General features: G+C 43.1%; 1 protein-coding gene across 1 annotated transcript; it reads right to left on the bottom strand.

The window, feature by feature from the left end:
- Window positions 1–64172: 64172 nt before the first annotated feature.
- On the bottom strand, window positions 64173–133568 carry LOC309555353 (integrin beta-1-A-like). The gene is made up of 16 exons (XM_082257315.1): window positions 133459–133568; window positions 130890–130956; window positions 126857–126942; window positions 115671–115884; window positions 115151–115321; window positions 104194–104432; window positions 102076–102231; window positions 95861–95956; window positions 95659–95748; window positions 95384–95524; window positions 91581–91783; window positions 87387–87625; window positions 73267–73489; window positions 72444–72676; window positions 72183–72349; window positions 64173–64250 (listed from the first exon to the last, which is right to left on the bottom strand). Exons 1-16 carry the CDS (start codon window positions 133528–133530, stop codon window positions 64188–64190), a joined length of 2460 nt encoding a protein of 819 aa, XP_082113441.1. The 5' UTR covers window positions 133531–133568; the 3' UTR covers window positions 64173–64187.
- Between the last annotated feature and the right edge of the window lie 10611 nt (window positions 133569–144179).

The raw sequence follows: 144179 nt of genomic DNA, 5'->3' as shown, positions 1-144179 counted from the left end.
ACACAGGGGTACACAGGATTATTAAAAAGACTGTAGACAGGATATGAAACTTTAAATTAAACTACAGCAGCAGGAGGAGAGGGGGCAGGCACTGACACAGGAGCAGACAAGCAAGGAAGGGGGCGAGAGGACAGAGGAGGAAAGGAGGGCTCAGGATGACGGAGGCACGTTAACTGACCACAGTGTCAGGGCTCAGCAGCCATGGTATACCATGGTCAGTTTACAGAGGGGAGGACATAGCCAGGCAGGATAAAGTAGGTATTTCAGGTGATACAAGGGGCCAAATTACACAGCAAAGCACTGTTCTGTATAGCATGCTTTAAGGGAACAGGATCAACTTTTTTTTTTTTTTTTAGGTTAACAAATGCTTTAAAAATAAATGCTGCTGTTTGCTCTTAAAAATAAATACTCAAAATAAGTATAATGACTAAGCCCCTCCCCTTCATGACATTGCTGAAAAGGGGTGGAGCATGGGTGATCTTAAATTGTGCGCCCCCCTGAAAAAAGTTCTGCGGACGCCCATGAGACTTGATGAACTACATTATCTTCAGGACATTCTTTAGCATCCCCTTTACCGACACCCGTCCACTGACTCTTCTAGCTGAAAAGATGGCCCCCCTCAGAACAGGCCCCTTGACACAGATCTGTACTCACTGTATGCAGAATCAGATCCTTTCCACTGTCTCCCTTCCAGTCAGCTCTGTAGGACCTCCGAGTTCAGTTCCTCTCTAACTCTTAGGCCTTTAGGTCAACCACCTGAGGCCGCATGGCAACTTCTACAGAGGAGGGGAAACCGCCCCCTCCCTCTGGGACCCCGCTCTCCAGCTGAAAAGACCCCAAGCACATGTCCCTTTGGCATTTATACAGTATCCCAGCATGCGCCAAGGCACTTTCCTCTGCCAATCACCAGGGCTGTACTAAATGCCTGTGCACTCATTTGTCAGGTTTCCTCCCACTGTCCAATATGCCTCCCTATTGGACCAATGTAAAACACTTCAGACAAACTGAGCTGCACCCGAGCAACACAAGCAGATCTCACTTGCAGATCGTGCTCTCTGGTAGGCAGAGAACAATATAGATTTTCCTGGCAATCTTTCTGGTAAGCAGAAAAAATCCAAAACTATACTCTGTCTCTAGCACCTACCTAGGAGGGTGTTACATCCCCCCCTCGCCAAACTGAGCCATGTCTCCACTGGCTCTGGGCATCCGCCCCTACAAAAATACCTGTACATTGGTCATTTTGTGGGATACTCCAATACCATGGAGTATCCCACAAACTTGGAAAGGGGGAAAAGGGAAATAACATATGTACAGGGCCATGGGGCATACCCCAAATGCGGCCAGTAGATACAATTCATTATGTGAAAAAATATAGACCTCTGCTGTACAATATTTACAAATTTACACATAGGATTTCACCAAGTGCATTAGATTAATAACCCCCCCCCCGGTAATAGGCAATAGATGGCCGTTCAAAGGCATGAGGATCCTCTACAAGCCTGTAAAGGAAAAGGGTGAGCACATAGTAACTCTACATCCTACATACTCAGTGAGACTGCCCTCTCTGCAGAGGCAACCTCACCTGAAAAACTCCCTAGCACTAACATTCTCGAAGAGACTTCTGATACATCCAGCCCCCTAAGGGCACACTTGATTCGTCATCCTGTTGTGTACCGGTAATAGACAAACAGAACAATCCTGCCAATCTAACTAACTAAACACATCTGTACTTGTTTAATTCGGGAATCTTTTGACTAACATTAGGCACAGTCCCTTCTCAATTACCAGGGCACTGACTCTTTCCAATCCTAGTCAAACCCACAAGTTAGGATGAATAAGTGTGGAGTCCACCCAACTGGTGTTTAGTGTACTTTTCTCTGTAACACCGAGGCTACACATCTTCCCCTGGAGGCAGGCTATTATTGCTGGAGCCTGAGCAAAGCTTGCCTAACTTGTGAGTGTCTGTAAGAACTCTTCAAGGGATCCTTCACTCTGGCATCCCTCTCTCTGAAGAGGCAATGAGTTACACTCCTTCTCTCACAAGGTAGCAACTCGCACAAAGTTTCCTCCAACATTACTCTGGCCCACTGGCCCAAAGGAATCTTCGCAAAGTGTCCTTTAAACAAAGTATCTTCACAAAGTGTTTTTTCTCAGTACTTCTCTTAGCAACAGTGGTGGCACATGGCCAAAAAAAGATCTTCACAAAGTGTCCTTTAGCAGGGTGTCTCTGTGAACTAGGGATTTACCCCCTCCAGGTAGCAGCCCCTGGCTTTAACAGAAGTCCTTTGTGACAAAAGTTCTTTCTCCCAGGTGAAGAAACCATAGCAGTTTCACTGATCCCCATCTTCTTTTGCAAGGATAGAAGGGAAAGGGGATTTGGGAAAAAAAAGGCTTCTAGCCCTAACAGCAACATAGTATCAAAGGAACTCTTCATGCACACTAGCCCCTTTGTAATTCAACACTTTTCCACAGCAACAATACATTCTTCCATTTTACAGGCTAGATTACTCTCCGGTTCATAAGGACAACTCTCACTTGGCCTCACCAGGTTACTTGTGGAAGCACTCACACTACTTTAACCATGCTGCCACTGGTATGGAAAAGGTTAGGTCTTCTTGCTCATTCTACAGCAACAAAATTGATAAACTACATTATCTTCAGGACACTCTCTCTAGCATCCCCTTACTGACACCTGTCCACTTACTCTTCTAACTAAAGGGATGGCCCCCCTCAGGATAGGCCCCTTGACACAGATCTGTAATCACTGTATGCAGAATCAGATCCTTTCCAGTGTCTTTCTTCTAGTCAGATCTGCAGGACCTCTGGGTTCAGTTCCTAACTAAATCTAAGGCCCTCAGGTCGACCACCTGAGGCCGCATGGCAACTTCTACAGAGGAGGAGCAGCCTCCCCCTCTCTCCGGGACACCCTCTCCAGCTGAAAGACCCCGAGCACATGTGCCCTTGGCATTTATACAGTGTCCCAGCATGAGCTGAGGCACTTTCTTCTATCAATCACTAGGGCTGTACTAAATGCCTGTGCACTGATTTGTCAGGTTTCCTCCCAATGTCCAATAATCCTCCCCATTGGACCAGTGTGAAATACTTTATACAAACTGAGCTGCCCCTGAGCATCATGAGCAGACCTCACTAGCAGATCCTGCTCTCTGGTAGGCAGAGAACAATATAGATTTACCTGGAAATTTTTCTGGTAAGCAGAAAAGATCCTAAACTGTACTCTCTCTCTAGCACCTACCTAGGAGGGTGCTACACATGCACAAAATATATTAATTAAACCGACGACTGCTTTTTTTTAACCAATGTTTTCCTTTATTCTGGCCTTTCAAAATAACACTCAATTTTATAGGTTAGGTGAAATGTTTATTGCAGTAAAACAGCTTTGAAAGGTAAATAATACATATTTTATAGTGGTGCTTAAATGAGACCAGAAAGAAGGACAGAGGGATTGGGTAACAAAAGATAGGCAGTTCCTCCAAATGATGGCCTGTTGGATTCTATGGATTTGATCCATTAGTTCATAAATGTCTACTAATAACTATGTAGTACAAAGGCCTAACTGACTGAATTTACTGTAGATAATAGTTTTTTAGATAGGCATCTGATAGTGATACATTCTGCTGATTTAAGAAATAATTTCTATAAAAGACTAAACTGGTATGTGGCTACCTTTGGATAAATGTCAGCTTAGCTATCATCTGAATTTTCCGATCTTAAATTTTTACATTGGACAACCAATCTTTTTGTAAGTCTCTTAATATATCGTAAGACAATTGAGCCATTATTCACAATACAAATGCACATTTTCTGTATTTGGTAGCCGCTGGAGGGATTTTTTTACAAGTAATGCCCCGTACACACGTGCAGATTATCTGAAGACTTTTGTCTGCAGACTTACCTTTTCTATGTAGTGCAAGGGCCTGCCGGATTGCATACAAATTGAAAGTGTTTAGGTTTGACCTCATATTATATGGTTTTGGTAAGTCAGACAAAAGTCTTCAGATAATCTGCACGTGTGTACGGGGCATAAGTCTTTCATAATGTGTTAGTATTCAATGCACTCTCTCTGGCCCCCACATGCCCCCTCCATTCATAGATTGTGTTTAATTCAGAGAAGCAGTAGTATGTAGCATAGCTGACACTCATAGATGAGTGCCTGTCACAGCTCTGTCTGCTCTATTAGGCCCCTTTCACACAGGCGGACCGTTCAGATCCGCCTGTCCATTTTTTTGGCGGATCCTATGGGGCATCGGATGTCAGCGGAGACATGTCCGCTGACATCCGACCCGATCCGATACGTCAAATCTGGACGGATAGAAACCCTATTTTCCATCCGTCCAGCGGATCGGATGAGAACGGACCGACGGTCCGTTCCCATCCGATTTCTCCCGTAGAGATGCATGGGGAACTGACAGCTGTGTCTCCGCACACAGCGCGGAGACACAGCTGTCCTCCTGCTGCTCAGCGGGGGATCGGCAGCTCGATCCCCCGCTGAGAAAAACAGAATCCGTCCGACGGACGGATAGTGTGAAAGGGGCCTTAACCCCCACTGTACCAGAAGATTACTTCGGGGGGGGGGGGGGAATATGAAGGAGGATTTCAGCTAATAGAGATAACAGCTGCACAAGGGATACATCCTAATAACTGAAAGTAATGTGGCTTGTGCTATTTTCTTTATTTTTTTGGGATTTGTGACTAAATTTAGTGCCTGTTCACATACCGTATATTGTGGTGGCTGGTGTTTGTCTGCATTGGAAATACACCAATTACCAATATGACACACTGAAACCAATTGTTTTCTATGTTCTCCATTCTCACTGCAATGCAGTCAGGAGCTGCTGTGTCACTTTTGTGCACTTCCAACAAAGTTTGTACAAACAAAAAAAGGAAGAAAAAGGGGGCCCCCCTGCCAACGGTTTACTACAGCCGAAATGGAGCACTGCCCACACACTAAACTGCCGTGGGCAATGAACTGGCTCTTGGACTTTAAAGCATAAAGGTGTGAATTGATCCAAATGGTAATTCTATTTATTCTAAATTCATAGGTTTTAATGGCATATTTTATATATCATTACATAGGAAACTGTGTCTACATTGCAGTCTAAACATGATTTCAGGATGTATACAGCTGTCTGAGCCAAATCCGGTGAGTCATTATTACTATCTATGTATGTTGTTCTTAGGAAATAATAAAAGGTGATTTGTACTTTTGTTGCTAACATGCCAGCTGTCTGCTGCATTCTGAACACAGGAGGTTGGCTGCTCAGCACAGGCTCCATTCAGAGAATGTTTAGTATTTTTAGTATTTTCTGAAAAAATGCACTCTGCTAGGTCCAAGCTGGACCAGCTTACCTTTGAATAAAATATCCATGCCATGACTTAATCCTTAAAGATGGCCATAAATATTGCTATTTGTGATTGATTTTGAAATGGACGATATGATCAATCTCATTTTGCAGTTGACTAGAATTTTTGGTGAACTTCAATCTGATACAATCAGTTATAGTTGTAAACAGTCTTTTCAAAATGATCATTTAACCACTTGCCGACCGCAACAAGCATATATACTGCGGTGGTCAGCCCCGTGCAGGCAAAGTGACGTACCGGTACGTCACTCGCCTGCGAGCCAAAAGGGGGCGAGCGCGCACCGCCGGAGGCGCGCTCCCGCCCCCGCTCGCTCACTGGGATCCCTGCACGTGTGACCGGCGGACCCGATGTCCTTTACAGTTAGAAGCACGCCCCTAGGGACACACTTAACCCCTCCTTCTCCAATAAAGTTAACCCCTTCCCTGCCTGTAGAGTGTAGAGTGAATTGTAGAGTGAATTGTAACACTGCACAATATATGTAAAGCAATGTTTCTTTTATTGTTGAATATTTTAATTTTGTGTGAATAAAATCAAATATTTTTGCTTACAATATCTCCTTTTCTTGTGTAGCACCTAAAAAAAACTATTTTTCCACATTTGTACAATTTTCCCTTAGACAGTCCCTCCTTCTAAAGATTTCTCCTTATCTCCCAAGTATTAGTATGAAGGTGAAGTATATTTTCCACTACAATAACAAAGTAAAGCACCTGTTGTGTTCTTGTTTTAAAGTTCTTTGAAAAGACCGACTCACCAACATGGTGAGGAATTGCTGCTTTGTCTAAGATATAAAAAAAAGACAGAATATGTAATTGTAGGTTTCTAAAAATAATTAGCATTTGGTAATTGTAGCACAAGGTGGAAAATGAAAGTACACTTCTGCTGGCAATGTAAGGTTTGGAATTAGAGGGAGCAACTTGTCATTTATGCAGACCTGTTATTAAATAAACAGTACTTTGTATAATGACAGGAGCGGCTATTTATGCTCAACATTGCAGTATGACATCCTATACAACATCATAGTGGACTTTACTGATTTTATAAGTTAAACATACAGAAAAAGAAGAGGAGAGCTGTAACAAGAGGAAAACAATACGTATTGTGCACATCTTGGGCTAGCTTCATTCACCCTAGTGCAGCTGCGACTTGATTTGATTTTCAGTGCGATTTTGTAGTGCAACCTTGCATGTTTTTGACACTTTTTGTAGGGTTATTCACTTAGCAGAGGTATTTCTACCATATTCCTACCACTGCTAATGAGACAGTTTGAACAGGAATGCTGGTTGTTAATATTCTCATCTCATTAACTGCAGAGGCATGTTGGCTGCAAAGTCCAGATAAAACTACATGATACTGTTCAATTTGTATATTGGTTATATGTATGTTAGAAATGACGCAGGCATTTTAAGATATTTAGGATATCTTGAGGCTTGAGGATAGGCTTGAGGATCCTGGATTTCCGTGCCTGGTTTCCTGAACTGTCTTTGACAGCCATTGGTGGCTGTCTGTAGACTTTTGTTCACCTCTGTAATGAATAAAGGTTACTACATGACATATACAGTGCTTGAAAAAGTATTTATACCCCTTGCAATTTTCCACATTTTTTTGTGTTACAACCAAAAGTGTAAATGTATTTTATTGGGATTTTATATGATAGACCAACACAAAGTGGCATATAGATGTAAAGTGGAAGGAAAATGATAAATGGTTTTCAAAAATGTTTACAAACAAATATCTGAAAAGTGTAGCGTGCATTTGTATTCAGTCCCCTTTAGAGCCGGTTCACACTACCGCGAGCAGAAAGTCGCCCTGTGACTTTGAGGCCCCATTCACATAGGGGCGATCCGACTTAGAGGGGCGACCTCCGAGGTCGCGGTGCAAGCAGCGTGCCGCGACCTCGGAGCGGCCGCCACGGACTTCATAACATTGAAGTCTATGGCGGTCGCCTCCGGGTCGCCCCAAAGAAGCTCCGGACCCTTTTTCTAAGTCGGAGCGACTTGTGTCGCTCCTATTAGAACGGGTCCGCAGCTTCCCTATGGAAGGCGACCTACGGTGACCTGTGAGGCGACCAGGGCGCCTCACAGGTCGCCTTAGTGTGAACGGGGGCTTAAGAGACTTGTTTAGAGACTTGGAAGAGACTTGTGCACTACTTTGAAGAGACAGGCGACTTTGTCTGTGGGGAATGCCTGGCTAATCTCTTTCTTCTTCCTGGAAAGTCTGATAACAAGTCGCTTCAATTAAGATAAGGAGGCGACTCCCATTGAAGTATATGGGACAAGTCGGATCACAGGTCGCCTCAAAGTAGTACAGGACCCTTTTCTGAAGTCGGAGCGACTTCAGTAGTGCCAATTAAGACGGCACTGATTGATTAACATTGCTTTTGTTATGGCAAGCGACCTGGGGCAACACAAGTCGCCTCACAAGTCGTGCTAGTGTGAATGGGCTAATAGTAAATAAGGTCCACCTGCGTGTAATTAAATTTCATGTTTAAATAAAGCTGTTCTGTGAAGCCCTCAGAGGTTTGTTAAAGTACCTTAGTGAACAAACAGCATCATGAAGGCCAAAAAACACATCAGCCAGGTCAGGGATAAAGTTGTGGAGAAGTTTAACCACTTGCCTACAATGCACTTTCACCCCCTTCCTGCCCAGACCGATTTTCAGCTTTCAGCGCTCTCACACTTTGAATGACAATTACTCAGTCATGCAACACTGTACCCATAAAAAATTTGTGTCCTTTTTTTCACACAAATAGAGCTTTCTTTTGATGGTATTTAACCACTTTAATACAGGGCACTTCCCTCCCTTCCTGCCCAGGCCAATTTTCCCCTTTTAGCGCTATTGCATTTTGAATGACAATTGTGCGGTCATGCAACACTGTACCTACACCAAATTTATGTCATTTTCCCCCCACAAATAGAGCTTTCTTTTGGTGGTATTTGATCACCTGTGGGTTTTTTCCTTTTTGCTAAACAAATAAAAAAATGTCAGAAAAGTTTGAGAAAAAAAAAACGTTTTTTGTTTGTTATACAATTTTGTAAATAAATAAGTTTTTTCCTGCACTGATGAGCACTGATGAGACTGCACTGACAGGCACTGATGAGGAGGCACTGATGGGGTGGCACTGATGGGGTGGCACTGATAGGCAGCACTGATAGGCACTGATATGTGGCACTGATAGGTAGCACAGATATGCAGCATTGGTGGGCACTGATAGGCGGCACTGCTGGGCACTGATAGGCGGCACTGCTGGGCACTGATAGGCGGCATTGATGGGCACTGATAGGTGGCACTAATGGGCACTGATAGGCGGCACTGATGGGCACTGATGGAGTGGCACTGATTGGCACTGACGGGCGGCACTGATGGGCACTAATGGGCACTGATAGGCGGCACTGGTGGGCAATAATGGGCACTGGTGGGCGACACTAAAGGATGGCAATGATGGGCACTTGTGGGCAGCACTGATAGGGAGGACACTGGCGGGCAGCACTGATGGGGAGGGCAATGGGGGGCTCCCTGAGCCCTGATTGCCATCCCTGGTGGCCATAGTGGGCATCCCTGGGGTCATGGTGGGCATCCCTGGGGTCATAGTGGGCATCCCTGGTGGATCTAGTGGCCACCCCCCCCCCTCCCCCGAGGGTCTGCACTGGTAATCAATGATCTGATTACCAGTGCCGACCCCCTCCCTGTCAGGGAAGCCGCCGATCGGCGCTCCTTTACTCGTGCCTGTCAGGCTAAGGAACTATTTACTATGTGACCAGCCATGATTGGACACGGCTGATCACATGGCAAAGAGCCTCCGTCAGAGGCTCTTTACCGAGATCGGAGATGCAGGGTGTCAGACTGACACCTCACATCACCGATCGCCGCTCTGCGCGCCCCCGGGGGGTGCCCAGAGCTGTGTTATCCTGCCGCCGTCATATGACGTCCGGTCAGGATAACACAACCACATTCCCGCCATCATTCTGTTATAGGGCGGGCGGGAAGTGGTTAATCACTACTGGTTTTTTTATTTTTTGTGCTATAAATAAAAAAAGACTGAAAATATTGTGAAAAAACACATTTTTCTTTGTTTCTGTCATAAAATGTTGCAATTTAGTAATTTTTCTTCACAAATTTTGGCCAAAATTTATACTGCTACTTATCTTTGGTAAAAATAACCCAAATAAGTGTATATTATTTGGTCTTTGTGAAAGTTATAGAGTCCACAAGTTATGGTGCTAATCATTAAAAAGTTATCACACTTGATCACACCTGATGTACTGAAGGCCTATCTCATTTCTTGAGACACTAAAAAGTCAGGAAAGTACAAATACCCCCCAAATTACCCCTTTTTGGAAAGTAGACATTCCAAGGTATTTAATAAGGGGAATGGTGAGTTTTTTTAAGTTGTTATTTTTTCCCACAAGTCTTTGCAAAATGAAGATTTTTTTTTTTACAAATTTACGAATTAACAGGTTATTTCTCTCACACAGCATATGTATACTTGCAACTACACCCCAAAACACATTCTACTACTCCTCCTGAGTATGGCAATACCACATGTGTGAGACTTTTTCATAGCCTAGCCACATACAGAGGCCTAACATCCAAGTAGCACCGCCCGGCATACTAGGAGCATAAATTACACATATCATTTCCTGACAACCTATCGCACTTTTGAAGGCCCTGGAGCACCAGGACAATGGAAACCCCCATAAAAGGACCCCATTTTGGAAAGCAAACACCCCAACGTATAATTTTTGAGGCATAATGAGTCTTTTGAACTTGTCATTTTTTTCCACAAGTTTTTGGAAACTGTGGAAAGAAAATGAAAATGCATTTTTTTTTTTTACACAAAGTTGTCCATTTATGAAATATTTCCAACACATAGCATGTACATAGCAAAAATTGCACCCCAAAATACGTTCTGCTATTCCTCCTGAGTATGGCGATACCACATGTGTAACACTTTTACACAGCCTAGCCACATACAGAGGCCTAACATCCAAGTAGCACTTTATAATAACTTGTCCATTTATCCACTTTAAGACTGGGCCTATTTTTGACACTTGGTGTTTACAAGCTAAAATCATTTTTTTTGCTAGAAAACTACTTAGAACCCCCAAACATTATATTTTTTTATCAGAAACCCTAGAGAATAAAATGGAGATCGTTGCAACATTTTTTATAACACCATACTTGCGCAGCAGTCTTCCAAATGCAATTTTTTTGAAAAAAATTCACTTTTTTTAATTAAAAAATAAGAAAACAGTAAATTTAGCCCAATTTTTTTCCATAATGTGAAAGATAATGTTACGCGGAGTAATTAGATACCCAACATGTCATCTTTCAAAATTGCGCACGCTCACAGAATGGCGCCAAACATTGGTACTTAAAAATCCCCATAGGCAACAATTTAAAAATTTCTACAGGTTATCAGCTTAGAGTTACAGAGGGGGTCTATGGCTCAAATTATTTCTCTCACTCTAACGATCGCGGCGATACCTCACATGTATGGTTTGAACACCGTTTACATATGTGGGCGGGACTTGCGTATGCGTTCGCTTCTGCGCGCGAGCTAACGGGGACAGGGCGCTTTAATTTTATATTTATTATAAGGAATGTAAACATCCCTTGTAATAGAAATAGGCATCACAGGTCCTCTTTATTGTGAGATCTGGGGTCAAAAAGACCTCCACCTCACAACTACACTAAAAAATAAAAAAAAATAAAAAAAATTGTTGAAAAAGAAAAAAAAAAAGAAAAAAAAAAGCGGCCCTTTAAACCGGTTGCTAGGCAACGACTTTTAAAATAGCTCCGGTCCTCCAAGACCATAGAGTCGAGTGAGGGCCATCTTGCCCTCACTTGAGTTCCTGTCTCTGAGGATCCGGGACCGGATAGTTTTCCCCGCTGCCGGCGGGTCCGGTAAGCTGGGATAACGTCTGGGACGCGGCGGGAGGGGGGGGGGCACCTCTTCCCCTGCACCGTAAGCACACTTGTATAAAGTACTCGAAACCCATACTTGAGTAAAAGTACAAGTGCTCGATCAAAAAGTGACTTGAGTAGAAGTGGAAGTGCTCTATCAAAAAGTGACTTGAGTAGAAGTACTAAAGTATTCAACATTTTTTGTACTTAAGTATTGCAAGTAGTTTTTTTTTAATTTTGCTACTCAAGTACTGAAAGTAAAAGTACAAGTGTTTTTTTTTTAAAAAAAATTGCTACTCAAGTACTGAAAGTAAAAGTACAAGTACTGTGTTATGTAGTTATTAAAGAAAGAAGTCAAAAGTTTGAACATCATATTGTTTTTTATTATTTTAAATGATTAACCTAAAGGACAATCACAATTCCTTTGGCTGTAACTTTTTGTAAACAAAAACAGATAAAGTATGTCCCTCCCTTTCCCCTTTAAAGCATCCCTCCTTCTCTTCCCTGCATGTTTTTTTCTTTTCTCCACAGCTTATTGGTGCGCAAAATCATATATAAAACAATGTGATATACAACAATATATTCCAATAATGAAATAAAGGAAGAGTGTATGAAATTAAAGTCAATAAAAAGTCCATATATATATAATGCCATAATACCATATATATGTGACAAAACAAGATGAATATATTTTCAAAGGTGCAGGAATCAAACAGGTGCTATTCCAAATAATAGGTACAGACTCCCACCACCTTGTGGATTTCCCCCTTACCCGGCGGATGAAGGTAAGTGCAAAATAATATCCAAATAGACTCTTCCAGTGAAACAAAACTGCAAAACCTGTGCTCTCAACTTCCAGTGAAAAAAGCAAAATCAGCCTCTTACCAGAAAAAAGGTCTATGTACGCTTGTGACTCTCCTTGGTTGGGGGAGGTTCTCTTTCCCCTTAACAGCAGATATGTAGACCATTTTATTTATACATACAGTAGCATTTATTTTCGTATGCGCTGATTTACACATGACATTTTACACATTTTTTTGAACTTCATGAAACCTGCCATCTACTGTTCTAGCAGTGGTAATTTTTATAATTGTAACGAGTAACTATGCAGCACAAAAAAAAAATATCTGAGTAGAAGTATTGAAATCATTAAAAAAATGTAGTGAAGTAAAAGTGGAAGTAGGAGAAAAAAATTCTACTCCAGGAAAGTACAGATACCGCCTTTCGGTACTTAAGTACAGTAGTGAAGTAGTTCTACTTAGTTACTATACATCTCTGACCATAAGGGTAATTCCGCGGCAAATCTGCCACTGGGACCACCCTTATCTGAAAGCCGACCGCCCGCCGTTTAAAAAAATACCGGGGTTATAGCAGCTTTCTGCTGCCATAACCTCAGTATTTAGCTTTTAATGACCGACGTATATAGTCGTTAGGCGGTCAGTAAGTGGTTGCATGTATATAGCAAAAATTGCACCCTAAAATACATTCTATAAAGGAAAGTGTACAGGAATAGTCAGAGTCCATCTCTGATCTGCTACTATTAGCCTATAAGGGCCTCCTCGCTGCTGTACATCCTTTTTGACATGCTGGCTGTGATGGGCTGTGCGACGGGTGACGGTTGACTGCGGATGATCACTGATGGGTGGCAGGTGACTGATAGGTGGCAGGTGATGGTCACTGATGGGGTGACAGATGACGATGCCTGATGGGTTGACAGATGACGATGACTGATGGGGTGACAGATGACGATGACTGGTGGGGTGACAGGTGACGATGACTGATGGGGTAACAGGTGACAATGACTGATGGGGTGACAGGTGACGATGACTGATGGGGGGACAGGTGACGATGACTGATGGGGTGACAGGTGACGATTATTGATGGGGTGACAGATGACGATCACTGATGGGGTGACAAGTGACGATGATTGATGGGGTGACAAGTGACGATGACTGATGGGGTGACAGGTGCCGGGCGATGGTCACCGATGGGTGACAGGTGACAGGCGATGGTGCACGGCGGTACTGATGCATCTCTGGTGACAGGTGCACTTTAGGCTACGTTCACATGTCAGCGTAGCGATCGCGGGCAGAATCACAGCGATTCTGCCCGCGATCCGAAAATCATTGCAAATCGCGGGACGCCTGTGCGTTGCCCGTGATTTGCAACAGCACCCCAAATGCTGTGCGATGTTGCCGCGATTTCCGCCTGCCGAATCAAGGTAACATCACGCAAACAACGCATGACACCCCAAAGAAGCTCTTGTACCTTTTTTGGGCGTCATGCCTTGTTTGCGCGATGTTACCGCGATTCGGCAGGCGGAAATCGCGGCAACATCGCACAGCGTTTGGGGTGCTATTGCAAATCACAGGCAATGCACAGGCGTCCCGCGATTTGCAATGATTTCCGGATCGCGGGCAGAATCGCTGTGATTCTGCCCGCAATCGCTACGCTCGCATGTGAACGTAGCCTTATGGGTGGCAATTTCTGGGCACTGATGAGGGGACTGTTGGGTGACAGGTGCAATTGGGGGGAGGGGGCTGAGGACTGTGTGGGGACCTTTATTTTTGTGCTTTTACATTGTGACAGGTGTACAGAGCAGTAAATCACTGTTTCTGGCTCTGCTCTCCTCACACTGGAAACTGTGTGAGGGGAGAAGAGCTAGTAACAGTGAGTTACTGCTCTGTGTTTACATTTTGTGATCGGCTGTGAACTGTCAGTGACTGTTTACTACTGCCAGTGACTAGCTGTGTTCCTAGGGAACACAGCGCCACCGACATGACCGCGCTGCGTGCTCCCGATCTCACATGCGCAGTCTTCTTCCGGGCTTTCCCATTGTGATCGGCTGTGTGTTTGGAACACAGCCGATCACGTGAGAAACAGCCACGCCCATTGGCTGTTTCCCCCCTGCCGGTGACGCGCTGTGTCCCGGGGACACGCCGCCACGGACAGTGCAGGGCGGCGCGCACACGATCGCGCGCCTGCCCTGCCTGAATGGGCCGACGTCATATGACGTCCGCCCAGAACAATGTCCGCGCCGTCCCGCCGTCATTTGACGGTGGGCGGGCGGCAAGTGGTTAAAGCAGGGTTAGGGTGTAAAAAAATATCCCAAGCTTTGAACATCTCACGGAGCACTGTTCATCCATCATCCAAAAATGGAAAGTATGGCACAACTGCAAACCTACCAAGACATGGCTGTCCACCTAGACTGACAGGCCAGGCAAGGAGAGCATTAATCAGAGAAGCAGCCAAGGGGCTCATGGTAACTCTGGAGGAGCTGCAGAGATCCACAGCTCATGTGGGAGAATCTGTCCACAATACAACAATTAGTCGAGCACTCCACAAATCTGGCCTTTATGGAAGAGTGGCGAAAGTTGAAGGAAAGCCATAAGAAGCCCAATTTGCAGTTTGCGAGAAGCCATGTGGGGGACACAACAAATATGTGGAAGAAGGTGCTCTGGTCGGAAGAGACCAAAATTTAACTTTTTGGCCTAAAAGCAAAACGCTATGTGTGGCGGAAAACTAACACTGCATATCACCCGGAACAAAACATCCCCACCGTGAAACATGGTGGTGGCAGCATCATGTTGTGGGGATGCTTTTCTTCAGCAGGGACAGAGAAGCTGGTCAGAGTTGATGAAAAGATGGAGCCAAATACAGGGTAATCTTAGAAGAAAACCTGTTAGAGTCTGCAAAAGACTTGAGACTGGGGTGGAGGTTCACCTTCCAGCAGGACACCGACTCTAAACATACAGCCAGAGCTACAATGGAATGGTTTTGATCAAAGAATATTCATGTGTTAGAATGGCCCAGTCAAAGTTCAGACCTAAATCCAATTGAGAATCTGTGGCAAGACACTCCATCCAATCTGACAGAGCTTGGACTATATTGCAAAGAATATTGAGCCTGTTAACATCAATGCAGCACAACTGCAATGCGATTTTGGACATGCATTTTTGATACAATACCGGTTCTTCCCCCAACTATTCTCCTCTTCTGCAGAAATTGCAGTAGTATGAAAATGACATAAATAAAGCACCAAGTCACACTGCAGTTGCACTACACATTTGCACTGAAAATGGGATTAAGTCACAGTTGCACTAGTGTGAACCAGGCCTTTAACAATAAGAAAATACATTAATGTGTATTTATTAAACAAATGCTTGCCTTTACACTCGCACACAAGTTATGCTGCAATACATTTATGACTTCATTTCAGACCTAATATGAACTTAATATAACAGCTTGACCAAAAATTTTGGACTAGGGTGAGGAACGCTAATAGGAGGATCAAGCTCTGATTCACTTCAGTCAAAATGTTTTAGTATTCAGGGTAACACAAAGCCTCATCCCTACACCAAACAGCCGTGTTCACAATTTCTTGTTATTTCCTTGTCTCTCTATCGATTAAAGCAACTATTTCTTCATATTAAACCCTGTAAAGTGACAGCCACAATCCAATACAGCCATATACCTGTGGAGATATACTTAATGTACTGAATGTCTGTGGGCTTTTTACAGTAAGAGTACAAACAGCAAATTGGTGTTGTAATCCATTGCGCCCAGTTAAAGAAATATTAGTAGTATAGCTAAATTGGGATAGACTGGTAGTTATTATGTTTACTGTATATTTTACATCTGGCACATTTATCTAGCACACCAGTGGAAATGAACTTTACCTTCCTCCTATTGTTGAAAGGAAACAAATAACTTAGGACAAAAATGTAAGAATTCTACAAATGATTCTCATCTCAACGCAGAAAAAAAATTTGCTAAGCTTACCAACCCACAATAAACTTTATATTAATACCCAGCACTTTTCAGCAGGTTTTATTACAAATCAGTTTTTCTGTCTAAAGTCTGATATTTTTAGTCCGAGTTTTCTAACCTACATTGTAGTTTAGGAAGGTAGAAAGGGAGATTTTAGGCAATGTTACCTGGAAAGGTATGCATATAACGCTCCCAAAAAATGTAATGGTCTGTTTCTTTTATGAATTCCTAGGTTGTGTTTGCTAATTTTTCTATATTCTTTTATTGGAAAAGTAGTGAGCAGAGTTAAGTAATAATAATAGACACTCTTAGCCAGAAGGGTTATAACCTCTATCAGGTTTTGTTGTTTGCCATCTCTGTCCCATTGGGGAAATTTCCATTTAAATTCTGTCCAATAACCAAAACAGAAGAGGAAATCCCTTTAAGGTGAGGAAATCCCTGGTTGTCACTAGAGATTCAGAGTCCCCATTGGAAGATTTCCACTCTCTTACTATTCTGGGGACAACCCAAATTTTGAGATTTTTCTTTACATTTAGGCTCCATGTACACAGGACGCTGGAAATGGCCGTTTAGGAGCAGTTGGGCATTTTTTTTTAGAAGCCCCTGAACCCACCTACATGTTATCTTATCTGTCCATGTACACCAGGTCGTTTGCGGTCGTTTGAAGGGAGTTGCGTTCAGGGACTTTTTTTAGAACGCAATTATTTGCGTTCGAACCTGTGTTTCCCGGCGTTTCAAACGCAAAAACGCGACCGAACGCGTCCGAACGCGACTGAACGCGATGACCCGCGTTTGGCATTCGCGTTTTTCCATTTTAAAGGGGAATAATTTTTTTGACCTCTAGGAACGGTTCTAAACGCAAACGCCCGCTAAACGCGGGTACAAACGCGACCGTCCTAAAAATTCCAGCATTCAAAGGGACTTTTAACAACGTCCCGTGTACATGGACCCTTACTTTTAATGATAACGGTAAACATGACAAGTAGGGAGGGTGAATCTCCCTAACAGGGGTAAGGACAACAAGAGAAACTGTGACAAGTTTTCTTATCTTTCCTATCCAAAAAAAAAAAAAAAGTTTTTCCTTTAGTTATACTTTAACTTCTTGAAGATAACAATATTTTCCCATGTAATCCAGTTGTATATTAATTAACAAAAGGTAAACATATTCTAAACAGTGAACAATGTATATTGTAACCAGGTATGGTAGTGGAAGGGTAAAGGGGGGAAAGGGACAAGGATGACAATAATTCTACCAGGCCTGGATGTGGGGATGTGGGGATTTGAATGTGCCTCTAAATCAAGGGTCTTCAAACTATGGCCCTCCAGCTGTTCAGGAGCTACAATTCCCATCATGCCTAGTCATGTCTGTGAATGTCAGAGTTTTGTAATGCCTCATGGGATGTGTAGTTCTGTAACAGCTGCAGGGCCGTAGTTTGAGGATCCCTGCTCTAAATCAACAATAAAAGTAGATTAAACTTAACAAAATAATTCATATTTATTGAACATTACAAACAATGAGTATTAAAATAAAGGAATACAGTCATAATAAAGTGTAACAGTGTATGTTTATAACATTTCACATGATCTATATGTGATCTGCTTGTGGATCTATGCGTTTCGCTCACATTTAAGGTGCTTCTTCAGGATCCAGAAATACATGCATATCAGAAAGACTTTAATCATATCACAGTTTTTTTTAAAATCAATCGATAAATCTCCTACATGATTTAGTGATATGTGATGACATCTGTGTAAAAAACAGCAACTGAATCAAAATCAGTATAGGGAAAAAGAATAACCCTATACTCAAAAAAACGATGAGAGTTGAAGTACATAGGAGCAAAAAACCATATAAAGGGAGGAAAGAGACAACCAGGTGTATCCCCTATTCCATTAGCCTGGGGGCAGGTCAGTCCGGTACCAAAAAGATCTGCTTATATTTCCAAAAAGCAGGAATAAAGAGACCGCAAAAATATTCTTCACCAAACCTGCAAATATCTCCTCAGGATGGACGCCATCTCAAATATTCTAAACAGTGCTTGTATAGTCACCTGAATTTCACCTTATATTAGCTGCTCTACACAGAAAGGAGTGGGAGGGGTAGCAGTCACGGTCTACTGTGTTGCAAAAGTCTAATATTCCAACACTGAGAGCTTACTACATTACTGGAAAATAGCAAAATATTGCCTCTGATAACTTACTTTAGTTTGAATTTTAACAGTAATCCTTTTATATGGTAACTAGACCATATAACAAGAAATATAAAGGGATGGAAGAGTGAGGAGTGTCTCACCATGCTTTTTTGACACTTTGCATGCTACTGGAGCCATTGGAAATACCTGGTACTTCTTGGTATGGGGAAGTGTGTTATACTTTCATTTGTCCCATGATGCAGTCCTCAGCGAATGAGCGGCTAATCAACAGGCCCAAGCACTTTTTGAGCAGCTTTTGAGAATGCTCTGATTGGCAGAGCGAAACGCGTCAAGCCATCTATCTTACGTACTACGTCATTTCCGGCTTCCGGTTTCCGGTTAATGCGGGTGGAATGCACGGCCAGGGTTGGCGTCCCGCACTGGGAAATCTAAACGCCGTTTGATCTTCTGAATGTCGTAAGTGTAACCTGTTTAAGCGTGAAAATAAAAGTTTGAATATACTGCACGATGAAGGCTTTTCTCTCTCTTTGTTAATCCCGCATGGGGAATCGTTCCTGGATGCTTTGAGTTGGAGAGTGCTTTATCAATAACGGTGTATGGTGCTGCTATCTGGTGATTACCTGCGATCCAAACCAGTGAGGAATACTATATAAGGCTGTTTTACAGTGTCTGTTTGGTGAGTAGGGGACCGAGAGGGGAGCACCTGATCGCACCATAAAAGCATCGGCATTTTGGATGTCTTATGTTTATAAGACAAGCACTGAGCACTTTTTTGAAGATTAATTTATTTCTATAGAGACTGCCACTGCGCACTTTTTGAAGAAAATTTGTTTATTGATTTAGTCACTTAAGCACTGGACACTTTAATTCACTTTTATTGTGATGCACAACAATTTGTATATGATTTGAGTTTACAGGATATTTTATTTTATTGGATAATTATTTATCTATAGCAACAATATTGTATCTAATATTACTGATAGATTTATTGAGATAGTAAGGTACAGCAATTTATTTATAGCTTTACCACTTTAATTAATAACATTTGTACAGCAATTTATTTATAGCTTTACCACTTTAATGAATAACATTTGTAATTTTGCACAAACTAGCACATACTGTATTTAATACCGTTGATAAATTAATTTATTTATAGTTTTATCACTTTAATTATTAACATCTGTAATTTTGCATATATTTATTGAGCAGCGCTGATACTTATTTCATCTACCAGGCCCAAGCACTGTCATGGGAGGAGGGTCATTTTCACTAAGCTCTGACACAGAACTACAGTGAGCTTTCAAATGGTTTTTAATGTGGTATTAAACCCTAAACCAAGCATTTAATATAGTGCAGCTTACCAGTTCTTAAATGTGGTGGCTGTACTCGTTTTCTTTATTGGCCTTTTTTTCTTTATTTTCCCCTGGTGATCTGGCCAGTAACACGACTCGTCTAAGGATGTCTACTCTGGAAGAAGGAGCAGCAGAGTCACCCTTGGACAACAGAGGGTACTTTTAGACTAGCAGATTTAGTTGAACTTAGCTAATGAATTAAAGTTCAACTCCAGCTTACACCTTTTAAACAGTTACAGCAAAAGTTTTTTTCATTTTGGGTTCATTTTTTACATAAATGAATAAAAGCTGACTATGGTATGCGCCCCTGTCAGTGGTAGATTTGTCCCAACCCTCTAAATGCCACTTTTTCTGGACAGATTAGTCCGTTAAAGGAAGTTGAAAAATATCATCAACAGGAATAATATAGGAAAAAAGCATAAAAATGTAATGCAACCACCACATTTAAGGATTGGTAAGCTGCAATATGATAATATGTTGTTTTTAGCCTTGTAGCTATGTGCTGGCATAAATTTCTTTGAATAGAGACTGACTGCTTGCATTGACTACTGTGGGACTTCATTGGGTTCCCATTGACTTCCACTGTCCACTCCTTATTGATTTAGACTGGATGCCAAGGGGAGGAAAGCATTGAAGAGAAGATTTATGGGATATGTAGTTCAATCAGATCTCGGTGTGACTGCTTTCTGCTGGGAAAGTGACTACAGCTTCCAGGGGCCTTTGTAACCAAAGAGAAAAGGAAGAAGAGATTTTTACAAAGCCACCAAGGAAAGCTGGGGGCACTTGGCACTAGGGATGTAACGATATCAAAATCTCACGGTACGATACAATTTCGATATTGACCTCACGGTACGATATTTATTGCGATATTGTGGAAAAGCTCATGGTATTGTTAAATAGCTCATGATAGTGTTTGTGATGATAATAGCGAAAAAATACCGACATTTATTCTGCTTTTGCCAGTCAACAGGCAATTTATTGTTGTATTTATGGATCCATGACAACATAAAACACTGATCACATAGTGCTTTTAAAGTGCAATTTGTAGTCAGGAACATCAATATTCTGTATAGTAATATTTGGTTTCATAACTGATTCTTCTGTGCAATGTTCAAGTTAAGAAGCAGCTAGAACAATTGTAAACAAACAATAGGCAATTCCCTTTAAGTGCAAACAAAGATCAAGTTAAGTCAGGTTTAAATGTGCAAGGCAAATAAAGGCAGCCTTTTAAAACTGGTATTTAGGAACATAACTTAAACTTAAATAAAATAGTCAGTCAAAAAGCCTTTAAAAAAAACACTGACCTATCATTTAGCTTATGTTCACGTTTTTCATCAGAAAGATCAAAATATCTACATTGCAAGAAAAAAAAAAAACAGTAAAAAAAATCCTTAAACTCTGGTTTATGTAGTTAACAATGATTTGTTCCGCGAGACTGTGTTTATTCCTCTTGCTTTTTGATGGACACCTGTCCTTTTAATATTGTAACCCAACCACGACGATATCGAGACACGACCACGACGATATTGAGACGACCGCAACGATACGATATCGCGATATCTTCGATATCGTTACATCCCTACTTGGCACCAGATCAGGGGCAGAGACAGAGGGGGAAGTAGAGTTTGGAGTCTACAGCACCTGTTTCCCGCACATCCAGAAACAGGGAGGCATTTCTTATCTGCATGCAGTCACATTCAAAGCTAGAGTGGACTACTGGTACACCAGCAGTGTGCTACAATAGCACAGCAGAGTTTCCGGTTTATCCCCAGGGGAACCGTTGAGACACTGAACTGGTAGTGGACTCATGAGTCATCCTGGGAGTGCAGAAGACCCAACCAAGCCTAACCAAGGTCAGTGCATCAGCATATGATAGGCCCCTTGATCGAAAGGACCTACAGCTGAAGTGCAGGAGCTGGTGAGAGGGTTTGCTAAACCATCCTTTCCATTGTGCGGATACTGACACTTTAGTCTACCACAATTTGCTTCTACCGTCCTTTCAACAACCCACCCAGCCAATCAGAACATTTGCAGACAATTGCATTGACTTTGGTCGGTCACCATCTGAACCCTTTTATTATTACATAGATGTTCTCTCTTTCTCTTCCCACCTGTCTTCTACATTACTGAAAATGACTTCAGTAATTCATATAAGTGCCTAATCGTTTATTCTGTTTAACAGCCTACTGATTTCTAACTAGGAGAGAACTAGTGAATTCTATCAGACATGCACCACCGTAAGGGCCCCAACCAAGCTGGAAAATAATAAGTGTTGTTCTCTGTTACAATTTTTTTGCTTGTTACATTTGACAACATGATTGGATTCTTGCATAAATACATGGAGAATCTGTTATTAATTGTATTTTAAAGACCTGCAGGCAGGCTTGGACTTATCGGGATCATGTTAGGATAACTTGGTGACGGCATATTTAAAAAAAGGGGTCTTGTTACTATCCTCTGGCTGTCACCACTGTGCCCTCAGTGTCCTTGCTACAGTTTAAGCAGGTTTAATACTTGGTATCAATAAAGCCAGGCCCAGTTGTTCCTTGCCTCTTCTGTTACTTTTAGCATAGTAGGTCTCTGAATAGAGTAGGGGTTGTATTTTTCCTTTTTCTTGCTGGATTGTTACCCTGGTGTAAGCTGCCTTTTGTGAATATAGTCAGTTTCACCTAAATTGGTTTCATTGATTCCTTGTCAGGGGTGTGTTAAAATGATTGACACGGTTAGAATCATGATTCTGCGGCTCCTACGGAGGAACTGGGGAGGGAGTGCGCTTACAGGTTTAATACCACTTTCACTCGGCAGGCAAACAGGGTGACAGAGCAGGGGAAAAGTAAACAATAGCAATTGGGCAGAGGGACAGGTTCACTTTAAGTTTGATGGCCAAAGAAATGGAATATGGAACTTAACCACTTGCCGACCGCTCACATTGAGCGTACTGCGGCAAAGTGGCTCGTTAACATCGCTGGACTCCCTCCCCTTGTGGGCGGCTCGCTCCCGCTGTATTCAGACACAGTGGGAGTCAGGCCAGGGGAGGAGAGGCGGTGATCACCGCCGCTCTTCCCCGATCGTCGGGGATCGAGTGAGGAGTTCCGCCCGCTTGTGTAAATAAAGCGGCGGATCTCCTATGTGACAGGCAGTCACAGATTACAGGATTCAGCATAGCTGAACCTGCGATCTGTGCCTGTGTCACTCAATCCCCTCCCCCCACACATGTCAGTAAGCACCAGGCATACAATTAACCCCTAGATCACCAATAAAGTTAACCCCTTCCCTGCCAGTGTTATTATTACAGTAACAGTGCATATGTATAGCACTGATTACTGTAGTAATGTCATTGGTACCCCCAAAAGTGTCAAAAATGTCAGTTAGGGGTCCGATCTGTCCGCCGCAATGTCGCAGTCCCGCAAAAGAAATTGCAGATCGCCGACAGCTCGCCGCCATTACTAGTTAAAAAAAAAAAGCAATAAAATTAACATATATTTTTCCGTAGTTAGTAAACGCAATAACTTTTGCGCAAACCAATCAAAATACACTTGTTGCGCTATTTTTTTACCAAAAATATGTAGCAGAAAACAAATTGGCCTAAAATGTTAAAAAATTTTGATTTTTACAATTTTTTGGGGGGAATTTCATATAAAAAATGTGAAAAATATTGTTATTTTTTCTAAATTGTCGCTCTTTTTTTGTTTATAGCACAAAAAGTAAAAATCACACAGGTGATCAAATACCAGAAAAAGAAAGCTCTATTTGTGGGGGAAAAAATGACATACATTTAATTTGGGTACAGCATCGCACAACCGTGCAATTGTCCGTTAAAGTAACGCAGTGCCGAATCGCAAAATATGGCCTGGTCAGGAATGGGGTAAAATCTTCCGGTCTTAAAGCGGTTAAAAATACGCTCATTGAAAATTTTTTTGTCAAAGACATGTAGCTAAATACATTTTGGCCTAAATATATGACAAACATTGAATATATTGGATATTTTTTAACTGTCAAAGTAGAAAAATATTGTTATTTTTTCAAAATTGTCGTTCTTTTTTTATTAATATCGCAAAAAATGAAAAGCACAGAGGTGATCAAATACCACCAAAAGAAAGCTCTGTTTGTGGGAAAAAAGGACGTAAATTTCGTTTGGGTATGGCCTTGCATGACCGCGCAATTGTCAGTTAAATTCGCACAGTGCCAAGTTGCAAAAAGTGGCCTGGACGTAAAGCAGGAAAATCCTCCGGTGGTAAAGTGGTTAATGACTTAACAATTGTAAAGTACACAGTAATATTTCTTTAGGAATCATGAGAAGAATGAAGATTTAAAACAGCAATGCTAAAAGAAAATTCGCTACATAATTAGACATTGTTCAGCAGAGTAGCAGGACTGGTGGCGTGTGTGGTCTGCTCTTTTTTGTGTCCTCAACTGCCTTTTCTTGGGTCTGGAACACAAACAGGAAATTAGTGGTTAACACCAAAAAAAAAAAAAAAAATGCTGATCCCCTCGAATGTAACCTGCAAAGTTTAGAAACAGTACAAATGCTTTGTGATCGTTTCATAAGTTCACTGCCAGTTACATTGAAGCTTTAAACCCCCTCTTTGTACAATATGTGGGATAATGGAAATAGACTTACAAGTGATGTTCATTGTCAATATTGGTTAGATAAATACGTCACCCTTAAAGAAACAATGGTGCAATCTTTAGCATCCCAAATATTCAGGTATGTTGAATGCCAACTTTTTCCTACAGTGGCTTTCTTCTGCCGACTACTACTTTACTAGTGTGTCCCTTCACATCTATAGGAAGGCACTAATGATGTAGTGGACAGGGATGGGGGGGGGGGGGGAGAGGGGTGAGCGACAGTGGACAGTAGGGAGAGGCAAGTATCCAACACATCCAAAAGTATTGAATGCTGAAGATTCCAGCAATGCCTCAGACTCTACAAGACTGCCTGTAATTGAGGCTCTAATTGTAACCATCATAACTATATCTTTGAAACATTTAAAAACATGTCCATTCTTTGAAATATAATGAGTGACCTATTCTGTTAAAAGCTGAACTGAAATTGACCCTCTTGCCCTTCTAAAAAAAACTTGGGGATACATTTATAAAAAATAAATCGCAGAGTAACTCTCCCAGTGAAAGTGCATGAGAATTCAATCTCTGCCAAAAAAAAAAACAAAAAAACAAATGTTATTAGGCTATTTTGATCATGTTTTTAATTGATTTAAAACTTAAAATATTGTATTTAGCAACTAGATGGCACTAAATAAATTAGGAATTATTATACTTAGTGCCATCTAGTGGCCAAATGCGGTATTTACCATTTTAAATCAATCAAAAACATTTCGCCCAACACAAAACAATAGCATGGTAAGATGCATTTTTTTTGTGCCTCATGTGCACAGATCAAATTTGCATGCTCTAGAGGTAGCTACATTTGTTCTCTGTGGTCCTACTGTAAGTAGGAACATAGCCACTCTCTCTTGCTTGCTCCTGAGATGTATTATGGACTATGGGATTTGTAGTGTGCACAGAGAAATGCAGGAGAAACCCAACTAAAAACCTTTTTTCACCTCCCTAATGGCTACAGAGCACTGGGGCCCCTAATTCATGTAATGCAGCTCCCAGTTTCTGTGCTCTTAGCTCCCCCTGTGCTCTCCAGTCCCCCTGTGCTCTCTACCCCTCCTGTGCTCTTCACCACCCCATGTTCACCGCCTCCTCAGTGCTCTCCGATCCCCCTCAGGGCTCTCCAGCCCCTCAGTGCTCTCCCCCCCTATTGCTCTCCAGGTCCCTAGTGCTCTCCCACCCACTGTGCTTTCAGGCCCCCCCTGTGCTTTCAGGCTCCCCCCACTGCTCTCTGGCCCCCCCAATTGCTCTCCAGCCCCCAACTGCTCTCCTGCCCCCCCCCTGCTCTCCAGCCCACAGTGCTCTCCCTCCGTGCTCTCAGGCTTCCTCAGGGCTCTCTGCCCCTCCACTGTCCTTTCAGCCCCCCGTGCTCTCAGGCTCCCCCCACTGCTCTCCGGCCCTCCAGTGCTCTCTGGGCCCCCCAGTGCTCTCCAGCCCACAGTGCTCTCCCCCATGCTCTCAGGCTCCCCCCACTGCTCTCTGCCCCCCCCCACTGCTCTCTGGCCCCCCACTATGCTCTCAGGCCCCTTCCCCACTACTCTCCGGCACCCCCCCCCCCCCCCACACTACTCTCCGGCTCCCAACTGCTCTCCAGCCCTCCAGAGCTCTCCGGGCCCTCCTAGTGCTCTTTGCCCCCCTGTGCTCTTAGGCCTCCCATGCTTGTAGGCCCCCTGTATCTTAGGCCCCCCTGTGCTCTTAGCTCCCCCTGTGCTATCCACCCCTCCTGTGCTCTTTGCCCCCCATGTTCGCCACCCCACAGGGCTCTCCAGCCCCCCAGTGCTCTCCATCCCCCATAGTGCTTTCCAACCCCCCCATGCTTTTAAGCCCCCTTGTGCTCTCAGCCCCCCATGCTCTCTGAACCCCCAGTGCTCTTCAGCCCCCTATGCTCTCTGGCCCCCCTAGTGCTCTAGGACCACCCTGTGCTCTTCAGCCCCCCATGTTCTCCTCTCTGTGTTCTCCACCCCCCCCAGGGCTCTCCAGCCTCCCGGTGCTCTCTGCCACCCCTCCAGTGCTCTCCAGCCCCCCAGTGCTCTCTCCGCCCCCCTAGTGCTCTCCGGCCCCCCTGTGCTCTCTGTCCCTCCCTATGCTCTCTGCCCCCCGTGCTTTCCTGGCCCCCCTCATGCTTTCCGCCCCCCTTGTGCTCTCCACCCCCCTAGTGCTCTCCGCCCCCTGTGCTCTTCAACCCCCCCCCCCACGTTCTCCACCCCACCTATGCTCTCCGTGTCTCCCGGTAAATATGTCTTGGGCTGCTCAATCTAAAATGCCCAGGCCTATTTTTTGTCCCAGTCCAGGCCTGTGAGACTTAATTTCTACAGAAACAGTTTTTTGTGTTTTCATTGGTGCTGTAGATTTCTGAGTACCCGATGGTTCTACCGGACTACTCTCCAGTACACTGTTTTGGGACAATTCTTCCACAACTTCCTGAGGAACGGACATCTGTATTGTGATGGGAACATTAGATAATTGTGTTTTCTTAGTATCCACAAGAAGAAAAAAAATATTTTCTCCATCTGTGCAAATCTGTTGTTCAGAACATATTTCCTCAATCAATGGAGCATCTGGCATTTGTTTTTTCGTTGTGATAAGCGTATTAGACAGCTGTGTCATCTGAGGTTCCTGCAGAAGGATTTGATGAATTTCACTATCTCTAGAAAGCTGTTGTTGAGAAGTAATGTCATGGTTCTCTAGAAGATCTGGAACTTGGGGTATTTTTATTGCTCCTTTAGACAACTCTGTCTTTTCAAGATCCTTAGCAATGTGCACTTCACTGGGTAAAAGCCATTGGCAGTATTCATTCCACTAGGCATTAGTGATTTGATGTATATTTTCCACTGGGCACCAAGGATTGAAAGTGAACTTTCCACTGGCCATTTTTCAACCACTAGTGTCCATCATTGTGAATTCATGTCCAGTGAAAGTGTATGATTTCCACCAGGCATTGAGAATTACCAGTATACATTTCTCTGGGCACTAGGTATTGGAAGTAACCCTCCTTTTGGTTCTACAGACTGGCAGCATGATTCTACCAGGCGCCCGGGATTGACTGAAGGCTTTCCTTCCCTAGCAAGAATTGTCATTATACAGGGATTCCAAAAATGAGAAAATAGCCTGAATTTTCTGAAATCCTATAACTTGACCTTACTGTAGAAATTAACAACAATGTAAAAAACAGAAAGATGATGAGCTTCTATTACGCACACCTAACCCACTTGGTCTTAAAACTTCACTTTTATTGCCAATATAGAAGTACAAATATTACAAAAACTCCTTATGTGGCTTAAACTGTGTTACCTACAGTGAGTGCAGCAATAACTGCGAAGGAATCTTCATTCAAACTGGCTCCGATTCTGGTCACATCTTAGTCCAACACTTTAGGTTGCAGATGACAATCTATCTATAATGTTGTAGTCCTAATAAGCCTTTATCTAAATAGCCAAAATGTTTCTGCTGATTACGCCATCTATATTAAAGAGACCCCAACTATCCCTGCACTCACTGAAAATACAAATCAAAAGAAGTGCTAATCAAAATTCCCAAAACCCAACATATTTTGCTATTTGTCTATTCATCAGAGGTGTGCAATGTGTGTAAAATATGCAGCAAGGAGCCACATGTAACATCATACATGTTGTACACTTTTCATCCCTGATGAAGCCTGAAATAGCGAAACATGTTGGGTTTTGGGAATTTGCATTTTGGGAATTTTGGTTAGGGCTTCTTTTTCTTTGTATTTTCGGAGTGTGCAGAGAAAGTTGGGATCTCTTTAATATTGATGGAGTAGTTTCAAGGAAGATTTTTATTATTTGGATAAATAAAAAAAAAATTCTTTATATATATATTCTAAGCTAGGATCGGGGAATCCACAAACACAAATTATCATAGAAAATCATGTCATGACCAAATGTTTGGTTTTAAAAAATGTTTTTAATGTATTGACACAGAGCGAGATCTTGTCGCTGTAAAAATCAAGTAGAAATTGACACAGGATTCATATGTTAATGCAAGGTTCCGGACTATCACTTCTAAATTAAGAAAGCTGATTTTTTGGTTTTCTCCAAATTCTGTAGTTCTGGATTTGAACCTTAAATCCTGTGTCCGGATTTTACCAGGTACCTGCAGCCTGTCTGAGTACACAGGTGTGCAGGATTGTTATATACTGTACTCAAGCATGAGGATAGCTCAGAGCTTCCAGTTTGGAGACAGATCTCAGTTTGGGAGACAGGAGATCTTATCCAGGGGCCAGAGGAGCCCCAGCCAGGATCCAAAAGACAGGAGGTCTCACCCAGGGTTCAGAGGAGCCCCACCCAAGATCCAAAAGACAGGAGGTCTCACCCAGGGTTCAGAGGAGCCCCAGCCAAGATCCAAAAGACAGGAGGTCTCACCCAGGGTTCAGAGGAGCCCCAGCCAAGATCCAAAAGACAGGAGGTCTCACCCAGGGTTCAGAGGTGCCCCAGCCAGGAGTCAAGAGACAAAGAGTCTCACCCAGAGCTCAGCTAGCAGCCAGGAGACAGGAGGTCTCATTATAGGAGTTAGGTCAGCTCCTATCAGAGTGTCAGGATCCTATCCAGAAGTCAGGATTGGGCCATGCAGCAGGGCGCTGCGACTAAAGGCTAAAAGAAAAAAGCAAAAATATTGCGCTAACCATAAAAAAGCTGCTACACCAAACAACTGACAAGAAAATTGTGAATAGCAAAATGTGGAAAAAAGTGCAGCGCTAATAAATACTAGCAATATAAACGTGTATATATATAAACCAAGAAAGGTAAATACAAATAAATTGCAAAATGAATAAAAGTGAACATCAAATCAACAGTCCCATATGTGAAGTGAAAAAAACAGTCCACAACGGTGATAATTGAAGTGCTCACTAAATCCCAACACCAACAAGATATACAGATATAATGTGCTCACCAGAACGATAGGACTCAAAATGCCATATAGCATATGAGTCAAATCAGCTTGTTGTACAATGGATGGATAATCCGAAGGGATGACTGAGGTCACTGATGTTGAGGTGAAGAGGTAATAGCAGATATGAACAGTCACACCAGAGAGGCTCTCACTCCGTCAGATGGCCAGAAAGGAACCAAAAAACAAGGGAGCACAAAATAGTGTAACACTGCTAAAATTTTAATTAAATAAAAATACACCAAATTGCACTTACAAACATCTCGTGGTAAAGAGCGTATACAGGTAGGCTGTCAGCAGCGTGGCCTTGACGCGTTTCAGCATAAATGCTTTTTTCAAAAGATAGTGCCAGCCAAACACCCACAAAAGCCACTTATTTATAATCTAAGTAGTAATAAGTCACCCAATGAGAAGATGCCTACTGTGCAGACACACCAAGCCCAAAATGGCGTCGGCTTGCACTCCAAGCCTCGTTTTCAATGTGGCTATGGATGAATATTGTGCAGACAAACCGAGCCCATTTTTGGAAGAACGGAAGTTCTGAACTGGATCCAGTTGAAATGGAAATTCCGTCATAACTTATTCCTGCCATCTCTGTAAGTAATTCAGTGTAAGCCACATACGGAGTTTTTAGGATATTTTACATTTAAATTTGTAATAAAAGTGAATTTTTATGACCCAATGGGTTGGGTATGCAGTAATAGAAGTGCCTCACCTTTGTGTAATATACCGGGACTGCCAATATACTGTCCACTAAGCACCAAGGAATGGCAATGTTCTTTCCAAAAATCTCAAGAGACTGTGAAGCCTATAGATTCCACAAAACACCAGGAACTTGTTTATACTTTTCACTAAAGCATAAAGAATGGAAAAAAGCATTCCTAATATATTTAGTATAGTGCATCAGATTATACAGTATTTTTCAGAGGCTATCATGGATTGACCAATATCAGTTTGACTGAGCACCAGACATTGGACAATTTTATCTACATTGAACCATAAGGGCTAGGCTTTCTAATTAACACTGTTTTATGATTACATTATATCTGCAATATATCTATATCTTTTGCAATGAAAACAGTGATGAGACAAATAGTTCAATGGTGAGAATAGCAAATGGGCCTTTTACACATTGACAGGGTCAGTTTAACCACTTTAAGACCAGAAGGATTTGCCCCCTTAATGACCAGGCCCTGTTTTGCGATTCGGCACTGCATTACTTTAATGGACAATTGCGCGGTCGTGCGACGCTGTACCCAAACAAAATTTCCATCCTTTTTTTTCCCCACAAATAGAGCTTTCTTTTGGTGGTATTTGATCATCTGTGCAATTTTTATTTTTTGGGTTATAAACAAAAAAAAGCGACAATTTTGAAAAAAAAAAAATATTTTTCACATTCTGCTATATAACATTCCCAAAAAGAAATGTAAAAATCAACATTTTTTAACATTTTAGGCCAATTTGTTTTCTGCTACATATTTTTGGTAAAAGAAATCGCAATAAGCGTATTTTGATTGGTTTGCGCAAAAGTTATCGCGTCTACTAACTACGGGAAAGATTTATGTCATATTTATTTATTTTTTTACTAGTAATGGCGGTGATCTGCGATTTTTTGTGGGACTGTGACATTGCGGCAGACAGATCGGACCCCTAACTGACATTTTTGACACTTTTAGGGGTACCAGACATTACTACAGTAATCAGTGCCAAAAATAATGACACTGGCAGGGAAGGGGTTAACAGTATAGGTGATCAAGGGGTTAAATGTGACCCTAGGGGAGTGATTCTAACTGTATGGGGGTTGGACTTGTGAAATGATCACAGAGACATGCAATCCTATATAGAAGGATCACATGAGCTCTGTGATCATTTCAGGGAGAAGGACGGTCGGCTGTGTTTACAGCTGTCGACCATCCTTCTCTCTCAGCAGAGAGCAATCGCGGGTGTCAGGCGGCAATCTAAACCGCCTAACACCCGCATCGGCTTCCCCGCTGACGGCGGCACACACTTGCCCCCTAGCTCATCCCAGGCGAGCGACGTAGATCTACGTCGTTTTGCCTAAACGAGCCACCCTGCCACAGTAAAAAGGCCGCGGGTGGTCGGGAACTGGTTAAAGAGGAAGTAAACCCTCCTCTGACACTTTTACCTATAGGTAAGCCTATTATAAGGCTTACCTATAGGTACTGTAAATATCTCCTAAACATGTACCGTTTAGGAGATATTTACCTTACGTGCAGCCAGTGACGTCACTGGCGCACGCGCTCTGAAGGAACGGCTGCTGGTGTCGTTTCTTCAGAGCCCCGTGCCGTGACCGTCGGCTCCCGCGCGCGTGCGCGGGAGTGACATCACCGCGGCTCCGGCCAATCAGATGGCCGGATGCCGCGATTCCGGAAGACGGGCGACTGGACATGTCCCCCGTCATACAGGTAAGCAGGAGGCACAGCGGGGGCTCGTTCTAAGGTAAGTATTTCATAATGAGCTAGTATGCGGTGCATACTAGCTCATTATGTGTTTCTCTTTCAGGTTACAAAAAAAAAATATATATGGGTTTACAACCTCTTTAATACTTTTGATTCTCATCCTGGGTGTGAAGCCCACATACTCAGCTTTTCCTTGTTCTTGTTCAGAAAAGCGAATTTTCGATAAAATGCTACTGATTATTCCTGTAATTGTTACACAGGATTTATATAGCGCCAATAGTTTACTCAGCGCTTTACAAAATGAAGGCAGACATTACAGTTACAATACAATTTGGTACAAGAGGACTCAGAGGATGAACATCCTAATACAGAACATTAAAGTGGAGTTCCACCCATTTTTGGAACTTTAGATCTATGTAATCCCCTTTAAAATGGCTTTTACCAATGGAAACTTTTTTTTTTTTTTTTGCTAGTAAATACCTTAATTTCGGCTTTATTCCTCCTCACTTCCTGGTCCGATCGGCGATGACGTCATTCGGCGATCCGCAGTGTCTGCTGGGATGTATTCTATTCCAGAAATCTCGCAGTAGCTGTATCTGTACTGAGCCGTGCCTGCCCCGCCTCCGCCCCGCCTCCGCCTCGCCTCCTCTAATTGAGTTGCATTGTATGAATGTATTAAGGCTGTTCTCTGCCCCGCCTCCGCCCCGCCTCCTCTCATTGAGTTGCATTGTATGAATGTATTAAGGCTGTTCTCTGCCCGCCTCTGCCCCGCCTCCTCTCATTGATTTGTAAGAGGAGGCGGGGCGGAGGCGGGGCAGAGAACGGCCTTAATACATTCATACAATGCAACTCAATGAGAGGAGGCGGGGCGGAGGCGGGGCAGGCACGGCTCAGTACAGATACAGCTACTCCGAGATTTCTGGAATTGAATACATCCCAGCAGACACTGCGGATCGCCGAATTACGTCATCGCCGATCGGACCAGGAAGTGAGGAGAGGAGCAATAATGCCGAAATTAAGGTACTTACTAGCAAAAAAAAAAAAAAAAAGTTTCCATTGGTAAAAGCCGTTTTAAAGGGGATTACATACAGCTATGTATTCCAACCTATTAAAAATGGGTGGAACTCCGCTTTAAAAATAAATACATACATAAACAAACAGTAGAAAGTTAAGCTTGAATAACTTGTGTTTTTCCCAGGGTACCCTGCCCTTCCTCTTCCCCTTTTTTTTTGCTGTCTGCTCTATAGAAGGTGTTTGGTTTTGCCTACTGCTTTGGGCGTCTACAGATTTATTACTGGCAGTGCTTGCTTCTGTTGTTGTTCATCGAAATCTGATGTTTTGGTTATCATCTCAGCCTCAGTAGTCAGTGTGTCCATTTTTATGCACTAATTCAGACTTGGTTTTTACTTTTTCTCTCCTACTGAATGCTTTCCCAAATCTGTTTTTATTGACCTTTCTTTGAGGCTTTTAGCTTCTCCTTGTATCGTGTTTTCTCCATGAGGTTTTCTCCCAGGAATTCCTGACAGCTGGTATATATGTGTGATGTCATATTATTCATCACGGTCACAGCCTTTGTTTTAGCTGAGTTTGTTGGTTCTTTCGTTTTGTACTGTTTGAGACATCGTGTTTACTTTCTTGCCATTTCCTCGTGTTATTTCCTTTTCTACTGTGGGCAGAGGTGGTCTAGTTTCAATATGCAGATGGTCACATTTCTGGTTAAAAACGGGAAGTAGATTATATCAACCAAAGCCAAAAATGTAATAGTTACGCTACCCAGCTAGAGGCTTCTTTCTGAGAACTGTTTGCATTTATCCTCTCATGCTACAGTATTGTGTTAAAGGTTATGTCAAGCAACAATTCACCTTTTGCCCTGGTGACAACTCCTATCATTTCCCCCTAATTTTTTGTCTTTGTGACAATGGTCACCATGAAAACTAGAGGTGCGATTCTCCCCAGCAGGGACACAGACAGCAATAAAAACTTGACAAAGGATTTAACAATTTAACCACTTGCCGACCGCCTACTGCATATTAACTGTGGCAGGTTGGCTCTACTGCGCAAAATCACATACCTGTATGTCATTTCGTGCAATAGCCACTGGGGGGGAGGGGCGCACACCACCAGAGGGGTGTGATCGCGTGCTGATTGGACACAGCGAATGCCAATCAGCGGGTCTGGCAGACTAGATGTTCATTGGCCACCCGCGATCATTCTGAGGAGAGGCAGAACAGCGATCTACCTTTGTAAACAAGGCAGATCGCCATTCTGACAAGGGAGAAGATAGAAATCTTGTGTTCCTGCTCAGCAGGAACACCGATCTCTGTCTTCCTCTAGTCAGAGCAACCCCCACACAGTTAGCAAGCACCCCCTAGGGACACATTTAACCCTTTGCTGACCCCTGATGTTAACCCCTTCCCTGCCAGTGTCATTATTACAGTAACAGTGCATATTTTTGAACTGATCACTGTATTAGTGTCACTGGTCCCCAAAAAAGTATCAAAAGTGCCACTTAGTGTCCGATTTGTCCACTGCAATGTCGTCGCCATTACTAGTAAAAAAAATAAATAAATAAAAACTCTATAAAAATATCCCATCGTTTGTAATTTTGCACAAACCAATCAATATACGCCTATTGGGATTATTTTTACCAAAAATATGTAGGAGTCACAGTGCCAATGCATCAGTCTCGATGGATCACATACTTTATTTCCTTCTTGACAGAACTTTTTCAAAATGTAATGAGTGACATGTTTAACCACTTGCCGACCATGTAACGTACATTTACTGTGGCAGGTTGGCTCTATTGCATGAAATCACATACCTGAATGTAATTCTGTGCAATAGACTCTAGGGGGCGTGCACGCGCCACCGGAGACCCGATCACATGCTGATTGGAGAGAGGGGGAGCCAATCAGCGGGTCCGGCGGACCTGATGTCCGCCCAGCCACCCGCGATCTTTCCGGGAGAGGCAGAGCGGTGGTCCGCCTATGTACACAAGGCTGATCACTATTATGACAGGGGAGAAGATGGAGATCTTGTGTTTCTCCTAAGCAGGAACACGGCTCTCTGTCTTCCCCCAGTCAGAGCAACCCCCACACAGTTAGCAAGAACCCCCTAGGGACACATTTAACCCTTTTGATCACCACTAATGTTAACCCCTTCCCTGCCAGTGTCAATAGTACAGTAACAGTGCATTTTTTTTAGCACTGATCATTGTAATAATGTCACTGGTCCCCAAAAAAGTGTCAAACATGTCAGTTTGGTGTCCTATTTGTCCGCCGCAATGTCGCAGTCCCACTATAAGTCTCTGATCGCCACCAATACTAGTAAAAAAAATAAATAAATAAAAATTCCATTAAGAAATTTCCTATCGTTTGTAAACGCTGTAACTTTTGCGTAAACCAATCAATATACGCTTATTGGAATTTTTTTTTACCAAAAATATGTAGCAAAATACATACTGGTCTAATGTGATGAAGAAAACGGAAAATTGTTATCAAATACTTACCGTAATTTTCCTTTCCTGATGGACTCCATGGCAGCTTACGTGTGGGTTAGTCCCGCCTCCTCCTACCTCATAGGACCCTACTCCAATAAATTTTTACTCCGTGCCAGAGGCCGTGTTCCATAAATAGCCTACTCCAGCAGATGGGAGGGGACTCCAGCTGCCATGGAGTCCATCAGGAAAGGAAAATTACGGTAAGTATTTGATAACAATTTTCCGTTTTCCTGACAGACTCCATGGCAGCTTACGTGTGGCAAATAACTAGCCAAACACACAAGGGTGGGAAACTGCTGGCCAAAAGAAATTTAATTTGCACCATCAACAGACAGTACTTGCAAACCAAAGTTAACAGAAGACAATGAAGCTGGCTCAATACAATAATGAGTCATGAAAGTGTTAATGGAAGACCATGATGCCGCCTTGCATATTACTTCAGGGGCCACATGTCAAGAAGCCGCCCAGGATGTGGACACCCCTCTTGTCGAATGCGCGGTCACCGCTTCTGGAGGAGCCAAGCCCTTAGCCTTATATGCCCATTGGATGGTCTGAACAATCCATGCCGCTATGAATCTTGAAGAGGCCCGCAAGCCCTTGTTCTTTCCATGGAGGAGAACAAATAGATAATCTGAACGCCTGAAGGAAGCTGTTGCATCCAGGTACAGTCTCAGAATTGCACCCACATCTAATGGATGTGTATTCGGATCATCTGACGATTTGAATGTTGGAAGGACAATCTCCTGGTTCTCGTGGAAAACAGAGACCACCTTGGGGTGTGATCCCAACATGGGGATAAGAACCACACGATCTGGGAAGAAGGTCAGGAATGGTTCTTTGCAACCCAGAGAACTAATCTCGGAGACTCTTTTAGCCGAGGTGACGGCAACCAAGAAGGCCAATATCAGAGACAGATCTTTAATGGAGAGTTGCTCTGTGTGACTTCTTATGACGTCAGAAAGGAAGTTCAAGACGAGTGGAAGATCCCATTTAAGGAACCTTGGCTTCCTCTGTGGCCTGAGTCTGGAAGCTCCCCGAAAGAATTGACGAACAAGGGGATGAGACGCCCAAGAAGTTCCTGTGAAGGCCGAAATAGCAGAAACTTGCACACGTAGTGAGCTAACGGATAATGGTAGGTCCAGTCCCAACTGCAGGAAACCAAGAATATGCTGGATATTCAGGTCATTGCATGACCCCCCTTTCTTGGTAACAAAATCCATGAACTTGGACCAGATCCTTCCGTAGACCTTGTTAGTGCCCGCTCTTCTGGCACTTAAGAGTAGAAATTGCCCCACTCGGGCAACCTAACGCCTCCAGCCTTTCCCTCTCAAAAACCATGCCTTCAGGTGCAGATGAGCCGCGCATGGGTGCAGAGTTGCTCCCTGGGACAGAAGGTCCGGCCTGATGGGTAGAGGAACTGGATCCCGAAAACTGAGGAGCATCAGCAGTGGAAACCATGGCCTGTTCGGCCAGTATGGGGCTATTGTTAGCACTTCCACATCTTCCATCCTGAGTCTCGCCAGGAACCGGAGAATGACAGGAACTGGGGGAAAGGCATATGCCCTGTGGAATCTCCAATGGTCTGTCAGAGCATCCGTCCCAAAGGCTTGGGGACAACTGAACCTCACATAATACTTCGGAAGCTTGTGATTGCATGGGGATGCAAATAGATCCACTTCTGTGTGAAATTCCAGAGAAGTGAGCCACTGGAAGACATCGTTGTGAAGGCTCCATTCGTTGTTGTCCAAGCGGACTCTTGAGAGGAAGTCCGCTTGAACATTCTGTACCCCTGGAAGAAACACTGCCGTGAGGTTGACCAGGTGTTTCTGGGCCCAATATAAAATTGGATCTACCTCCTTCAACAGGGAGTGCCTCCTTGTCGCTTCACATAGGAGACCGCGGTCGTATTGTCCATCCTCAGGATCACAGAAGTCCCTTCTATTAGGTGACGGAATGCTTTCAGAGCGCAGAACGCGGCTCGCAATTCTAGAGTATTTGACACTACCCTGTGAGCTTGGAAATCCCAGCTGCCCTGGGCTATCTCTGTCTGACAGAGGGCACCCCATCCGGTGTTGCTGGCATCCGTGGTAACTGTGATCCAAGAGATGGGCATGATGGAATGGCAATTGAGGAGATTTTTGCTCTGCAGCCACCATGGAAGGCTCTCCCGCATTGATGATGTTATGCGAATGAGGTGATTTTGATCTCCTGGACGCCACTGATGGAGAAACCCCACTTGGAAAGGCCGCATATTCCACTGTGCCCACTTCACCATTGGAGTCGTGGCTACCATGGTCCCAACCAATCTTAGACACTGAGATGCTCGAAGGTGAGTGGCCGTCATAGCTAGGCGTACCCTGTCCCTGACTACCGGGATCTTCTCGAGGGGCAAAGAAATTGTGCCTCGACTTGTGTCGAACTGAGCTCCCAGAAATATTAACGACTGGGTAGGCTCCAAATGGCTCTTCTCCATGTTCAGTAACCAGCCGAACTCCCGAAGAGTGGCTATTACCTGAGACCTGTGTACCAGAAGTTGTTCTCGGTCTTGTGACAGCAGGAGCAGGTCGTCCAGATAATGGTGTAGACGGACGCCTTTGGTCCTGATCAAAGCCACCACTGCTAGTAAGACCTTTAAGAATACCCGCGGCGATGTAGTAAGCCCAAATGGGAGACAGACAAACTGTAGATGATTCTGATCTACTGTGAATCGTAGGAACTTCTGGTAATCTGCTGCCACTGGCACATGGAAATAGGCGTCCTTGAGGTCGATTGACACAAGCCAGTCTGCCGGTTGTATTGCTTGACGGATGGTGAATAGCGTCTCCATCTTGAATTTCTCCTTCTTGATAAAAGAGTTCAGTTGCGTGAGGTCTATGACCGGTCTCCAAGCACCGCTCTTTTTCTGAACCAAGAAGAGAGGGGAGTATAGACCCTGGAACTTCTCGTTGGTTGGAACTGGAACCACTGCGCCTTGAGCCACCAACAGATCTAAGTAAGACAGAAGGCCTTGTCTTTTCTCTTCTGACTGTGGCAATGAGGTTGGAATGAACCTCAGTCTGGGCGGACTGCAGAATTTCCAGGAATGGCCTGTTGATACTGTCTTGACGACCCAGAAGTCGTTTATCGAGGTTGCCCAGACGTGTTGGAAGCATAGTAGCCGAGCCCCGACTTGCTCCACCTGGGCAGGCACAACGTCAAAAAGACTTTGTGGCCTCCCGACCACCAGAAGACCCTCCTCTGGGTGCTTTCTGTCCTGAAGGCTGCGGTCTTCTCCAGTTCTTTCGGAATTGACGGCCAGGCTTATATAGGCGAGCATCCCTTGATCGATCAGCCCCTTGCCTGGGCTGAGACCTCTGCTGGTCCAGCAAGCGCCTATCCTGGGGAAGGAACCGCGACTTACCACCTGTGGCATGGGAAACGGCGCTTTCTAACTTTTTGCTGAATAGGAAGGACCCCTCACATGGAATTCGGCACCAGGCCTGTTTTGACGCAGGATCGGCCAACCAAGGACGTAACCAAAGAGCCCGTTTTGCAGTAACCGATGAAAGCATTACCCGTGCCGCAAGGCGGACCATGTCTAGGGAGGCCTCCCCCAAAAAAACAGCCGCCAGCCTCAGCTCATGTATTGGCGAATTTCTTGCGACTTCTTCCGACACGCTTCTGAGTGTTGTGTCCACACTGTCTGTCCACACCTCCATTGCTTTAGACAGGGCTGCGAGAGCCAATCCTGGCTTGCATGCCATTCCTGCTGACACATAGATGCGCTTGAGGTCTGAATCAATGCGTCTCTCAAGGCCATCCTTAAAGGTCACTGTGTCTTCAAGCGGAAGGGTGACATGACGCACCAGACGCATCAGTGCTGCATCCACCAGAGGTGCAGATTCCAGGTGTTTAACCTCTTCCGTTTTAAACGGGTACATTTTGTTCACTTTGGAGAGTAGAGAGTTTTTTCTCTCTGTGCAGCCCCATTCGTCAGTAAGAATTTCGCCGACCTCCCCTAACAGGGGAAAGAAAGGGCGTTCCTTCTAGAGGTGCTTAAAATACCTCTTCTGTTTAGAGGGTGACTCTACCGGCTCATCCCACTTCAGGGCTTCCTTCACAGCTTTGACCAAGGAGGGAACCATGGCAAAGTCAAAACCCGCACCAGGGTCGTCTGCTTCAAGCTCACCCTCAGAGTAGTCAGATGAGGAGTGACTGTGCTGGGAAGGCCCAGGGATATGAATATTTTAACCAGCCGCAGTACTCGCCATCCTGGGGGAGGAAGTTCCAGCATGAGCAGGATCCGAGGTTTTTAAGGACTCCATAACTATTCGCCTGACCAGCGACTCCATCTGCTGGTTGCTGTCTTCCCTTTTGTTTGCAGCATGTGCAAAACAGGGCTCACAGAGCGACTTTCCATCAGGATCTTTTGTCAGAGTGGTGGTGTCCTGAAGAAGCTCCAGACTCTTCACCATGTCGCCTAGAGGACGACCGATGATGATTGATGATGAATGCCGCGTTTGCGACCTGGGAGGATCTTTATCTTCACGGGCTGAGTGACGTCTTTCAGACCTAGAAGGGCTTTAGGAAAGAAAATAAAGACTCAACAGAACAGCAGAAAACCCCCCCCCCCCAAACATTACAGGGAGAGGAATAAAACCAATCTTACCTGTAATGTAAGGGCTGTCCACCAGGGGGCGGTGAGACATCCATATCACTTTAGGAAACTGCAAGAGATTATGAATGAGTGACATGCAGAAAGCAGGCAGGAAGCCTATTCAGCATAATCACAGCCATCTCTCACCTTTAAAGATTCCTGCAGAGCACGGGGAAGCCGCTGGAAACATTGCTGAACAAACCCACAGATAGCTGAAACTAACAGCTATTTGAATTTGCTACTGGAATGATGTCACCGCCCCCATCCCCCCCACCTGTGCAAACCAAGCCTCGATTCAGATTGAGCCTGGAAGGCACCGCCCCCCCACCTGTGTGAACCAAGCCTCGATTCAGATCGAGCCTGGAAGACACCAAGAAGCAGTGGAGTGGAGGGGAAGGACGTGGAATGGAACGCCATGCATCCCACAGCCAAACTAGAACCCAGGGAGAGATAAGTAACAAACAACAGGAGAATATACAAAAACAAACTGCTGCCATAGAATGTAAAGAAGGATACATCACCACTTCCACGACCAGGCCCTGGACCATACGGACACCACGGCTGCACACATGATGGGGCGTATTAATGGGCCTCCCGCTAATAGCTGGGACGATTGGCCAAATGTCGCTTTGCCTGCCATTGGCCAGGTTTGTAAGCTCTTCCAGCAACTGACTCCACGCCCGTGTCCTACCCCGCTAATAGCTAGGGCGTGCTGGACATGGAGACACCACTCGATCCAACGTGCAGACCGCCAGGCCTGAATCGGGAATCTTCATGAGGTAAGATTTGACTATAATCCTTTCAGGAGGAGGACAAAAAAGGAACATGGCCTCTGGCACGGAGTAAAAATTTATGGGAGTAGGGTCCTATGAGGTAGGAGGAGGCGGGACTAACCCACACGTAAGCTGCCATGGAGTCTGTCAGGAAATTAGATTTTTTACATTTTTTTTATTGGATGTGTTTTATAGCAAAAAGTAAAAAATATTGTTTTTTTATAATTGCCTCTCTTTTTCTGTTTATAGCGCAAAACACAGAGGTGATCAAATACCACCAAAAGAAAGCTCTATTTGTGGGAAAAATGGACATCAATTTTATTTGGGTAAACTGTGGTGTCAACCGACACTATAGGAAACAAGACATTTTGCCTTCTCTATGCATTGGGTCTGCACTGGACATAGCTGCCAGCATATGGTGTGAATGAGCAATAATTCACTAAAGCACCCAAATATTCACTGAAACAGAATAGCACAAAATATTCTGTTGTGCTTTGCAGTTTCTTTATATTTATAACACACACAAGCAATCCAGTACAGGATGTGTTATAGTACTGAATGGCCATCTAGTGGTTGATGTGGAAATAACAGTGTATAAATCGCAACCTGTTAATCTGTATTTAAACCCACAAAACAGAAATGTAAAATATTGCAGCTTACAAATTCTTAGATGTGGTGGCTGCATTAGTTTTATTTTATTCAGCATACATTTAATTTTATTTTTCTGCCAGTAGAATGCTTTTTGTCCTAGAGTAATAATGCTCTTTCACTGTATTTTATCTTTGACGGAGCAGCATTATTTCCCTAGGAAAAAACGTTAGAACACCTTCCCCTCTCCTCTTCCTTATAACATAAGAGGGAGCTGTTCTGTAGTGCAGGGATAGTTGCAAACAAACTGATAATGCGGGGACCACGCTGGGCTGAATGAAAAAATAAAAAAAACTTACAGATCGCTGTACTAACACAAACAATGTCAGTATCAGTGGAGGCTGGTGCTCACAATTTTTAGGGGGGGGGGGGCAAACAGAAAAATGTAATAGGCATTGTTTTGCGGCAAAAAACGCTGTAAAAATTGCGTGACTTTGAGGTCACAAAAGTGTGAAATGGGCCTTCAGTAATCAAGGTATAGTGTGCCCCCTTCAATGCAGAGTGACCATCGTGCCCTCTTCAATGCAGAATGACCATCATGCCCCCTTCAATGCAGAGTGGCCAGCGTGCCCCCTTTCAATGCAGAGTGACCAGCGTGCCCCCTTTCAATGCAGAGTGACCAGCGTGCCCCTTTCAATGCAGAATGACCAGCGTGCCCCTTTCAATGCAGTGACCAGCGTGCCCCCTTTCAATGCAGAGTGACCAGCGTGCCGTGCCCCCTTTCAATGCAGAGTGACCAGCATGCCCCCTTTCAATGCAGAGTGACCAGCATGCTGTGCCCCCTTTCAATGCAGAGTGACCAGCATGCCCCCTTTACTGCAGAGAGACCAGTGCACTTACCTGCAGCGGCGGCTTCTCCTCACCCCCCGCGTCTCCTCGAGCCCTCCCGCCTCCTCCTCGGCCAATGGCATGGGTTCGCCTTTCGGCCAATCAGGAAGCGGGTCTCGGACCAGCTTCACGAATGGCCAGGAGGAGGATCCGTGTGACAATAGCGAATTTTCATTCGCTATTGTCACACAAATGGGTGGACTAGGGCGCAGTACTCTGCGCCCCAGGTCCACCCTTTTCTGAAGCCTATTAGAGCCTCTGGCTCTAATCAGGTGATTCAGAAACAAAACAAAACCCCATTGAACTCAATGTGTCCGGCGCCCCGCATGTAGATTAGGGGCTGGATGCATGGATGGGGGGGGTGGCGCCCCTGCGTCCCCAACGCACCAGCCGCCACTGGTCAGTATGTTGATCCCGCCGCTGAGATATTATGTTCTGACAGGGGGACTATAACTCCCTCCCCCCACTGGACTGAATACACTGATCAGCACTTGCAGCCATTGGCTGTGAGCTCAGATTGGATGTTGGTTTTCCAGCATGCCCATTCGGTAGAAGCCAGTTAGGAGCTTAATGGATTTTTGGCAGGTTTGACAGGATTTTTTGCACTCATTGAACAAATATAACAAAACACTTTCACTGGTATATTTAACAGACCAAAAGGGAGAAAAAAGAGATTTTCATTGTTAGGGTTTACATACACCTTATCTACAGTATACTTATACATGGAAAGTCTATCAACCCAAAGAAAGGCATATCTTGTGTGTTTATGGAGAATTACGATATTTATTTACCTGGATCTCTAGTGTTCCAGCATCTGCAGGAGCAGCAGTCCCAAGAGCTTTATTCACAGTCCTACAATAGATGTGACCAGGGCTTTTTATCTCAGGGAATGGGTGCAGGTACTCCCATATTTAAGAAAAGCAATACAATAGATCCCCTAAAACCATCAAAAATAGATCTACTAGCAGCCAACAATAGACTCCTCCCACAACAGCTCTCTCCTCTCTCCCTGCATTCACAGGACAGAAAGGCAGCAGTGGGAGCCATTGACTCCTGCTGCTGTCAATCAAATCCTGTGAGCAGACAGTGAGAGGCAGGGCCAAGCCACACTGTATGTGTCTATGGACGCACGCAGCCTGGCTTGGGAGCGAACCCGTACATCTGCCCCCATAGCACACAGCTTGCTTTGGTGGAAGAGGAGGAGTCAGGAGCGCCAGTGGGGGACCCCAGAAAAAGAGATTCAGGCTGCTCTGTGCAATTGCACAGAGCAGGTAAGAATAGCCTGTCTGTTAATAAAGTGACAACCACTTTAAGTCAACATCTAAATTATGAACAGTTCTATTAGGTTATATACACATGAGCATTTTCTCTGCTTCTGAACTGCAAGAAATTATATTTTTTGATTTTTTGATTTTACAGAGTTCATCAGTCATAACAGGGATCAGTTGTCTCTTGTTTTGGGTCCAGCTAAGATGGGCACCATTCATCCATGACAGATTGTACTATAGATCAGCTGGAAAATGTTCATGCACCCTTATACTTAATTAAAATACTCACCCTGACCCTGGCAAATCTTAAACAGCATGTCGGTTTCAGCGGTCGTGCCCCCGCCGAATGCGACTAATGCAGTTTTATGAGCCTAAACCAGAACTGTTCCGCAACTGCTTGCAGTGTACGTAAGGCAGTTATAGTACTGCAATTACAGAGTGGATTGCTTTTTAGAGGAGTGGTAGCGCCAGCCACACTTGTGAACGAATGAAAGATTTCACCCAAGTATCATACAACTTTCACCCAAGATTCAGACATTTTCCAAGCTGAATTGAATTAGAAAAAGTGTAAATCATGGATGAACACTGTAAATCTTGGATGAAAGCATTTATAAGTAGACCCCATTGTTTTGGTCAGTACATGGTTTTGGTGGCTATACACACTTCCATAAATTATCAATTTATTTTCTGATCAATCTTTCCCAATAGAAAGAATTAATCTATAGTCAACAACCCATTTGATCAATATATCACACAGAGAAGTGGATTTTGATTGATAGTTGGAATATGCTTGTAGCACCACCCCCGAAGGAGCTGCTGGTTAAGTTCTTGGGTCTACGTCCTGCCTACCAACCCTCAAACTTGGCTCGAATCCTCCCTAGGCACAACTGACACAGAATGAGTTAATGACACCAGATGACTATTAAGGAGCAAAACTTGGCAGATATCACTTTAAATGAGAATAAATATTTGGTTACCTTTCTCCAGTAGCTCCCTGTGGCCCAGGTGTGACACCAACGTTTACGTTTAGCTAAAACAACTTTACTGGGGTGCAATTAGAACAGCATACATTAGAATACAAATGGACTTCACAGCACACTGTAGGAGACATCCAATAAAATGGAATTTAATAAAATTGGTAAGTAATGTAATTAATACAACTACACAGGTCTACTTATGCAATTAAATGACACACAGGAGCCCTTCCCTCAAAGTTACTCTTTGTAAACGTCCAATAACTTTAACATACAGGCCAGACCTATCCGGACCCCACACCCACAGTTTCTTTTCCCAGATGGATGTCTTCGCTTGCAATTGTAGGTGCACGTCAATTTATAATCCAAGAGAAGTGATCGGCAGTTCTAGGAGGGACACAGTAAAAAGAAAACTCCAAACATACGCCTAGTGTCTTGTTTCACAGGGATAGGCAGCTCACTAGTGTTGCAGGTGTTGTATCCTGGCGTTTTATGCACTGGTACTCGCTTAGTGATTTCTATGAAGGTACACTAGGCCTCGAGTATGTGGCGGAATATTCGCTATTAATATAGTACCACCCGGAGACACTTTCTCCCAACAGAGAATCAATTTGTGGGCAGGTGCCCTTCTCACCGACCAGTCTTGTTCCCAGGCACTTTCCGCTGATACAACAGTCTCTAGTCCCGATCGCCAACCTCGCCGGGTGTAGACGCTGGGCGGATCCTAATTCTGCAAATAACGGTGGACTTCCAGAGAAGATCGTCTGTCAGGAATCAGGTGATCCACTTTACAATCACTGTAGGCCCAAGTGTTTTTGCCTCTCAGTACGGCAACAGTCCTCCGTGCTGGTTCCCTGCTGGCTTCAGATCGGCGTCCCAAGAGAGAGGGCACCGGCTCCTCCCCTCCTTTATATAACATCCCCCAGAAGGCAGCACGGTGAGGCAGTGCACTCTGGTATCACAACTGCAGTGTGGGTAATGTAGTCTTCAGTCTCCCAGAAATTACAGAGTGCCTGCAGTATAACCTCAGCACCACTAGAGGGAGCTGAGTTTGTGAAAATGTCAAGCAGCAGTCTTTTACAACTTGTATAAGGGGAGACCCCGCTACATACTCTATGATTGTAAATTATTAATTGCATCTCTGTTTTCACCGTGCAATCTTATAATCTGATCGATTGAAATATGATCAAATTCATGAACAAAGCATCTCAGTGTTGCCGATTAATGTGTAGCAGGTTTTCCAGGCATTGGGCCTGAGGTGGGTCTGCCATTGTTACTGGTTACCTCTCCAGCCCATGTGAGCTGTGACCCCAGGTGTGAGAAATGAGGCAATGACCATTCCGGCATCTTTGGTTTGTGTTGTTTTATTGAGTTTAGGGGATGGGAGAAGGGAATGAGTGGGATACTCCTCTGGCTCAACTAGGTACAATTTTTGGACTTTCTGTAGAAAATGCCTGTTAGCGCTATCTTGACGACGGCTGACTGCCAGCCAACGCTTCCTGACACTTGAAGATATTGTAACACTGAAAATTGTGCTGGAACCTTGACTTTTACTCAGAAGATCCAGGACTTGTAGAATGCTTGACTCCTGACACTGCTTTTAGCTCAAAAGTCACTGAACAGCTTTCTCCAGCCCTGCGCTGGCTTGAGGTAGCTCTTTGTAAATTCCTGTGCTGCTATAACTCTCAACTTGTACAATCCTCACTGTACACTGACTCTTCAGGGCCCAAACTGCAGGCGCCCCCTTTAACACTTCAGGGTCCTCAACCTAGGTACCCCCTCTAATACTTCAGGGTCCTCCGACCAGGCACCCCCTTTACAGCTAGCTGACACTTGGATCCCCAGAACCTTGACTGGAGTGGTCCCCTCTGACACTAGGCAGAGCCCCAGGGGCAGTACTCACGACCTGTGTAGGCTTTCCTGGGACTGGACCCCTCTCTCTCGCCACTGGTTCTCGGCACACCAGATCCCCTTCAGCTCAACTCAGCACCCTTTGGATTTTCAGGCAGCACCCAGAGACAGCCGTCCTCTCCCTCCTAAGACTCTGCTTCCCGCCAAAGATGCTGAGTCATGCACCCCCTTCAGACTTATACCCACTCCCAGAATCCTTTGCATCAGGATCTGCCTTCTGGGGTATTTACAAGCCTGAATGTGTCCCTGATTGGAAGCCATGACACCCTACCTGACAAAAATAAATCATGGCTCTGCTGTTAGGCAGACAAAGCCCACTATATTTTACCTAGCACCTACCTGTAGGGTGCTACAAATGCAACACGATCAATAATTTTCAAAAATTTTCTGCCCTGGTTGATTAACTAAATTTGATCAAATCCACTCTAAATTGAGCCTTCTGGATTGATCAGATAATAAAATTAAAGTGCGTATGCCACCATAAAGGAGATTATACAGATGCTATAGAATTAGATTTTAAGATGAAGGGCCAGTTTTACTACTTTGACAGTTTAAATCTGCATGTGAATGACCACCATTTGTGATGGCACTTCAAAGGGGCATTAGGTTTGCATTAAAGTATAACTAAAATGCAAAACTAAATTTCTAAAAAATTTTGGATAGAGTAGAGAAGGATTAGAGCCACTGTCAGGTTTGTATTGCTGTCTGTGCCCTCATTAGGGGGATTCACCTCAGTTGTTGCCATGTTTACATTAAATTCAAAAGTAAAAGAAAATCCCATACAGGAGAATGATGGCTCATCCATGCTATGTTTTCTATGTGCTCGGTTCACACCATACACGTGCGGTGGTGTGTGCTGCGTAAAAATGCATGTATTTATTTTTACACAGTGCAACTCACCGCACTGCATGTCACAGCATTTCGTAGAGTTGAACAAAGTGTAATTTTGTGACAGGTTAATAAAGTTAGAAAAGGAATAAAACTGTCTGGTTTTTATTGCTGTCTGTGTTCCCAATATGGAGATTCACCCTCTCTATCTGTCCTGTTTACCATCATCATTGAAAGTGAAAGAAAATCCCAAATTTTGGGATGACACCAGAACAGTAATAGAGGGGAAATCTTCCAATGAGGATACTAATTCTTGTGACCTCGGTGCCACCCTGGGATTCCCTCAATTTGACGGATTTCAACTCACTTCCTGTTCTGGCTATGAGACAGGAAGTGAAGAGAAATCTCCCCAATGGGACACAGATTGCAAAAAAAAACTCTGTATAAATTGTTGGCGCTATATAAATACTTGAAAGAAAGAAAGAAAATGCCTAATAGCTGTGGTGCTAAACTTTTTAATTTTTTCCTTCTTCAGTCTCTAAATAAAGTTACTACTTTTTTATTTTCAGTTTTCAGATGCAATGGGGCTCCTCAATTGCTCAGTAATTGAAATCTGTCCATACCGGCTTAATATCTGTGGTGTTAAACTACATTTTGAGCTTGTCAAGCAACTCATTTTTTATTCCAAATGTAATCTGCCAACTCGATCGCTCTGAAATTGAAGCATGTGCATACAAGCTTAATAATATCTGTGGTGTAACATTTTTCGAACTTCAGTCTCCTGAAAAATAAATTCTTCTTCTTTTCATTTGCAATGTACTTGTTCTCTCCCTCAGAAATTTTGGCCTATTCAGGAAATGCTGCAAACCTGTACAATTTTTGTTATTTTTTGAAAACATTAAATCTTTCTGCTCTCTCCTTTTTAGCTGCCTGACAGCTAAATGTCAAAAAGGCTTTAAAAAATCTGCTGCAAATATGTACTATTTTTTAGTCTTATGTTTGTAAAAAAAATACAAAGTAATTTGTTTAATCAAGATGAAATCTGTGTGCTCTCACCCTCTGACATAACATTTTAGCTAAAGGTAGTACATACTGCCCACAAGGTCAATTCTGTTTCCATGCTTTTGGCTCTGAAAATACTGTAATTTTGTTACGTGTAACAACTGCCAAGTCCGCCTTCTGTTGTGGTTTAGTGAACACACTTACAATACATGGTGTGCACCATGTCTGTGAAACACATCTGACTATTAACTGTGAAATAATAAATATATATTTTTTTCATAATAACATATGCCTCATCTCTTCCTCCATAGTAGCCAATTACAAATGTTTGCATAATGTGCAGTTAATCTAAGCAATAATTATGGCTGATACCTTTGAATTATTATACTGTGTTATTTTATTTCTTGAAGAAAATTGACGTATTTCTCCCTCTTATATGGCTGCTTGGAGCACCAGTCAAAACACTTACATATTCTCCAGCCACTGTGCCATATGTTTGGCCATATGTGTGTGAAACATGGCATTGTCATTGTTTTTTAGTTTGCCTTAACAACCAACTCTTCTCTTGAATGTGGGTTTGTGGTTTTGAGATATTTTGGTGCACTCTGGGTTGACAATGTTAAACTTTGTGCACAATAACGTGTGGTACTGAAATGAAGATCACAAGCTATGCTATGTGACTTGCATTTACACCTTTTGGCATTTTGTATGAGCTTGATAGTGTTCGTTTTATTTTTTTCAAACTATATACTTCGCACTAGATGTTAGCTATATTGTCCCTGCTACTTTAAGCACTCAGTTATGGTCTGCTACAGAAAACAATATTTGCCTTAAAAAAAACTGCCTAATAAAGCCTTTTTCTTTTGCAAAATCAACCAAATTTGGTTGTTGCTGCTTTATGAAAGCCAATTATTTATGTAAAATTAGCTAAATTATTATACATGCAATAAATGTAATGCCACAATACATTGTCACTGGTGCTGTCCCTGAGAATCATAATATTCTGTGAAACCACATACAACTTTAATGCATCCCATACGCATGTAATTTGAAGGAGTTTTGTATTACAAATTGTAAAACAATTGTACATGTCCCCCAGACCACTGCCCAATTACCCCTGCTATTTGCTTGCCAATCCTTTGCCAGTTAGCCCATAATATGGCCATTACTGATTTCTGAAACTCCCATTGACTTTAATAAAGGGTTTGGATTTGGGATACAAACTGCAGTCATGTTCAACGAACATGCGTCAAATGGAACCCAGTAATGTTTGGATAATCTCTACTGACATCAGGGGCTCTGTACCTTATACTGACAACTGGGGACTGGGTTCTGTACAATGTACTTGCTTACTACCATGGATTGGACTCCGTACATCATAAAGCAAGCAGGGGCTGGGTTCTGTACATGACACTGGCCACCAGGCTCAGTATACTGGCCACCAGGGACTGGGCTTTGTACAATATTCTTTCCTCCAGGGTTTTGGTTTGAAAATTATACTGATCTCTAGGGATCATGCTGTGCACATTTTATTGATCTTTTGTTTTTATATTTTTTTTTTTTGGATAACTGGAGGACTGCTGTTATTTGGATATTGCTTTTTTTCCCTAATCTTGCAATGTGGACTTTACTCCCTCTCTTTTTATTTCCTGTATGTATTGATGAACATCAGGTGCTATAACTAAGTAGTGCTCACTTTACATCCGTGCATAGCTCCTAACTCTCTAAGATGAGAAAGAGGGACTCCTCTCAGTATAAACTACTGTATATAGAAAAAGATCACACGCCCTGCTGCACCACTAATTACACAGACCATGAAAAATGAAATAGTAAAAACGCCTAGAAAATCCACAAATGTTTTTTTTTTTTTCCATCATTTCTTTTCGTTCTAATTCTGTATTTTTAAAAATATGAGAGTCAGTTGGGAGGTAAGCCTATGTAATGCATGTATTTATTTAGATATAGAAAATAATAAGCAGTGTATCAAAAACCTTTGCTGTATTTTGCTTGATGTCAATAGACATATTTGGATACGTGAGGCTGATAAAGTCAATTGTATCTAATGTGGAAGGCGAAGCTTTCTTCGGGTGATACTGTCACGCTTTTCAGGAGCCGGTGTAGCGGCATACAGAGGTGGGACATGCTTGTATGTAGGAGAATGACAGAAGAATTACACTGAGCTCTGTAGAGATTGTGCTTTAAGTTTTAATGTGAGTGTTTTTCACTGATGAAACAGTGAGCACTAGATCTGTCTTTCCTTTACTGAGGTTTTAATGTGGAGCACTGCATTGAGAGAATTAAAGGGAGGACAATTTCTTGCCTAGGGAGCCAGTGTATCTACGATCTAATGTGAATGTTTTGAATCTACTTTTGTTATGATATTTATAATAGGAAGCAGTGAGCACTATGGGTTTTTATCTGCCTTTAAAGACATGAGCTGGGGAATTGGATTATAAAGTTTTGAATGAAGGGTACCAGTCTAGAATTGTTAAAAGGGCACCTGACCTCCTACCATTTAGATGTTCATAAGTGTTGGTGATGGCTACAAGATTCACAGAAGGAATTGGTGTATTTACACATGTTTTATTGTGAGTGTTTTTAATCTACATTTTATATGATATTTACATTTGAAAGCGGTGGACACCATATATGTTTTTTATTGTTTGTTTTTTGTTTTTATTTTTACTAAGGATTTGAGTTTGACCAATTGAATTGATTTGTGATGAATAGAGGATGCCATCCTAGGAGTTCCTAAAGGACCAGTTGAAATCTTATGATTTAGAGGTCCATTATTGCAGTAAGCATAACACCATAAGTTTGGGAGAAGGTCACAGCATCATTGAATTAGGAAGATATTTCACTAAAGAAGTTTTTGTCATATTTTTGGTTGACATATATTCTTGTGGAACCATAAGTTGACTGTGATTATATTAATAAGAATGTGTGTGGGAAATATTTACATTGCACATACATATGTAGTTTACCTTTATGTGATTATAATTGAGTGATCATTTTATTTATTTTTTTACACTGTGTGGGGGTGCTTAATAGTGCTGTACAATTTTGAATATTGGTCTGTACATACTTATCCAAGGACTGGGTTCTGTGTATGTCCTTGACTACATGGAACTTGGATCTGTAAATTAAACTGACATTAGGGATCTAACAGGTCCTTATTGTCCCCAGAGTCTCATTCCAGTTTCCCCCCTTGTCTACTCTCCCCCTTCCCCCCTCCCTTTCTCCTTCCTCGTTCCTATCCTCCCTCCTGCTTTCTTATCATTGTTTCCTTTTTTCTTTTTATTTACTTGTACAAAAAAGTTAATTTTGTCTATTTATATTATACAAGGTTGATTTCAGCTTATCCACCATATTGGATTGGATAACGGTTATTGCTATGTTCTTAGTTTTATATGTTTTCAACTTTATTTTCTTTTGTCATTTGCATTATGGACTGTGTCAGATGTTTTTATTCACCTGGTTCAGCTAATATGACGCAACTCATAGTCTAGACTATATGCCTTTGATTGGTATATGTCTTGCTATGGGCGATAGCCATTGATGCAGACTTACTGTTTTGTTTTTTATTGTTGTGTCTTGATTCCTTGTCTTGAACATTAAAATAATAAAAATATTTTTTCACTTCTAAACTGGCATTAGGTCCTGCGCTCTGTACGTTATTCTGACCACCTAGGACTGATTAATGTACATTACAGTCAACACTAGGGAAAGAGCTTTGCCAATTAAACTAACCAGCAGGGACTGGGTTGTGCACATTATACTGGCCACCTAAAACTAGGCTCTGTACATCACATTGACCACCAGAGCCTGAGCTCTTTACATTAACTGACCACCAGAAACAGGGCTCAGGACATTAAATGACTAACAAGGACAGGCCTGTGTATATTATACCAAGGATAGGGTTCTGTATATTATACTAGCCACTCCGACTGGCCTTTATATTTTATACTCACTACCAGTGACTGGACTATGTACATTATACTGGCCACATGATTGCTTGGGCTTGGTGTATTATCTTGCCCACTAGGGACAGGGTTCTCTACATTATATTGACCATCAGAGACAGAGCTCAGTATATTACAATGGTAACTAGTGTTTGGGTTCTACACATTAGACTGACTCTGTTCTGTATATTACATTGTATACTGATAACCAAAGAATGGGCTACATACATTATACTGACTTCCAGGGAATAAGCTCTGTACTTTATACTGATTACAAAGGACTGGACTATTTACCTTATACTGACCACTAGGGACTTTGTTCTGTGTATTACACTGTCTATCAAGGACTGGGCTCCATACATTATTCTGACCTCCAGGGATGGGGTGCTGTACATTATACTGACCACCAGAAACAAGGCTCTATACAATTAACTAAACAACATGTACTGGGTTTATTACACTGGGACAATTTTTGGATACTTAATCCCTGTATCAGTCAACCAGTTGCACAGGCTAAAACAGCTCATATTTATTTATTCTATAGGAGAAAGCAAGTGCCAGCTGATCTATTGTTTGCATTTTTGTCTTTATTTAGATAACTGGAGGATTTATCTATATCAGTAAGACTGCTGTTATTTGGACAGTTTTTCCCCATTTTGCAGTTTTGACTTTAGTCCCTTTTTTATGAACATCAACTACTAGATGTAGCCGGGAGCGGACTACCATTATCTGACACAGCAGACTTATTCTCTTCTCTTTCATACTGTCTCTATGCTCCTCTAGTGTTGGTCTCGGATTTCATGCATCACACTCCTGAGACTGGAAGAAAAGCATTGTGGGAACTGTAGTCCTCTAAAAGGATATTACTGCACTGCTGAATTGTTTATGAACCACACCTCCTAGAAGGAGAATTGTGGGAGAGACTATAAAGGGATCTGCTGAACAGGTCCACTCTCTCTTGCTTCCCGTGATCCATCATGTATTGCATCAGTCCGCCGCAGAGAGAGAGAGGACTGCAGCCTACTGCACGCCACCCAGCTATCTGCAGACTCAGCCCAGGCAGGACTGATGACACTCGCTACATCGTGGATATTCCTGCAGCAACGCTGATTGAGTTGGAGCTGGTGGGACTAACTGAAACAGCAGAGCACAGCCATCTCAGTGTTTCACAGCGTGGAGAGTTGCTGTTGCCTGTTCTTCCAGAACTCATAAGAGGGACATCAGGGTTGGTGAGAGAGCCCCTGCTCAAAGTCCAGCTATCAGTTACTACAGTTTCTCCTAAACACTGAACACAGACACTCTACACTTGGATCAGTTAATGGATCATTATTAATCAGAACCAGCTATCCTGCATTGTCTGCTTCACACTGTGCTGCACTGGGGAAACATTTGTTCTTTGAGCTCCAACTGCCAGTGAAGATAAAACAAGGCCTTGCATTCTAAACTTTGCTATCTCATTGCCTTTAAAGGGGACATGTTACTGGTATCTAGATTGCCTCATCTCTCATTAGGATACAGATACTATAGGCCGGCCCGGGGTTCCCCTTTTGCAGGAGTGTTTCTCATAGCAATTTATAGCTTCCTGAGAGATGTATTCACTTACTGTAAGATACTGTGTATATTGGTGTATTTACCTGTTACTATAACTGGTTATTAACTGTTCTTTAGTGTTTTTTCAACTGAACCTTGGCCGTTTATCCAGGGCCTAGTTGATTATACTCTTGTCAAGCCTTCTTCTTGAGTAAAGTAAAGCTAAAGAGTTCAAATCGATCTGCATTGTGTCAGTGTACCATTTAAAGGTATACACAACATGGCAGTGTCAGGAGGGCTGGACAGATTACAGGATCAAAGCATCACAGAAGAACATACAACTACAAGCAACCCCCAAGGGGACAGTTCTACATATATAACTAAGTGGTGCCCATTTCAGAAAGTGCATATCTCCCAACTTTTTGAGAGGAGAAAGGACGACACCTTTCAGTACAAATTATGTAGGAAAAGGTCACACCCCTGCTGCACCACTAATTACAAAGGCCATGAAAAATGAATATGTAAAAATGCTCAGGAACATTTACAAGTGATTCTTATTAACCATGAGAAGATGGCAATATGGAAAACATTACCAAAGTGCGCTAACAAATAATGAACCAAGTGTTCAAAAGGTACATGGATGGTAACCGGATTTAAAAATCATGTGCATTCAGTCCAAAACAAAAGTGCAAAAACTGTGAAAAAGTCTTTCTTTTCAAATTGGAGTGAAGGTAAGGGAGTGTTGGGAGGTGGGTGGGGCCTCGTCCCAAAAAATGATCCAGAGTGATTCTCAGTGGCCTGATATACACATGTGGACACCCAGTGTTAGGAGTGGACTCTTACCACAATGTGGAGAGATGTGAGCATGTACTTGGTTGTATCTAGAAGTCCTCAACTGATCAAGCTGGCAGGGATGGCTCTCGGAATGGACCGGAACAATCAGCTGCTTCCGAAGTGGGGGGGGAATCTGTAGGCTTCCAAGCAGGGGGAGATGCCAAGACAGAGCAACTATTTGTTGTGCCCTCCTGGCACTGGGCAATTCGGCAGTACAAAATCGTTTTTTTGGGTCTTAGGAAGATATTCTCCGGGGATCTGCAGCACCCTGTATCTCCTTTCCCCCTTTCTTTGTATTGCAGCGGTGGATGTGTATCCCAGCCTCTGTTCCGAATGCCTCTGTGTGTTACTTCCGGGTTAGCATTGACCACAATGCATTTCGCTTAACGAGCGTCCTCAGGCAGACTGCCTGAGGACGCTCGTTAAGCGAAATGCATTGTGGTCAATGCTAACCCGGAAGTAACACACAGAGGCATTCGGAACAGAGGCTGGGATACACATCCACCGCTGCAATACAAAGAAAGGGGGAAAGGAGATACAGGGTGCTGCAGATCCCCGGAGAATATCTTCCTAAGACCCAAAAAAACGATTTTGTACTGCCGAATTGCCCAGTGCCAGGAGGGCACAACAAATAGTTGCTCTGTCTTGGCATCTCCCCCTGCTTGGAAGCCTACAGATTCCCCCCCCACTTCGGAAGCAGCTGATTGTTCCGGTCCATTCCGAGAGCCATCCCTGCCAGCTTGATCAGTTGAGGACTTCTAGATACAACCAAGTACATGCTCACATCTCTCCACATTGTGGTAAGAGTCCACTCCTAACACTGGGTGTCCACATGTGTATATCAGGCCACTGAGAATCACTCTGGATCATTTTTTGGGACGAGGCCCCACCCACCTCCCAACACTCCCTTACCTTCACTCCAATTTGAAAAGAAAGACTTTTTCACAGTTTTTGCACTTTTGTTTTGGACTGAATGCACATGATTTTTAAATCCGGTTACCATCCATGTACCTTTTGAACACTTGGTTCATTATTTGTTAGCGCACTTTGGTAATGTTTTCCATATTGCCATCTTCTCACGTCTAATTTAAATTTCAGTGCTGCTTTCACTTCACTTCTCATCACTTCAGGACTGCGCACCTATTTTCTTTCACTATTCATTCTTATTAACCACTTTAGCTCTGGCCACTGTGCTGCTACTGCGGCACAGTGGCTCGTTATTGTCCTGTAGGCGGTGCTCACGCGCCGCCGGAGGCGCGCTCCCGCTGTTTTCATTCACAGCGGGAGTCGGGCCGCCGCTCTTCCCCGATCGTTGGGGAATCTAGTTTGGAGATCCGCCCGCCTGTGTAAACAGAGCGGGCGGATCTCCTAAGTGACAGGGAGTGACAGATCGGAGTGTTTAGCATAGCTGAACATCCAATCTGTCCCTGGCTCACTCAGTCACCTCCCCCCCCCCCACACGTTAGTAAGCACCAGGCATACATTAACCCCTCCCTCTCCAATAAAATGAACCCCTTCCCTGCCAGTGTAATTTTTACAGTAACAGTGCATATATATAGCACTGATTACTGCAGTAATGTCACTGGTACCCCCAAAAGTGTCAAAAATGTCAGTCAAGGGTCTGATCTGTCCGCCGCAATGTCGCAGTCCCACAAAAAAATCGCAGATCGCCGCCATTACTCATTAAAAAAAAAAAAACCAAAAATGACAGAAATCTTTCCCTTAGTTAGTAAACGCAATAACTTTTGCGCAAAACAATCAAAATACGCTTATTGTGATTTTTTTTACCAAACATAGGTAGCAGAAAACAAATTGGCCAAAAATTTTAAAAAAATTTGATTTTTACATATTTTTTGGGAGGAATTTCATATAAAAAAATGTTAAAAATATTGTTATTTTTTCAAAATAAACGCTCTTTTTTTGTTTATAGCACAAAAAGTAAAAATCGCACAGGTGATCAAATACCACCAAAAGAAAGCTCTATTTGTGGTAAAAAAAAGGACGTAAATTTCGTTTGGGTGCGGCGTCGCACGACCGCGCAATTGTCAGTTAAAGTCGCACAGCACCGAATCGCAAAAAGTGGCCTGGACGTAAGACAGCAAAATCCTCCGGTGGTAAAGTGGTTAATATTACTTTGCATTTTTGCTGGCTTTTCTAAAAACAATTTTAATATTTCAGTACATTCGATGTTGGATGAAAGGTCCAGTGTATAAAAACATTTTTGTTAGTTAAATTGAACATTATTTTATAGAGTTCAAGGCATTAGAATGAAATGAGGGGCATCTTAGGAGCAAGGAGGGACAGAGGAATTTTGCTCCTAAAAAAGAAGGACAGTCCCTCCAAACGAGGGGCAGCTGAGAGGTATGCCCGTAGATGCTTGTATTCTTTTAAGACATTGATAAGAATTATCAGTGTAGCAAATATCTTTGCTGTATTCTGCTTGATATCATTAGACATATTTGGTTATGTGTACCTATTGTATAATAGTGCTTATTTGCTATATACAACTTTATTGTAAAAGTTTTCTTGTTTTGTGGTCTGCTTATACTGTATTTACTATATAATCGAATGTTCACATGCTACAGTGTGTTATGATCAGATTTAATCATTGAGGAAATGTTTTTATCACATGTACAAATCACTGCAACTATATCACTGCAATCATGTACCTTTCCATACTTTGTTAAGGAGGCTGTTCAATAAAATCTGCTCTCAACATCACTATTTTATATATGTATTGATACGTGACTCTACTTATATATACATATGATTACTCTATGTGGATTATCCACATTATTTACCTACTGTCTCGCACGCACCTCATTTAAAGTCCCAATCTCTTTTATTTTCCTTTGCATAGATTAGGGATGGAAGCACTGAACCTACAGTGCCATGTGCTTCACTCAAAGTCCCAAAAACTCCTCTCCCTGACCATCAGAGACAGGACTTTATACATTATACTGATCACCGGGGACAGGGCTCTATGCTTTTATACTGACCAGGGCTTGGGTTCTGTACATTATAATTACCACCTGGGACTGGCCTCCGTACATTGCACTGACCAGCAGGTATTGGGCTTTGTATATTATACTGACCACCAGGTCCTTGACTCTTTACATTCTACTGACCATCAGAGACTGGGTTCTGTACATTATACTGACCACCAGGTCCTTGACTCTTTACATTCTACTGACCATCAGAGACTGGGACTGGGTTCTGTGCATTATACTGACCACCAGGTCCTTGGCTCTTTACATTCTACTGACCATCAGAGATAGGGTTCTGTACATTATACTAAGCACCAGGGTCTGCGTTCTATAAATTATACTTATCACAGGGACTGAGTTCTTTACATTATTTGGTAGACCATTGGTCTGTGTAAATTGTACAGACCCAAAGGGACTGGGTTCTGTATTTTATACTGGCCAGCAGGGAGTAGGCTCTGTACATTATGCTGGCCACCAGGGACAAAGCTCTGTACTTTATTGTGACCACCACAGACTGGGTTCTGCACATTATAGTAACCACCAGGGACTGGATTCTTTACAATATACTAGCCACCTGTTACTGGGTCCTATACATTATACTTCCCATGAGGGATTGAATTTTAAATACTGGCCACTTGGGTTCTGTACAATAAACCAACTGCCAAGTACTTTGCTCTACATTATACTAACTGCATGGGACTGGGCTCTGTATACTATACTGACCTCCAGGATATGGACTATGTACATTATACTTACCTCCAGGGACAGGGGAAACCAGAGATGGGGCTTTGTATTTTTTATGTACCACCGGGGACTAGGACCTGTATGTTAAACTAACCAGAAGGGATTTGCTTTGTTTTTTTACGGACCCTTATGTACTGTGCTCTGTTCATTGTGCTCACCTTGAGAGCCTGAGCTTTGGAGACTGGGCTCCGTATATTATACTGACCCCTAGAGTTTGATCTCTGTAAATTATACTGATCATGAGTGGCTGGGCTCTTTACACTATACTGGCCACCAGGGACAAGGCTCTGTACATGCCAGCATACATGCCACCATGGAATAGGCTGGGTACATTATTCTAACCACCAGATATTGGGCTTTACAAATTATGCTAGCCCCCTGTGACTGGGTTCTGTACATTAAAATGACCACCAGAGACTGTTTTCTTTAAATTATACTGGCCACCTGGGGCTGGTTGCCATATATTATACTGCCACCAGGTGCTGGGCTCTGTACATTATACTGGGCACTTTGGATAATGATCTGTGCTTTATATTTACCACCTGGAAATGAGTTCTGAACAATATTCTGACTGCAATGGACTGGCTCTCTACATTAAACTGACTCCCAGGTATTAGGTTCTGTGCAACATTCTGTGCCACAAGGACTGGTCTCTGTATATTATACTGGCCTTTAGGGCTTGGGCTTTGTATATTATACTGACCACAAGGGACTGGGTTCTGTACATTGTACTGACCACAAGGGACTGGGTTCTGTACATTGTACTAACCACCAGGGCCTGGATTCTGCAAATTATATGGACCAAAAGAGACTGGGCTCTTTACATTATTCTGATCAGCAAGGACAGGGTTCTGTGTATTATAATGACCAGCAGGGCATAGGCTCTGTACATTATAATGACTACCCTGGGCTGTGCTCTGTACATTATACTGACAACCAGAGAGTGGTTTATATAAATTACACTGAACTGAAGACCAGGAACTGGGCATTGTATATTATTTTGACCACAAGGTTTTCAGCTCTGCATATTATACTGACTACCATGGACTTTATTCTATCCATTATACTGACTGCCAAGGACAGGGCTCTGTTCATTGCCCTGACCACCAGGAACAAGGCTCTCTACATAATATTGACCAACAGGAACTGGGCTTTGCACATTTTACTGCACACCATGGAATGAGTTTTGTGCACTGTACTGACCACAAGGGACTAACCTCTGTACATCAGTCCTACCACCAGGGACACTGTTCTGTACATATTGACCACTAGGACAAGATTCTGTACAATATATTGGCCACCCTGGGCCTGGGCTCTTTATATTATACTGGTCACCAGGGCCTGGACTCTGTACATTAAAATGAGTACTGAGGACTGGATTATTTACAATATACTAACCACCATTTACTGGGCTTTGTACATTATACTGGTAAGCAAGGACTGGGGACCGGTTCTGTAAATTATACAAGTTAACAGGGAAAGTGCTCTGTACATTATACATACCACAATGGACTGGCGTCTGCCCATTTCCCTGACCACAAATTGGCTACTGACCATGAAGTACTGGTCTCTGTATTTTTTTACTGACCACCAGGAACTGGACCCTATACATTATACTGTCCACAAGGTACTGTGCTTTGTTCATCATACTCACTGTGAGGACATGGGCTTTGTACATTATACTGACCGCCTGAGCCTATGCCCTGTACATTATACTGACTGCCTCCTATGCACACTAAAGCTTAAGGATGGGAGGCACAGCAACTAGATGCATCTCTGTGCAGGGGGCCTAAAGAACATTTAAAAAAACACAATGTAGAACACAAGAGACCTATGAGACAGGCTTAGGAGTGGAATGGAGCCCAATGGTAGTTCTAAAAAAGACTGTACAGGGGCTGGCAGGAACTCCACAATGAGTGTAATAATAAAAGTCAATGTTTTTGAAAAAAGCTTCAAAATGTACAATTAAAATTGAAACATAGGGTGGCATCCTTGATGGTAACCTTACTGAATCCTCTGTGGTTTCGTCTGCATCCTTGTCCAGAACATTGAAGATGGATGGCCACAATTGCCGATGGAAGGGTAAGAGCAATAGGAGGCTCTAGCCGGGGGACCCACCAGATCCAATGAGGGGGCCCGGGCGGCTGGTGGACGGATGCCCGAAATCAAATGAAAAGGAATCGCGTTCCACATTCGTGGAACGCACTGGACAACCATAAGTGGACGTGGCACTCGGTGATGACGTCAATCACCGCCCCAGGGGACCAGAACACCATCAGAGGACAAAGGCACTGGAAGACAAGCTTAGGAGAGTTGGTCTCATCACTATGGCAACATGTTTCGTGCAAATGCGCCTTGTCAAGCCATAAAGATCACTTTGTTATGGGCATAGACTTTCCAGCTTTAAAGGAAATGTACACGTTTCATCACCTGTTTCAGATCCTTAGGGTAAAAAATTATATTTTCTCTAAATGTAGCTAAATTGACCACACCTAAATGCAGGTAAAATTATAGCATAAATGTCACCATAGAAAACTAAATACATGCATTTCTATATAGTTTATGTTAATACAGGTTTGACGGTGTGAAGGAGTTTTAAAGTCTGTGTGAACCCTTAATTTGTAAACCAACCATTCAGTTTTTTTTATATGTAGGTGGTTACATAATTGCTGTTCTCAGCTAAATAAGGGGCTTGGAGTGCAAAAGGGGGAGGGGGGGAGAGAAACAGCATCACACTGAGCTGCCCAGTGAATGGCTGTGCAGGGGCATGCCAGCATAAGTTTTGGCTACTGGAGGACAGGCAGGCTGTGCTCCAAGCACAGCAAGAAAACTGACCACCCTGAGACGGATGTGCTATCATGCCTAGCGTGGTCACTTAGAAATAGAAAATCAGTTGGACTGGTATTTCACACAAAGGAAGCAATACAAAGAGAACAGGATATTTATTAACACAAGTACATTGTACAAAAAGCACATATCAGGTCTACAAAACAATTGGGTAACATACAGAACATTTTATCATTTTAACAAGATTTGACCCACAAATTGTTGTCATTTGGATTCTGGATAGGAGATCCAGCACAGGATATAATTAAAGGTGAATGTAACTCCTTAGCACAAAGTGCTAGATTACAGTTTATTGAAACTGAAAGTAATAATCTTGTAACCTTAGTTAAAAGGATATATAACCATATCTTAAATATTGATTTTCATTTTTTTAATGTGTGTGCATTTGCAGGAACACCAAACAAGAGATATATTTTGATGATATTATTTTTTTAAATGTCTACTTGAAGGAGCTTACCGATCTCCTACCAGCATGATTTGTTTTTTTGGGTAAGGGAATTTCCAGATACCATCTATTGCAGTTTGGGTAATAAAAAAAGTATCCCCTGACCCAAATAGTGTACATATTAACTTGTTTTCATGGGCAAGTGATTTCAATGCCATTTGCAGGGAAAAAAATGTGCATTTAATATATTTTTTCGTAGGATCCTGGAAAGCAGTGCATTTAATAAATTTTTTGTAGGATCCTGGAAAGCATTTTTCGTAGGATCAGCAGACCACAGGTGCCATACAGGACTCCTATAGGCTGTCAGTGTAATCTGTCTGCCCAAAGGCATAACTAGAGCCTTCAGGGCATCGGTGCAAGAAACCATGAAGGGCCCCCCTGACCCCCTCCTGGGGCCCTTGCCACTGATCCAGGGCCTTTTACTCTAAACGCGGGGCCCTTTATTGTAGACCCTTTCATGTGTTCTGCAGTGGGACCCCTTCCAGCATAGTTGCCAACCCATCCAAAAAAATTTCAGGGACACCTTTTTTTTTTTTTCTATGTAATCAGCCAGCTATTGTTGGCAGAAAACATATCTTAATTAGGGGTGGGCCATTTAAAATGGGCATGGTTCTACAAGAACCATATAATGCCATACCCCTTTGCACATTTCTACACCCCCAGAATGCCTCTGTACCCCCTGAACTTCTCTGTACCTCCCAAATAACCCCTGTACCCCTAGCACACCTCCATACACCCCAGCACACTTTTTTGCATACTACTGAACTTCTTACGCACATCTCTGCACCTCCCAGCATCTTCTGTACCCCCCCCCCCCCCTGTACACTTCTGCACCTCCTAGAATCCTCTTTATCCCCCAGCATGCCTCCATATACACCCATCAAGCCTTTGTAAACCCCCCCCCCCCCCCCACACACACACACACCTCTGCACCTCCCAGCATCCTCTGCATTCCCCAGCACATCTCAACACCCCCCAGCACATATATGTACTCTGCCGCACATCTCTGCACCCTGGAGATCTGCATTTTGGCACACCACACACCCCTAAGGCCCCTTTCACACAGGTCAGACCCATCAGCTGGATCCGCTTGCTCAACAGGGGATCTCTCTGCTGATCCCTGCTGAGCAAATGGATGACAGGTCTGTGCCTGCTCCACTAATGCAGAGTAGACACAGCCCGATGTTCTCTATGGGGTCCCTATCTGTCTGTTTTTAGCAGACAGGATCGCATGGCAGCGGGTGTCAGCGGAAACACGTCCATTAACAGCCGCCGCTCTATAGAGAGCAATGGAAGGACCGATTGGGTCCACCTGAAAAATGGACAGGCATACCTGATCGGTCTGCCAGTGTGAAAGTGGCCTTACACATCTCTGCTCTGTACCCACTTGATGTGCACCTCCAACCCCCATCACATCCCTGTACCCAACACACACACACTATGCACCCTCCTCTGCAGTCTATGGCACCCCTCTAGTATGATCTCTGCAATCGGTTGTATCAGCACATATGAATTTTGAAGATAGTAGCACTCAGTACATAAATGCTCTGTGTACTGTGGCACCCAGATTGTATCAATAATGATTGATACATTTTTGATTAAAGTTTGATAATGCCAGCAGGGATTGTCTTATCAGTGTCTCAGCAACAAGGCAGAATGTTGACGCCATCTCTGAGAGTTTCTCAGTCAGGCTCCGGCAGATATGCAAATGGTCTACACCTACAGCAGGGCATAGGGCCCCTTGCACACAGCGATCCGATTCGACCCACCTGTCAGTTTTTCAGGCGGACCGGATCGGATGCTCCATGCATCCCTATGGGGCAGCGGATGTCAGCAGAGACATCTCAGCTGACACCCGCTGCTATCCTATTCCGATCCTGTCCAGGAAATTCGGACAGATGGAAACTCTATTTTCCATCCATCTGGCGGATCGGATAAGAACAGACAGGCGGTCCATTCTCATACGATCTCCCCATAGAGGACAGCAGGGATCTGACAGCTCCGTCTCCACACACAGAGTGGAGACAGAGCTGCCATCCGCCTGCTCAGCAGGGATCGGCGGATCGATCCCCCTGCTGAGCAGAACGGACTCCATTCCGTGTGAAAGGACCCTTATCCAACTTTAATCACCACACACAGTTGTTTTTCATTTAAGGTACCCATTAATCGTGACAGAAAAAATGTAAAGGCAAACTAACACTAGGCATCCTCCCCACCTCCTTAAGCCCCACTGCACTTACCTCCAGGGTTTCTGAGCTGTCAGCACCCCCACAGCTGGGCCAGCAGTCTTGGGATTTGAAATTCCTACACTTCTCCCTATTCTCCAAGCAGTGCTTTCGAGGTGTAGCAGATCAATTCACTGTGACAGCGCTGACCAATCAGAATCCATCTGGTCTTTACCCGGCATGCTGCACAGAGAAGAGGGAAAAGAGCAGGGATCTTGAATCCCCGTGCTGCTGGAACAGCTGGCAGCAAATCCTATAGAGCTGGAATTTACCATTTACAGAGGCATGCTCAAGGACCATTTATGGCATCCATTAGTCAGGATATACTTTGCTCCCTCTATTATTTATACTATATATATCACTATATATCTTACAAGCTATAACCTACATTACACCATCCAAAACTTACTGATCATGCTGAAATCTGGGGTATGTATTGCATTAATATTGGCTAGTTTGTAAAATTCCAGCCCCAATTTTCCCTGTGAAGCAGAAGTATAATACTTGAATTGGCAAACAAGAAAATTATCTGCTTGCGCAGAGGTAGGAGGTCAAAAAGGCACAATGTGACCTTTCATGACGGTAAACCTCTACCCGGTCTAAATTGTAACTGTATATTGTGAACATCTTAATCGCAAATGCTGTACAGTAAATCTCTGAAAATTAACCCATCAGATATCGGTGGTGGGTTTAGAACAAAAACCAAGATGCTACATTGCATACAGCCTGGCAGACATTCATCATCCCTCAAATTCAGGATTCAACACTGTTGTTACTGCACTCTTGAAGATGGGATTTTCAGACTGGAAAGAAAGAGAAAGAGACAAACTTTAAGACAAGGCCTTAGTATAATGTGCAAAATATATCAATAATCAATATAATCATAATATGAATAAATATTTATGACAGTAAAAATGAAGCCAAACACAACACTACACAAAGTAGATCATCTCACCACACTGTGACTGCAAAAGCAACCCAAACACAAAGCAGCGCTGTTAGAGTAAACGTATTATTATAAGGTGCAAAACATTTCTTGCGTAAAATAGTTCTTGACTTGAGTGGAATGCAAACAACTCCCTCAAGTGAAATATCATCTCTTACTTCTATCAAGTGTTTAAAACTTAAAGGATAAGTCTACCCTAACACTAAAATCCATGCATCTATAGAGCTCCATGATCTAGCACTAACCTATCTAGCCATGTAATGAAGAAATCAGTATATTTACCTTTTTAAAGCCGATTTGACCCGATCCCACGCTGAGCTGTCAGCCGTGGCTTCGCTGTAGTAAGTCTATGGGTGACATCGCTTCCCATTCATTTCACAGCCATTGTCAGCCGTGTCCTCTGCAGAGCTTCCGCCCCTGGAGATCGGGTCAGATCGGCTTCAAAAAAGATAAGTATACTGATTTCTTCTTTACAGGGCTAGATTGGTTAGTGTTAGATCGATGCAGGGATTTTAGTTTTAGGGTGGACTTATCCTTTCAAAGAATTGCAGTTCTTTTTCTTGAAATCTGCTGGTTTAAAAAGGATTAAGTCCAACAAGGTGTATTTCACCCTGTGGACTCCTCTCTTATATTTACTATTTACAATTTTATTGAGTACCAGGAGCACAGCTATCATTCTATACTTATGGTGCTCCAACACTGGACCTTAAGGTCTCCAATGTAACAACTACAGAGTCATTTGCAGCTGATCTGTCTGTCCCTGCTCTCCTCTTGTCCAGTCACAGAAGGCTTAGTATTATGTAAAGCTATTCACAAAATACAAGTATTCTGTGAATGCACAGTGGAGGGGAGGGCTGCTGTGAAGCAGAGTGCATCTTTTCTGTGCTAAAAGTGCTAAAAGTATAGCGATAGCTGCACTCAGTGCTCAGTAAAAGTGTAAATAGTAAATAACAGAGATAAATCCACAAGGTGGCATACACCTCAGTGGACTTAACCCCCTTCCTAAGCATTCACGTACACATATCCCTATTTTTACAAAAAAAAACGAATAACACCGCAACATCCCCCCCCCCCCGCATCATGTCTGGGAGGCCAACAAGGAGAGGCAGAGGTTCCCATGGCACTGTGAGGATGTCAGCAGCATCTGTGTCCACTGGCAAAGGTGGAAGTGGTCTGTCCTCAGGCAGGGCATCATTTCCTCTGTTATGTGATGTTTCCCATGCTATCCAGCCACAGCATGCAGGGGAAGTGGTCGATGGGCTTACTAAGCCATCCTCATCCTCCGTGACCCAAGCAGAAACTAGTGCACAGTCCACTGCAGCTGCCAGAGTGGCTTATTCTGCCTCCTTGCCCACAGCTACTCTGGTCATAGCCCCAGCATCAGGCATGAAGAAGTCGGCTGAGTTATTTGAACACAACATCAGCCACTTGCTTCTTGACGATGCACAGCCATTAGTTGATTTAGATCTTAGTTCTGAGGTTGAGGAAGGCAGGAACATGAGCCTGCAGAGAGGGGAGAACACTGGTAAACAACAAATTGGCATGTTCTCCCAGCTGCAGCATATTGCAAATTTGTCTCCAGTGATTATGAGGACAAAGGGGATGATGATGATGATGAGGTCACTGACGTGACTTGGGTGCCAGATAGAGCAGAGGAGGAAAGTGAGGGTAAGGCACAACCCCAAAGAGGCAAACATCATGGAAGAGTGAAGAGCAGCCACCCTATTCCACCAGATTGTGGAGCGGTTATCTCCCGGCCCACTTCTCACAGCTCAGCTCTTTGGGCCTGTTTTAGCACATGTGCAGCCAATCGCACTGTTGCAATTTGCAAACTTTGCCTCAAGCACATTAAGCGTGGCAAAAACACAAGCCATTTGGGTACCACATGCTTGACAAGGCATTTACCCTCCCACGACTCAGCTCTTTGGCAAGAGCACCTGAAAGCCACACAAAAGGGACACAATTCTGCTCCTCCTCACACCTCACCTTCCCGGTCTACTCCCGTTATACCTCACGACCTCTCAGGAGCCTCCACTGACAGGGATGATGGTATAGCCCAGGGTGCCCCAGCTCCTTGCAGCACGTCTGCCAGTAGCACACCACCAGCTGTAGAATACAACAGGCAAAAGCTGCTGTCTTTACAACTCCTTCCTTTCTGTCTGGTGGACTCTACCCCCTTCTGTGAATTTGCAGAATGTACTGTATCACAATGTCAGATTCCCAGTTGCTATTTCATTTCACTTAAGGCCATTCCAGCTCTCAACTATCAATCACATGGAAGGCAATGTTGTGGCATCCTTGGGCAAGGCTTCAGCCGCAAGGTCCATGTTACACTTGACACGTGGTCCAGCACGCATTGTCAGGGACAATATATTTAGTTCACAGCACACTGGGTAACTTCGCTTGCAACTCATAAAGATGCAGGACTGGGCTCAGGGCTGCAGCTTGTTGTGCTGCCACATCTCCATACAGCTAGTGAGGATGATGAGAGATTTGTCAGCTCTACTCCCTCCTCCTCCTCCTCCATGCCCTCCTTTGCTGAATTGTCCTATAAACCACAAGTATCCCCTAAGCTTTCAAGGGGCTATTCAATGAGTCAGGCTAAAAAGTGCCATGCAGTGCTTAAGCTGGTCTGTCTAGGGGTCAGGAGCCACACCAGAGCAGAGATTCTTGCAGCACTGTACGGGCAAGCCCAGAGGTGGTTCCCGCCACTCCAGCTGGAACCAGGAATAGTGGTGTGCGATAATGGCACAAACCTTCTGTCTGCCCTTAGACAGGGAAAGTTGACACATGTGCCATGCCTGGCACATGTACTCAATTTGGTAGTGCAGCATTTCTTAAATAGGTACCCAGGGTTGGAATATCTGCTAAAGCATGCCAGAAGAGTCTGTAGCTATTTCAGGCTTTCATACGCAGCCAGTGCTCAGTAGGCTGAAATTCTGCAGGAATTCCACCTGTCCATAAACCACCTGATTTGTGATATGCCCACCAGGTGGAACTCGACTTTGGCAATGCTGCAGTGGCTGCACATGCAGCAGAGGGCCGTCAAGGAGTACCTGTGTGAGTATGGCACAACGGCAGGCTCCGGCTAGCTCTGCTTTTTTCTCCATGCCAATAGCTGCTGATAAAGGATGCATGCACTGTACTGTCATCATTTGAGGAGGTGACAAGGATGGTGAGCCGAGACAATGCATGCATTAGTGACACAATCTCTGTTGTGTTCCTGGAGCAGACTCTGCATGGCATTATGGACAGGGCACTCGAGGCAGAGCAGCGGGAGGAAGAGGAGGACTTCCTTTCCTCTCAAGGCGCTCTTTATGTAGACACCATTCTTGCCACACCACAGAACACACAAGAGGAGAGGAAGGAAGAGGAGGAGGATTCTGGCAGTTTTGGAGGCATTGAAACAGAGCAAGACATATGTCAACCCTTAACATATGGTTTTCCATTCCTAGAACTCTTGGGAGTGGTAGGTGGCTGGGAGGAGGCAGTTTCAGATACTGTAATCCTCAGTGACCCGAGGTGTCTGCTTCTCATTCCTCCACAAACTTGCGGTGCATAGGTTCCCTCATTCTTCAAAGCCTGCGAAAGGACCCAAGAATATTTTGCATCAAGGAGAAGTATCACTATTGGTTGGCAAACCTTCTTGACCACAGTTACAAGGGGAAAGTCTTGGAACTCATCTTGTCCCCACAGAGGGAGCAGAAGATGAAATCTCTTGAGGACACCTTAAAAAGGATTTTATATATGCCTTTCCCAATCCTGGTAGGTTACTGTCTGGTAGAAAACGTAGTTTTGAGGCTTCTGTTGGTCAAGTGAGGAGCGGTGGAGGGGGCCACATCAATGATGCCTTTCAAATTTTTTTTAGGTCTCTGCGCCAAGGGCTGTCAGCTTCCACATCCAATCGGCAGCATCTGTATCCAGGTGGGAGACAATCTAGGAGCAAAAACAGACATAGAGAGCTTTCCAGTTGACAATCCACTGGGTTACTGGATCATGAGATCAGACCACTGGCCAGAACTTGCCCAGTATGCAGTTGAGCTGCTGGGCTGCACTGCATCCAGCGTGCTTTCCTGAATGGGCATTCAGTGCTTCCGGACGTTTTGTGACAGATAAGAGAGCGTGTATGTCTACTCATTCCATGGATCAGCTGACATTTATCAAAATGAATCAGTCCTGGATTAGCAGCAGCTATCAAGCCTCTGATGCCAATGTCGCTGATTAGGTGCTTTCTGGATCTGGAATCTCAGAAAGACTGTCTAGGCTGCCTAGCTTTGTGGGTGTTGATTTCATCTGGCAGAAATTTTTTGGTGTAGGTTTCATGGGCACAATTAACACACAAGGACCAATTTTTCCGCAACTGTTTAACAGCTATATATCATTTACATTTTTGACAGCAAGAACAATTCTTCAAGAGTACCTCTAAAGGGGTTACAGTGTGAAAGCACCACTGACACCCAAAGACCAACTTTTCCACACCTGTTTGACAGGTGCATATCATTTCCCTTTTTGACAGCAAGATCAATTCTTGCTTTCATCAAGAGTACCTCTAAAGGCATTACAGTGTGAAAGCACCACTGACACCCAAAGACCAACTTTTCCACACCTGTTTGACAGGTGCATATAATTTAAATTTTTGACAGCAAGGCCAATTCTTGCTTTCTTCAAGAGTACCTCTATGGGGTTATGATGTGAAGGCACCACCGACACCCAAAGACCAATTTTTCTGCACCTGTTACTTCTATTCAAAGTCTGCGAAAGAGATATCTTTAATCTTGTTCCGAGTGCACAAAATCGTTGCCTCATCATACATACTGGCTCCCCAAGCCGTTGTTTATAAAATAAAGAAAGATTGAATGGAAAATCTAATTTTGGCTTTAGAAATGTCCTTATTGCTGCAGCAGGCTCTATACTCTGTACAGATGTGCCACAGTACAGGCAGATTAAGGCCTCCCAGGCACTATATTTAAATACATTTTTCATTTTTATTGTTATTTCTCATTTTTATGGTTTCACTTTAAGCATCGGCAAATCACTGTTCGATTAAAAATGATGTTTTTACAACTTTTTTTTCATTGATATCTCCCAGGGACCCCATAACCATTTTATGCCCAATTACTTGCATATAAGCCTTCAAATGGGCACTTTTTATTTTTACAGTTCAGATCTTACAGACTTCAATAGGGTTTGTTATTCCGAATTTTTGCGATGTTCGAAAGTTCTGCCATGAACGGAACAGGGTGTCATTAGGCCCATCTCTAATTTCAACTATAATGCTGCCAGGGGTCCTTAAGTAGTTGCAGCAACAGTAAAAATGAAAATTAGGGATATGCATGTTAATAGAAAAGATAACTTCCTAAAGAACCCCTGGTAGCAGTGAGAATCAGAAAGCGGCTTTGTGCCCACAGTTTGGGTTCTTGAAATTATTAATGGAACTTTTGCAAATAGGATTCTCTTACTGGAGAAAGAAATCCACAGAGAAAAGGTTCACATAAATAGTCTGGCAGAAATCTGGACAGTGACCTAAAACCAGGTGAAATCTGAAATACAGGACAACTATGTGGAAATAAATTTCTGGTCTAAAGCCAAAAGCTGAAATGGCTAGCAGCTACCAGAAATGAGAGCTATTCCAGCTGTAAGCTCTCTACATTGCTGAATCCATGTATAGGAACAAAGAGACAGGGAGGAAAGACAGATTGGAATGTTCTCCAGTTTTCAGCACTTACAGGTAAGCAGAGTTTTGGGAGGGAGCTGATTGTTTCAACCACCAACTGGCTTACACATAAGCCAGTTTGGAGCATGTAGGTGGGTGCCTACTTTATGTTTTAGGTACATGTTTATTTCTTCGCTCCTACTTTACAAGTCTGCTAAGCAAAAAAACTTTTGTTACAAAGAGAAATGTTTAAATCTCTTACTGGGGAAAAGGCCCTCTGAGTGTGAGACCAAGGTTCAACAATGGTAAAAAGAACTTAAAAACTGGAAGTGAAGCAATGCAACCTTAGGAAGAGACAAATACAAGTGTGACCAAGTTAACCCTTGTAGTTAAGTGAGCGAACATCACAGTCCACCCTTATGACTGTGTAGTGAAGGTGTACAGAAGTAGTAGCACCCAGCTAGCAGTGGAAAAGGGTAACGGAGCCTTAGTGGCGAGGTAACAGGTGTACTTCATATAACCCACCCAGTGGCTTGGTCTCCATCTTGGAGCCAGCTGTTGTACAGGGTTCGCCTAGGGAGCCAGCCTGGAGTCATGATATGCAAGGTCTTACAGATCAGAAGTACGATGGCTTCCCTGTGTATCCAAGAAGCAGTATCAACTAAAGGTACAGAGCTGAGAGTGTGAATAAAGGATTACAGTGTCAACTGAAGATTTAAGAGGGCTGGTGGAGTTTAAGACATGTTCAGCATTACTTACTCAAAACGCTACAGACTTCATTGTCAGGGCAGGTAGGAACAAACCTATCCACTTGCTGGGGAGGAGACATGATCCCTCAATAAGTGTAAAGGGGAAGGCATAAACTGGGCCTTCGGCCTGAAGTGTATTAACGCCGGCATGAAGCAGTGAGTTAGAGTGCTACTTTCATGGTTTAGAGGCTGTGTGACTGGGCCTTAGGGAGCGACCTCTCAACAAGCAGCTTCTGAAAGGTTCTCCTTAGCCTTTTTATTATTTGGAAAATTGAATGGCTGTCAATGAAACCTGCCATAGCAACTATAGAGATGTATAGCTCAGGTGCCAAGTAATGTACAGTTCAAATTACCCACAGAATAGCTAGCTTCAGTAGATACATATTATCCATGCAGCCTCTAGTGATCATAGTGTACCAGCAGTTTTCAAGCAGCATACAACAGTATTGTACCTACACACAGAAGCAACTCTTGAGCAAGTTACAGATCCACGGAGAAAAATAAAGAGGGTTGTAGCTGTTACAAACTTGCTGGTATGGTATGGCTCTTTGGGATGCTGCTGTGAGGATCTTCCCTTGGAGACCCCAACTGTGACATATCTGCTCCAGGCTCAGTAGTACTATGATCTGGTACATACTAATGGGGAATTCTAAGAGTCAGAAGAAAGAAGACCTTCTGGGCAAAAAAATATCAGTGTTCCATCACTGAAATCCTATGATAAAAAGTCACATACCAAACAGAATATTTGATGTTTGAATCATATCTGTGAGGGGGAACACACACCTTGTGCAACGTTTAGAAATTTGCAGTAAGTTCACAAATAAGATTTATTGCTTCCAACTGACATTACTTCCTAATTCAACTTCTAATTAGCTTTAACTTGAGCACTAAATAACCCTTCCCCAATGACAGATTCCCCATTAGATATATGGTTATCTATGGAACTGGAGCTCCCTAACCTGTCCACGCACTGATGGTTGCAGAGCTGGTCTGAGTCAAACATTGCCATGCAACATTTTTGAGTGTAAATACTTTTCAAAATGGTCTTAGTACATCTCCAGTGAACTCACCAAACAACTGTAAAAACAGTATAATACCATACACATCCACAGTGTGCTCACCAGAAAAATACACACAGTAGAGTTCCATACACTCCCTATAGTGCTCCCTACTTAGAAAAGCACACAATATAATATTGCTATAGAATGGGAACAGATTGCACCATGACACTGGAGGCATTGCTCTTAGAAGACACAACATTGTCTATACTAAACCATTACAGTGTGGCCACAAATAGTATTTAACAGGAAAACTGCTGACATGTAATATCCAACAGTGCAGTACAATAGCAACCCAGTATCCCTCCCTCACAGCATGGAATACTTACAGCATCCCATTTGGCATTCATTTTCTCCTTTTCAAATTTGGCACACTCTCTTCTGTCGTGAATCATTATAAGAAGCTTCCATATAAGCAACAATGCCAGTCCAATGAGCACAATTCCAGCCATCATGCCAGCAACAATAGAAACGAGTTCGGGACCACTGGGACACTCTAGAACACGAAATCAGTAGATGCATCCTCATTAGCTGCTAACGTTATATGGGAATGCTGTGGAACAAAAATGTTTCTGCTAAGGATACATTACCTGGGTCTTTCACAACATGCACATGAACCTCAGAGTTAGAATTTACAGAGTAGGTATAGTAGAACCAGCAGTCATCTACATCTTTCTCTTTGCAGTGTGTTAGAGCATCTTCCTGTCCTGGTTGAGGTAACTTGTCACGGCTGTCCACCATAGTAAGGTTGAAATGTGAACACTGGGTATCACACCGTTGTTGTTTCTCTCCTTTATGGAACGCTCTGCACTGAACACATTCCCTGGGTAAACAAAGAGAAACAAAAAACAGGCATTATTAGCAAAAAGCACTGTTCAATAGGCAAGTTATGTTAAAACAACTCCTGAAGAGAAAGAAAAAGGTAGATACGCTAATGGATAAAACACCAGCATTTGGCTGTCATTGTGCACTAAGAATCAGACTTGAAATGTGGATGGTATAACCCTTCCCCTCCGCTGTCTGTTATGTCTAACTTAGAGACAAGGTTGCTTGTTTCTAAAGCCTAGGTTCTCCACTTAGAAAGGAACATTAAGAAACCAAAATGTATCTACAGAGGACATAACAACTTGGTGGTGACATCAGAAGCTGCAAAGTCACAACCAACTGTTGATATCAGAAGCTGTATAGTTCCAGCTGGAGTACTATGGTGTCCTTATAGTCAATAGTGAAGACGAAAGCCTCAGAGAAGTAGGTGATTGCAGGCAAGTTGAGAAGTTGCCACTAAAAAGATTTAGTTATGCACATGGTGTTATCTACAAGGCCCATGCAGCGTAACAAAGGTTTAGCTACTAAAAAACTAATAATTTTCACACTTCCTGTGAAAGAATTTCAATGTTTTTCCTTAATACTCACTTGTGTTCTGCACAAACACCAAGACAGGTCTGGCACCTCTCACACGTTTGTCCCTGGAATTTGGGGTCTGCACATTTACATCTTCCACATTCACATATTCCTCTTCCATTACATAGCTGACCATTAGATGCCGTGCATGTTGAGATATCTTCTGAACAATCACAAGCACTACCAGAAAAATTGAGGAAACACTCACAAACTCTGCATTTGCAGACTCCATTACCTGTAATAAAAGACTTGTTAAAGGAAAAATCCAATTTGAAAACTGATGGACGTAGCTACCATAATTGCCACTTTGTAATTAGAAAACAACTTTCCATGTCGGCAGCTAAGCATGATTGTTACTGCTTGTTCAGGAGAATTCACTTTTCTAGAATGCATCTCTGTTTTTGAAAAACAGCCCAACTACTAAACACTGCATGCTCATAAAGGAATGGAACTGTTCAATTTCTACCCTGATGAACGATCATGAAAAAACAAGATTTTTATATTCATCATAAAATCCAGTTACAGGAGGATTATAAACTGGCAAACAAAAACTACCAACAAGTATACAGTAGTAAGAGCATAATCATAACAAGAGGAGTTTGACCTGTATTACTGAATGGTTTTAAAGAAAAGGATTTTACAGTGAGAAAAAAATTCCTGTGTTCTCTTTTGTCCATCGAGAGACATGGAAGTCTTTAACTTTCAGGATGCCCAAAACAAGCCCAACTGACAGGAACCCAATCCCTGGGACCATAGGCTTGGATGACAGTCTTGATAAAAGAAAAGGAATTGGCAGCACTCCAGGTTGAGTCAAAATCCAGGTTTATTGACTGGACATCCAAATATGACAATCGTGACAAGGTAGACGCGTTTCACACACTGACTGTGTGCTTAATCAGGTAATGATTAAGCACACAGTCAGTGTGTGAAACGCGTCTACCTTGTCACGATTGTCATATTTGGATGTCCAGTCAATAAACCTGGATTTTGACTCAACCTGGAGTGCTGCCAATTCCTTTTCTTTTATCAAGTTTTCACGGAGGCGAGCCGGGGCATGCACCGGTGTGAGTCATCAGGCAATTACACCACCTTGAGCAGTGACTCCTTGTCTGTTCAATTGGATGACAGTCTGAAAAGAAATTCAGTCTTACAGAAGCTGTGGCTGAGAGACAAGCTTCTAAACCTAAACCTGTAAAACCACAAAGTGTTCCTTGCAGGATAAGGCCACCAATTTAAACACTTGCATTACAGAGGTGATGGCTATAAGAAACACCACCTTGTGGGTGAGAGTGCAGAGAGCAATGTCTAATGGGTGATTCCTGAAGTGCAAAGTGCACACCTGTGATTTCTGAAGAGCAAAGTGAACCAGATTCAGATCCCACAATCACAAAGGTCTTAATCAAAAAGTGAGAGGCCATCAGTCTCTGAAACAGGCTAGAAAGGGCAGAAACCTGACCTTGATAATGCTGAGAGCCAAACACTGGTACAGACCTAGCTGCAGGATGGAGAGGAATCATACCATGGAGAAACATCTGGGGTGGACGTTCAGAGACTCAACTCACACCACCTGAAGCATGCTCTCTATGTCTAACGATTGACCTTGCTAGGTTTTAGCATCACGGAAATTACAAAGATGCCCTCATCCTTCAGAACCTGGGCTATACCAGCCATGTCGGTAAAGCCAGCAGCCATGAAGCAGGATAGCAAATCAGTGCTTGGGAAAGAAGATTCTGTTTATCTGGCAGTAACCATGGAGAAATTGCCAGGTGTCTTACAAGTAAGCCTACCACATCAGCTTCCGCCAGTATGGAGCAATAAAGAGCACTGGAATCACCCCCATCTCAATTTAGGAAGAGGTTTCAGAGTAACCAAGGGTAAAGGGTACTGATTCCACAGAGCCACCAGAGCATCCACTGCTTCTACAGGATCTCTGTATTTGGAAACAAACCTTTAAGTTTGTTGTTGAACCTGGAGGCCAGGAGGTCCACATAAGGCATCCGTGACCTGTGACCCAGGTCCCGGAATATGTAAGGCCCCTTTCACACAGGCGGACTGTTCAGATCCGCCTGTCTGTTTTTTTGGCGGATCTGAACGGTCCCCCCATGCATTCCTATGGGGGGTCGGATGTCAGCGGAGACATGTCCGCTGACATCCGACCCGATCCGATCCATCAAATCTGGACGGATGGAAACCCTATTTTCCATCCGTCCAGCGGATCGGATCGGATTGGATGAGAACGGACCGACGGTCTGTTCCCATCCGATTTCCCCCATGGAGATGCATGGGGAACTGACAGCTGTGTCTCCGCACACAGCGCAGAGACACAGCTGTTCTCCTGCTGCTCAGCGGGGGATCGGCGGCTCGATCCTCCACTGAGAAAAACGGAATCCGTCTGACGGACGGATAGTGTGAAAGGAGCCTAAGTGTGTAGCGACGATTGTCCTTAAGTCAAAGCACTGAGGATATCTTCCTACCAATTGTCTACACCTGGAATGTACTTGACTGATCAGGCTGGAATGTGAAGTTCTGTTCAGGACAGGATATGATCTACCTCTCTTGCAAGACATCTGGTACCTCACTGATAATTTATGTTGTCTGGATAGGATGACCCTCTATGGATGGTTCTACACTGAATAGACAGCAAAATTGCTCAAAGTTAAGCAGGATGAAACTTCTCAGACCCCTGCCACTCCACATGTCTAGAATCAGACACGTTGTAAACACATGGCAGTAAGGCAATGTATATGCTTAATGTAACAGGCAAGACCTCAGTTACTCACAAAACCAAAAAACCCAGACAGCTGGTAGCAAGTGAAGCTTGGTTGGCCAGCGGTGGCAAAAGTAAAAGTCAAAACAAGCAAACAGCAGGAACAGATCAAAGATCGAAGTTCCACATGGCTCTCTGCAAGAAGGAGCAGCAGTGGGGAGAATGCTTTCTTGATTCTGTATGGCAGCAGAGAACACAAATGGTGCAAAATTTCACCCAGCAGATGACATTTGTGCTCATTCCCAGTGTCCCCCATCTGCAGCAAAAAAAAAATAGGGAATAAAGGTGTTCATCACAAATAAGGTAGGTCCCAGCGCTCAGCATTGCCAGATCACTCACTGAATCATCAGGCACAGTGGAAGCATTGAAGCAATGCCAGTGTCTCTGAACCTGGACTGTGCTCCACAGCTAACTTTTAGCAGAATAAAGTCTTGAAAGCTCCCCAACTGGAACCCAGTGCTGGAAAGTCATTTCTGGCTATACAATTAACCAAAAAAGAAGCCCAGCGCAACCAATGCTATACCTTTTGTGATAGATATTAATACTGCTGCCCACGCTCTGTGTTCCCATATGTCATTAACCATAAAGTATATTTGAATAGTGCCACGCAATAGTTTTTTAAAATCATGTGACCAATACAGTAATTGCAATATAATATATTCCACTGTACAGTAATGCTCAAAAAAACAAAACAAAAAAATGTCCAAAAAACTCTCATCATATGTACATGCCATGCTGACATGCTGGCATAAATGAATGGCAAATATATATATATTGTGAGGGATTAGCTCGGTGGTAGGCGTATGGGTGACCCCTTTGGGGGTGCGTTTTCACAGAGATAGCCGATTAGAGGTTGAAAACAAGACTGATTTATTCATGCAATTTACTTAACACAATTGCAAGCATCAAAACAGCCAAAATAAAATAAAAGACAAAATAAATCCTTGCCTCTGTGGGCGGCTACCTTCTCACGCTGGAACCTACCTAAGAAGTCTTTCCAACCTACTGTTGGGCCGACACTGCTGATCCTACAGCAGACACTCAAATGTCCATTTGTTTGCTTTTCACACAGCACAAACATTGTCCATTGAACATGTCCCTTTGTTTTCTTTCACACAGCACATGTTCATTTATAACAGGATCCTTTACTCTTCAGATTCTTCACATGGAACACAGTTCATTTAACAGGTCCCTTTACTCTTCACACTCTTCACATGGAACACTTCTCTTCACACTCTTCACATGGAACACTTTGTCTTCTCACCTTTGAGACGTCTTCACTCGTGGTTACCCTCCTTAGCTTCACATCGCTGTAGGGGGTCTTCTCCCATGCTCACCAGCTTGTCGGGAGGCACACATCCGACTGTCCCCCTCTCCCAGCCCACACGGCGACAGGCGGCAGCAGTCCTTCTCCCATGCCCACACGGCGTCGGGAGGTACACGTATGTCTGTCCTCCTCTCCCAGCCTACACGGCGACAGGAGGCAGCACTCAATAGATTTTCTCTGGACAAATTATAGAGTCCTTGATCTCCTCATTCTGAACAGCTGAATGGTTTTCAACTTCCTGCTGGCTCTCTCTGCAGCCAACACCCTATAGTATCAGTGAACTTTCAAAGCAGGTGGGAATGTGTCTCCTCTCAGTGACTACATTCCCAGATTTACCTGACTTCCTGTCACATACCCCCCCCTCTTGTTTCAACCCTAGGGTTGGGACACATATTTCCAGGCACGCATGTGTCAGGCACTGCTGACTCACTGATAAGCCTCCTATTATCCTCAAGCTTCCGGATGAAACTGTTTTGTCATCTTCATTGACAGATTTCTCATAAAGGCCACACAGTTTGTCTCTCATCTCATATACACATTCTTCAACTGCATTTTTGGCATCATTTTGCTCCTTCTCATTTCTGTCATCTTCATTGACAGCTTTCTCATAAATGTCAGACAGCTTGTCCCTCATAACCGTCTGTCCAATCCACCATGGAGGACCGTGATCCATAGGCAACTCAATTGGGCTAGTCTTAATGTCTTCAACATTCTTAAGACGCCTCTCTCTGCAATCCATAAATGTTTTCCACAAAACTTTGAGAACCTTTGCTTCACTAAGCTTTGTTCCAAGTAGGGACTCTTGACATCCCTCTGTGACTTGAGTTGCCTCTCCATACATCTGTACACAATCATTGACTTTTTGTTGTAAAAGGGAATGATCTTCCTTCTTGAGCTTTGCTTGCTCTAAGATGCTGTGCAGAGGATTTTCCAATTGAGACAACAGGCTGTCACACATTTCTTCAAAGTGACCCCTGTTCCTTTTCCCAGAGATATCAATATCATTCACCAAACATTTCATATTCATAGGCAGATCGGAAGCATTTGCACTCATCAACTTCTTAAACTTTTCGCCCTCCTGAGCGAGTCGCAGTAAAGGCCTACTATTTGATTTGATATTCAGTTTATATTTCTTGCCAAACTCTTCACAGAAGTAGTCAACCAGAACATCATCAACTTTCCTTACACCAACATAGGGGTTAAAGGCAACAACACAGTTGAACCCAGCGATCTGGGTGGTATCCATTATAGACCTCCTCTCTGCATCAGTGAAGAAGCATGGAACTGCAACACATTCTTTTACAGGTTTCTTCAATGCACTTTCTGCTGAACTATTTGACCGCTCAAGGTCACCTAGTTCTTTTTCTCTATCTGAATTCCACATGGAATGCATCTCAAGATCACGATCAAACTTCTGCCACCTGTCTTTCACCAGTTCCATTTTGGAAACACTCCCTGAAAGGCACTTATTCATTTGCTTCACGTTTTCACCAACAGCCTTAGTTTTCCCCACTAGGTTTTCAGCCTGAACTGAGAAATCATCACATTTCTTACTCAGCTCCTTTGTTTGCTGAAGTTCTAATGATACATTTTCCAATGCTTGAAGTTTTTGAAGGAACGGTTTATTCCAAAGGGGTGATTCAAGCCATATGTCATCACATTTCTGAGGCTCACTCAGGACAGACCCCAAAACACTGATCCTTTTAAAAACTGCATCAGGCACACTATCCCCTCTTTGGGACAGATCCTCTGTTGCCTGGAATTCCTCTTCCAGTTCCTGCAACGGAATCTTCATCTCTTCTACTTGCTGTTCTAAGGCTCGCTTAGACTTTTCTAGCTCCTGAACTCTTTTCACAACATCATCCTTGGAGCTGACCAATTCTTCCATTTCTGTACGCAGCTGTTTGTTAACACTTTCTAGTTCAGCCTTACACTCTAGAACTTCCTCCAAAGAGCGAGCCAAGAACAGGGCTTTGCTCTCGTTATCACGCACCTCCGTTTCTGCACGGGCGCGTTCTTCTGCATATTTTGCAGACACAGTCTTCTCTTCACCAAGCATCTGATCAAACTTCTTTTTCACATCTTCAACACACTGTAATGAACCAACGCTTTCTTCCATGCGTTTTTTCATATCCGCTATCTGAGCTTGCAATGTTGCGACTTGCTCTGATAGGTTTTTCTTTGCTTCCGCCTCCTTTTTTAATTGTTCCAGGAAGCCATTTTTCTCATCTTCCATTTGTTTGAGCTTTGTGCTAAAACTCAGCCTTTGACACCTCTCTTCCTGTAAGAGTTCCTGCGTGTCTTGCAGCTGCGATTCCAAGATAGAAAAATCTTCCGCAATTTCTCTAGATTTGCTGTCTGCTTGAGAAAGCTGATTTGTAACATTGTCCAACTCAACCTGCAGTCGGTTTGCCTTCTCTGACAGCTTAGCACACAATCGGTCACCTTCTGACACCTTGACTTGCGATTCCAGAAGCTGTGCCTCTACTTTTTCCCTCTTATGTTCACAATCTCCTTTTCCCTGCATAAGAGCCTTCACCTCATTGGCTAGCATCTGGGAATAAGAATGTAATTCTGCCACACAGGCTTCTTTCTCCTTTAACTGCTGCTGGACACGTTGGGCTTCCCCTTTCCAACTTTCACAGTCCGCACGCCATTCATTTACCACATTGCTTAAAGTAGTGAGCTCATACACAGTACTCAGTAATTTAGCCTCTCTTTCACTTTTCTCTTTGTCGTTGAGAGACAATGTCGCTTTCAGAGCAACATTCTGTTCCTGCGACTCCTGCAGGTCTATTTTTGTAACTTCCAAACACTGAAGACTTTTTTCCAGCTGATTACGCAACTCCAACATTTCACACATACTTTGCTTCTGCAAAGTCTGAATTTCAATTTCCTTTTCCATGAGGATGGTATCTTTCTCCATTATAGTCTCTCTGCGTTTTTGCAACTCGACCAAAAGAAGAGCAGTGGATTCTTCCCACTGTAACACATGAGACTTGAGTAGTTCATTCATTTCCTGCAAGTTTCTATGCTCCATTTTAAGCAATTCCAAGGCTTGTTCCTTTTCTTCCATTTTCCGTTGCAAGGCATCCAACTCAGCCCTGCACACATACTCTGTTTCCTCCAAACCGATGGCCTCCATTGGCTGCTGGCGTCTCTGTTTCCAGCCTGCCATGCTCTCTTGATGAGCCTTTTGTTGAGCTGCAAAGCTCCGTTGTTTCAGCATCTCCCCCATTTTGGGTTTACTTTTCATCTGAGCACACTGCGTCTCCATAGCAGTTTCATCAGTGTTGCTAGGGACAACAACCTTCCTCTTTAGTAGACTCTCTTTAGGCATGGATGGGGCTGGTTCAGACGGCAACATCCCCTCCATCCATAGAATCCGGTCTCTCATTTCATCTATCTTTGCATTTTTCAGGCGTTTGGATCGCCCCATCTTCAATAACTCCACAAACAAATTTTTCACAGTCCAGCAAACAATTTTCAGACCACTGTCTCTTCAACACATGTAGTTTTTCTCTCTCTTGCAGGATCTCTTTTCCTGCGCACACAGTTTGTGCAGTCACTTGCACCAGACACAACAAAGTTCATCAAATAATTTTGAGACCGCTGTCTCTTTAAAACACTTTTTTTTTTTTTTTTTTTCTCTGTCAGGATCTTCTCTCCTGCACACATAGATTGTGCAATCTCATGCACCAGATAAAGTTCATCAAACATTTGCACTTCCTTGCAGGGATCTCTGCTTATGCCCACTGCATACCTCCACCATATGTGAGGGATTAGCTCGGTGGTAGGCGTATGGGTGACCCCTTTGGGGGTGCGTTTTCACAGAGATAGCCGATTAGAGGTTGAAAACAAGACTGATTTATTCATGCAATTTACTTAACACAATTGCAAGCATCAAAACAGCCAAAATAAAATAAAAGACAAAATAAATCCTTGCCTCTGTGGGCGGCTACCTTCTCACGCTGGAACCTACCTAAGAAGTCTTTCCAACCTACTGTTGGGCCGACACTGCTGATCCTACAGCAGACACTCAAATGTCCATTTGTTTGCTTTTCACACAGCACAAACATTGTCCATTGAACATGTCCCTTTGTTTTCTTTCACACAGCACATGTTCATTTATAACAGGATCCTTTACTCTTCAGATTCTTCACATGGAACACAGTTCATTTAACAGGTCCCTTTACTCTTCACACTCTTCACATGGAACACTTCTCTTCACACTCTTCACATGGAACACTTTGTCTTCTCACCTTTGAGACGTCTTCACTCGTGGTTACCCTCCTTAGCTTCACATCGCTGTAGGGGGTCTTCTCCCATGCTCACCAGCTTGTCGGGAGGCACACATCCGACTGTCCCCCTCTCCCAGCCCACACGGCGACAGGCGGCAGCAGTCCTTCTCCCATGCCCACACGGCGTCGGGAGGTACACGTATGTCTGTCCTCCTCTCCCAGCCTACACGGCGACAGGAGGCAGCACTCAATAGATTTTCTCTGGACAAATTATAGAGTCCTTGATCTCCTCATTCTGAACAGCTGAATGGTTTTCAACTTCCTGCTGGCTCTCTCTGCAGCCAACACCCTATAGTATCAGTGAACTTTCAAAGCAGGTGGGAATGTGTCTCCTCTCAGTGACTACATTCCCAGATTTACCTGACTTCCTGTCACAATATATATATATATATATATATATATATATATATATATATATATATATATATATATATATATATATATTACAGTATATATATATATATACAGTATCTCACAAAAGTGAGTACACCCCTCACATTTTTGTAAATATTTTATTATATCTTTTCATGTGACAACACTGAAGAAATGACAATTTGCTACAATGTAAAGTATAACAGTATAACAGTGTAGATTTGCTGTCTCCTCAAAATAACCCAACACACAGGCATTAACCACTTGCCGACCGCCGCACGACTATCTACGTCGGCGGTCAGCCCCTCACAGGCAAACTAACGTAGGGCTACGTTGCTTGCTTGTGAGGGTCTAGGGAGCGAGCGCGCGCCCCCGGGGGCGCACTCCCGCTCCCGCGTGGTCACGGACCCCCCCGCGCGTGTGACCAGCGGATCCGATGTCCGCCGGTCACTCGGCGATCGGCGGGGGAGAGGGAGAATGTCAGGCAGCTTGTGTAAACAAACTGCCTGTCATTCTCCTCGCTGCAAAGACACTGATAAAACGGATCTGGTATGTAGATCCGTTGATCAGTGTCCTTACAGCTAGAGCCACAGCCAATCACAGTAGAAACCACGCCCCTAGGGACACACACAGCCCCTCCCTTCCAAATAAAGTTAACCCCTTCACTACCAGTGTATTTTTACAGTAACAGTGCATATGTATAGCACTGATTACTGTAGAAATGTCACTGGTAACCCCAAAAGTGTCAAAAATGTCAGTCAAGGGTCCGATCTGTCCGCCGCAATGTCGCAGTACCGCAAAAAAAATCGCAGATCGCCGCCATTACGCGTTAAAAAAAAAAACAACAAAAATGACAAAAATCTTTCCCTTTGTTAGTAAACGCGATAACTTTTGCGCAAACCAATCAAAATACGCTTTTTGCAATTTTTTTTACCAAACATAGGTAGCATAAAACAAATTGGCCGAAAATTTTTAAAAATTTTGATTTTTAAATTTTTTTTTGGGGGAATTTCATATAAAAAAATGTGAAAAATATTGCTATTTTTGCAAAATTGACGCTCTTTTTTTGTTTATAGCGCGTGATCAAAAAATCGCACAGGTGATCAAATACCACCAAAAGAAAGCTCTGTTTGTGGGAAAAAAAGGACGTCAAATTCGTTTAGGTACAGCGTCGCACGACCGCGCAATTGTGCGTTAAATTCACGCAGTGCCGAATCGCAAAATACCCCCTGGTCGGAATGGGGGTAAAATCTTCCGGGGCTTAAGTGGTTAATGTCTAAACCGCTGGCAACAAAAGTGAGTACACCCCCATGTTAAAATGTCCAAATTGGGCCCACAGTGTCACAATTTTGTGCGGCCACCATTATTTTCCAGTACTGCCTTAACCCTCTTGGGCATGGAGTTCACCAGAGCTTCACAGGTTGCCACTGGATTCCTCTTCCACACCTCCATGATGACTTCACAGGGCTGGTGGATTATAGAGACCTTGCGCTCCTCTACCTTCAGTTTTAGGATGCCCCACAGAGGCTCAATAGGGTTTAGATCTGGAGACATGCTTGGCTAGTCCATCACCTTTACCCTCTGCTTCTTTAGCAAGGCAGTGGTAATCTTGGAAGTGTGTTTGGGGTCGTTATTATGTTGGAATACTGCCCTGCGGCCCAGTTTCTGAAGGGAGGGGATCATGCTCTGCTTCAGTAAGTCACAGTACATGTTGGCATTCATGGTTCCCTCAATGAACTGTAGCTCCCCAGTGCCGGCAGCACTCATGCAGCCCCAGACCATGACACTCCCACCACTATGCTTGACTGTAGGCAAGACACACTTGTCTTTGTACTCCTCACCTGGTTGCCACCACACAGGCTTGACACCAACTGAACCAAATAAGTTTATCTTGATCTCATCAGACCAAAGGACATGGCTCCAGTAATCCATGGTCTTAGTCTGCTTGTCTTCAGCAAACTGTTTGCGGGCTTTCTTGTGCATCATCTTTAGAAGAGGCTTTTCTCTGGGACGGCAGCCACACAGACCAATTTGATGCAGTGTGCGGCTTATGGTCTGAGCACTGACAGGCTGACCCCCCACCCCTTCAACCTCTGCAGCAATGCTAGCAGCACTCATATGTCTATTTTCCAAAGACAACCTCTGGATAGGACGCTGAGCACGTGCACTCAACTTCTTTGGTCGACCATGGTTAGGCCTGTTCTGAGTGGAACCTGTCCTGTTAAACCGCTGTATGGTCTTGGCCACGGTGCTGCAGCTCAGTTTCAAGGTCTTGGCAATCTTCTTATAGCTTAGGTCATCTTTGTGCAGAGCAACAATTCATTTTTTTCAGATCCTTAGAGAGTTCTTTGCCATGAGGTGCCATGTTGAACTTCCGGTGACCAGTATGAGAGAGTGAGCGATAACACCAACTTTAACACACCTGCTCCCCATTCACACTTGAGACCTTGTAACACTAACGAGTCACATGACACCGGGGAGGGAAAATGGCTAATTGGGCCTAATTTGCACATTGAACATTATTGAAGATTGTATATATATATATATATATATATATATATATATATATATATATATATATATATATATATATCTTCAATAATGTTCATTTGCTAATCATCAAAAAGTTGTATCCAAATCTTCATTTTATGTTGTGTCGTACACAGGTCATTGCACTGTCTTCGGTGGATCGATAATTGGATCATTGGAAATGAGAAGTGGGAGGTATCATTTCACGACAAAACATAAAATACAGACGTGGACAAGTTTTTGATGGACAACACATGAATATTATTGAAAAGTATATACATATACTGTATATTTTGTGGCATTTGTTAATGTCAGCACAGTGTACATATGGTGAGGGTTTAACCAGTTGCCGACCGTCCACCGCAGAATTACTGCGGCCTGGAGCGGCCCGGCTTCGCAAAATCACGTATATCTACGTGATTTCGTGCACACAGTCTCGGTGTGATTAGACATAGCGATCGCCGCCGCTCCTCCCGCGATCTTTAGAGAAACTGACAGAAGACCCGCCTGCTTATGTAAGCAAAGCAGGCGAGTCTTCTGTTACACAGGCAGAGAGAGATCAGGAATTTCAGCTAAGCTGAAACCCCGATCTCTCTGTGCCTGTCACAGAGCCCACCCCCCCCCACAGTCAGTAAGCATTGTTAGGCATACATTAACCCCTTTGATCAACCCCATTGTTAACCCCTTCCCTGCCAGTGTCATTTATACAGTAACTGCATATTTTTTTAGCACTGATCGCTATATTAATGTCACTGGTCCCCAAAAAGTGTCAAAAATGTCAGTTAGGGGTCCAATCCGTTAGGGGGACATCCGCAATGTCGCAGTCCCGCTAAAAATCGTGATCGCCACTATTACTAATAAAAAAAAAGTCCAGAAATCTATGCCGTAGTTTGTAAACGCTATAACTTTTGCACAAACCAATTAAAATATGCTTTTTGGGATTTTTTATACCAAAAATATGTAGCAGAATACAAATTGACCTATAACGATAAAAAAAAAATGATTTTATAAATTTTTTTATTGGGAAGGTTTTATAGCAGAAAGTAAAAAATATTGTGTTTTTTTCAAAATTGTCGCTCTTTTTTTGTTTATAGCACAAAATCTAAAAACAGCAGAGGTGATCAAATACCACCAAAAGAAAGCTCTATTTGTGGGAAAAAGGACATCAATTGTATTTGGGTATGACCAAGCATTTTTTCGTTAAAGTAATGAAGTGCCAAATCGCAAAAAATGGCCTGGTGGTTAAGGGGGTAAAACCTTCCGGAGCTGAAGTGGTTAAGGGACACTGTCACAGGCAACATCATTTTTTTTTGTATTGTTTTTTTTTAGTATCAATGTACAGTGGGGTATGTTAATATTGCGTTTTTTTGTCACAATATTATAAATAATTACTCTGTGCCACTATTTAAATATACTTTACACTTTGAGACTATCCCATACTCTAGCAGCATAGTCTAGCACAGTGGAGCTGAAGAAAAGATATACATCCTCCTGGGAGACTAGCAAAAAATCTGGACATGCTGTTAGCAGGAAGGATTATCCTGGGTTGTCTATAATTTTTTTTTTGCAAGTGTTAATCCTCCTGTAGGCGGCAGTACAACCTAAATCTTAAAGGCTATCCCTAGTGAAAAAAAAACTGTTGCTGCAACTGCTTAACAAAGTGTTAACTGGAGTTTGACTTCATTTTTTTTTTCATTTAAGTTCTTCCATATCTGCTAGTGGCTAGTGCATTTTTCACATCTAAAAGCTTGTACACACGATAGGAAAATCGAAAGTAAAATTTCATCCGACAAACGATCTGCTGATTTTCGGATTGTTAGTATGGTTCTTTCGACAGTCGGTTACGAATTTTCGGACGACAAAAACGGAATGTGCAGGCTATAAAATTTTTAACGTACGTCAACACAACGTCTGATTTTCGTTTAATCAGTACAGTTTTCGTCTGAAAACAATTGTAAGAGCAAGACTACGCATACCCGAAAACGAAAGAATACATACAAAACAATTCAAAACATGACATCACTTCTGAAGTTAGATTCTGTAATACGAGAATTTTCATATAAAAGTAACCTCTTCACTTTCGATATGAGACTAGCATGCAACAAAAAACGGACATAAATCTGTCCAATAATCTGATCGTGTGTACGAGGCTTAACACTACACTCTCCGTCTCCCCAGATTGACAAGGGGAGACACCCTGAGACAGAAGTATGTTATGTGCCACATCACCAAGTAAAAATAAAGAAAGAAAAGAAAAAGACAGAAAAAGAAATGAGATTACCATTTTTAGGGATTGGTAAACTGCAGTAAAATACATTTTTACATTTTTGATTTTGGGTTTAATTGCACATTAAAGCGGAGCTCCAGCTCCCCCACCAAAAATTAAAAGTCAGCAGTTACAAATACTGTAGCTGCTGACTTTTAATACAAGAACACTTACCTGTCCAGGCATCCCACAATGTTGGCACCCTAGCCGATTTTTCAATCGGCTCTCGGGTGCTGCCACTGCCGTTCCTTGTAAGGAAAACTGGCAGTGAAGTATTGCAGCTGCACAGCCGGTCCCCTATTGCGCATGCGCAAAGCGTGCTGTGCTTAATGAATGGCCTGGCGGTGGGGGAAAGAGGAGGGGCCCGAACTTCCGGGGGACCTCGCCAATGAGAGGTCTCCCGGAAGTGGGGACAGGTACCTGTCAGAAACAGGTACCCACTCCCCTCAAAAGGTGGCAAATGTGGCAGCGGAGGGGGGGGGGAGAAAACAAGAGGAGCTTCCCCTTTTGGGTGGAGTTCCGCTTTAAGCATCTACGGTTGTTTTTTCCTAGGGTTAGTGTTGAAATCACCTCCACAAATCAATCCATTGGATCGGTCACAACTGAAATTGTTGCAGTCACAGTATTTTCCAGAGTAGACCTCATTGGGATTTTCCCTCTTCTTACACACACACTGGCCACAGATACAGTCTCCATTGTTACTGCAGATCTCTGAGCTGTTCTCTTTTCTACACTGAGCGTCCATGTCTTCACTGCTGACTTGCTCTGTGCTGCATTCGCACTGTTTTCCAATACGACCCTCATTGCATCTGAGAACAAAGGAATTCAGTGTTAAATGTCAACATACTGTATACCGAAAATAAGATAACCTATTTATACCTCCATGACCTTAAGCCTGCATTTGTAGAGATTTTTAAAGTGCGAGTTTAGCTCTGCACTTCCAAAAAAAAGTACCATGTGTTCTTACACAAATATCTATGTATAGCGCTACTCCTGTAGGAGCCACAGGAATACTGTCCAAGTCTTTCCCACAAACTTTGTCCTGCAGCCAGGCACATGGGCGCATTCGCACATTTCTTCAATGATCAGTCTAAGGGTGTTTTTGTGTTTTGTGCTTTTGTTGTTCTTTTTCTTGGAGAACTTGGATAGGGTTGAGGGAATTAGATGGGATACTCCAAAAACAAGAACTACTGTATGTACACTTGAGGACTTAGGTATTCTTCAGAACAAGCTATATAAATGTCTGTGCTTGTAGCAAACAGTGGACTTTAGCTTCAAGGTAGCAGTAGTAGTAGCTGTAGTTAACTGCAAACTCCTTTCTTAGAGCCACAAGAGTAGAGTCCCTTTAGGTAGAAGATTATATGGACAAAGCTCTTTAGGACACCAGGCAGTGTCCCCTTTAACTGGACCCACAGCTGACTCTCCAGCACCAGAGGTATGGCAAAATACAAAGGTTCCCAAGATCTCTTAGAAGCGTCTGTACTCATACAAAGCCCAAGGACAGCTGGTTGCCTCCTTCAAACTTCCAAGGGACACCTTACTCCGGTGATACCAGACCTTCAGCAGACAGCCCCCCAAGTCAGCTTTCTCTAGCTCCAGGGTCTCAACATCCAGGCCCTCAGGTCATCCACCTGAAGCCTCATGACAGCAGGCATAGCAGCATTGCCTGGGAGGGCAGCATGCCCTGCAGGCTGGACAAATCCTCTCCAAGAAAAGATTTAGAGCCCTGGGTGCTCACAGAATAAATACAGTCTCCCAGCATGCCATCAAAACCTGCCTCTCTGGGATTGGCCAGGGCTGTATTATCATTCCTGCTGCCAATTTTCCTCTCAAATTCTATCTATCTAAATCTAGCACCTATCTAGGAGGGTGCTACATCTTCATATACTGTATGCTTGGCTTTCAATGTATCCTACCCATCGTATCTTTAAAATGACATTCCCAGGGCTTAAGCTGGTGATACACGGAAAGAAATAGTGGCTGCATCCAGCCTGACATCTCCTGATTGAAAAATTGAAGAAACCAGGGCAAAAACTTGATGGCCATACAGCGCTTGCATCCAATCAGGTGCAGGAACTGTTTGGGCATTTTGATAACTGGCAAAGTTGGCTGTCAAACTACAAATATCCCTTGTGGGAGATTCATCCATCTACACTGTGTAGCATAGACAGAGGAATGTAGATATTTTAAGGTGTGTCTATGAAAAAGTAATACTGCATACTATTGATTTAATAAATTGGTACCAGTGTCCCCATGTGACATTATTGAGTAAATGTAGCTCTGAATAAATCAGAGCTCACGCCAAAGCGAGAAAAGATGAGGGCTGAGGATCAAGGGGTGGGACTTTCAGGGTACCAGATAAAAAATTGAATATTTACCAAAAGGTATAAAAATGTCAGAACTTTATTAATGATACAAAAATAAAATCATCCACTGAACATAGAGTGGAATGAAAGGATTGGGGTAACATGAAACAAACAAAAGACAGTTTAATGGATATATCACATGATCGTTTACAGCAGTGCTACCAAGACCATCATATATTCAAGTACGGGTGGTTGATCCGGTGGATATTCCGGGTCTAGTCCACTAAAGGCTGCCCAACATGTTTCGCCGGAGGCTTCTTCAGGGGCATTTAAGCTGTTACACATATGGTCATGTTGCTTCGTGGAACACCTGATTCAATTTGAAATTCAAAATACGATATATCGCATAGAGGTTTAAAAACATTAATGTTTAGAAATCACGGGGAATGAGCGGGACCACATCCACGGATCAGCTCTGGCAAGTAAATATCTGACCGAGCTGGACTGATGCATTATCCAGATATCTAAATCAGTCTAAACTGCTGACATAGGGAACCGGGGCCAAGAAATGCCGATAATAGCCTGAGCGGAGTCTCTGTTAAGAGGGTCCGGGCTGGAACTTAGGCTGTAGTGTGGATACCGCAACGAGTCCCCGTGAACTGGCGCCAGAATTCGGTGTATAATCCGGTGTATGGCGCCAGAATATCCACCGGATCAACCAATCATCGACATTTTTAAACCTTTTGGTAAATATTCAATTTTTTATCTGGTACCCTGAAAGTCCCACCCCTTGATCCCCAGCCCTCATCTTTTCTCGCTTTGGCGTGAGCTCTGATTTATTCAGAGCTACATTTACTCAATATAGACAGAGGAATGTTACATTTTTTTTCTTTTTACCATACAGGCTAAAAATCAATAAATCTATATGTGTATTGCCAGTTTTACAATTTATCAGCTGTCAAATCGTGGGGCTTCATGAGTGGTTAAAAAGAAAAAGTCTTCAGATATAAACTCATTCATTGCTTCTTGCATAGCAGCTTTAGAGCAAAACTAAAAATTACCCAAAGTTTAGAACAAAGCCAGGAGCTATTTTGTTGTACACACATAGGGGATGCTAAACGGGAGGGGAAAAAGTGTGGAACCTAATGGACACAGCAAAGGAAAGAATTGTAAAAAAAATAAATAAACTTACCTAAAATTAAAAATGATCCTTTCTCTTGATAAATATGGATGACAGCACTGGATTAATATTAATAAAAAAAATCAAAGCTCCTTTTTTTATAATCAATATACAACTGTCATGTGACTCAGCTTTTTCCCAGTCCATCTGTGGGTAAACATCTGTGGGAGAACCTTCTAGTCCTCTACTGCTGGTCACATTTAAAAAAAAAAAAAAAAGCAGCCTTCGAAATACAAAGGAAAGATACCAATTTTATATGAAATAAATGTTTTAAAATCATCATTCAAATATGTATTTGGATTTTAATCTTTTTTTCCTTTGTGCAAAAACATGGTGTGGGCTATCTAAGGGAAGGTTTTGCCAATCACAGCCTGTTTCATACCCCTCCAGCCTGTATCTATTGTTTGAATGTTCTTAGAATTACAGGGAGGTGACGCCTCCATCAATAACCATTTAATATCCCACCCTTGTTGCATTTAGTTGTTTAGTGGGCATGGAGGAGGGAGGGAGTGGCCTGTCATTTATACAGAGTGTATACACCCACATGTAGTCGAGGAAGCTGCACAGATAAGAAAAAAGAGAAAATGAACAGCTTGGAAGGGAACTGAAACTGGAGCATGCTCAGTAGACGTGGCAACCACTGGTCTACACAATCTCAGGCTGCAGCGGAAACACAGACAAGGAGGGAGGGACAGTGAACAGCAAGATGAATCAGGTGTCTTGCAGAATATAGAAACAAATTCCATAGTGACTGAGTATGAACAGAATGTACAGACAGTTTTTAATGAGGGTTTAATGACACTTTTAAAAAGATGAAGGATCTTATAAGTGAATTAAAAAGTGCTGCATAATACAACTATTGCCAAAAGGCTTTAAAACTTCCCAATGACAGTAAAGCTGTCTATGGACAGCATACAGTTTCAGTACTTTGAAAAAAAAACCTCAAAATGACTCCCTCTGTTTTCAGCAAGCATTAGGGAAACCGCAAAAAGCTATTTTAAGTGGAGAAGTAAGGCTGCCATGGAAATCTGGAAAAAAAAGATAAAGAAAGGCTTCCTGGTACAAAGAAGTAAAGCCAAGCTAATATATATTTAAAGTTGCTGTAATTTTGCCCTCTCAAGCCTACTGGCATTTTTATAAAGCAATGTATATGACAACAATATGCAAAGTATAGCAAGAAACGTAAAGGTGTTCCCCTTTGCAGCATTTCTTCACAATCATATATATTATTGTGTATGGATCAACAAAGCCAGATACAGAACAGCCAACAAAAATTACCTGCAGGCTCCACATTCAAATGTACCATTCCCAAAATGGCATTCTGGGCTATCAGGGGTTCCTGACTTATGACAATCACATTCACAGATAAATTTTAGAAGAATCTCAACTTCCTCAGAAAATCCCAATGGCTTAATTTTAATGGACTCTGTTTGGTCCTTTTTGGGGCACTTGTGAGCAGTTATACTGATCTCAAATTCAACCTAAAAGAAAAACATATGTTTTAGCTCATGCCATGTTTCCAAACAATACAACATTGTCCAAAGACTACACTGTTGTAGGTAGGTTCAGTGTGTCCTGGCCACTGTACAGAAGGGAATGGAGGTTGAGAGGAGTTTTGTTCCTCTGAAACCTCTGTAGGTGTCATCAGGGGAGTAGCAGTCTGACTGGACGCTGATGCCCTGGCTGACCTCCTAGGCCATCTTTAGTGAGGGCCATGCTAATAAATAGTACTGTCTCACTAGGGTTGGTGCACATTTGCAATGTGTATAGTGTGTTGACAGGAACCCCACTGGCTAGGACAGTGTATCCAGTCAAGGAGGGATAGTGCAGGGATACCACGCCCAGCTCCAATATCTGGAAACTCTAGAGCAGGGGTCTTCAAACTATGGCCCTCCAGCTGTTCATAAACTACAATTTCCATCATGCCTAGTCATGTCAGAGTTTTACAATGCCTCATGGGATGTGTAGTTCTGCAACAGCTGGAGGGCCGTAGTTTGAAGATCCCTGCTCTAGAGAGTTGGGACAAGGACCTTCTTATCTGTTTACTAAAGATGTCTGCACCACTGCATAGCTCCCAACTGTCCCTGATTTCAAGGGACTGTCCCTGATTCGGAACAAAGTCCCTCTGTCCCTCTTTCCTCCACATTTGTCCCTTATTTTGGTGTGATCTATGTAGTTGTACAAAAAAATGCACTTTTGTTCTTTCAAAATGTGTTTCCCAGTGCTAAATTTTTCATCCAATGTGTAAATGGCTGCATTTGTACATTTTAAAAGCCAGTATAAAGGAATAGTAGTGTTAAAAAAAAAAACACTTGTGGGTTTAAAGAATCATTTTATTTGTATAATTCCCCTTAAAAGGGGCGTGGCAGGGGGTGTGTCCTATGCCTACATACTTTTCCTAATAGGTGTTTCTCATTCCCATCTCAAAATGTTGGGAGGTATGCTGCTGTTCTGTCTATTAGCAACCCTCTTCATCAGATGCTGCTCTGGTAACCTAAGCCTATCAAAGTGTCCTCTCAAGTGCAGAGTACCACCAACGTTGTTAAGAGCTATTATACTCAGGTTGCCTGTGATATTGGCTCTGTTGTCATATTATCTGGAACTGTGAAGTGAGATCCTTGCTGCTGTCTTCCACGTGTTATTTGTTACTTCTACGTATCCAAATAAAAATTGTGCCACCTTCCTTGGTCTCGGTGTACCTTTATCCTATCTTGGGTACTAATTAACTGGCCCCGCCCACACTGTGATGCAGATCTTTAATGCTCTGTTCACACTAGTGCGATTTCAGATGCAACTTGAGTTGCATAGAATCGCATGACAGTGGAAGTCACATTGTTTTTAATGGTGCCCGTTCACATCAATGTAACTCGATTTTGGAAAAGGTTCGGGTGCTACTTTTGTGCAATTCTAGCATGAATTTGGCCCTATAGAATATACAAATCTTATCCAAGTTGCACTACATAATTGCATTGAAAGTTAGATCAAAATCAGATTGCAGCATTGTGAACCTAAGGCCGGCCATACACTGTTTGAATCTCGGCCAGTTCAGCATGCTGAATGTACCAAGTTATTCGATCGATCAACTTGGGTACAACCAGCCTGCCAGATTCTCTTACGATTTAAAATTAGGTATATGTAGAAGATAATGGACAGCATATGACATGTTATCTGCCGCTTCGAAGCCAGCTTCCTCCTTCCCACAGGAAGGAAGGTTTTAACTTTTTGTATGTGAGATGACATTATGATCGATGGAGTGTTATTGCTGGTCATTTCTAACAAATGAACAGAGAATGGAGATCTCACACTGCTAAGGGTTATTGGCCATCAGGGCCGCTGATAGGGGGGACCACCAGCCATCTTGTAGGGGGCCCGAGCACACAGGGGGGCCCACACAGAGAGGGGGATTAGTGATGGACAACAAATACAGAAATCTTCCTCCAGCACCTGAATCTAATCTGTCCCTCTCCCTGCTATCAGCTTTTATCTGTTGAGAAAGAGACAGTCGTCCCCCACTAATCCCCCTCCCTGTGTGGGCCCCCCCTCCCAGCACTTATCTCTGCTCAGGAGTTTAGTTGTAAATTGTAACTTTGTTTCTCTCTCTCTGTCTCTCTGATCACTGAGCTCCAACTGCCCAGCCTGTATATTTTTCTCATCTTCTTTTTTATTTAACATAGTTTTTTTTTTAGATTTAGCAGGAATTATGCGAGTTATGTTATATTTGTGTCTGATAATAGTGATTTTGTTGTAATTTTAGCTAAATATATCTTTAATATTTTATTGGGGGGGCCCTGCCAGGTAGTCTGTATGGGGCCCCGCGATTTTTAACAGCAGCCCTGTTGGCCATACCCCATAATTGGTAATTTGGGGCAAGATTGCCTCAACGTTATTAAATAGCGCATTCTCTGCGGTTGTTTAGCCCTGATATGGGTTTGAACTTGTTTATGCTGGCTCTATTTTCATGGCAATGGCACTCAATCACATTTCCTTTACTCCTGTCATAGTACCTCCGTTGGCAAGCACACAAAAGCCATTGCACCGTTAGAGGAGCTTATTTTCCTTTTTTTTTTTTTTTTTGGCATTTCTTATTGTTCTACTGCCTTTTGTTGTTGTATAATTCCTTACGCAAAATCAATAAAACAGAAATTATTTTTAAAAAATAGCTTAATATATCAAAAAAATTAAATACATATAAAGAGAATTGTTCTATCTGCCTAAGGATGTGTAAATCTGTCCAACCAGCCCTGAGACTTTCACAGCTCTGCTGCACCGCACAGCCCCATCTGTCAGTGCAAGAGACCAGATTTTTCTTCAGTTCAGTAAAACTTAAGCCTCGTGCACACGATCAGATTATCAGAGGATCTTTCGCCCGTTTTTTGTTGCATGCTAGTCTCATATCGAAAGTGAAGGGGTTACTTTATACGAAAATTCCCGTACAACAGAATTCTACTTCAGAAGTGATGTCATGTGTTGAATTGTTTTGTATGTGTTCTTTCGCTAGTCTTGCTCTTACGATTTTTTTCGGACAAAAACTGTACTAATTAAATGAAAATCGGACATTCACGTACGATAAAAATGTTATAGCCTGCACATCCAGTTTTTGTCGTACGTAAATTCGAAATCGGCTGTCGAAAGCACTATACTAACAATCCGAAAATCTGCAGACCATTCATCGGATGAAATTTTACTTCCAATTTTCGTATCGTGTGTACGGGCCTTTACAAGTCTTGCCCCTCTCCAGCCTGAGACTGGACAGTGAATAGAGAAGTAGCAGACTTATGAGCTCATCTCTCTACTCTCTCCTCCTATCAACATTATCCTTGATAGGACATTAGCACTGCAGCACAGCTGACTGCCTCCCTTTATGGCTTATCCCTTCCCCAGAAAGAGGAAAATTAGGTCTTCCTGCTCTGCCTAACATAACTGTGCTGCCTGCTGTGTAAATCCCAGGACAGGATGGACAGAAATATAAATCTTTCGCTCGCACATAAATGTTTCATCTGAGTATTTAGCAGTTTGCCTGAAGTTCATATTTAGGAAAATGAAGTACATGTAGCATAGGTTATTAACCTGCAAATTTTTACCTGATCTCCCAGAGAGATATTGGAGCATTTCCTTCCATTCTCTCCTGTTCCAATCTCTCCGTTCTTACAGAAGGACTTATAATTAATTGTTACACCTTCTGGCAATTTGCTGTTTTCTAGAATAAGCTCTGAAAATAGTGACTGGATATAAAAAAAAAAAAAAAAAGTAAAAACAAAATAATTTTTACATAAGAAGTCCTCCAAACCTGTGGGAAAAAAATGAAGCAGACAGGAGCCGAGATGGTCATTAGCCGGAGTCTAAAGTGCGTACTTACGTTGTAGGAATCAATGATCAGTTGAATTACATTATTAGAGTCTGAAGACAAAGTTCCCACAGCTGATTTTGGGATTAGGTTTGCCAGCTCCTGGAAATAAGAAAGAAAAATTATTATTTTTTCTAAAATAGAACAATACTAGTGGGATAATTTTCTGGAATGGTCAAACACGAAGCCAAAAAAAAAAAAACAATTTACATACCTTGTAAATTGCCTGATAGTCCTCAGTAACAGCAAAGATTGTCTGAATGTTGTTTTCACTTAGCTTCTGGACCAAATGAGCAATTGATGGGTAGTCCTGTGAATGTAAGTAAATATATACACTGATCAACCATACCATGACCACTGACAGCTAAAGTGAATCACAGTGATTATCTTGTTACAATGAAACTTGGAAGTGTGTGGGATTTTTTAGGAAGCAAGTGAATATGTTGTCCCTTACATTGATGTGTTAAAAACAGAAACAAAGGGCAAGTGTAATATTTGAGTGACTTTGATAAGGCCCAAATTGTATTGGCTAGAGCAACTCCAAAACTGCAGATGTTGTGAGATGTTCCCAGTCTGCAGTGGTCAGAACATACCAAAAGTGGTCCAAGGAAGGAAAAGTAGAGAACAGCTTACAAGGTCACGACTGGCCAAAGATCATTGATGCACTTAGGAAGCAAAGACTGGCCTATGTAGTCTGATCCAATAAAAGAGCTACTGTAGCTGAATTTGCTGAAAATGTTAATGTTGGTTCTGATGGAAAGGTGTCAGAACACACAGTGCAGTTTGTTGTGTATGGGGCTGGGTAGCTGCAGACTGGTCAGAGTGTCTATGCTGACCCGTGTCCACAACCAAAAGTACATACAATGTGAGCACCAGAACTAGACTACAGAGCAATAAAAAAATGTGGCCTAGTCTGGTCTAGTCAGGGTGTTGACTTAGCTTCCAAATTCTCCAGATCTCAATCCAATCGAACATTTGTGGGATGTTCAGAAAAAACAACTCTAAACTGATCCATGAAGGCTCCACTTCACAACTTAGAGGACTTAAAGGATCTGCTACTGATGGCTTGGTGCCAGATACCACAGCATACTTCCAGAGGTCTTGTGGAGTCCATGCCACAATAGAATGAAAGAAAAAGGGGCATTTTATATGCCCCTCTTTTTCTCATGGGATAAGTGGCAGGTCAAAATTAATTCTAGTCAGATTTAGGCAGGTAAATAGTACATAGAATTTTCCTCAGGGAACCTGCCTGGAGATAGCTTAGTAAGGGTGGAGTTTAGGCAGCCTGTCAGGTGATAGGTCAATTGGCAGGAAAAGTGGGAAGGTATGTTAGGATTTTCTAGAACATTCCAGTAGGTTATATAAGGAGCTTCATTACCTGAGGGGCTCATTCACCTCAGAGCATTTCAAGCTTGGAGTTTTCTGTGTGTAGCTTCCCGTGCTATTTCTTGAGGATGAGTCTGCTCCGCCAGCTTATTGAAAGGGTGGGAGAGGAAGGTGGAGAGGAATGGGTTAGGAGGTGTCTGAATTTACCTCGGGATTTCCATTCTTTACCTACCATGGATGCGGGTCCTGGAGTCATACAGACCGCAGTTCAAAATCCTCTGTCGCCTCAGCAGCCGCCAGTAGGTGTCGCATCGGCTGTGGAAGATGAATTGCCTGCTCGTTTGGACGTCACCTCTGGAGGTCTTGGGAAGAGGAAGAGAACCCCAAGACGACGTCATTCACCGTCGCCGGTGCGGTCATTTCCGACTGAAGGCGCTGGGCGCGGCCCAGTGCGCAGGAGCGAAGAGCAGTGGGCGGCGGAAGAAGACGGACCGGGACCCAGTGGTGTAGGACGGCCGGCGGGATGGCGGGAAAGCGGTACAACTTCGGCGCAGCGTCCATCAAGGCGGGAGACCACAGCAGAAGAGGCGGAACATGAAGCAGAGAGCCGGATGGGAGGTCGCTCCATACCGGTTTTTGGGGCAGCACCTTCTGGAGAAGGACATCAACATCCAGGACAGGGTGAGTCTGCTACTATGCCTATCCTGTCAAACATTGTAGAGCTATTAGCTAAACTTACTAAAGAGGTTAGGGACATGCAGTCTAGGCAGAGTCAGGGGAGCCCTGCGATTAGTGATGCATGGGCTCCATCTTGTGGTGGTATTCCTAACTGCAGTCAGGTGGAGCAGGCAGGTGTATCGTCCTCTTTTGAAGTAGCCAGGGCCCAAAGTAACTTGTACCTATAGGTAAGCCTATGATAAGGCTTACCTATAGGTACTGTAAATATCTCCTAAACATGCACTGTTTAGGAGATATTTACCTTACATGCAGCCAGTGACGTCACTGGCGCATGCGCTCTGAAGGAACGGCCGCTGGTGCCGTTCCTTCAGAGTCCCGTACCGTGACCGTCGGCTCCCGTGCGCGGGAGTGACGTCACCGCGGCTCCGGCCAATCAGATGGCCGGATGCCGCGATCCCGGAAGATCATACAGGTAAGCGGGCGGCACGGCGGGCGCTCGTTCTAAGGTAAATATTTAATAATGAGCTAGTATGCGGTGCATACTAGCTCATTATGTGTTTGCCTTTCAGGTTGCAAAAAAAAAAATGTTACGGGTTTACAACCTCTTTAAGGGAAATGCAATCTCTATTGGGTATACTTGCTTTTGCTTCTAGAGTAATGCCCATTGGAAAAGCATTTTCTAGACGCATTTACAGAGCGATTGCAAGTCTCAAATCACTTTTTTCTCATTTGAGAGTGACATCGGAGTTGAAAGAAGATTTGTTGGTATGGTCTCCATTTTTAGTTAATTTTAATGGGAGGACCTTTTTTCAGGAGGACTTCGTTTTAGATAAAGATTTCTTACTGTTTACGGATGCAGCTGGGTCAGCTGGATTCGCAGCAGTTTGGTGCACACATTGGTGCGTGGGGGTATGGCCTCCTAGCTGGATAGCAAAAGGGTTCGTTAAAAATATAGTACTACTGGAACTCTTTCCCATCTTAGTAGCTTTGTAAATATGGGGTGAGGAGTTTAGGAACAAAAGGCTGATGGTTAGGACTGATAATAAAGGTGTTATGAACGCTTTAAATTGTTTATCATCCAAGTCTCCGCCCGTCATTGTCCTTTTGCGATATTTGGTTTTTAAATGTTTAGATTTAAATGTCTGGTTAAAAGCAACACACGTGGCTGGCAAGGACAATGATGTGACGGATGCATTATCTCGTTTATAGATGCAGATTTTTTTCCGGTTACTCCCAGAAGCAGACCGAGACAAATATTGTGGACTCTAATTTAAATCATATTCCTGCTCAGATTAGAAATTCAGTGGCGTATTCCACTTGGGCTGGATATCAGTCGGCCTGGTCAATGTGGTTGGCTTTTTTAGGTAGTGTTGGAAAAGAGCAGGATGCTTTTTCCGAAGGCTTGATTTTATTGTTTTCAGATGGTCTGATGCAGGCACAATATTCTTGTGCGCATATACAAAAAATTTTAGCTGGTATATTTTTCTTTTTTAAATTGCATAACTTACCTTCGTGTGCTTAATTTTTTTCTGTTAAGCAGGCGGTGAAAGGATGTAGAAAAACAACTTTTAAGAAAGATGGACGCTTGCCACTTACGCCTCAAATTTTGGGTAATTTGTGTGAGGCTGCTGATAAGGTTTGCTATTCACAATTTGAGACACTTCTGTTTAAGACGGCATTTTCGCTTGCATTTTTTGCTGCCTTGCGGATTTCTGAACTTGTTGGCCTTAAGCAAGATAATGTACAAGTTTCCCAAGGAGAGGCAAGGATTTTTTTGGGAGTGTCAAAAACTGATCAATTGGGAAGAGGGGTTTGGATTACATTACATAGGATTCGGGATTGTTCATATTGTCCTGTAAAGTTATTGGATAAATATAGTAGTAGTAGGCCTCCTGGGGAATTGGGTGCATTTTTTGTGCATGCATCTGGTTCATTTTTAACTAAATACCAGTTTGACAAAGTCTTTAAGCTCTGCCTTGTTCAGTTAGGTTTACAGTCACGTAATTTTACTTCCCATTCATTCAGGATTGGGGCAGCGACTGAAGCTGCTAGAGTAGACCTAGATGCGGCAGTTATTAAAAAAATGGGTAGGTGGAAGTCAGACTGTTACAAGTTGTACATTCGACCCTAATTGTGTTATTTTTATTTTCCTAGGTGGACAAAGAGTGGTCTGGATTGTCGGCCACTCCTTTATTTATTGGGCGCAGCAGAGGGCGAGACTGAGGGTATACACGGAAAATTTGGGCCTGGATCCTCAAGAATATCAGGTTCTGTGGTGCGGTAGGAGAGGAATGATTTGGGATGATTTTCTGGCTGAAATTTGCAGGCTTTCCCAGATTCTTCCCTCTCCAGATGTGTTGGTAGTACATCTAGGAGGGAACGAAATAGGCCAGGTTAAAACATTAGATTTAGTTTTCCAGATTAGGAATGACCTTTTTAAACTTAGCATAGCATCCCCACATACGGTCGTGGTCTTTTCAGAGATAGTGCAGAGACTGAGGTGGGTTTCCTCGCCTTCTCTGCGCCCCTTTGAGAATATAAGAAAAAGGATCAACAGGGCTTTAGTTAAATTGTTTAAAATAATTGGAGTTTTGACCTTTAGACATACAGAATTGGAGAATGGTTCGGAAGGATTGTATAGATTTGATGGAGTGCACTTGTCCAATATAGGATTGGACATTTTTAATAATAATCTTGGCTCATGTGTGGAAATGGCCGCGGTGGTGGGTGTTGGTGACAGAAGGGGTTAATGCTTCCCCCCTTCTGTCGGTTGGGAGTTGTCTTTGAAAGAAAAAATCGTTTTATTTATTGATGCAGCCTGAGCTGTAATGGCTGGGTTGTCTGGAATTTTTAATAAAATATTTTAATTCATTATTTATTGATATTTTTAACCAGTAATAAACGGCTGCGGCCAAGTTTTAAGCCAAGTTTTTCTGGGTCATTGTCTTTTTTTACATATATAGGTATTTATATAAGTTTTAATATAATTTAAAAGTTAATATCAAAGATCCTGACTACTATCCCATATGGTGGGTGGTCGTAATGTCATAGCTGATGGGTGTATATTGTGGTTGGATCAGAAATTTATCACTATACCTACAGTATGTGCTACAGGAAATGCTGTTCTTGGAGGCTCTAGAATTCAGACAAACTAGTTTATATAGCCTCCCCAGTAGTGGCACCCATTGTCATAATGGTTTTATGATTCATTTTATTTTGGCTTTTAACATACACATCCAATAAATGCTACACTATGGAGACTTCATCTGGCTCCCCATGAGCTTTATTCACCACAGCTACATCTGGATGGTGCGAGTTGCTAAACAGCCTTCCCAGCAACAGATGGCGGATCTACACTGAGTGCGTGTTTGCTGCTGTAACGGCAGCCAGCTTTTCTGGTGTGTGTGTGTCCATTTTACAGGGGTGTGGTAGATGATTCTGGAGCACTGTACTGGACCACTTCTTCACTTTTCAAGTCACCACCAATTTTTTGTGCAGCATCTGAACTTTGTGCTTTCACCAATAAGTTTATATTGCTGATCCCATCATAGGACTGTGCATTTCAATCTATCTTTTTCACTTTATTGTTTTTTTATTGTTGATTTTCATTCAAGATTGGACTTATATATACAGTATCTCACAAAAGTTAGACATTAGACATTAATGACTGTGTGTTGAGTTATTTTGAGGGGACAGCAAATTTACACTGTTTGGCTCCTTTCACAAGGCCCGCTCCGTCGGCGGACTCCATGCTGCTCAGCGGGGGATCAATACACTGATCCCCGCTGAGCAGGCAGTTGACATCTCCCTCTCCACTCTGTGTGTGGAGAGGGAGGTGTCAGAGCCCCGCTGCTCTTTATGGGGAATCAGATGAGAGTGGACCGCCTGTCCGCTCTCATCCGATCTCATCTGATCCGATCCCCTGGACAGATGGAAAATAGGGTTTCCATCCATCCGGATTTCATGGACAGGATCAGATGCGGATGGCAGCGGGTGTCAGCGGACATGTCTCCGCTGACATCCGCTGCCCCATAGGGGTGCATGGAGGATCCGATCAAATCCGCCTAAAAAACTGACAGGCGAATCTGATCGGATCGTTCGTGTGAAAGGACCCTTATACAAGCTGTACACTCGCTACTTTACATTGTAGCGAAGTGTCATTCCTTCAGTTTTGTCACATGAAAAGATATAATAAAATATTTACAGAAATGTGAGGGGTGTACTCACTTTTGTCAGATACTGTATATATATATATATATATATATGTATACTGTATATATATATATATATTTTTTTTTTTTTTTAACTTTAGCACTTTTTTGGACTTTATTTTAATGTGTTCATTTATACCACAGTATTCACATTTCATTGTTGTTCATTCATTTTAAAAATGATCAAATAGCACAACAACAACTGCAGACTCACATAATAATGGCTCATTGTGTACGTATTGTCTTGCATGTGACATTTCCCATCATGTGGCATAACTACTCCTCCTAACTTGCCATCACCAGCAAAATGGAAGCCAGCATCGGTAGAAAACACCAATAAGCGTGTGACATTCCTCCATCCAATGTGATCCTAAAATAAAACACTACAGCATGAAGGACATATTTTCATGGCAGAAATAAGCAATGCTCATATGATTATAGAAATAGGAAACTGTCATAATCTTCTGTGTGTGTAGTAATGCCACCATGACAGTGCTATAAGGCTAGCCCGAATGACAGCATATAAGATTACCAGTGCCATTCTTTTATATAGTATGGTAATGATGTATACAGGGCTTTTTTTCAACTGGAACTTGGTGGAACTCAGTTCCACCACCTCTGGCTCAGGCCTTCTGCTCCCTGCTCACCACTATCTCTTGTAAACACAGAAATCCGGCTTCTCTGTTTACAAGTGACAGCTTGTCTCCCAACAGCTGAGTTCAGGATGGGGATAAGAGAGATGCAGGTTCCTGGGGTGCAGTGCAGATGCCAACACCCCCACTGGATGATCTCCCTAAAAGTGAAAGTGGCAGAGCCAACTACAGTGTGCGAGGAGGTACAAGATACTGATGCTTCAGTGTAATACAGCAACAAATGTATGACATGTAGAAGCTAGTCAAGCTATTTAGGAGGTGAGGAGAAGATGGGGGCAGTGGAGGGGAGGTTGCATGCAGAGGTCAGAGCTGAAGAGGGGTGAAAGTGAGATGTGGATGGGGAATGCAGAGGTAAGCATCTGTGGAAGAAAGCTAAACTCTGCACCCTGTGTGTAGCGCATCTGAACTCTGCACTCTGTATGTAGCACACCCCCGAACTCTGCACTCTGTGTGTAACCTCTCCCAAACTCTGCACTCTGTACATAATGCACTCCTGGTATTAAATACCCCTTTGACCCTCCCACTGTTAGAGAAATTTGACCACACCCACTTTTTGGTGCAGTTTGGAGGGTTTGTGTGTGTGTGTGTGGGGGGGGGAGGGTTTTGGGGGGTCGTAGTTGAGTTCCTTTACCTATTTTCTGGGGAAAAAAGCCCTGGCTCTATAAGTACAACAATGTCTAAAATCAAAACAAATGGCCCTCCCTGTCACTCTGCCCCCTCCATGTCACTCTGCCCGTGGTAATTAATTTTTTAGAGGTATTTGACAGGTGGTGAAATACGTTATGTTTTCTCCTCACTACCTATTCTTAACCCTTGAAAACCCATGCCACTGTGCTGTAGCCATGTGCATTGCACACAATTGCAGCACAGCCCTATTCAGTTGAATGGGTTGAGTTAAAGTGGATGTAAACCCTCTCCTATACCCAGTTAAGTGAACAGCCTCAGATGACACACAGAGATGAAACAAATGTACACTGTGTGAGGGCTGATTGGAGGGGAAAAGCAACCCCCCCCCCCTCCACATAGGCAGAGGAAGGAAGATACTTGATGGGCTGTGCTGTGACTGAACTAGCTCTCTGCTAATCTATTTATAGCACCCACCGCAACTCAAATTTTCAGTTGCTTTCATCTCCCATCTTGGAGAAATTATAGGAAGTTATCATGCTGATAACAGAAGAACAGAGCAGCAGAAAGACACAGGACTTAATGCCTTAAGAGAGAGATAAGCAAACACTACAAATATCTGTGCCCAGGTCAAATTTCATGAATCAGGTTTACATCCACTTTAAGCAAGTGCAGTGCCGTGCATCACTAAAACGTTCGGGTTTGGTTGGAAGAAAAGGTGGCAACCCTAGCAGAAAGGCACACCAGCATGATATGTCACTGTATTTCTGGCATGATTAACAATGTATTTTTGGATTTAACAAAACTGATATAACAAAATGCCTCCAATGGCATAGTAATCAGACCAAACGGGAGCAAATAAGAGCAGTCCATTGTTATGGTTTACACAAACTTCTGCAGTAGGAAGGATTGAAAGCATTTAGGTGGGCTTATCATTAAAAACATTGAACTAGAACATTATGTGTAACAAAGTGGTGAGTTATTTTTATAAAACACATGTAAGTGCAGAAACAGTTTGGTTCCAATATGTACAATACACTTTCTTCAGTACTTACACCACACACAGCGACTTGCATGATGGCATCAAATCCACCTTCTGGGGAATCCAAATTACCAGAGATCTGCTGCTTGCCTACTAGTTCATTGAAAAGATTTCCATTATCTGTGAGGCTGAGTACATTCTTGTAACTGAACGGACTGGTACATTGCTGATCGGATGTGCAGGGGTTAATGAGTTTAGCAGGAGTAGTACTAATATATGGCATGGCTGTCTTCTCTACAAAAGACCCAAAACCTGAAGTAAAACAAACAGTATAAAGTAAAATTCAGTAAATTTCCAACATATAAAGGGCAACTTACAGTATATCAAACAAACCAAGTTATTTTTGAGAATGTGGAACTCTTCTCATCTCACATACAAAGCATAACTGTTAAAAATTGTGAAGTCATAAGGCCCGTACACACGTACCGATTGTCGGCCGTAAAGATTCGGCCGACGACCGATCGGCCAATTGTAGGCTTGTTAGTATGATGCTTCCGACAGCCGACAGCGCACTTTCGGCCGAAAAGAATCTGTCATGCAAGCATTAAAATTTTTGTTGGCCAACACCAGAACGCCGATTGTTCGCCAGTCAGTACAGAATTCGGCCGTCAGATAGCAGATTTGCAAGACTGGGCATGCTCAGAAAAGAAAAAAGACAAGGGAAGTTAACCATCACATGACATCACTTCTGCAGTCAGCTGTTGTTGGCCGACAAAATTCGTGTGCAGTCTTTTGCAGTTTTCAACAGACACGACAGCCCTGGACAAAAGACGGCCGATCATTCGGCCGACGATCGGTACGTGTGTACGAGGCTTTACACTATAGTTTTTTGCTCTGTACAGAAACACAAGTGTACTGTATATTAATTGTGTCAAAATAGCCACACTTGCCCCTTTTGCTGCAGTAAAAGGAAAATAGATTTCAAAAAAGTTCCCATTTATTGCTATGGAGCTAGATCAAATCCAAACACAGTTTCCTAAAATATAGGGAAGATTTAATATATAGGTAGGTAAAAGAAGGTAAAAAGAAGCAAGGCACCTCTAAGTGCAGTAACTCAGGTTTTTATTGTCAGGTAAAAGATTAAAAGAAAAATTAATATGCACATATGAGAAAATTGTTGCAAAAACAACGTATTTTCAATCAAACCAGAATGATAAAAGAAATAAAGTGCTGAGTGAGGTGAAAAAAGTCCAAAGTGAAAAGCCTCTTCGAATGAGAAATCTTCAGGTAAGTCCATAGGATTTCAGACTGCAATCAGGGTAATGGTAATTCACTTATTTAACCCCTCGAGTGCTGCATGCAGATCCCCTGTGTGCACACAATATGGTAGCTGCTTACCAGATACAGAATATCAATGGGCTCATAGAAACAAAGCTTCGGTAGCCAAACTGTGGGATGCTCATCAATACAGCAAGTATCGCTTCAAACTAAAGACAAAAACGCCACTCTTTCACCACGCCGGGATTCGGCAGTAGCTTCCAGCGTCAGCCACAGACTCTCCGCAATAGCACCAGGAAAACCAGATGGAATGCAAATAGGAAACAGAGCAGCCGAAATAGGAAATAGGAAACATTTATTTAAAACAAATGGTTGCACTTACATTTAGATGATAAAAAGTTCGCTAGACAGACAGATTGTTGTATGGATTGCTCAGCCGCCTGCAGGTGGACCGAGCAGCGTGACGATACAGCCCTCCACCAGCGTTTATGTTTTAAATAAATGTTTAAAAGGTAGTGCACTATTGGCTGCTCTCTTTCCTATTTGCATTCCATCTGGTTTTCCTGGTGCTATTGCGGAGAGTCTGTGGCTGATGCTGGAAGCTACTGCTGGATCCCGACGTGGTGCAGGAGTGGCGTTTTTGTCCTTTGTTCGAAGCGATACTTGCTGTATTGATGAGCCTCCCACAGTTTGGCAACTGAAGCTATGTTTCTATGAGATCATTGATATTCTATATCTGGTTTGCTCTGTTTCCTATTTGCATTCCATCTGGTTTTCCTGGTGCTATTGCGGAGAGTCTGTGGTTGACGCTGGAAGCTACTCCTGGATCCCGGCGTGGTGCAGGAGTGGCGTTTTTGTCCTTAGTTCAAAGCAGGCCCGGACTGGGACAAAAAATAGGCCCGGGCATTTTAGACTGAGCAGCCCCAGAGGGGGGGGGGGTGGCGGGGACGTGACGGGGGGCGTGGCATTCGTCAGGACAGTTGATGACAGGATTTAACGTTCCAGGATGTGTGGATTCGATTACAGTACCTTTTTTAGTTTAATCTGACAGACTGGGTCCAGTTTAGATCAGAGCTGCCATATGATGCTGTTTTCTTTTTGTCTTACTTTAACCTCCCTGGCGGTATGATTATTTCAGATTTTAGGTGCTGAAAGCGGTACCATTATTTTGCATGTAATTTTTAAGGATGGGCAGCCCAAACCAACTATTTATATATGATTTTTTTTTACTGTGCGTTCTTCTTTATACCATCTCGGGTATGATAAATTTTGAAACACAAAATCCTAAATGATATTATAATAAATAACTATAAAATAATAACAAATAATAATATAATAATAATAATAATAATAATAATACTTTTTATTCAATAAATTATAGTAAATAACGTAATCAAAACCACTGACATTTTTTTTGGCCAAACAAGGATGCAATATTAGTAGTCATATTGCTTCAGTAAACGTCTCGGGTATGGAAAATTTTAAAACCGGGTACAGCGCAAAGTCCAACGTCCTAATCAGGACAATAGTACCACGTTTCTTTACGGATTTTCCTTCCACATCCTTGTGGGTGCAGGCTTCTTTTCCGTTGGTGGAATGTGGTCCATAAAGTGACGACTGGTCAGGCATTCAGGGTTCACAACAACAGCAGCACGGCGTCCGGATCTATTTACAGCCGTTGGTGTTTGGTGCCTAAGAAATATCAGTTCGGCAATTTTCCAAACAAAGTCAGCATGAACTACAGGCCTGTCACTCTTCTTTTTTAGGAGAATAAATGCGTTCCACAAACACTGCTCAAGAAGATGCCTGAATATTTTTTTATAATATTTTTTTTGTTGTTTCCGCATTGCCGGATAAAAAGTCATGGCCTAGTCAGCTCTGTCCACACCTTCCATGGTGTTATTGTAATCCATCACCAGTTGTGGTTTTATTACATATTTTCCACCTTTTATGTGTACCATGAGAGTAGAGGTGTTGTGAATGGTACTCATTAGGCACACATCTTTTTTGTCGTGCCATCTCAGTGCCATCATTTTGCCTTTCTGCCAGGCAACTATTTCTCCTGCCTTGAGCTTTTTGTTGGCAAAGGTTGGGGGAATGTCACGCCAGTTAGCTCTAATGGTCCCATACGCATCCGTCTTGTTTTGAAGAAGGAACTCATAGAGTTCTGGAGACGTATAAAAATTGTCTGTGGTGACACAGTACCCCGGATTCAGCAATGGCTCAATCAGTGTAACTGAAGCGGTTGCATTCCATAACTGCTGAACATTTCATTGAATTTGGTTCCTTTCCCGGTGTATAGGACCGAATTCCAAATGTATCCAGAGTTGGATTCACATAGCATGAATGACTTTATGCCAAAGCGTGCTCTCTTGGACGCAATATACTATATCCAGCTGAGTCTTCCTTTGCAGGCCATTAGACTTTCGTCAATACAAATGTCTCTATCTGGCACATAGGACTGCTGGAAATTTTTCAAAATCATTTGATAAACGTCCCAAATATTTTTGAGTTTTGGAGCTGGATGAGAAGTCTCGTCAAATTCATCATTATTTGCAAAGTGCAAATATTTCATGATGAGCGAAAATTTGTATTCCGACTTCACCTTGCCAAAAAAAGTGGCCAGTAATTTGTTGGTGGTCCAATACCACTTCTGCAGGGGTTTCCCCACCACTCCCTGCAGAATAATTAGGCCCAGAAACATCCAGATGTCCTTTTTGGTTCCCACATCCTGCTCCATGAAAACCTGCAGCTTGTTGCTCCTGGTACCAAATTTGTTTCCACAACAATCTTTTCAATAACCTCATCGGTCAAAAAGAGTTGGAGGTATGCCAAGGGGTTGTCATCCTCAACATCCACTTTGATACCAGGTGCTCCAGTAAACGGGAACCTTCGGGCGCACTGCAGTCAATCGAGCACCAAGTCCACACATTGTTGGGCACAGTCGCAGGATCAAAGCAAATGACAAATAATAGTAGCGCAAACAACCCTCAGTCCATTCAGCCAAAAAATGCAGGAAAAATGATGTTAAGTGCACCAGGGATCCAAATTTCCGTGATGTATATGAGGATCACCACTAATCCACCACCAAGTGCCAGGGATAATATAAGATGGCAACTCACCAGACCACAATGCTCATTAACTCTCGAAAAATTAGCAATCGCACGTTTTAAACAGCAGTGTGGTCCAATTGAGTCGCAGGATCATCGCTGAAATCGCTTTCTGCGTCCGATGACGAACTTCCCCACGAATCTCTATCACTCCATTCTGCAAGCAATTCTGTATCGCTGTCGCTGTTTTCCAGCAGGTCAAATACCGCTTTTGAGGTGGTGGTGCGCTTTTTTGATGCCATGGACGCTCTGCAGTATCCAGACACAAGGTACAGGAAAAATGCAGGAAGGGCAATGGAGAAAGCACTGGGAGGGCAAGCTAAGTTCAATTTATTTTAGTAATCTAATCCAATAGGATTACGGTGTATCAGTGTGTTTGTGTTTTTAACTTTTTGAATTTGCCGCCTTTCCACCCCCCTGTGAGCGTCACGTCGCAGGAGACGGAAGCCGGGGCACACAGAGCATCGGGCGGAAGATCCGGCTGCTGCACACTGCCCGGATACATCACTGGATCCTGGGGACAAGGTAAGAAACCCCTCTTTCAGGATCCAGCGATGCTTCTGGCGGTACCCCGAGTGTGGCTCGGGGTTACCGCTTTTGGCACTGAAATTTAACCCCGAGCCACACTCGGGAATACCGGTAGGGAGGTTAAATCCTGTTTTGATGGTGGTTAAGTCCTAAAAATAGTATGAAGCAGCACAAGATGAGGCTTACTCCAACCAAGGGGTAGACAACCTTTTTGGGCACAGTGTGCCGAAAAATGTTTTCAAAGAAATTGGGAGTGCCAGATACATAAAAAACAACTGTCAACTTCATATAAAGTAAATGCTGTAAACCACTTGAATAATAGTAAGAAATCAACTGAGCTTTGCACCTTCACACATCAGATCAGTCCCAATTCCTGCACCTTCACACATCAGATCACCCCAATTCCTGCACTATCACACCTCAGATCACCCCAATTCCTGCACTATCACACCTCAGATAACCCCAATACCTGCACTATCACACATCAGATCAGCCCAATTCCTGCACTTTCACACCTCAGATTAGCCTCAGTTCCTGCACCTTCACAACTCAGATCAGCCCCAATTTCTGCACCGTCACACCCCAGATCATCCCCAATTCCTGCACCATCAAACCTTAGATCATCCCAATTCCTGTACTTTCACACCTCAGATCAGCCTCAGTTCCTGCACCTTCACAACTCAGATCAGCCCCAATTCCTGCACCATCACACTCAGATTACCCCAATTCCTGCACCATCACACTCAGATTACCCCAATTCCTGCACCATAACATCTTCAGAATACACAAAAGGCAATGCAGCTAGTCACTCACAGGTGTCAAAACAGTAGGAATCAGCAGATTCCTGCCCTTGCCATTTGCATTGTGCCTAAACGTGTGTGCAAATGTAGCCTTGGAACAAGGTTTGTGACCAACTACTTTAAAAAAAAAAATTAATAGACCCTGTTATAAAGTGCAGTTCCTTTTAAAACCTCTAAAGTAGTGGTTACAAAGCCGGTTATAAAGCATGACTTCTAAAGCCAGATATATTGGAGTACTCACAAAACCAGTTATTACAGTAAGCAAAACTCCTCTATAACTGGCTCTGTGAGTAATGCTTAGTAACTGGCTTTGTGAATACTGAAAAGCCAGTTATAAAGCATTATGCCTCGTACACACCACTAAACTGACTGCTCAGGTCGGAGCCGCTGTACTAACAACCCAATGTTAGTACAGCGATTTCCCCTGCTAAGATTTGTGTTCTGACCGGGGGACAGACACCCCCCCCCGCCAGAACACTCTGGTCAGCACTCTCAGCCATTGGCTAAGAGCACTGATCAGGAGTCGCTTGGCAGACCTTTTTTGGTCACAAGCTTTCGACAGAAGCCAACCAAATGGCCAGCTTCTGTCAGACTGGATGCCGTACACACAGGCTGAAGCCAACCGACATGTGGCCCAGTGTGTACTAGGCTTTATTCACAATTAACTAAATTAAGCCAGTTATTAGGAAAAATTCCTTTCTAACTGGCTCTGTGGATAATGCTTTACAACTGGCTTTGTTAGTACTGCAAATCCAGTTATAAAGCATCACTCACAGAGCCAGTTATAAAGGAGTGTTGCTTTATAACTGGATTTTTGAGTAATACTTTTAGTAGTTCTTCCAAAGCATGTTAAATACTTCATCCACAGTCAACTTTCTGCGTAGAACAGTCTCCCCTTTAGCTTGAACCAGGCACATGGCTGCTATGGGAGGGGAATATGACATGACATCAAGGGCAGCAAATTTGGGACAGCACACCTCTAAATTTTTCACCCGGGGCCAAACCCCGGCTGCCCCCGCGAGGCTCATGCGCGAACCGTGACCTTCAGTTCAGCGGTGGCTTAGAATGCCATGAAGCGGCTTGGCGGGCGGGGGAATGGTGAGGACTCCTTCAGCATACATCGGCACAGCCTCTTCCAGCCCCGGCCCACGGGGAAAATGCCCAGTGTGCCCTATGGCCAGTCCAGGCCTGGTTCGAAGCAATACTTGCTGTATTAATGAGCATCCCACAGTTTGGCTAACGAAGCTATGTTTCTATGAGCCCATTTATTCTCTGTATCTGGCTGCTCTGTTTCCTATTTGCATTCCATCTGGTTTTCCTGGTGCTATTGCGGAGAGTCTGTGGCTGACGCTGGAAGCTACTGCCGGATGCCGGCGTGGTGCAGGAGTGGCATTTTTGTTCTTAGTTCGAAGTGATACTTGCTGTGTTAATGAGCATCCCACAGTTTGGCTATCGTAGCTATCGTTTCTATGAGCCCATTGATACTCTGTATCTGCTATACACCTACCTTATTGTGTGCACACTGGGGATCTGCATGCAGCACTCGAGGGGTTAAATAAGTGAATCACCTTTACCCTGATTGCAGTCTGAAATCCTATGGGCTAAAGCCCCGTACACACGTACTGATCGTCGGCCGAACGATCGGCCGTCTTTTGTCCAGGGCTGTCGTGTCTGTTGAAAACTGCAAAAGACTGCACACGAATTTTGTCGGCCAACAACAGCCGACTGCAGAAGTGATGTCATGTGATGGTTAACTTTCCTTGTCTTTTTTCTTTTCTGAGCATGCCCAGTCTTGCTAATCTGCTGTCTATCGGCTGAAATCTGTACTGACTGTCAAACAATCGGCCGTTCTGGTGTTGGCCAACAAAAATTTTAATGCCTGCACGACAGATTCTGTTCGGCCGAAAATGCGCTGTCGGCTGTCGGAAGCATCATACTAACAAGCCTACAATCGGCCGATCGGTCGTCGGCCGAATATTTACGGCCGACAATCGGTACGTGTGTACGGGGCTTTACCTGAAGATTTCTCATTCCAAGAGGCTTTTCACTTTGGACTTTTTCACCTCACTTGGCACTTTATTTCATTTATCATTCTGGTTTAATTGAAAATACGTTGTTTTGAAACAACTTTCTCATATGTGCATATTCATTTTTTTTTTTTATGCTTTTTAATCTGTGATTAATTTTTGTGTCACTATATAGTTTATGTATTTGATCACTTTTTTATTAGCGCACGTCCACATATCAGTTTATTTTTTATTCCAAAAGTTCAGGAATTCAGGTGCTGCTTTTACTATTCGGGTTTAGCGCATCTATACACCTACCCAAAAGATTAAAAGCACTTACAAAATAGCAGGCTGTAGCAGGTAAAAGAGAGCTAAAGTCATCCAAGATGCCACCCGGAAGCTGCTCTATATGCGGACATCCAGAGCTCTGCTTCCTGTGTGGGCGTTCTCTAGACAGCGTACGGCATCGGGTTCCTAGCAACTATGCAGAGACGCGAGCGGCCTGTATCCGATGATGCGGGTGAATGGACGGATATATGTTTCAGAGAATGCGCGGCTCTTTCGTCAGACCTCACGCATGCTCCGAAACATTTAACCGCACATGCATGCCATACACCTAGAGAATGCCCACACAGGAAGCGGAGCTCCAGATGTCCGCACATTTGAGCAGTGGCCCTTCAGATTCTGGATGGCATCTTGGAGGGGAGGGAGGTCTGATGAAGGAGCCACGCATGCTCCGAAACATGTAACCGCCCATCTACCCGCATCATTGGATACCGGCCGCTCGCGTCTCTGCATAGTTGCTAGGAACCCAATGCCGTACTCTGTCTAGAGAACGCCCACACAGGAAGCGGAGCTCCAGATGTCTGCACATCAGAACAGTGGTCCTTCAGATTCCGGATGGCATCTTGGATCACTTTAGCTCTCTTTTACCTGCTACAGCCTGCTATTTTGTAAGTGCTTTTAATCTTTTACCTGAAAATAAAAACCTGAGTTACTGCACTTAGAGGTGCCTTGCTCCTTCTTTCATTGTGAACTCCTGAACTCTGCCTGCATTGACCACAGCTTGTACCTGACCTTGCTTCTGCCTGTACTCATTGCTGCTACTCTGCTGATTGTCACCGACCTGGCCTGTAACCTGACTTCACTTCTGCCTCTGCATCTGTACCTGATCTGTTAGCATGTGTATGACCCGTAACATCTGACCCTGTCAGTGTTCCAGTCATTACTAGATTTACAAGGTGAAAGCATCTGTCTGTTACCCACTGGTGCCTGTTCTCCATCTGCCTGCTAGCTACCTGTGGTTCACCTGCTTGCTGCCTCCAAGTGTTAGCCTGCTCCTGTTTACTGTTCATCAGCTGCTATCTGGCATCTTTGCATGCTGACAACCATCCACTGCCTGACTGGGAGATCCTGTTTAGCCCTGCAGCTAGCAAGACCATCAGGCACTCATGCCACTCTCCACTCCAGAACTACCTGTCTACTCTATCAGGGACCAGAGTCAGAGGTGTAAGAGAGGCCTTCCTCATCGTATCAGGCTCTTTTAACAGGTACATGATAGTAGGTTCAGACACAGTCCACTATGCCAAGGTGACCTAGACTAGAGTTCTGTACCAGTAGACTTGAATCAACACATAAATCATCAAAGTCAGCAATAAACATTGTATATGCATTGTTTGCATTAGGTTAAAAAAACGTTTTCAGTTTCTCTGTGCCCCCATTCCCCTGTGTGAAGGGGAAGAGAGGGGAGAAGAGATCAGCGCTTTGCATGGCTGCATCTATTCTCCCCTTGCATACATACTTACATACATAGTTAGTGAGGTTTAAAAAAAAGGATATGGTGCAATGTCCCCTGAGAGGTATCTCTTAGCATAAGCAATAGGTAAAGGTCTCTGTGTAACAGCTGTAAAGGACAGTCTTTAGTCCTAACTCTTCACGTTGGGTCCCATTTGTACCATTTGTGTACAAAAGAATGGTCCCAGTCAAGCCTGTAGATGGAAATAAGGCTACTAGATGGCTGTATGATCAATTCCTAAGGAGCTCAGTTTCTCTACCCATTAGATCAGCCTTTTCCAACCAGGGTGCCTTCAGGTTTCTTCAGGGGTGCCCTGGCAAAATGCCTAACAATTGCCCAAAAAATGTCTATAGGCCAGAGTGGATCAAGCCTGTCTTTTAGTTACACAAAGCCACAGGTTTTCATTGTTCACCATTACAACCTTCCAGCCACCAGCATCCTAACATCCAATGAAAGCAGTTGTTAAGGGGGGGATCTTGAACACTTGCACAGCATTCTTGTTTACCCCTCCCTGCCCCTCTCCATCAGAACTGGTATCACATTAGCTGAGTGAGGGAGAAGAGAAACTCTGGAACACTAGTCAGTATCAGTGTGCAAAGGTGTGTTTGCTTTGGAAGAATAAATCTCCTCTAATGTAGGATATCCTACTTGTGTTGATGTTGCTGCATTATGTTATGCTACTAGTTTAGTTTTTACATTTTCAAATGGGGTGCCTCAAGAATTGTAAAGGGTGCCTCGACTAAAAAAAAAAAGGTTGAGAATCACTACATTAGATAGTAAATCTCCACAGCAGCAGCTTACCAGTCCCAGTGATATTCCAGCTCACTCACACACAGCGATTAGTCCATTCTATGCTCTGCACCCAGGTGCCTCTGGCTGTTGGCACCCCCGAACTCAGCACTCTGGACCTTGCTCAGGCCATTATTATGAAGCATTGATGGTGCACATTGGACAGCAATGTGCACTCTCTGGGCTCCCTCGCAGCAAGAGAAAGTTGTGTCCTGTACAGCATGAGAAAACACAGATTTTTTCTCTCCTCCTGGCAATCTCTCTCTCTGGGAAATTCAGTTCAAAAGCTCTAGATGGCAGTAGTGTCTCTCCTGCCTGACTATTGAACTCTTCCTATTCAGCAGCTTCGTCCTCTTGCTGATTAACCAGCTCAACGCCATAGGGCAGCAGCTACAGGGAGCAGCTGCAGCCAGTGTTTCTCTCACTCTCCATTATTAGCGAAGCATCTGGCTACACTTCATATTTATGCATTTAGATGCATTGAGCAAGCCCATTAAAATTACCGTAATAGTAGATGTACAGATTTGTGTTTCTAAACAAAACGTCACAATAATAATATATATTAATATATTAATAAAAATGTATAAAAATACTCACAAATGTTGTAAGTACATGGAAATTTAAGGGATCTTAAAACCGCGTCACCTGAGCTTCAACAACCTAAATGACCAATTTCAAGGAATATACCCTCTTCATTAGAGCAAGCCTATGATGTAACTCTTACCTATTTTGAAATCTGACGTAATTTGTTTCATTTTCTCCATGAGAGCAGTGCCAAGGTTTTTTACATTCTCTAAATCATCTTTCATGGAAAATGACAGGTCCATAAGATAATACAAGTCAATAGGATAATCTTCTGCTCTTCTGAATGTTAAATTAAATGTCTGGGGCTCTCCTGTTTGCAAAAAAATAAATACAAATTAAAACACAAAGGGGTTGATTTACTAAAGATAAATAGACTGTGCACTTGCTCAGTTGCTACATAGCTTAGTAAATGAGCAGAAGCTCTGCTGACATCCATTATCCAATCATGTGCAAGCAAAAATGCTGTTTTTTTTTTAATTTTCCTTGCACATGATTGGGTATTCTTTTCAAAGTGAAGCTTTACCTCATTTCTTAAGCTCTGGAGCAACTGCATTGCAGAGTACAACTGCACTTTGCAAAGTCCACAGTGTATTTGCCTTTAGCAAATTAACCCCTATGTGTCAAGACATAAACATTATGCTCAGAACATATGTCGGCACCTGATCTTAGTTCAACTTTTAATTGCTGAGGTCTGATCTGTGTGATTTTGGAGTTCATAGAATTTCCTCTGGTCTTATTTGTTATAGGATTGTCCTTTAGCTTTCTCTTGCTTGCTCTGGGATTCTGAATGTCTTCCTCTGGACAGCCCTTACGTTTCAATGCAGCAATGTCATCACAGCGTGCAGATGTGGGCTCACCTTCTTGCAAAAAATCCTAAAATGAAACATAAAGTATGAAAATTAAAGTCATTGTAAAGTCTCATTTTTTTTTTTTTTTTAATAAGAAACATGTTATACTTACCTGCTCTGTGCAGTGGTTTTGCCTAGAGCGGCCCAGATCCTTCTTTTCTTGGGTCCCTCTTCGGCTCTCCTGGCCCCTCCCTCCTGTTGAGTGTGCCCACAACAAGCAGCTTGCTATGGGGGCACCCAAGCCGAGTCACAGCTCCCTGTGTCCATTTGTGACCTGGCCCTGCCCCCTTTCTCTCCTGATTGGCTGAATGATTTTGATTGACAGCAGCGGGGTTTCTGTCTCAGCCAATGAGTAGGGGAGTCCCAGGCAGCTTAGACACTCCTGCTGGATAAAGAAGGCTCGGGTAAGTAATAGGGGGCTAAGGAGGGCTGCTGCACAGAGAAGGTTGCATAGAATGCATTAAGATATAAAAAAAAACCTTCTGCCTTTACAATTCCTTTAAGGTATAAAGATTAAAATGCATGAAAAGAAAATCAAGTGCAGAAATAAAATTAACTGTATAAAATAAAAATGACAGTTTTTTGTTTTTTTTTATTCAAACAAGAACCTTATTCAACATCAACAACAATAACAGAAATCCAATGCCAGTGTTACAAATCATCATATACAATACATGTATACACATAATCAGAATCATGACATCCCATCATATATCAACATATACACATGTCTCACCCCTCCGCATCTCCACCCACCATCTCAACAAGTATCGTTTGTTTTGACAGTTTATGCAGCATGAATTCTATCATTATTTTTTCCTGGTTTATTAGTTCCACTAAGCCCAATGTTGTCAAGCATTAGCAGGAGGGATGAGCTTCAAGTTCGACTCAAACGTTGGATTGACTCGAACATTGGCTGTTCGCTCGTTCGTCATATAACGAACAAATGGGCTTCTTCGCGGGAAATTTGAGTTCCCGCCTCCATAATGCACTGAGCTTGCAGTGCATTATGTGATTGGCCAAAGCATGCACCCTGACCTTCATGGTTTGGCCAATCAAATCATCTCTGCCATGATTGGACAAAGGCAGGCTGCTTTTAGCCAATCATGGCTCAGGGGCTAAGTACACGCCCCACACTATAAAAAGGCTGCTCACACAGCAGTGTACATTGTGGGGGCGAGATAGGAAGTGGTTGAGGCAGGTAGAGGAACGTGATTTGTAGTTAATCAGACTTATCAGTCAGTTTATCAGACACTCAGTTTATCAGACAGTCGGTTTATCAGACAGTGCAGTGTAGTCAGCAGTGTAGTCTAGTTAAGACATTCAGTTAGGCAGGGAGAGAGATTGGTGCTTTTTACAATCTAAGAGATCAGATAGTGAAGTGTATTCAGCAGTGCATTATATATCACTAAGTTCTATATATATATATATATATATATATATATATATATATATATATATACAGTGCCTTGCGAAAGTATTCGGCCCCCTTGAACTTTGCGACCATTTGCCACATTTCAGGCTTCAAACATAAAGATATAAAACTGTAATTTTTTGTGAAGAACCAACAACAAGTGGGACACAATCATGAAGTGGAACGAAATTTATTGTATATTTCAAACTTTTTTAACAAATAAAAAACTGAAAAATTGGGCGTGCAAAATTATTCAGTCCCCTTAAGTTAATACTTTGTAGCGCCACCTTTTGCTGTGATTACACTTGTAAGTCACTTGGGGTATGTCTCTCAGTTTTGCACATCGAGAGACTGAAATTTTTGCTCATTCCTCCTTGCAAAACAACTCGAGCTCAGTGAGGTTGGATGGAGAGCGTTTGTGAACAGCAGTTTTCAGTTCTTTGCACAGATTCTCGATTGGATTCAGGTCTGGACATTGACTTGGCCATTCTTACACCTGGATATGTTTATTTGTGAACCATTCCATTGTAGATTTTGCTTTGTGTTTTGGATCATTGTCTTGTTGGAAGACAAATCTCCGTCCCAGTCTCAGGTCTTTTGCAGACTCCATCAGATTTTCTGGCTCCATCCATCTTCCCATCAATTTTAACCATCTTCCCTGTCACTGCTGAAGAAAATCAGGCCCAAACCATGATGCTGCCACCACCATGTTTGACAGGGGTGATGGTGTGTTCAGGCTGATGAGCTGTGTTGCTTTTACGCCAAACATAACGTTTTGCATTGTTGCCAAAAAGTTTGATTTTGGTTTCATCTGACCAGAGCACCTTCTTCCACAATTTTTGGTGTGTCTCCCAGGTGGCTTGTGGCAAACTTTAAACAACACTTTTTATGGATCACTTTTTATGGATATCTACTTGCCACTCTTCCATAAAGGCCAGATTTGTGCAGTATACAACTGATTGTTGTCCTATGGACAGAGTCTCTCACCTCAGCTGTAGATCTCTGCAGTTCATCCAGAGTGATCATGGGCCTCTTGGCTGCATCTCTGATCAGTCTTCTCCTTGTATGAGCTGAAAGTTTAGAGGGAAGGCCAGGTCTTCGTAGATTTGCAGTGGTCTGATACTCCTTCCATTTCAATATTATCGCTTGCACAGTGCTCCTTGGGATGTTTAAAGCTTGGGAAATCTTTTTGTATCCAAATACAGCTTTAAACTTCTCCACAACAGTATCTCAGACCTGCCTGGTGTGTTCCTTGTTCTTCATGATGCTCTCTGCGCTGTAAAGGGACCTCTGAGACTATCACAGTGCAGGTGCATTTATACGGAGACTTGATTACACACAGGTGGATTCTATTTATCATCATTAGTCATTTAGGTCAACATTGGATCATTCAGAGATCCTCACTGAACTTCTGGAGAGAGTTTGCTGCACTGAAAGTAAAGGGGCTGAATAATTTTGCACGCCCAATTTTTCAGTTTTTTGGTTGTTAACAAAGTTTGAAATATCCAATAAATTTCGTTCAACTTCATGATTCTGTCCCACTTGTTGTTGATTCTTCACAAAAAATTACAGTTTTATATCTTTATGTTTGAAGCCTGAAATGTGGCAAAAGGTCGCAAAGTTCAAGGGGGCCGAATACTTTCGCAAGGCACTGTATATATAGTACCTAGTGGTATATACTGCACTGCTGAATACTGCACTGCTGAATATATATAGGCACTTCAGTTTGTTTATATCAGGCATTTCAGTATCTATGGCTCAGTTCCGTATATAGCAGCAGGGCAGTATATACCATAAATGACTAGATAAGCCACTTAAATATATCTATCAGGCCATTCAGTATCTATCGGTCAGTTCAATATAGACCATACATTGATATATATATATATATATATATATATATATATATATATATATATATATATATATATATATAGGGCACCTGCGTAGATATTAGGCCGTTCAGTATCTGTCATTCAGTTCAGTATAGACCATATATTGATCTCTCTCTCTATATATATAGGGCACTTGAGTATATATTAAGCTATTCAGTATCTATCGGTCGTTTCAGTATAGACCATATATTGATATCTACATATATACAGTATATATATATATATATATATAGGACACTTGAGTATATATCAAGCCATTCAGTATCTATTGGTCAGTTCAGTATAGACCATACATTGATATCTCTATAGATAAATAGGCCACTTGAGTATATATCAGGCCATTCAGTATCTATTGGTAATTTCAGTATAGACCATACAATGATATCTCTCTCTCTATATATATATATATATATATATATATATATATATATATAAGCCACTTGAGTATATATCAGACCATTTAATATCTATTGGTCCGTGTAGTATAGACCATATATTGATATCTATATATCTATATATATATATATATATATATATATATATATATATATATATATATAGGCCACTTAAGTATATATCAGGCCATACAGTATCTATCGGTTGGTTCAGTATAGACCATATATTGATATCTTTATATATATATATATATATATATACACATTAAAACCTTGGATTGCGAGCATAATTTGTTCCGGAAACATGCTTGTAATTCAAAGCACTCTTATATCAAAGCGAATTTTCCCATAAGAAATAATGGAAACTCAAATGATTCGTTCCACAACCATTTATTCATAAGTCTTTCAGTTTATAGTCTATATACAAAGATTATAGCAATGTGATAGGTTGTGTCATCATAAAATGTCCATCCACAAATGGCGCCTCCACAAGGGGATTAGAAGCAAAATCCAGCAGGAGCTACAGAGTATAAAAGAGAAGAGAGGTGCCTCTAAGTGTAGCAGTATGGGGACATTTAATGAAGGTACAACATTTAGCAACTCACATGGTTGATGATTAAGAGGCACATCTAAGTATACAGGCATCCGGGGTAAAGCTGTCCACATAGACCATCTTCTGAACCACTGGCTCTCACCGATGTCAGTCTGCAATCGTGATTGGGAAGACTACCCTGCAGTAGAGTGATCTTAAAGCGAGACATTGAATTGCTCATGGAGCGCAGCGTGGAAGGGTGTGATGAAGATGGCAGTTCGGAGGATGGTCTATACGGACAGCTTTACCCCGGATACCTGCATACTTAGATGTGCCTGTTTTAACCACTTTACCACCATCAAATACCACCAAGCTTTCTTTTGGTGGTATTTGATCACCTGTGCGATTTTTACTTTTTGCGCTATAAACAAAAAAAGAGCATTTATTTTGAAAAAATAACAATGTTTTTACATGAAATTCCCCCCCAAAAAAATGTAAAAATCAAATTTTTTTTAAATTTTTGGCCAATTTGTTTTCTGCTACCTATGTTTGGTAAAAAAAATCGCAATAAGGGTATTTTGATTGGTTTGCGCAAAAGTTATTGCGTTTACTAACTAAGGGAAAGATTTCTGTCATTTTTGGTGTTTTTTTTTTTAACGCGTAATGGCGGTGATCTGCGATTTTTTTTTTTGCGGGACTGCGACATTGCGGCGGACAGATCGGACCCTTGACTGACATTTTTGACACTTTTGGGGTTACCAGTGACATTACTGCAGTAATCAGTGCTATATATATGCACTGTTACTGTAAAAATGACACTGGCAGGGAAGGGGTTAATTTTATTGGAGAGGGAGGGGTTAATGTATGCCTGGTGCTTACTGACGTGTGGGGGGGGAGGTGACTGAGTGACAGAAGGACAGATCGGATGTCCAGCTATGCTGAACACTCCGATCTGTCAGTCCCTGTCACTATGGAGATCCGCCCGCTCTGTTTACACAGGCGGGCGGATCTCCTCACTCGATTTCCCGACGACCCTGGCCCGATTCCCGCTGTGACTGAACACAGCGGGAGCGAGCCTCCGGCGGCGCGCGAGCGCCGCCCACAAGGGGCGGAGTCCAGCAACGTAGGTCTACGTCGTTGGACGGGATCGTGCCACATTGCCGCAGTAGCAGCAATGTGAGCAGGGTTTAAGTGGTGAATCATCAACCATGTGAGCTGCTAAATATTGAACCTTCATTAAATGTAACAATATTGCTACACTTAGAGGCGCCTCTCTTCTCTTTTATACCCAGTTGTGACATGACGCTACTTGTATATCAAGACATCGCTTGTATATCAAGTCAAAATTTATTTTAAAAATTTGCTCGTCTTGCAAAGCGCTCTCAAACCAAGTTTCTCTCAAACCAAGGTTTTACTGTATATATATATATATATATATATAGGCCACTTGAGTATATATCAGGCCATTCAGTATCTATCCGTCAGTTCATTACATATCAGCAGTGCAGTATATATATATTATATTTATCAACCAGTACAAAAAAAAAAAAAATTCCATATCATGTCCGAAAGGCCAACATGGAGAGGCAGACACTCACAGGCCATGAAAAGAGGGCAAGCAGCCTCTGTGTCCACAGTGAAAAGTGGTGGCCACAGACATGGTGTATCGCCCATCCTTTTTTTCCAGTGCTGGCCTTGTTATTCAGCCACAACATGCAGAAGAGTTGGTGGAGTGGATAACAAAGCCGTCCTCATCCTCCTCTTCCTCTGTCACCCAGGCTCATACTAGTTTGCCTTCCACCACAGCTGCCAAAGTAGCCTGTTCCACAGGCTCCTTCTCCACAGCTACTCCTTCTGTCGCCCCACCATCATGCACGGAGGAGTCACTTGAACTATTCTATCATTGTGTCAGTGACATGCTGCTGGAGGATGCGCAGCAATTTGAATTCTGTGATGTTAGTTTCCAGGTTGATGAAGGGAATAACCTGACCCTAGAAAGAAGGGGTGACAATGATGGACAAGAAACTAGCAGTCATGTTGCCACAGCTGCAGCATACTGCCAAGTTTGCTCCAGTGACGAGGAGGGAGGGGATGATGAGGTCACTGACTGTACTTGGCTGCCTGAGAGAATAGAGGAGGAAAGTGTGGGGGAGGAGGAGGAGGAGTTAGCACAACTCCAACGAGTCAGGATGTGCTCCAGGGGCTGCCAGAGGAGTAGCCAACCTATTGCATCACACTACAGAGCTCCACAGGTGCAGGGGGCTGCAAACTTCAAAAAGTTCATTAGTGTGGGCTATTTTTAACACATGTGGAGTAGACCGCAGTGTTGCTATTTGCAATATCTGTCTGAAGCGTGGCCAGAACACCAGCTGCTTGGGCACCACATGCTTAACAAGACATATAACAACCTGTCATGCAGCCTGTTGGCAACAGCTGGTTCTGTCACATCTGGCTACTCCACCTCCTCCTCTTCTTCTTCCTCTATGTCCTTTTCTGCTGAATTGTCCTCTGAAGCAGCAGTGCTCCCTAAGCGTTCAAGGGCTACGCAAGCAGTCAGGCTAAAAGATGCCATGCAGTGCTTTGGTTGGTCTGTCTAGGGGATAGGAGTCACACCGGGGCAGAGATTCTGTCAGCTCTGTAGGGGCAGGCTCAGAGATGGTTGATGCCATGACAGCTTGACACAAGAATGGTTGTATGTGACAAAGGCACCAACCTTCTCTCCGCCCTCTGACAGGGATACTTGACACATGTTCCATGCTTGGCACATGTCCTGAATTTGGTGGTGCAGCGTTCCAGAAAAGTTTGTGGCCATTTTCGGGGGTTCATACATGCTAGTGCTCGGCTATCTGACATTCAACGGGAATTCAACCTGCCCACCAACCGCCTCATTTGTGACATTCCCACCAGGTGGAACTCAACATTGGCAAAGCTGCAGCAGCTGCACACACAGAAGAGGGCAATCAATGAGTACCTGTGTGAGTATGGCACAAGGACAGGCTCAGGGGAGCTTGGCTTTTTTTCACCACACCAGTGGCTTTTGATAAAGGATGCATGCACCGTCCTGTCACCATTTGAGGAGGCCACAAGGATGGTGAGCCGGGACGATGCATGCATCAGTGACACTATCCCTCTAGTCTACCTGCTGGAGCACAAGCTTTGTGGAATCATGGACAAAGCACTTGAGGCAGAACAGCGGGAGGAAGAGGAGGACTTCCTTTCCTCACAAGGCACCCTCTATGCAGATATCATTCCTGCAGGGACACAAAACACACAGGAGGAAGAGGAAGAGGAGGAAGAGTATTGTGGCAGCATGGATGTAGAGGATAGCATACAGCAGTCTTCAAGGGATGGTTTTCATTCCCCAGAAACCCAAGGAGCTGTACATGGTTGGGGAGAGGTTGCTCCTGACAATGTCATCCTTAGTGACCCAGAGGACTCAGAAGCCCATGCCTCCTCAAACTTACGTTGCATGGGCTCCCTGATTCTGCAAATCCTGCGAAAGGACCAGAGGATTTGTGCTATCAAGCAGAGGGATAATCACTGGTTGGCAACCCTTCTTGATGCACGTTACAAGGGTAAAGTTGCAGAGCTCATCCTGCCTTCGCAGAGGGAGCAGAGGATGAAACATCTTGAGGATGCCTTGAAGAAAAATTTGTGTAACACCTTTCCAGACACTGGGAGGTTAACATTCTCTGGACGTGTTTCTGAGGCATTGTTCAGCCAAAAGAGGAGCGGTGGAGAAGGCGGCCGGCTGACCGATGCCTTTAAATAGTTCTTTAGTCCTCATCACCCAGGACTGTTAGGTTTAAGCAACCATCGACAGCGTCTCCATTATATGGTGCAGGATTATCTAGGGGCAAGAGCAGACTTAGAGACCTTTCCAAGTGAGCATCCACTGGGTTACTGGGTCTTGAGGATGGACCACTGACCAGATGCAATGGAGTTACTAGCCTGTCCTGCTTCTAGCATGCTTTCTGAACGGACATTCAGTGCTGCTGGAGGTGTTGTGACAGACAAAAGAGTGCATCTGTCCACAGACTCTGTAATGTAGGGTTAATCCTGCAAGCAAAAAATGGGTCTAATACAAATCTAGGTAATGCGGCGGGCACAGCACTATCTCATAAGTGTAAAATAGGATAAAGTAAAAAAGTGCCGCGCAAAACAAATGGGGTATGTATGTGATAAGCAATGTGAATATATACAATAAAATATGTGTGCAAAAAAATACAATATACAATATAAAGTGAAATAGTGCATAAATAGATACTCAATATATCTAATATATGTGCACGATTCACACCTTATTTTTATTAATGTGAAAATCATTTATATTTTATACAATTTCGATTGGTTCAAATTCACTATTTATGCACTATTTCACTTTATATTATATATTGTATTTTTTTCACACATATTTTATTGTATATATTCATATTGCTTATCACATACATACCCCATTTGTTTTGCGCGACACGTTTTTACTTTGTCCATAGACTCTGTTGACCAGCTGACTTTTATCAAAATGAATCAGTCCTGGATCAACAGCAGCTATGAAGCCCCTGATGCTGATGTAACTGATTGAATTTGATAGGGGTCTGCCTATCCTATCCTATTCCTCAATCTTGATTCTGCTAGCTTCCAACAATGTTTTTGGATTAGGTCACCACCAACACCCAAGGCCTAATTTTTCTGCACTTGTATAACAGGTGAATACAGTTTAAATCTGGTATGTAATTTTTAACAGCAGGCCCTGTCCCTGTGCCCTGTGCCCAGCAAAAGTAACTGTGAGGCCCAATTTTTCTGCACCTGTATGACAAGTACATGCGATTTCCCATTTGTATGGAATTTTTATCATCAGGGCCCGTTCCTGCACCAAGCAAGAATAACTGCGAGGGGTTGCGGCGTTCAGGCACCACCAACAACCAAGGCCCGATTTTTCTTCACCTGTATGAGAAGTAAATGCGATTTCAAACTGGTATGGAATTTTTACCAGCTGCGCCCAGCAAGAGTGACTGCAAGGGCGGTGGGGAGAGAGAGAGAGTGGTGGGAGAGAGAGAGAGGGTGGTGGGAGAGAGAGAGAGAGAGAGAGAGTATGGGAGAGAGAGAGAGGGTGGTGGGAGAGAGAGAGAGGGCAAGAGAGAGGGGGGGGGTGAGAGAGAGAGAGGGGGGATGAGAGAGAGAGAGAGAGGGGGGGGTGTTTGAGGGAGGGGGGTAAGAAACAGAGGGGGATAAGAGAGAGAGGGGATGAGAGAGAGAGGGGTGGTGGTGGGAGAGAGAGGAAGAGCAAGTGGGAGAGACCCCCTATCTCTGCCTGCAGTCCCTCCTGTGCCCCCCGTCTGTGGGTAAGTGGGTGTGATACACTTGTCTTCCTGTTGATGTTTCAGCTGGGAGCGGAGAGGAGGTTTGAGAAGGAGTGCAGGCTCTGAGAGGCACCAGGGATGCTGCGCCCGCTACTCAGGACAGGGTGGCACTGTGGCAGTGGAGGTCTTCTCCCTCCCGGGCTCTCGGTTCTAGCCAGCCTCCAGGGCCGGCTGACTGCTGCTTGCTGTGTGAAGAAGCTGCATCTCAGCAGCAGCGGCTGCTGTCTGCGGCGGATTGGCACGTGCCGAATCGCAAAATACCCCCTGGTCAGGAAGGGGGTAAAATCTTCCGGGGCTTAAGTGGTTAAATGTAAGCCCATATACAAAGCATATATAAAAAAGTACAATGGCCCACCTAAGGAGACATCCGCCTTGATATAACTCGGTTCCTTTAAGTTAAACAAACTGGCCAGATAAAAGAATACATATACGACTTGAGAACACAAAAAGAGTAAAAGAAAAAAAAATTAAAAATTAAAAAAAAAGGGGGGAGAAAAGAGAAAAATAAAAACTAAAAAGGAGTAATAGAAGAATGGTATAGGGAAACTTGGAGAAAACTAAAATAAAACGAATAATGGAACGTCATAGAACGTCACCAGCAGGAAACAGCAGACTATGCAAAATTCTTTCCCCTATGGGTCCACTATACACTGAGATACAGAGATAGTAATGTGGGATGTAGTTATATTCAATTCTGCCTAAACTATATGGGCTTGTCCGGTGTAAGCCTAGGGTCCACTAGTATGGAAGTAGATGGCGCATCTAAATGTATGCTCGGAAACATTGACTGAGGTGTAATGAATCCAGGTGGTCCAAATACTGTGAAATTGCTCATAGCGATCCCTACATTTCGTGACCCACTCCTCCGCTGCCATAATGCTGTTGACCAGGCGAATCCACTGGGATCGCATCGGGACCCGAGCTGATTTCCAGTACACAGGAATCAAGCGCCTTGCCGCGTTTAGCAGATGAGGTAAAACCGACTTTCGATAGTGGCACGGAGGAATGGTTGGCACATGTAACAGAAAAAACAGCGGGGAATCCTCTATTTCAATATCCAAGATGACCTTCATTTGTTCTCGAATATCTTGCCAGAAGGGGCGGAGCTTTTGGCACTCCCACCAAATGTGAACGAAGGAGCCCCAAGCCCACACCCCCGCCAGCAAGAGTCCGAGAGTGCCAGAAAAATCCTAGTCAGAACAGTTGTTACCCTATACCATCTAGTTAACAACCTGTAGCTGTTTTCTTGCACCATAGTTTAGTGTCACTTCAATAAAGTCGTTTTTAGCTACAAGTTTTATTTCCTTAAATATCCCTTTACCAAATCCAATAATAAATATGGAGCTACACAATTATAAATTTCTTTTTGGGTATCACAAACAGTTCATCGTCCCAACTCACCACTTTTGTGCACCACCCACAATTTGGTCCAGCTTGTATACATTCTCCACAAAACTTGGCATTTGCTTTTAAACACTCTGTTCCACCTAAAAAAATATTATATTAGTTATCCTGAAATTATTCAAATCATACAAACACAATACAATACAAATAATTTACCACTGACAGGGGTGCTTATAATGTTCAGCTTTTATTTATTTATGCAAAATCTTTATCCCAAAAGGAAAAAAACGGTTTGCTGTAACTGCTAATAAAATGTTGGCTAGAATTTGGCTTCAGTTTGTTAGTGTATCTAAATTTGCTAGCGCATCTAACACTACCCTCCCCAAGACTGACAATGCTGCTGTCCAAAAGTGTCTCTGTTGCTTCTTCATCCAGAGTGGAAACCCCCTAATACAGGAGGTGTATTACTGGCCCGGGGCACCAGGTCAAAACAGAGGGAAAAAAAGCCCTTTTTTTTTACCTTTTTTACATTTTACATTTTATACCAATTTATCACATGACTACATCAGTCATTTCCAAGCCTGCTTCTGGATAGCAGAGGTTGGTACTTGATTACTTTCCCTGTCTGTAGGCAGGCTTGGAAATGACTGATGTAGTCATGTGATAAATTGGTATAAAATGTAAAAAAGGTAAAAAAAAAGGACTGCAAGTGCTAATATATTCCCCACATGATATGTGGTTATTTACTACATGTCTTAACAGATATACTTCAAAGGTTTTTTTTCTTACATTTTATTATAATTTTATTTTTTACTTTTTTTTCCCATTCAGCTTTATGTCTATACAAGATGGGCTAACAAGCCCCCATGTGGTAGCATTAGGCAGATGACAGTTCCTCTTTTTAGAGAAATCAGGGGTCTATTCAGGGCCGTTGATAGGGGGGACCACCAGCCCTCTTGTAGGGGGCCCGAGCACACAGGGGGGCCCACACAGAGAGGGGGATTAGTGATGGAGAACAAATACAGAAATCTCCAGCACCTGAATCTGATCTGTCCCTCTCCCTGCTATCAGCTTGTATCTGTTGAGAGAGAGACAGTTGTCCCTCACTAATCCCCCTCCCTTGTGTGCCCCCCCCCCTCCCAGCACTTATCTCTGCTCAGGAGTTTATTTGTAAATTGTAACTTTGTTTCTCTCTCTCTGTCTCTCTGATAAGCCCCCGTTCACACTGGGGCGACCTGTCAGGTTGCCGTAGGTCGCCTTGCATTGAGAAGCTATGGACCCGTTCTTCAAAGTTATGAAGTCCGTGCCGGCCGCTCCGAGGTCGCGGTGCGAGCAGCGCGCCGCGACCTCGGAGTTCGCCCCGGGAAGTAGCGTCGCCCCAGTGTGAACGGGGCCTTACTGAGCTACAACTTGCCCAGCCTGTATATTTTTCTCATCTCATCTTTTTTAATTAACAGTTTTTTTTTAGATTTAGGAGGAATTATGCGAGTTATGTTATATTTGTGTCTGCTAATAGTGATTTTGTTGTAATTTTAGCGAAATATATCTTTAATATTTTCTTGGGGGGGTCCTGCCAGGTAGTCTGTATGGGGCCCCGCGATTTCTAACAGCAGCCCTGGGTCTATTAGACCCCCTAATTTGTCTCCCCTTGCCTCCAATGCAGCTAATCAAGACCAAATCGAACTTAGTTAGCTGCTTCCCCAGACACATCAGCCAGGGAATGACAACTCTTAAAGCAGATCTTCACTGCATCTGAGCACAAAAATTAAAAAAGACTAATAATTAATTTTTAATCATCTTCCATGTCTCCATGCTTTTTTTTTTGTTGAGAAATCACTTTGAAAAACACCCCCCTAGCATTTCTGGCTGTGGCCATCTTGAGTAAGGGCAAATGATTCATGTAGCATTTACTTCCTGGAATTCATCATGCATGCAATAGATTGTGAAATCAAAAAGGAGTGCTGCGCTATGGCAAAATAAAAACTAAAAAGAAACAACTCTAAGTGCTGCTGTTCAAAAATTCAAAACAATTTTTTTTAAAGTGACAGTGCTAGTGTACAGCGCAAAAAGGTTGTAAATATTCACCAATAATAGGAGTAATATTAAATTCCCCTTAAAGTGCAAAGTACAAAAATTAAAGTGCAAAGTGCAAATGACTGTGCAATAATAAGTGTAAATAGACTATATCAAACACATAAATACAACATTAAATGAGTGGCAATAGTAAAATAAATATTGATAATTCCACATAAAAGTCCATACAAAGTGACAAAAAGTGCTTCAGCAAGTAGCCAGTGAAAAAAAGTCCAAAAGTGCTTAAGTGCTGAAAGAACTGTGCAAAACCATGCCAGCAATCAAATGTGATGTAGTGAAGATCCACCCCCTTTAGATGTTCCACTTACCAGACCGATTTGACCCCCTAGACACTACTGCATAAGGGTTAAACAGGCATGTGTCCAGTAGGGAACCAGGTAAGTATCCTTTAGGCTCAGTTTCCACTAGTGCGGCTACGAAGTCGTGTTACTTCTAGCACGACTTCGTAGCGAAAGTAAACTGCGGCTTCAGTGAGACTTGTCCCTCATATATAGAGGGAAGTCGCACTGAAGGCGGCTCAAAAGTAGTGCACGATCTACTTTTGAAGTCGCCACAACTGAAGCCGTGGCAGTGGAAACAGGCCCCATTGAAAACAATGGCTTTTGACTTGCTGTGCGACTTGACATGTGTCAAGTCGCACCGCAAGTCGCACTAGTGGAAACCGAGCCTTAAGGCTGATAAGGAATGTAATTCTCCCAGCATGTAATTCAGCAGGATAAGCAGGATAATGGAACCATATGGGGAAGGAAAAGCTCACAATAGTGTAATATTGTTGAAGAACGTTTATTCACTAACATATTTGTATGTTGAATCTGTCTTCCCGAGCGAGCACCGCAAGCCGGAAGACAGATTCAACATACAAAGCCTGCTTTTATCAACTAAATGTGAGTGTAATATGTTTCTTTAGTGAATAAATGTTCTTCAAATAAAAAAATTGCGATTATCCATTTGTTTTTCAGGTGACCCAGAGCAAGAAGATGGAGTTAAGTTTAATTTTAGTGTGGAACTCCGCTTTAAGCACTTTTGGACTTTTTTTTTACTGGCTACTTGCTGAAGCACTTTTTGCCACTTTGTATGGACTTTTATTTGGAATTATTAATATTTATTTTACTATTGCCACTCATTTAATGTTGTATTAACCCTTGCCCTACCAGTGTCCTTTATACACTCACAGTGCAAAATATTTAGCACTGATTACTGTATTAATCATTGGTCCCCAAAAAGTGTCACTTAGTGTCAGATTTGTCCGCCGTAATGTCACAGTCCCGCTAAAAATCGCTGATCGCTGCCATTACTAATAAAAAAAATAAAATAAAATAAAAAAAGTCCAAAAATCTATCCCATAGTTTGTAAACGCTATAACCTTTGCGCAAACCAATTAAAATACGCTTTTTGGGAATTTTTTTACAACAAATATGTAGCAGAATACAAATTGGTCTAAACCGATAAACAAATTTGATTTTTTTAATTTTTTTTATTGGGAATGTTTTATAGCAGAAAGTAAAAAATATTGTGTTTTTTTTTTTTCAAAAATTATTGCTCTTTTTTTGTTTATAGCGCAAAATCTAAAAAACGCAGAGATGATCAAATGCCACCAAAAAAAAAAGCTCTATTTGTGGGGGAAAAAAAGAACATCAATTGTATTTGGGTACAGCGTCGCACGACTGCGCAATTGTTAGTTAAAATAACGCAGTGCCGAATCGCAAAAAAAAATGGCCTGGTCATTAAGGGGGTAAAACCTTTTGGAGCTAAAGCGGTTAAACCCTTCACATTACATATGTCAAGGGAAGCTAAGTGCTTAATGAAAAAAAATGCAGCATTAAAAATGCTCCTTGAACTGATAACTGCTGCATCATCTAAGTGTGCCATTCAATAAAAAAAAATAATCAAATCGGTGTCTAGAATTTTCTGGAAAGAGAAACATTTATCTGACATCAGACTATTTTTTAAGGAAGGCAAGGCAATGGAATTCTACACCAAAAAAAGTCATACTCACTTTGCTGAGCATTGCAGTATAAAAGCGAAGCAAGGCACAGTCCCACGAAGATGAGTTTATACGCCATCTGTAAGGAAACAGAATGCTTTCATTGGTGGCTTAAGTTGCTTAAATGTCTCAAACTATCCATACATCAATCCAATTTGCCACAGATTTAATCTTTTGGATTAACAAAATATACCAATAACTGTTTAGTTCCATAATATTTTATTAGGATTCGACATGGCATACAAAAAAAAAGCAAGAGCGTGTGCTCACCATTACATGGTATATATGAACAGGAGGCAAACGTCATAAATAAGCAACTTTTAAAAGGCAAACATGCCCAATATTTTGTAAAAAATAAACAGGAAAAAGATATACCATAGCTTTGCACATGCCAATCTTACAGTGTCACCACATACATATATCCCTGAAAATAATAGCGAAGGAATGGGTCTTATGTTGGGCTGTTTACATGAAGTTACTAGCTGCACAATGGTTAATCAAAAGGCAATCTGGCGTGAGGGGTGTATGGTTTGCGCTAGAGGTCATATTTTGTGTAAAAGATACGATATGTTTAAAAAAACAAAAAGTTGAATCTTCCACAGAAGGAATAAAAAAACTCTATATATCTTCTTATACTTAATATTAAAAAGACTAAAATTCCAATCATGTAAAAAATAGGTGCAGATGGATAAAGAAGGTGCAGATGGATGAATAAAGTGCAGGTGGACAAAATCCGTGCACTTTATTCATCCATCTGCACCTTATTTATCCATCTGCACCTATTTTTTACATCATTGGAATTTTAGTCTTTTTAATATTAAATATAAGAAGATATATAGAATTTTTTTATTCCTCACAATTTTTATCACACGGATTTATCCATCTGCACCTTATCCATCCATCTGCACTTGTTTGTATATTATTGGAATTTTAGTGTTGTTTTGCAGATTATCACATAAGAAGATACACACATTTTTTCTTTTATCTTCTCCACACAAGATTTATCCTCTCATATTTATTTTATATTGTTTTTTATTGAAATTTATTGGAAGATTAAGAATTAGCACCGATTTTTTTAGGTTTTTATAATATTGTTCACAGTGAGGACACTGAATAAGCTTTTTTCTTATCATCTTTTTTACATTGCGGATTTGCACATTTATTGCTCTATTATCTCAGAAGCAGTTCTTGAGGTTTAACCCTCTAGGTAGCGCACTGGTCCTCGGCATTTTTATCCACAGAAGGGTGAACGCCTGTGACTCGCACATCTCTAGGAATATTCACCCATGAAAGAAATGAGACAGTAGATAAGAAGAGCAGAGTGTGAAAGAGGAAGAAAGAGGGAGAAGCAAAAAGAGGATACCAATAACTGTTTAGAGCTACATGTACACTAGCCAACTTTTCCAATGCTATCATTTTCATATTTTTGGTATTTTACCAAAAAAATAAAAAAGGGCAGCAGGTGTTTTAGGCTATCTAACACAAAAACTAGGCACCTTCACTTTGAGAATCAATTATGTACACTAGCCTACCTTAACCGTGGGAAAACGCAAGACGCAGCAAAAATGCAAAATGCGTTTTTGCCTCGTTTTGCATCTTCCCATGGCCGGCGGTCAAAACGTTGCTATCCTGAACGCGATTCTTCCACATTCAGGAGAGGGAGGTTTACCCTCACCTAAAGCAGAAGCTCCTAAACTCTGCTAAAATACTACTGTATGTGTAAATGGACACATAGGCTTTTATGGAGCTGAGTTTAGGAGTTTTGGCAAAAAAAACCCCAAAAGCTCCTAAAATCAAGTTTAGGAGCTACTAGTGTACGTGAAGCCTTAAGTATGGCCAAAGCTCTTTTGGTCATACTTTTTTTTGAGGGTCACAGGGGTGCTCTTTCAAAGTCAGAATTCTGAGATTAAAAGTCAGAATTTTGAGGTTCAAAGTCAGGGTTCTTCCATAACTTATGGCAAAGCTTACAAACTTCAGAAAGATTTTACATGTCTAGAAAAAAAAATAAAACTGTAAACTTATCTGTTCTATTTTTTCAAACAACAGAAACGTACCATAGCATCCATAAAATGCACACAATTGGGCTTCTCTTTTTGTTTTTCATTGAAACCACAGGAAATGAGGGACATCACAGAAATAAGTGAATTTTTTGATGCTTACATGCCCATTGAGGGCTTATAGGAAACGAAAAGTGTACACAAACAGCATGTGCAAGGTACATACAAAAGCACCCTGTAACGGGTGTTGCAGCATATGCATTGGTGTGGAAAGGGAGTGGAATTTGCTTGGTACTTAAATGATCAAAGCTTTGTTTCATATCATTATTTTCACAAATTATTGTTTTATTATCATGGTTTATTTTCCTCCTCTCTTCAATAGACCGTATACTGAAACCCTGTTATTGCCACCTTGATGATACCTTCCAGTCACTGCCTTTTTTTTTTGTTAGAGATGTTTAATTCCCCCCCCCCTCCCCCTTTATATATTGTACATTCACCTCAGTTTCTGCTCTAAAGGAGCTTACAAACTAATTTCTCTATCCTACATGCATTCATACAAATACTAGGGTCTAATAACCTACCGTCATGTCTTTGGAGTGTGTTGAGGAAACCAGCGTACCCTGAAGAAACCAACGCAAGCAGAGGAAAAGCATGCAAACAGATAATGTCCTGGTTGGATTCAAACTGAGGACCCTGGTGCAACAAGACTGATGAGCTAACCACTAAGCCACTGGCTTGTCATTCTGTTTGTCCACTGGTGCAGGAAGTCATAGATCTGTATAAATGTCAAGTCACTCTAGTGGAGCATGCACAGAAACAATCCTGACAGCATTTGAGTTTTGTTTTAAAATTTTTTGTCGTGTACTGTTAGGTAAAAGAAGCTTGTAAATGCAATTGCATGAGAAATTTATCACACTAACATTAATATCAGAGAAGAGAATATTTCTGTTTTATTCCATGTTCAGTCTGTTTTCATACTGTTACGTTCTTCAGAAATAGATGATTTATTGGTCAAGGAGAGATAAGAAGACCAGCAAAGTATCTAGCATGTCTGACAAACAACATTCAGTTTCTGATGAGTGTATCTCTCAAACAAATGGCATTTTACATCAAGCAGTGTTTGGACTTTACATCAAGAAGTTTTTGCCTTCTACTGTCAGCTACTAGTATCACACTATAAAGTGAAAATTATGTATGTCATTTCCTGACTCAGGGGTTGTTGGGAAAAGATCCTGGAAGGAGTAAGTGGAGAGAGAGAAGGTGTCAGCCTCGTGTCCTGCCCATGCTACTAATACCACATCAGAAGAGAGGATTATGCAATCGAGAGGGAGAGTCTCAGGCGGCCGAGACACTCATGGACATCGCTGGACAGAGATGGGGCTAAGGTAAGTATTGGGGGGGGGGAGGTGAGGGGGACTGCTGCACACAGAAGGCTTTTTATCTTTATGCATAGAATGCACGAAGATAAAAAACCTGACTTTACAACTCCTTTAAGTGTATTGCTGAATCCTCGTGACAAGCGGAGTATCTCTGTCCTATTACTATCTCACATGCACAGTACCAGATAACTAGGACTTCATTCCAGACTGGTCAGGTAACAGCTGAAAGGTATCCTCATCGCCCTAGATCTTGTGTTTAGGTCACGACACAAAGAAAGACACTGCATTATCCTCACGGGCCCCTGCAGTGGGACTTTGCTACAACATTTATCTGGAGGTATCTAATTAAATAGCTACAGTATATATATCTGGATATATGTGCACAATTCCACCAGGACTCCTGTCGGGCTCTTTGCTGATAATACCTGTTTGCACATTGAATAAATGTACTGCTATTGATCTTTTTTTAATATAAAGCTTGTGTCCTTTCTATATTGCTGTGCATCTATATGCTTATAATTAACACTATATGCTGATTGCAATAGTTCTTCTGCTTCCAAATACTTTGATTAGATTACTGGTTAATTTCCCAGGAATGGAATCCCCAGAGATTCACAGAGGCCCTGTCCTGGGTGAAAGCAATGCCAACTTTATTAACAGTTCCACTCTTCCACTTAGCAAAGGTTCTGGTTTACCTACAGGTTTTGCAAAATCCTGTTTCGGGTGGGCCATTTCTCATAACCCCCCCAGAAGAGGGCTACAGTTAGATAGTATGGGCTACGTGTGTATGCACTGCAAACTACTGGCTAAGAAAAACACATTTCTCTTTCATTCATAGATGGACACAGCTCTTCATCTTCTTGACCATAGGGTTATATTGCCCCCCTACAGGAGAAGGACACTAGACACTAGGCAGGAAAAAAGATTGAACACCCTATGGGACAGTCCCTGGGGGTATACTCCCACTTCCTGCTATAGGTATTGAGTTTTTTTCTGCCTAGTCAGGAGTAATGACCTAGTTCCTTGCTGAGTTCTCTGGCCCTGGCAATTTTTTCTTTTTACATGGAATTTTTTCCTCTTTTTATTATTTTGTTCCTGTGAGAGCTACAATCAAGTGCTGGACTGGGCAGCAAACAGGATATTATAGATCCTTAGGGTCCCACAAGTCCGGCCATTGAGCGCGTGCAGAATGCAGCTCTGTGCTAGGTTGGCCACAACATAGCCCCACTGGATGGGGGCTGACCTGTGAGTTATACGTCTCATGAGGGCACATACAAACTGGCTTCGGCCTGAGTCGCAGTGGCTCCTCATGGCCAACAGCACCCACATTACGATGGAGTAGTGTCCTGTCTTGAGCGGTGCCCACCCTGTTCCTGGTGAGGTAAGGAGCTGTCCCCCCACTACCCCTGGAGGGTTTTGGGGTGGATGTGGGCCCCTTCCTGGTATGGTTGGACCACCGGGTTCCCATCCTTCCCCCCAGCCCCTCTAAAATTTCTATCACTGTGGGTCCTTCCCCCCACACCCCCCTCTCCTCCCTGGGTGAGGTTATGAGCTGGCCATTGCCACATGCTCTGAAGGGGGGGCTTGTTGAAGTTGCTGCTGACTGGGTTTTCCTGGGGTGCAATGGAGGGTTGAGCAGGGTTCCCTGCCACCCTGGGGTTAGTGACTAGGGCAAGAATGTCCTCTGGGCTCCCTGCGGCGGTTTTTGGGCTGGGGGAGCGGATGTTTTAACATCCGCGGATACGCGCCTCACACAGCCGGATCCAGAAATAAAATTTAGGCCGCAGCTTTGCAGCCTACTCGCTGGAAACTAAGTGAGGCGACCCCTGTGAGGGTGGATGATGCCACTGCCTCCCGTTTGGGCATCCGCCCTCCCCTCCACTGCCCCTAGGTGGTCGGCTCTGCCGGGGTTTGCGTCCTGGCAGCTGGGCGCTGTAAAAAGTTTAGGCTGCGGCTTGCGGCCTACTAGGCCATGGGACCGAGTCGGGCGCCGCCATTGGGGGGTGACCTCACTGTGTGTAGCTGAAGCCCCCACTCTTATTTTGGGCATCTGCTGGGCAGAGGATCCGTGCAATTGCAGCTGGGCCCCACAAAAATTTAGGCTGCGGCTTGCGGCCTGCTAGGCCATGTGGTCAGCTTGGCACCTCCCTTGGAAGGGGTAGTGCTGTGGAGGCACTTCATTTTTTTAATGATAGCCTTGCCGACATTATTGTGTGGGACACCTGCCCTGTTTTAGTGAGGGTACCCTGCCTGCGCTTTCGCATCATGGCCTCTATGGATCGCTCGGAGGGCGACCCCCTTGTTTTTTTGCGGGGTCCGATAGGTGGTCCATTGTGGGCCCTTGGCCGGCATCCTCTTTGCGGGATCGCAGTCGGCGGCCTCCCCTGATTATGTTCTTCCTGGTGAGCTTAGTACATAGTGACCCTACTGGGTCTGCGTCCAAGCACCCTGAGTGCTCAGATAGTGAGGACGATTTCTCTGCTCCTCTAGCCTCTAAATAAGCACTGGTGAATGCACTGTTTCTCTCAGTGTGTGAAACTTTTAAAAAATGGAGGTTGTAGCTGATGCCACGTTCGAGGCACCGGTTCCTTTTGGCACCCACAAGCCCTCCAAAGCTGAAGAGGGTGTTCATCTTTCTGCTTACCTTGACAACATTGTCACTAAACGATGGGGTTGTCCAAAAGGCAGTGGTTGCTAAGTGTTTTTGCTTGCGGTATCCTTATGAGGATTAAATGCGTTACAGGTGGATGGTTCCATCTGTAGTGGGCTCGCCAGTTTCCAGGTCAAAATTGAGCTACCTTCATTTACAGGTCCAGCTAATAAGAAGGCGCTGGCCCGTCATATGTGGCTATGGCTGGTTGGCGATTAGGCCAGTAACTACTATTGCCCTGGTGTTGCAAACTCAGACCGAGTGGGCTAAGCTTTTACGCCGGGACCTGGAGGAGAAGCAGCTCCCCCCTGCCTTGGTGGAGCTCTCGGATCAGTTGGTCCAAGGGCTACAGTTTGTCTGTGGCACCTCTTTGGATGCTGTTGCCCTGCTTTCTAGACCTTCTGTCTCAGCAGTGGTCCTGCGGCGCATTATATGGCTGAAATGCTGGTGCCGACCAAGCTTCTAAGAAGGCCTTGTCTGATCTTCCTTTCGTGTGGGACCGCCTGTTTGGAGCTTCCTTGGATGACATCATCAAGGGCCTCACAGGGGGTAAGAGTACTCTTCTTCCTCAGGCTTCCAGAGGTAAAGAGTCCCGTGCAGGCGGGGACCCTCATTTTGGGCTCACAAGCGACTTTTTCATCCCTTAGGGTCTCAAGACAAGGGATCCAAGCCCTTTTGGGCCTCCGCTGGGAGTTCCAAAAAGTCGGGCAAACCATGAGCAGGTGCTGTCAGACCTACGGACAAAAATTCCTCCACATGAAGGGGCACCCTCACCAGTATCTGGGGTGGGGGGGCATCTTTGCTGCTTTCTGGATCGGTGGACCTCCCTTATCCAGGACAAGTGGGTCCACAAAGTAATTTGCTCCGGCTACAAGATCGAGTTTCCATCATATCCTCCAGAAAGGTTCTTCCCTTCCAACCTGCACTTACCCCTAGATCACCTAAAGGATCTCTATGTGGCGGTACAAGATTTGTTACTTTAAGGGGTGATTGTTCTGGCTTCAAAGCTTCGAAAGTTTTCAAGGTTTTTACTCAAAACTGTTTATAGTTCCCAGGAAGGAGGGCAAGGTGCGCCCAATAATGGACCTTAAGGCACTAAACCGCTTTGTTCGGGTACAAAAGTAAACTGCCTCAGCAGGAAGGTTCAGAGGTTTGTGGCACGGTCTCAGGATCCTCTAGCCATCGCTACAGATGCTTTAGTAGCTCCTTGGAGTCAGTATCGTCTGAGTTATGCCTTTCCTCCTCTCCAACTTCTGCCAAGACTACTATGCAGGATCGAGGCAGAAGGGATTCTGGTCATCCTAGTGGCTCCAAAATTGTCTCGCCGGTCTTGGTACGGCGATCTGGTATGGCTGGTCGCCGATGCTCCTTGGAGACTCCCTCCCAGGGAAGATCTGCTGTCCCAAGGGCCAATCTTCTTTTCTGCTTTACAGTCGCTGGCTTCGACAGCCTGGCCTGAGTACCATCAAGGCCAGGTCTCGGCCTTGGCAGTTTTCTTTCAACGCCCTTTGGCCACATACTCCTTGGTGCCTGCTTTTCTCCAGTGCCCTTGGTTCCTCCAGTGCGGTCTCCATTGCCGCTGTGGGACATCACTTTGGTGTTGTCAATTCTCCAGAAGCCTCCCTTTGAAAATATTCGGGAGATTCCCCTGCTTACCTTGTCTCAGAAGGTTGCCTTCTTGGTGGCCATTACTTCGGCGCGCAGGGTGTCTGAACTGGCGGCGTTATCTTGTCGTTCACCTTACCTGGTGTTTCACAGGGATAAGGTGGTTCTGCGTCCATGTCCATCGTTCTTTCCGAAGGTCGTCTCTGACTTTCATCTGAATGAAGACATTGTGTTGCCCTCCCTGTGTCCTAAGCCTAAGTATCCTAAGGAAGTTGCCTTGCACTCCCTGGATTTGGTTTGGGCAATAAGGGTGTATCTGACAGCTACGGAGTCTTTTAGGAAATCAGACTCACAGTCCTCACCGATGGAAGAGGCAGGCTGCTTGTGCTGTGGCCATTTTCAGATGGATCAGACAGACTGTGGTTTAGGCTTATTTTATTAAAGGTCAGGTTCCTCCTTTCCCTGTCAAGGTGCACTCTACTTACTCTACTTTTATCATCAGGCATCGGTGATGCATGTTTGCAGGTGGCTACCTGGTCTTCTGTACACACATTCACAAAGTTTTATAAAGTGGATGTGTTGGCATCTGCGGATGCTTCTTTTGACTGCAAAGTTTTACAGGCTTCTGTTTAGAGGACTTGTCCTCTTTGAGGGTATTTTTTTCAGGTGAGCTCCAGTTGTGGACAGTTGAGCTCCAAGTTACCAGGTTGGCTATGTTTAGCCTTCGGGAAGTTTGTTTTTTCTGCTGTTCCCACCCCTCATGTTTGACAGTGCTTTGGGACGTCCCTACGGTCAAAAAGATGAAAAGCTGTGTTGGTCAATGAACAAAAGAGAAAATTTGATTTTTGTCTTACTGTAAAATCCATTTCTCTGCTGTTCATATGATAGTTATGGAGTTAGGTGTTTTCCTTCTGACGCTGCTTGTTACAAAACTGAATACCTATAGTAGGAAATGGGAGCATACCCCCCAGGGACTGCCCCGTAGGCGTGTTCAAGCTTTTTCTCTGCCTAGTGTCCTACTTCTGTAGGGGGCAGTATAACTCCCACATGTGTTTGCTGACATCATCTGCTTCATAGAAGAGACTGGAGGGTCCAATCAGGTCCGCCTGAAAAACTGACAGGCAGACGTGATCAGATCGCCTCTGTTAAAGGAGCCTTATCCTAAATATGGGAATCACAAAAAAAATTAACTGCAGTCCTTTTGGTACACACACCCCTTTCATCATATGCCATTGCATTCCTCCATTATGACCAGGACATGCTATAAAACAATTATGAGATGCCAGCATTTTAACAACAATTCCCTGTGCCCTCCCCAATGTACTACTAATGACAAGCTTTACAAAATTAGGCCACTTATCAATTCTTTTTTCCCCAAAATTTTACAGAAATTATGCTCTTAATAAAGTCTACATTGATGAGTCCCTCATCCATTTAACAGATAGGCTAGGCATCAAATAATATATCCCCAGTAAACATGCCAGATACAAGGTGAAGCTATATAAACTTTGTAAGAGAGCCACAGGGTACACATATGACTTCCGCATTTACGAATAGTAGCAACAGAAAAATTATGAGGGACCTTATGTCACCCCTTTTCCATCAAGGATATACCTCTATGTGGACAATTTTTATACCAGGCTGGAACTTTTCTGTCATCTTCATCCACAGCAAACTGTAGCTTGTGGTACAGTGTGAGAAAATCACAAGGGTTTCCCACAAAGACTGCTGACCACAAAGTTAAAAAGGGGGGAGTCAGCAAGTTTGCTAAATAAAGAGATTTTGGCCCCTAAAATTAGGATAAGTGGAAAATGTATGTCCTTTCTTCCATCCATGACAACTCAGTGGAAATCCAAGGAAGGCACAGTCTGGTGCAAAAACCTTCTTGCATACATGACTACAATAAATTCACAGGAGGTGTAGATTATACAGACCAAATGAAGACGTCTTACCAGGCAACCAGATGATCCATTCACTGGCAAAAAGTGCCCATCTACCTATTCTAGTTTGATATTTACAACTCTACATCATCTACAGGACCACAGGAAAACATGGCTCCTTCCTAAAACACCAAGTTATAACAGCCAGGGCCATCTTACCGATTGGGCACGCTGGGCAGTTGCCCGGGGGCCCCACTTGCCTGGGGGGGCCCCACCTGCCCAGTGACCCAGCCCCAGCCAAGCATTAGTCCTGATTCCCGTGTGCATCCCACCGCTAAACTTAGCAGGTGGCAAGCGCCTGTCAGCCCTGCGCTGTGCTGTCAGGCCGCTTGGGCCGTGGAGGGGCAGCTTAGGACTGCTGGAATGCCTGTCCACCTCCATGGGAACAGGCACACACAGGACAGTGGAGTCTGACTCCCGTCCGCGTGTGTGTTTACCGGACCCAGCCGCCCAACTTACAGGCTGTCATTAGCCTTGCACTGCTGTACCAATAAATATTGCCTTATCGATAATTTGCATTTTTATTCTCGTGGGTGATTATGTCAGCAGGGCCCCAGTGCACTGCTTTGCCTGGGGCCCTTTAATGCTCTTAAGATGGCACTGATAACAGCCTGTATTTACCAGCAAGCCCTGCACCTGAAAACCTTTGTTCTGATGCAGTCAGCAGGCTGCATGAGAGACACTTCCCCTATATGCTCCCTCCTACTGAAACAGGTAAAAAAAAAGTGCTGTGCATGCTCCATAGATGAAATAAGGCATAACACGTTACTATTGTCCCCAGTGTCCCTCACAACCTGGCCTCTGAATAGTGGATTCCTTCCTTCGCTACCATACCTCACCATGATATTAGTGAAGGTATGGTGAAGGTGTTTCTCCTATGTCTGACTTCCTGTATTTTGCCTTTTTCTGATGTCCTTTGTACCGACCATTTGCCTGTTTACTCAACCGCGTCTCTGCCTGCTGCCTGGACCAACCTTTTGCCTGCATACTGAATATGCCTCTGCCAGCCGTCTGAACTGACCTTGGCCTGTTTATTGACCACATTTTTGCCTTCCGCCTGGACTGACCCTAGCCTATTATTCTGCCATGTTTGTTGCCTGCTGCCTGGGTTGATCTTTTGCCTGCAACTCTAATAGTGGGACTGAAAATTACACAGGGGTCTCACATATGCAGAGTGAGGGGCTCCAGAGAATTGTTTAAGAGCAGAAAAAAATAAGCTTTTGGTTTTCTCTGGGTTTCTCAAAGATTTCGATCAGGGTCTGTAGTCCGGAGGCTTTGAGCAGCTTTGAATGTAAAGAAGTTTCTACCCCTGTCCAGGTCTTACCTGACCAAGGCCTTAACCCTGATGTTTCTTCCTTCTGCCTGAACCTCTTGACTACTTGCTGACTATGTCTATGCCTACTGCTTGTACTGACCCTGGCCTTTTAATGCACCATGTCCCTGCCTGCCACCTGTACCAATCCTTTGGCTATTTTCTGACCTCATCTACGCCTGACACTATTATTGACCCATCTGCATGTCCCACTGGCTTTTCCCTGTGTGACACCAGTACCACCCATGCTCTGCAGACAGTGGCACTACTAAAAACCACAGGTATTCTTGTTTACCCTTTGCTCAGCCTACTGTACTTCCTTGCTGATGAACAAAGCATTTTGCTATGTGGGCAGCCACATACCATTAGGTTAGGCCTGCTTGGCTTTTAGGTACAGGGACTGCTGTAGGTAATGTTACACTATGCTAAATTCACTGACCACTCGTACAAAGGCGACCTTTATAGTACATTGTTTTATATACAATGTTGGTTGATTTTTGTGATACACAGGTTGCAATGTCAGGTACAAAAACAGTCCAAACATTAAAAAGGTCATACACATGTGGTATCTCCATACTCAGGAGGAGTATCAGAATGTGTTTTAAGGGGCAAATCTTTTTTTGAAAAACATTTTTTTTACCAGCAAAAAATAGGTTACAGACATTGCCAAAATCCATACATAAAAGTATCCATAAAGGTACATGAACATACAAGGGTAGTAACATTCGCCAAAACAGAAAAAAGTTACCATATTACACATCACAGACGACACATGAAATTCTACTAGTGTATACCCAGCTTTAGACTCATCAGAAATAATTGAATAATGTTTGTCAAGATACTTCGCTGACCACCTTAGTTATTCTTGACCAATGAGTCATCTATTTCTCAAGAATGTATAAAAACAGATCTTGGAATTAAACAGAAATATTCTCATAAAAGATCCTGATGTCGATATGTTTCTCATGCAATATCTTTCACAGGCTTATTTTCCCTAAGGACAACAGGACTTTAAACTTTCCACAACCAGACCCAAATGCTGTCACATGGAGGCTGGGAGGAGGATTAGCTCTGTTGTATGTATGCTCCACTAAAGAGACTTAACGTTAGTTAGCTGTGGTTGGCAGCTCGGTGGCTTGGTGGTTGGCACATCTGTCTCGCTGCATTGGTCTGAATCCCAACCAGGATATTATCTGCTTGCAGTTTGCACATTTTTGCTCTGCTTGAGTGTGTTTCATCAGGGTACGCTAGTTTCCTACCACACTCCAAAGACATGCCGGTAGGTTAATTGGCCTTAGTATTTGTACGTATGCATGCGAGATGGAGAAATTAGATTGTAAGCTCTTCAAGGGCAGGAACTGATGTGGATGTATAGTATTTAACCACTTTACCACCGGAGGATTTTGCTGTCTTACGTCTGGGCCACTTTTTGCGATTCAGCACTGTGCGACTTTAACTGACAATTGCGCTGTCATGCAACGCCGTACCCAAACAAAATTTACGTCCTTTTTTTCCCACAAACAGAGCTTTCTTTTGGTGGTATTTGATCATCTCTGCGATTTTTTTTGCGATATTAATTTAAAAATTGCGACAATTTTGAAAAAATAACAATATTTTTCTACTTTGACAGTTAAAAATATCCAATATATTACATTTTTGTCATATATTTAGGCCAAAATGTATTTAGCTACATGTCTTTGACAAAAAAATTCTCAATGAGCGTATTTTTAACCGCTTTAAGACCGGAAGATTTTACCCATTCCTGACCAGGCCATATTTTGTGATTCGGCACGGCTTTACTTTAATGGACAATTGCGCGGTCGTGCGACGCTGTACCCAAATTTCCCCACATTCCCCATTTTCTTTTTTTCCCCACAAATAGAGCTTTCTTTTGGTGGTATTTGATCACCTGTGCGATTTTTACTTTTTGCGCTATAAACAAAAAAAGAGCGACAATTTTGAAAAAATAACAATATTTTTCACATTTTTATGTGAAATTCCCCCCCCCCCCCCAAAAAATGTAAAAATCAAAATTTTTTAACATTTTAGGCCAATTTGTTTTCTGCTACACATTTTTGGTAAAAAAAAAATCGCAATAAGCGTATTTTGATTGGTTTGCGCAAAAGTTATCGCAGCTACTAACTACGGGAAAGATTTATGTCATTTTTACTGTTTTTTTTTAACTAGTAATGGCGGCGATCTGCGATTTTTTTTTGCAGGACTGTGACATTGCAGCGGACAGATCGGACCCTTGACTGACGTTTTTGACACTTTTGGGGGTACCAGTGACATTACTACAGTAATCAGTGCTATAAATATGCACTGTTACTGTAAAAATGACACTGGCAGGGAAGGGGTTAACTTTTATTGGTGATCAAGGGGTTAATGTATGCCCGGTGCTTACTAACATGTGTGG

This window comes from Pelophylax lessonae, assembly GCF_965119305.1.
Source record: "Pelophylax lessonae genome assembly, chromosome: 5".
Classification (NCBI taxonomy): Eukaryota; Metazoa; Chordata; class Amphibia; order Anura; family Ranidae; genus Pelophylax; species Pelophylax lessonae.
Note: the sequence above shows the minus strand (reverse complement) of the source record. Positions and strands in the feature narration are given on the sequence as shown.

What these genes read in the sequence shown, in the direction of transcription:
- LOC309555353 (XM_082257315.1), bottom strand. Translation starts at nt 133,530, where the DNA reads ATGCTTTTCCTCTGCTTGCGTTGGTTTCTTCAGGGTACGCTGGTTTCC. An exon ending in TTTGAATGTGGAGCCTGCAG is followed by an intron (nt 87,626 to 91,580) that starts GTAATTTTTGTT and finishes CTTTGTTCTCAG; the next exon opens with ATGCAATGAGGGTCGTATTG. An exon ending in TGAATGCCAAATGGGATGCT is followed by an intron (nt 64,251 to 72,182) that starts GTAAGTATTCCA and finishes CTTTCTTTCCAG; the next exon opens with TCTGAAAATCCCATCTTCAA.